This window comes from Muscardinus avellanarius (genome assembly GCF_963383645.1).
Source record: "Muscardinus avellanarius genome assembly, chromosome: 1".
NCBI lineage: Eukaryota > Metazoa > Chordata > Mammalia > Rodentia > Gliridae > Muscardinus > Muscardinus avellanarius.
This window is the reverse complement of record NC_137786.1, coordinates 108,301,964-108,446,142: the sequence shown is the minus strand read 5'-3', so window position 1 is coordinate 108,446,142 and position 144,179 is coordinate 108,301,964. Positions and strand designations below refer to the sequence as shown.

At 40.5% G+C, this 144,179-nt stretch overlaps 1 protein-coding gene across 4 annotated transcripts; it reads right to left on the bottom strand.

Annotated features, from left to right (window-relative positions):
* Positions 1 to 26,872: 26,872 nt before the first annotated feature.
* Positions 26,873 to 131,269, bottom strand: LOC308278019 (RNA-binding protein 27; the record flags this gene model as incomplete). 4 transcript variants are annotated; one of them, XM_080717586.1, is made up of 21 exons in its annotated part: positions 26,873 to 26,956; positions 28,230 to 28,340; positions 44,261 to 44,452; positions 44,573 to 44,677; positions 46,809 to 46,973; positions 47,098 to 47,172; positions 49,144 to 49,263; positions 52,786 to 52,926; positions 55,329 to 55,625; positions 58,627 to 58,780; positions 60,844 to 60,988; positions 66,481 to 66,630; positions 72,206 to 72,370; positions 85,214 to 85,348; positions 90,881 to 91,168; positions 94,968 to 95,228; positions 97,753 to 97,946; positions 98,628 to 98,719; positions 104,931 to 105,055; positions 113,635 to 113,753; positions 131,211 to 131,269. In XM_080717586.1, 21 exons carry the CDS (start codon positions 131,267 to 131,269, stop codon positions 26,873 to 26,875), a joined length of 3,177 nt encoding a protein of 1,058 aa, XP_080573712.1. The 4 variants fall into 4 exon arrangements, with proteins under 4 accessions (XP_080573712.1, XP_080573713.1, XP_080573715.1 ...); XM_080717587.1 differs by lacking the exon at positions 72,206 to 72,370; XM_080717589.1 differs by lacking the exons at positions 72,206 to 72,370; positions 90,881 to 91,168.
* Between the last annotated feature and the right edge of the window lie 12,910 nt (positions 131,270 to 144,179).

Below are 144,179 nucleotides of genomic sequence, written 5' to 3'. Positions count from 1 at the left end.
TGGGAGGCTGAGACAGAAGAATGACAGGTTTGAGGACAGCCTTAGCAAGTAGTGAGACTCTAATTAACCTAGCAAGACCCTGTTTTGTACTAAAAATAAAATGGGACTGGGGGTATAGCTCAGGGATAGAATGCCCCTGAGTTCAATCTCTGTACCCCCCATACATACAAAACAACAACAGTATAACTTAACACTTAGAATTATGCTTGACATGTTCTAAATAGCTATTTTTATTTTTTTATTTTTATTTTTGGTGGTACTGGGGGTGGAACCCAGAGGCTTTCTACCTCCGGACTATACTCCCAGACCTATTTTATATTTTATTTGGAAACAGGGTCTCACTAAGTTGCTGAGAGCCTCACTAAGTACCTGAGACTGGCTTCGAACCTGTGCGATCCTCCTGTCTCAGCCTCCCAAGAGCAGGGATTACAAGAGTGCGCCACCACGCCCGGCTACATAGCTATTTTTATTATGACAATAATTATTCATACCGAGTGGGGTCTATTCAGTTGTATTGCCATCCTGTAATTTACTTAACCAATCTGCTATTGTTGGTATTTCTGGTTGACACTAATAGTGCTGGTTAATACCTCGCTTTACTACCTTAGGCTAAACCTTCAGGAGCTGGCGTGGATAAGAATACCTCCAAGAAATAAAGCTTCTCTGTCCTGCAATGGCCACCACTCCTTGGAATTCTAGCACAGCCCTGTGGGGCTTGCGTGCTAGCATGACAGTCGAGGCACTCACTTCTGTGGAATAAACTTGTTCTACTAGCTTTGGGTTCTGTTTGTTTGTTGTACTGGGAGTGGAACCCAGGGGCATTTTATTTCCAAGCTATACTTCCAGCCCGATTTTATTTTTTTATTTTTAGACAGGGTCAAGCTGAGTTGCTGAGGGTCCCACTAAGTTGCTGAGGCTGGCCTAGAACCTGCAGTCCTCCTGTCTCAGCCTCCCGCGTACTAGATTGCAGAAGAGCCATACCAGGACTGAGTGTTTTGTTTTGTTTTTAAGCCAATTACAATCTGCCTTTGGTAGATGAAATGTACCGCAGCTCACAAGTAGTCCGACTGGATTCTTCAGGCCTTCGGAAGGCCAGAGGATATATCGTTGATACTTGGGGTGAGCTTTGCCTACCCTGGGTGTCAGAACCAGACTAACACTGATGTGCACTTCTTTTTATAGAAGGAAGTCTTAACTATTAATTAGGCTAAACCCCTCAGGGAAGTATTTCACTGGGCTATTTGCCTCAGAACCTGCATTTTTATTGCCTCCTTATTAATTGGAACAGCTTCTTTATATGAGACATATATTAGTAAATTGCAGGGGCGGGAACTAAAAACTCAGCCTGAGCAAGGGTTCCGCTGCTGAACGCACATCAGCTCAGAGGAGCCCCCCAGCAGGTGCGGAAATGGGCTGCTTAGCAAAGTAAAAGGAGAGAGGAAGTCAAGTGCGGGCTCCAGAGCCTCAGGTTTGGGATCGCTGGCCTAAAAGGCAGGCTTGTGTGGAGAATTAGAGAAACAGACTGCCAGGCCCTTAACAAACAAAAGACATGTGTTGCATCTCATTAAAATAGGTTTTCTTTTATTGCCATCAATGGAGTCGATGTCATCATTTTCTTTCAAAAGTAAATAGCCTATTTTCAAAATGAGCAGAGTCCCTGCTCCTCATAGCTGGTCTTAATTCAAGAAATATATCTAACTGTAGTCTAGCAAGAGTCAGTTTCAGAAGAAATTAATGAGGAACATCCATTAATTATTTACACTCTGAAACAGTAGGTCTGCTAATGTTTCTGCTAATCACCAAAGCTAAACAGATGTATCTTCATAAAGACACTCTTAAAGAATAGAGTATAAAAGAAGCACAAACAGAAAAAAAAAGTGTATATATAGTGGTGAAAGGAAAAAATAACAGTGACTACATCACTGCCCCGGGACAGTATTTGTTTAGACTGCAAGACACGATAAAATTGTCAGAACAAGTTCTCTTCATGTTTTCCAATATTTTAATACTAAGCAATAATAATAGAAGTTGAATTTATGGGACTAAAACTAATGCTAGGGGATAAAAATAATTAGGCTCCTGCTTGTGTGTGTGTGTGTGTGTGTGTGTGTGTGTGTGTGTGTGTGTGTGTTACTAGGGATTGAACCCAGAGGCATTCTGTCATTGATCTACACCCCCAGCCCCATTTGATTTTTTAAATTTTAAACAGGGTCTCACTACGTTACTGTGCTCTGGTTTCAAACCTGAGATCTTCCTGTCTCAGCTTCACAAGCACTGGAATTAATTACAAGAGAATGCCACTGTGCCTGGCTTAGGCTTCCTACTCTTTTAAACAGCCCCAGCCTTTTTAAATTTTTTTAAATTTTGAAACAGGGTCTCACAAAGTTTCAGAGGACCTTATTAAATTAAAGAGTCTGTCCTTGAACGTGTGATCATCCTGTCTCAGCCTCCCAAGTACTGGGATCACAGGCATGCATCACCACACCAGGCCTCCAACCAGTATTTTCTAAAAGTCCCTTAGAAGTTGGGCGTGGTGCCACAAGCCTGTGATCCCTCTACTTGGGAGGCTGAGCGAAGAAAATCATCATTGCAGGTTCAAGGACAGCCTCAGCAACACAGTGAGCATCTCAGCAACCTAGTGAGGCTTTGTTTCCAAGGAAAAGAAGCTGGATGTGTGTAGCTCAGAGGTCAAGTGTCCCTGGGTTCAATTCCCAGACACACACACACACACACACACACACACACACAGAGTTCCCTAGGAGCTACTGGTGTGTAGTTAGATTCCAGAGCTGCTGTTCACAAAGCAGGAATTCACAAAACCTGGTGCCGTAACCCATTTGCTCCAAAGAACGCCAAGTTAATGAAAGACTCGCTGTCATAAATGAGCTTGGATGGAGGCTCTGCCTTGCATCTTCTAATGCTTCCTTGCATGGAAAGGAGAGGGAATTATATTACCAGTGCATAAACTGCCATCCTGTGTAATCTCTGCAGGATTCCACACTGAGTGCCAGTGATCGTCCATTAATAAAAGTGTAGAAATATTGCTTGACTTCCCTGGAAAAGTGGGGGGGGGGGCTGTTTTCAATAGCTAGTAATGACAGCATACTTCTTGTGTTGTGCAGACACCTAGTAGGCCAGGATGAACCCTGCTCTACCCACCACAGACCAACAGCACGCTCTCTGCTGGACCAGAATGACCATCGTGTGTGTGTGTGTGTGTGTGTGTGTGTGTGTGTGTGTTACTAGAGATTGAACCCAGGGGCATTCTATCTCCAAGCTACACCTTCCAGCCCTTGTTTTATTTTGAAACAGGGTTTCACTAAGTTGCTGAGGCTGGCCTCCAGTCTGTGCTCCTCTGGTCTCAGCCTCCCAAATCCTGGGTTTATAGCCGTCTACCACTGTGCCTGGCTGCAATCTCACCTTCCCAGCAAGAACCTCTCCATGGCCTGAGCCTAGCCTCACTCCACCATCACCCCTCTCCCGCCCCTGCACAAGTCCTCTCCGTTCCTGCTCAGCTGGGATGCCTCCAGCCAAGGATCACAAGAGATCCTAGAGGAAATGAGGAACAATAGACTCCTTTAGTACCCACTCTCCCTTTCCACCCACCCCCAGGAACAAACCCTTTAGCATCAGTGATCCCTGAGGCATGTGTTAAGTTGTAAAATTAAAATAGAAATGCCACAATGAGAGGAGATCCTATTACCTAAAACCAAGCTTTCTCAAAGTAGCACATCAGCTCCTTTGTCCAAACATGGGGAAAATCCGCAGGGGCCAGGCAAAGCATGCATACCATTATCTTTACTAACAACAAAAACCAACGTGCAGCCAAAGCTCTCCGCCTCACTCCCATGTTTTATTAAACAACACAACCTCTATCAGGCTGTGTGACTACAGTTGTTCTCTGCACACAGACAACAGGATCCAACAGCTGCTTAGCTGTATGACAGTGTCAATGTAGTTCTTTCTGTCCACAGTGGTCACGTTTCTATTTCACACTCTTCACACATTTCTTACCTGCAAGACAGGCTCCATTGCTGTGTGGTCTGCAAAAGCACACAGGCTCTCACAGAGTAGAATGCAATTCATCTGGAGTTGAATAACAAACACTTTATAAACCATAAAAATAAAAACCCGTACAGCATGAGCCGGGCGTGGTGGCGCATGCTTGTAATCCCCGCGCTTGGGAGGCTGAGACAGGAGGATCACACAGGTTCAAAGCCAGCCTCAGCTACTTAGTGAGGCTTTCAGCAACTTAGTGAGGCCCTGTTTCCAAATAAAATATAAAAATGGGTCTGGGAGTATAGCCCGAAGGCAGAAAGCCTCTAGGTTCCACCCCCAGTACCACCAAAAAAAAAAAACATACAGCAAAGGAAACTATCAAGAACCCCAAAAGAGAGCCGATAGAATGGGAGAAAAATTTTGCCAACTATTCCTCTGAGAGAGGACTAATATCTACAGAGAACTCAAGAAACTCAGTGCTAAGAAAACAAATAACCTAATCAAAAAATGGGCAAGTGAACTAAACAGACACGTCACAAAGAAGAAATTCTCTAACGTACATGATGTACATTCACAAACATATAAAAGTCAATCACTAACCCAAACATGAGGAGGGAAGTGGGAGGGATGGAGTAGAGATTGGGGAAGGGCTTAAATGAGTGATGTGTGTGTATGCCCCTACCATCTTGTACCCCATTAAGATGTATGACTACAATGCACCAATAAAAAATAAAAATAAAGCTGGGCATGGTGGCGCACGCTTGTAATCTCAGCCTTTTGGAGGCTGAGACTGTAGGATCGCGGTTCGTGGACAGCCTCAGCTACTTAGTGAGGCCCTTCACAATTTAGTGAGACCCTGTTTCAAAATAAAGAATAAAAAATAGGGGAGGGGGGTGTAGCTTGGAGGTCAAATGCCCCTGGGTTCCATCCCCAGACATAATAATAATAATAATAATAATAATAATAATAATAATAAATAAATAAATACCAGTAAAAAAAAGATGACATTTTGGTGACTACCAAACCTTGTGCCACCTTGCAACAGGGCTTCCTAATTTGTCTTTGCATGTATCCAAAATTGTGATTTCCAGATCACTTTTTCACTTTAAGCATCCTCACATACCTCTCAGCACAAGTATTTTTACTCTAGGACAAATATTGTATTTAAAAAGCAACATCCACGGCCAGGCGAGGTGGTGCACGCTTGTAATCCCAGCATTTGGGAGGCTGAGACCAGAGGATAGGGGTTCGAGGACGGCCTCAGCTACTTAGTGAGACCTCCATTTTAAAATAAAGAATAAGAAATAGGGCAAGGGGTGGAGCTCAGAGGTTGAATGCCCCTGGGTTCCATCTCCAGACCCCCCCCCCCAAAAAAAAGCAACATTCAGAATTGCTTCCATTACTGAAAATATCTACAATGTGTCAGAAAGGTTTCAAGAGTAAGGTAGAAAATTAAAATTACTGCAGAATTTCTCTTGACTGTGTGGCAAGCTTGATTGCTCAAAAGAAGATATTCTCATAAAAGATAGGAGCGAATTCAACATAATGGAGGGGAATGGCAAGGATACACCATGCTCTGTGCTGTCATATGATTTAACATATTCCTAAAATAAACATGCTGGTGACACTCTTTTTTTTCCTGACACAATGCGGGGTTGATAAGCTGTTCAGAAATTCTCTGAATTGCTTTGTAACATTACTACTAACACATAGAATGACAATAGAAAATGATCTTTCTACATGAAAGCCTCAAACTTTTGCAACCTCACAGTGGAACATACTGTAGCAAAGTAAAAGTTTGAATGATTATGTCATGCTAGTTTCCTTGCCTAAAAAAAAAAAAAAATCATTGTCTGTTATAAGCTTTGCTTTTCCTGCAGGTGCTTACCCTTTGTGGTTAGTTGTACTGTCAGAATGGAATCCATAGGAAGTATTCATTATTGTTGGAAAAAGTTCCTCCATCTAATGTTCCAGATCTAGTCCAGAAAAAGCCATTATCAAAAATTTCACAACTGCCGGGCGTGGTGGCACACGCTTGTAATCCCAGCACTGAGACCAGAGGATCGTGGTTTGCAGACAGCCTCAGCTACTAAGTGAGGCCCTCCGCAACTTAGTGAGACCCAGTTTTAAATGAAAAAGAATAAAAAATAGGGCAGGGGTATAGCTCAGAGGTTGAATGCCCCTGGGTTCCATCCTCAGACCAGAAAAAAAAAAATCACACCTACTATTTCCTTTCTGTATTAAACTCGAAGCACAACTTAGCCTCTGGCTTCTGGGGAGTCACATTTAGTTGATCCCCCCAACTCTGAGGAAGAAGAAAGCACAAAACACAGATGAGGGCTTCCCTGGGGATCAAGCCTAACGCCCCAGGGCTCAGCCCTGGGGGGGTCTCCCTAGTACAGGGGGGTCTCCCTGCCACAACCTCCTTTCTTTCTAAAGAGGACTCCTTCGCCACAGGGTATTGTTGTTTTTTTTTTAAATAAGGCTTATAATTTTCTGAATAGAGAGTTAATGCCCAAAAGAAGTGCAAAATAGAGATATAAAAACGGTCTCGACTTCCGGGAAGATGGTGACCAAGAAAAGCAGCGTTTATGAGTCCTGCTAAAACTAGATCTCTGTTACCACAAAATCAGCACTTTTCATAGCCAGAAAACAGCATCAGCAGAGAAATAAAAAATGTAAACACAAGGGACAGAGAAAAAAAAGACTAGAAGAACAACCAGAGACTAGAAATCAAGCCTGCAATGTGGCAGCAGAGCCGCGCCGGCACCATCTTCCCTCACAGCACCAGGCTCCAGAGAGGAAAGGTAAACAAGTTGCTGAAGTGAGCAGCTGTGGATCATTCGGGTGTAATTCAGCAGTTCTTTCAGCACAATGATCATCTAAAACTCCCAGTGGCCAAGCTCATCACTCCTTCCAGGAATTCAGAACGGAGCTCAAAACCAGAAAAGAAATACGCCAGCCTCACGGCCGAGGGTATGACAGTGGCACCATATTGCCAGAAGTGACAGCGAGTTCATCGCGCCCTGCGACAGCTCCTTATCAGAGCGCACAATAACCGTGAATGAAACTGCGGCCCCTAAAGGAGAAATCTCTGTACTGCACTACCAAGGACTTGTGCAGCTTTGATAATCTCCTTGGGTTGAATATTTTTCAGTTCAACCCAGTGAAGGAGTAGCAGTGGCAGAGATACCATACCCTAGTCATAGCTCCCTGTGGGAAAACGCCCAGTCTGGCATCCCCACGGTGTCACGCAACCTCGATTAACTTCCTGGGTATGAGACTTTGCGATACAACCCAGTAAAGGAGTAGTGGCGGCTGAGATTACAACAGACTCAAGATACAGAGCACCCTAAATGAAGTCATAGTGACCCAGGGAAGGCTCAAAATTATGAAATCATGGGAAAGAGGAACAGCAATAGAGCAATGAATGCCCACAACCCCATATTATCAGAACCTGATAACACAGAAATCCAGAGATCTCCAGAAGATCAAATCAGGAATATAACTGTAGAAATAATACAGGACTTTTGAAAAGAATTTAGAGAGAGTCTAAAAGAAATAAAGGAAGCAACTATTGAGGTAAAGGCCTTAATTCAAAGTATAAACAATCAATTAGACCACATGGAGAATAGAATCTCGCTTCTAGAAGATGATCACTCCAAAAATGAATGCATAATTTATAACTTAGAAAAAAAATCAGACAGCAGAAATCTGACACTGAAGAAATATGGGCCCATTTTAAGAGAGATAAACTAAAAATAATTGAAATAGAGGAGGGAAAAGAAGGTGAAACCAAAGGGATCAATAATCTCTTCAGAGAAATAATAGCAGAAAATTTTCCAAACATAGAGCAAGAGGTTGATACACAGGTCCAGGAAACTCATAGAACTCCCTTTAGATAGGATCAGAGAAGAGGATCCCCACGCCACATAATTGTGAAAATGACCAACGTGGAAGCCAAGCAGAGAATCTTAAAGGCAACAAAAACAAAGGGCCAAGTGACATTCAGAAGCAAACCAATTAGAATCACTCCAGACTTCCCAAACCAAGTCATGAGAGCCAGAAGGGCTTGGAGTAACATATTCCAAACTCTGAAAGAAAACACTTCCAGCCAAAAATTTCCTACCCAACAAAACTATCTATCAAATTAGATGGGGAAATAAGAAGATTCCACGACAAACAGAAACTGAAGGAATTTATGTCTTCAAAACCAGCGCTAGAGAAAAAAACTCAAAGAGATTAACTACAAAGAAGAAATAGGTAACACACACCAGAACCAGAGAAACAAGATTTTCCATCCAGCAGACAACTAAGCAAAGAAGAATATATTCCTATGTTTATAGGTTAAAATATTTGGAGATTCATTAGTTATTTCAGTCTTTTACCTATTTCTAAATTGTATTTCTAAATTGTATTGTTTGCTTTTACGGTTGCTAATTTTTAGGATCTCTATTTGGAATATTAATATACCTTCAGATAAAGCATTTGGAAATATTTTATCCCATTCTATCAGTAACTTTTAACTGTGTATGCATTATCTTTAAATGTACAATATTTTTTTTTATTTTTTAGGAAGTTTGTTTATTCTTTTGTTGCCTGTGCCTTTGAAATCATATCTAAGAAATCACTGCCAATTTCAATATTGTGAAGTGTTATGACCCAGGTTTTCTTCTAAAAGTTTATAGTCTTAAGATTTATATTTAGGTCTTTTATCTATTTTGAGTTAATATTTGTATAAGGTGTTAGGTAAGGGTCCAATTTTATTCTTTCTTTTGTAATTATTATTTTTCAACAATATTTAGTGATAAGATTATTATTTCCTTCGCCAAATGTTCTTGGAAACTTTGTCAAAATAACTTTACCATATATGGAAGAATTTATTTCTAGGCTTTTTATTTTACTCCACTGGTTTATATATCTGCCTTTATAGCCGTATTACACTGTTTCAATTATTGTAGCCCTATAATGTTTGAAATCAGAAAATGTACATCTTCTAGCTTTGTTCTTTTTCAAGATTGTTTTGGGTATTTAGAGTTCATATTTCATGTTAGGATAGATTTTTTTCTGAAAAAAAAAATGTACAATAGTTTTACCTTAAAAAAAAAAGAAATAAATATCCTCTGGTAAGAAAGCAAAAAGAAATATTGAAATGTTATCTCTAAGTGATCAAAAGTTTGATATCAAACAAATGAATCTGTTATGAGATTATCATTGTTAATTTTTGATAAATTGCTATAATATGAGATGACAACCACTAAGCCAAGCATGAGAAGGAGGGATGAGGAGGGAACAGGGTGGGGTTAGGTAGGGGCAAACTGGGCGATGTGTACATGTATGTCTACACAAGTTTTTATCCCATTATGATGTATGCATACAGTGCACCAATAAAAAAAGTTTAAAAAATGGTCTCACAGAAGAAAAGTTTCTCTCTGGTCACTTTAATAGGGGAAGTGAGAAGTGAAGGGGGGATTCAGACACAATCACAGCAAAGAACCTCACCTTTAGCCAGGCGTGGTGGCACGCGCTTGTAATTCCTGCGCTTGGGAGGCAGACACAGGAGCAGGTTCGAAGCCAGCATGCTGGCTTAGGAGACTCTGTATCCAAATAAAAAAAATAAAAAAATAAAAAATAAATAGGTCTGGGTGTGTAGCCTGGAGGTAGTAGGGTTTCCAGGAACCCCAGTACCACCAAAAAAAAAAAAAAAAAAAACCCAAAACAAAAGAACCTTAACTTCCTGACATATTATATGTATATATTCTCCATGTGAGTATTTAAAACATTTCTACAAGCCAGGCTCAGTGGTGCACACCTATAATCCCAGTACTTGGGAGCCTGGGTACAGGAGGATAGCAGGTTCAAGGTCAGCCTCAGCAATTTAGCCAGATTCTGTTTCAGAATAAAAATAAAAAAGGCTGGGTGGGCCTAGCTCCATCCATGCCTCTGGATTCAATCCCCATAACAACACACACAAATAAACAAATAAAGCATTTTTATATTGTGAAATGTTCAATAAATCATCTGTTTAAATGGTTGTAATAGAATCCACTATAAGCCGGGCATGGTGGCGCACGCTTGTAATCCCCACGCTTGGGAGGATGAGACAGGAGGATCGCGCAGGTTCAAAGCCAGCCTCAGCTACTTAGTGAGGCTCTCAGCAACTTAGTGAGATCCTGTTTCCAAATAAAGTATAAAATAGGTCTGGAAGTATAGCCCAGAGGTAGAAAGCCCCTGGGTTCCACCCCCAGTACCACACACACACACACACACACACACACACACACACACACACAACCTGACTATGGTGAAATGAAAGGCAGAGACAGGTTAGTATTACTTCTCCTGGCATTTCACTAAGTCATTTATTCAGCAGTTATTAAAAGACTTCTATGTGCAGAATATTTTACCGTATCATCTAATATTCTTAGTTTCTTATTTATAGCACATGCACAAAAGCAAAATAAAACAAAACAAAAAACCCAAATATGTCTCTGGGTAAAAATGATGGAGAATGACCCTACTAAAACTTTGAAAACAATCAGAACTCATTGTACTTTTCCTCTTTTTTGTGTGTGTGTGTGGTACTGGGGATGGAACCCAGAGGCTTTTCTACCTCTGGGCTATACTTCCAGACCTATTTTATACTTTATTTGGAAACAGGGTCTCACTAAATTGCTGAGAGCCTCACTAAGTGGCTGAGGCTGGCTTCAAACCTGTGTGATCCTCCTCCCTCAGCCTCCTAAGCACCGGGATTACAAGCGTGCACCACCACGCCAGGCTCCCCTATTTTAAGTGTGCAGATTTTCTTTGGATGCTGGTAGGCCACAAAGAAAGAAAAACAATTGAAACCTACTGTAACTAATTCTTTTTTTTTTTTTTTTTTTTTTTTGGTGATACTGGGGGTGGAACCCAGAGGCTTTCTACCTCCGGGCTATACTCCCAGACCTTTTTTATATTTTATTTGGAAACAGGGTCTCACTAAGTTGCTGAGAGCCTCACTAAGTAGCTGAGAGCCTCACTAAGTAGCTGAGGCTGGCTTCGAACCTGTGCGATCCTCCTGTCTCAGCCTCCCAAGCGCAGGGATTACAAGTGTGTGCCACCACACCCGGCTCTACTGTAACTAATTCTGCTGCCCTATATCCATGAAACATGAATCTACGGCCAGTGATAATAAAACCTCAAAAAAACAATCACCCTGGGTTGTAAGCCATGAGAGACAAAGGGAGACTGAGGCAGGAGGATTGAGAGCGCTTGAGGCCAGCCTAGACCACAGTAAGACAAAACCATCCAGTAACTCTTCACGATGTTGACAATGTTAGGATTGCTCTATGCATGCTGCAAACTCCAGTTAAGATTTTTTTCTTTCTTCCTGGGTATTGCCATCTCTGAGAAATTGATAAGTGTCTACAACTCATAAAAAGCTTTCCAAAAATATTAGGAACTCAGAGACACTTTCCATAAAAATAGAGTCCTTATGTAAGTACTTACTCCCAAGTAGTTTTAATAATTTACTTCAATCTTTAAAGACTTTTTCTTCAGCTTTATCCGATTTATCAATAATATTCACTTGAAACTGTAAGAGTGGATTAAACTTCTTTGACATATTTGTGGCCTCAGGAGGCCACAGAGCAGCATTCCATTGAGTTGACTCCAAATAATTTTCACATGAATGACTAAAGTGCAGAAATGTATAATTCATTAGGATTTAAATAAATCACAGGAATAGAAGTACTTTAAAACGATTGGTGGGAAATTTATAAAAAATAAAAGTTGTAACTAAGAAATTAATTTCTCTATATAAACACTCTTCCCTAGCCTTAATATTTCTCTTTCTTTCTTTCTTTCTTTCTTTCTTTCTTTCTTGTATTTATTTATTTATTTATTTATTTATTTATTTATTTATTGTTTTTTGCAGTGCTGGGGATGAAACCCAGGGGCATTCTACCTCTAAGCAGTACGTCCAGCCCTATTTTTTATTCTTTTTTTATGTTTTATTTTTTGGTGGTACTGGGGGTGGAACCCAGTGGCTTTCTACCTCCAGGCTATACTCCCAGACCTATTTTATATTTTATTTGGAAACAGGGTCTCACTAAGTTGCTGAGAGCCTCACTAAGTAGCTGAGGCTGGCTTCGAACTTGCGATCCTCCTGTCTCAGCCTCCCAAGCGCGGGGATTACAAGCGTGCGCCACCACGCCCGGCTTTTATTCTTTATTTTGAAACAGGGTCTCACTGAGTTGCAAAGAGCCTCACTAAGTAGCTGAGGCTGGTCTCGAACCATGATCCTCCTGTCTCAGCCTCCCAAATGCTGGGATTACAAGTGTGCTATACCCCCAGCCCTATTTTTTATTCTTTATTTTGAAATAGGGTCTCACTAAAAGTTCTGGAGGGCCTCACTAAGTAGCTGAGGCTGTCTGTGAACTGCAAACCTCTGTCTCAGCCTCCCAAATGCTGGGATTACCAGCGTGTGCCACCACTCCCGGCTTTGCTTATTCTTTAAAAAGAGCATGCATGCTTTTTTTTTTTTTTTAATGAGTCAATGATTTTTTCTTTTTTTGTAGTACTGGGGGTTGAACCCAAATGCATTCTACCTCTGAGCTATACCCGAGCCCTTTTATTTTTTTATTTTGAAACAAGGTTTCACTAAGTTGCAGAGGGCCTCACTAAGTAGCTGAGGCTGGCTGTGAACCTGCAATCCTCCAGTCTGAGCCTCCCAAGTACTGGGATTATAAATGTGCACCACCATGCCTGACTAAGAAAAATATTTTTTAAAACATATAATTCAATATTACTTTGGGGAAAATTATCTTTCTAAAAACATGTACTGTGTTAACAACAGAATGCTATAAACCTTTTGTCTCAGTAATTAGTAATTTCTCTAATATAGTTATCATACTGGAAATATTCCCTATGGCTATAAAATTTGTCAAGAATAAAACTTTCCATTAAATTTATTAAGTCATGCCTAATTTTCTCATGGGCTGTCAAAGAATAAAGAGCCTCCTCTCTCCCCCAAGGCTAATTACATCTTCTTTTTTTTTTTCAGATGACAATTATAGTTGGCGCATTTCTGTAATCCCAGTATTTGAGAGGCTGAGACAGAAGGATTGCAGGTTCCAAGTCAGCCTCAGCAACTTAGTGAGGCTCTCAGCAACTTAATGAGACTGTTTTCAAATAAGTAAAATAGGAAGCTGGTGTGGTGGCGCACGCTTGTAGTTCCACCATTTGGGAGCCTGAGACAGGAGGATCGCAGTTTGCAGACAGCCTCAGGTACTTAGTGAGGCTTTTTGCAACTCAGTGAGACCCTGTTTCAAAATAAAGAATAAAAAATAAGGCTGTGGGTGTTGCTTGGAGGTAGAATTTCCCTGAGTTTCACCCCCAGTAACACACACACACACACACACACACACACAAAGTAAAATAGGGTTGGGAGTGTAGCTCAGAGGTAGAAGGCCCCTGTGTTCTACCATCAGTACCACAAAAAAAAGAAAAAAAGAAAAATGAAAGAAAGAAAGAAAGAAGGAAGGAAGAAAGAAAGAAAGGAAGAAGGAAGGAAGGAAGGAAGGAAGGAAGGAAGGAAGGAAGGAAGGAAGGAAGGAAGGAAAAGACAGACAGAAAGAAAAGACAGAAAAAAATGATTAAAGTTAAGCCAGACAAGGTGGTACATGTCTATAATCCCAGTACTTGGGAGGCTGAGACAGAAGGATCACAGGTTCACAGACACTTAGTGAGAGGCTCTCATCAACTTAGAGAAACTCTGTTCCCCTCCAAAAATAAAATAGGGTTGGGAGTTTAGCCCAGAGGTAGAAGGCCCCTGGGTACCAGCCCCAGTACTATACACACACACACACACACACACACACACACACACACACACACACACACACATTACTAGTCAATAAACATTTCCTAGTTGCCAAAATAGTGAGAACTAGAAATCCTCAGTGATTTTAAAATAGCATTACTAAAATCTACACATGTAAAAATCACATAACTACAAACAGAACAATGGTTTTATTCACTGAGAATATACTTTAAAAAAAATCTATGACATAAACATAACTATAAATGAACACTGCTATTCTCAGCACTTTTTGTATAGAAAATTCAGTATACTATATGAAAACATCATTAAATCAAAGCATGTAAACTTATTTATATACAACATGATCTTTTTAATGCCAAGGTTAAAAGGAAGAAGGCACTGGAAATATTGAAAAAATACAAAGAAGCAAGGTAGAAATACTGCAAAATTATCATAATTCAGTTTGCCACAGGAAAAATATTTAAGATAAAATTGAAAATAAAATAAACATAGGTTACGATATAGCCAAATTATTGTGAAATGTATCAAATTGGCTGGCTGTACATTGTGGAGGTCACAGAAAATTACTTTAAAATGTTTTTCTACAAATTAGCATAAATAAACACCGTTCTCTATGGTTTCCAATATGCTACCTAAAAACAGTGATGCTCCCCAAGGGAGCTCGCTTCCAATCCAAGGGGCAAATGATACAGGTAGAATTAGAATGGCAGTTTTTGACAGACACTAATAAAAAAGATTAGTGACATTCCACAGACTTGCAACTTTCCATTTTATTAGCAGTAGAGCACAGAGGTTGAGAACGTGAGCTCTGGAGTCAGAGCAGTGTTCAAATCCTGGTCCCACCACGATGTGCTGTGTAATCTCAGAGAAGCCATTTTACCTCTCCACAACTGGGTTTTCAAAGCTCAACCAGGAGGTGAGAGCACCTTCCTCAAAGGCTATAGTAAGCACTGAATGCAGGCAAACTACTCAGCCCATTACTGGAGCTAACCAGTTTGCATTTAATATTTAACAATTTTTTTAAAGTGAGTAGCCTGAAATTATAAACCATTCTAACTGGAAATATTTGCTTGGTACCATGGCACTACAAGAAAGTCAGGTTTTATTGCCTAATGGATCCCAAAAAAGTACATAGCCAAGAGGTTTAGAAATACTGAAAATGAGCCAGGGGCAGTGGTGCATGCCTGTAAGTTCAGAACTCGCCAGTCCAAGACAGGATTGCAGGTTAGAAGCTAATGTGCAGTCATGTAGAGAGCCCTTGTTTCAAGTGGTCAGAGGCAGAATGCCCCTGGGTTCAACCCCTAGTAAAACACACACACTCACAAACACGCACGCATGTGCGCATGCACCACTAAAAATGCACAACTAATCATTTTCATGATTAGTGTTCATTTCATTACTTCACAGACTTAAAGGTTTTCTTTTACAGATTCCTGAAGATACTATAACATTCTCATTGACATTTCTAATATTTCCCTTCACACTTTAGGAATAGACTTATTCATTTAATGAGACAAATTCTATACTTGCCCAAGGTTAAGTGGCTAGACCCATAAAACAGAATAAAGATCCCAGAAATAAACGCAGGCATCCACAGGCAACTGGTTCTTTAAAAAGGCACCAAAGACATACACTAGAGAAAGGAGGGCCACCTCTTTCAATAAGTGGTGCTGGGAAAACTGAATATTCATATGCCCCCCAAAATGAAACTATCTCCATGCAAACAACCATATACACAAATCAACTAAAAATGAATCAAAGACCTAAGTGTAAGACATGAAACTGCTGGAAGAAAACATAGGCCCTTTAAAACTCAGTGAGACCCTGTTTCAAAATAAAGAATAAAAAAAAAAAATAGGGTAGGGGTGTAGCTCAGAGGCAGAATGCCCCTGGGTTCCATCCCCAGTACTGCAATAAATAAATAAATAAATAAATAAATAAATAAATAAATAAATAAATAAAAAGACTGGGAGTGTAGTTCAGAGGATATCAAAAGTAAATAAATAAGCCAGGTATGGTGGCGCATGCTTGTAATCCCAGCATTTGGGAGGCTGAGACAGGAGGATCGCAGTTCACGGTCACCCTCAGCTATTTAGTGAGGCCCTTTGCAACTCAGTGATACCCTGTTTCAAAATAAAAAAAAAAATATTGGGCTGGGGTGTAGATTGGAGGTAGAATGCCCCTGGGTTCCATCCCAAGTACCACAAATGGTGGCACACGCTAGTAATTTCAGCATTTGGGAGGCTGAGAATAGAGGATCACTATTCGTGGACAGCCTCATCTACTTAGTGAGGCCCTCCGCAACTTATTGAGACCCTGTTTCAAATAAAGAACAAAAATTAGGGCAGGGGGTGTAGCTCGGAGGTCCATTGCCCCTGGGTTCCACCCACAGACCCGCAAAAATAAATAAATACATAAATACATACATACATACATAAATCGGGCTTGGTGACTCATGCTTGTAATCCCAGCATTTGGGAGTCTGAGACAGGAGAATCGCAGTTTGTGGTCAGCCTCAGCTACTTAGTGAGGCCCTTTGCAACTCAGTGAGACCCTGTTTTCAAATAAAGAGTAACAAACTGGGCCAGGCAGTGTTGGGGCCAGCGAGACCAGAATCGGGGCCTCCCATGAGGCAAGGCTGCTGCTTGAGCCAGGGAGGTCTGGATCAGTCCACCGGGTAACCAGGTTACAACTGGGGCCGTCAAGAGAGGGATTGGTATTTTCAACGTGGCATGCACAGAGAAATATCGCAGAAAATTAAAACCAGATGCTTCCCCTAATCAGCAATAACTAGGAGGAAAGGGGCAACAGGAAGTGGTCGAGCTATAGAAAGGGCCCTATAGTGAAGCAACTAAGGTGACCAATCAGAGGGTATGGAATAGGGGAGGATGGAGCCTCTTTAAAATGCAGGAGGTACATAAACAAATGTATCAAAGTTAATCACCAAACAAACATGGGATCGAGGGAAGGGGAGGGAATGGGATGGGGGCTGGATGAGGGCTAATTGGATGATGTGTGCTTGTATATCCTCTCAAGTCTTGTATTCCAATGTGATATATGATTACAATGCACCAATAAAAATAAATTAATAAAAAAAAAACTGGGCCAGGGGTATAGCTCAGAGGTAGAATGCCCCTGGGTTCCATCCTCAGTACCACACAAAAAATTATATATATATATATATATATATATATATATATATATATATATATGGAAAAACCACAACAAAAGAATCTATTTAAAAATGGTCAAATGATCTGAATAGACATCTCCCAAAAGAAATGCAGGTGGCCAAAACGTATGAGAAAACCTTTAGTAGTATTAGGGAAATTCAAATCAAAACCATAATGAGGTATCATTTAGCCCCCATCAGAATGGCTATTATAAAAAAAGATGTTGAGAAGGGCACAGAGAACTTTTTTGGGGGAGGGGTACGAGGGATTGAACCCAGAGGCATTCTACCTCCAAGCTACACCCTCAGCCTGATTTTCTTTATTTGGAAACAGGTCTCACTAGGTTTCCGAGAGCCTTGCTACATTGCTGAAGCTTGGCTTTGAACCTGTGATCCTCCTGTCTCAACCTCTCAAGTACTAAGATAACGAGCATGCACTACCCCACTTGGCACAGAGAACTCTTAAACATTGTTGGTGGAAATGTACATTTGTATGGCCATTATAGAAAAGAGTATGGAGGTTTCTCAAAAATATAGAAACACCCACTGTATGACCCAGCCATCACACTTATGGGCTATCCAGAAACAGCATCTTCATATCAAAAAAATATCCTGCCATGTCCATTGCAGCACCATTCAAGATATGGAGTCAACCTAGGTGTCCCTCAGTAAATGAGTGGATAAAGAATGGTGTGTGTGTGCGTGTGTGTGTACACAACACAGGAGAATATTATTAGCCATAAACATAATGAAATCCTGTCATATGCAGCAAAATGGATGAACTGGAAGACACTGTCATAAGCCCACAGAGAAAGGCAAGTGGCACAGGTTCTCTCTCATATGTAGAAGCTAAGTAAGAGTTGGTCTCAAAGTAGAAGAAAGTGTCATAGTAATTACTAGAGGAAGGGGTGGAGGAAGCTTGAATAACATGCACCCAACAATGGAGAAGTAATTTCTGGTGTTCTACTACCTCAAAGAGGGGGGCTACAGTTCACAATAACTTATTATAGTATATAGTTTATAAAGAACCAGAAGAGAGGCGCATCAGCTTCTAAACATCAAAAAAACGATGAGATGGCTGGGCATGGTGGTGCACACTTGTAATCCCAGCACTTGGAGGCTGAGAGAGGAGGATCGCACAGGTTCAAAGCCAGCCTCAGCTACTTAGTGAGGCTCTCAGCAACTTAGTGAGACCCTGTTTCCAAATAAATTATAAAAAATAGGTCTGGGAGTATAGCCCGGAGGTAGAAAGCCTCTGGTGCCACCTCCAGTACCACACACACACACACACTCACACACACACTCACACACACACACACACACAAAAACCCGATGAGATGGAAATGGTGATAACCCTGATTTGATGAGTACACATTGTATTCATGTAATCAGTTTACTCAATGATTATGTACTACTACATGTTAACTAAAAAATAAAACTTTAAAAAATAAGCAAAAATTTGAATGCAAAAATTAAAAAGATTTGTCTGTATATAAAAAAGTGGTTAAGATTTATTTTTATATAGGATTAGCTATTATAGTTAGAACTTTCAGGTGTACATATTTGAATGGGATAAAATTCAATGGTACAACACCAGAATATGTATACTTTTCAGCCAGGCGTGGTGGCGCACCCTTGTAATCCCAGCATTTGGGAGGCTGAGACCAGAGGATTGTGGTTCGAAGACAGCTTCAGCTACTTAGTGAGGCCCTCTGCAACTCAGAGAGATCCTGCTTCAAAATAAAGAATGAAAAATTGGGCAGGGGGTGTAGCTCGGAGGTCAAATGCCTCTGGGTTCCATCCCCAGACCCACACGCACAAAAAAAGAATATGTAGAATACGTATACTTTTCTCACAGATGACAGATGTAAAAATTAGTTTGAAACCAGGTATGATGGTGCACTCTGGTTATCCTAATACTTGGGAAGCTGAGATAGGAGGATCTCAGGTTCAAGGACAGTCTAAGCAAAACAGCTACTTAGTGAGGCCCTCAGCTAACTGTGAGGCCCTTCCCAACTTAGTGAGACCCTATATCAAAATAAAGAATAAAAAATAGGGCTGGGGTGTAACTTGGAGGTAGAATTCCCCTGGGGTTCAGTCCCCAATACCACAAAATGAACAAACAAATTAACTTTTTTTTTTGTACTAGAGATTGAACACAAGGGCATTCTACACTCAAATTACACCCCCGCCTTTTTTTTTTTTTTTCAAATAGGGTCTCACTAAAGTCGGGCATGGTGGTGCACACTTGTAATACCAGCATTTGGGAGGCTGAGACAGAGGATCGTGGTCCGCATCCAGCCTCAGCTACTTAGTGAGGCTCTTTGGAACTCAGTGAGAACCTGTTTCAAAATAAAGAATAAAAAATAGGGGTGAGAGTTAAAGAGGTAGAATGCCTCTGGGTTCCATCTCTAGTAACACACACACACACACACACACACACACACACACACACACACACACAGTCTAAGTTGCTAGGCTGGCCTCTAACCTGTGTCTTCCTGTCTCAGCCTCCCCAGTACTGAGATTGCAGGCATGCAGCACCAAACCTGGCTACTTTATTTTGAATAATTAATGGCTAATGTGAACTCTAAGTACAAAATTATGTTCAAAGCCAAACAATTTTAATTTAGATTTTAATATTTACTTGTATTAGACTTAAGTTGTAATACTTAGTTGTAATAGACTTAAGTAATAGTTGTGTGGGCTTCACAGGCAGCTCTATGTATAATTTCCGCAGAATGCCTTCTATGGCATAAAAAAATAGGACTAATGCACCAATATTCCACCCCTTTTACAAAGGGACAAATGACCAAAAAAAAAATGTAATTAAGATAAAAATGCCATTGTCTATTTTTAAAATTCAAACTCTAAAATACCCTGCAGGTTCAAGAAAGAGCATCAGGTAACTAAGAAGCTAATATATCCATTTCACTTTTTAGACTAAGGGCCAACTTTCCAAACAAATACACACAAAGACAGTTATATCTAAAATAGTCCCGATGATAAGCAGGTGTGGTGGTGCACGCTTGTAATCCCAGCATTTGGGAGGCTGAGACAGGAGGACCATGGTTCACAGACAGCCTCAGCTACTTAGTGAGGCCTCTGCAACTAAGTGAGACCCTGTTTCAAAATAAAGAATAAAAAATTGGTCTGGGGATGTAGCTCAAAGGTAGAATGCCCCTGGGTTCCCCAGTACTGAAAAAAAAAAATAGTCCTGATGATGTCACAGTAAGGAAGTCTGTATATTCAAAATGCAATCCATCCTGCAACTCAATAAGCTAGTTTTCCAAGATGTAACAATAATTTTTATCTAAAGCCAGGTGTGGTGGCACACGCTTGTAATCCCAGCATTCGGGAGGCTGAGACCAGAAGATTGAGGTTCGCAGATAGTCTCAGCTACTTAGTGAGGCCCTCCACAACTTAGTGAGACCCTGTTTCAAAAATAAAAAATAGGGCTGGGGTGTAGCTCGAAGGTAGAATGCTCCTGGGTTCTATCCCCAGTACCGCAAAAAAAAAAAAAAAAAAAAAAAAGAATTTTTATCCAGGACAAAATTACCAAATGCATATTGAGTAGTAAGCCTAAGTATTGTTTTGTAAAGTTTTGTTTTGTGTGTATGTGTTGGGTAACAATGTGAAATGAGCCTCATTATGGGCTGCCTGCCTTGAAGACAGTCACTGCTCTAAGATGAAAGTTTGCCTTCTGGAGCCCCCTACAGGTTCCCAAATGTTAAGAAGTGAATTCTACAGTAAAGCAAACAACTTAAATAGAAAGCATCTGGTCTAAAACCTGAAACTGAACATGTAAGCAATCTCAATCTTGTGACCAACTCAGGAAATAAACTTGGCAAATAAAGAATGAAATGTGTCACTTATAGGAAAAGGATGGAACTGAGAGCATCGTGACATAAGCTTGACTCAAAGTCAAGGTTTTCTTTCACAGGTAGAAAATGATGAGAGAAACAGGACTAGGAGGAAGATGGTCCATGAATACAGAGGGAGTCCAGTAGAGCAGAGGAAGGAGGTGAGGGTGCAGCAGGGAGCAAAGTAAGATGAAATTACAAGGGCTTTAGAAAACTATTCATCAGACATTCTCCTTTGCTAAGGGTTCTACAAAGTACTACTAAGAATTTAATCAATAGGAAGATGGCTGTTACCATAACTAAATCCAGACTAATATGCCTGGGGCTCTGGTTCAAAGTTTATCCTTGGCTTTAGCATCATTTACATCAAAATCAATAGAACCAGTAATTTAAGAGTTTTTGTTTTGTTTTGTTTTGTTTTTGCAGTACTGGGGATGGAACCCAGGGGCATTCTGCCTCTGAGCTACACCCCCAGCCCTATTTTTTATTCTTATTTTTGAAACAGGGTCTCACTGAGTTGAAAAGGGCCTAAGTAGTTGATAGGCTGGCCGCAAACCGGATCCTCCTGTCTCTGCCTCCCAAATACTGGGATTACAAGCATGTGCCACCTCACTGGGCAAAAAAAGAGTTCTTGTTAACCAAGAACTCTATCTCAGTAAAATATTAGGGTTTTTTACTCTTAAATAGATAAAACTATATTGAGAATCCTGATCCCCAAAGGTCCCAGAAATAATATATTAATATAATATATATAGCCAGGCATGGTGACACACGTGGCCTGTAATGCCAGAACTTGGGAGGCTGAGAAAGGATAACTGGCTTGAAGCCGGCCTCAGCAACTTAGCAAGGCTCTCAGCAACCTAGTGAGACCATTTCCAAATAAGGAATAAAAATTGGGCTGGGGGTATAGGTCAGAGGCAGAATGCCTCTGGGTCGAATCCCCAATACCACCAAAAACTTTATTAAAAATCAAAACATACGTACATACATACACACACAGGATCACTTATGACCTATTCAAAACAAATGGCCACATACTGCTTGCCATTTACATAACACATACAAATAAAATTTGTTCATTTGAGAAGAATGATAAGCCAGGCATGGTTGTAGATACTTGTAATCCCAGTACTTGAGAGGCTGACAGGAGGATTGCAGGTTCATGAACAGCCTCAGCAACTTAAGAGAGGCTCTCTACAACTTAGTGAGACCCTGTTTCAAAACTGAAAAATAAGAACTGGATGTGGCATCTCACGCTTGTAATCCCAGCATTTGGGAGGCTGAGACAGGAGGATCTCAGCTCATGGCCAGCCCTGTTTGGAAAAAAGAATATAAAATAGGGCTGGGGGTGTAGCTCAAAGGTAGAATGTCCCTGGGTTCCATCCTAGTACAGAAGAAGGAGAAGCAGGAGAAGGACAAGGAGGAGAAGAAGAAAAAAAGAAATAAAAAACAAAAAAATAAGGCCAGGGATGTAACTCAGAGGTTAGTAGAATGTCTCTGGGTTCAATACCCCAGGTACCCCCCACCACACACACACACACACACACACACACACACACACACACACACACACACACTGAATGAAACTCCCAATCTTTAATATTTTTCGGAGTAAGCTGAAATTTAAAAGAATGACCTTTCTTAATGAACAACCACTTGCAGATGAATTTTATAGGAGTAATTTTTAAAATGAGAAACAAAAGCTTCTGTGATGTAATTTCTCCTTCCCTTCCCTGCTACCAGTCCTCAGCAAGATCACTGCCTCCTGCTAGCCCTTGCAGATCTTCATCATATTTAGAAAGGATGTGTCTAGCCGGGCATGGTGGCGCACACTTGTAATCCCCGTGCTTGGAAGGCTGAGACAGGAGGATCACATAGGTTCGAAGCCAGCTGTGTTGGCTTGAGAGACCCTGTTTCCAAATAAAAAAAGGTATAAAATAGGTCTGGGAGCATAGCCTGGAGGTAGGACTTCCAGAAACCACAGTACCACCAAAACAGAAAAAGAAAGTATGTGTCTATAAAAAGTCATCTCTTCCAGATGTTCTTTCCCTTTTCCTATTCTAATCTTTCCTATTATCAGTAGGCATACTGAATATCTTCAATATTAAAATAACTGCTTTCATAATATTGTTTGTGCTTTATATCTGGGATACTAAAATGTACCCATAACCAATAAAACAAGGCTAACAAAGGTAAGACAGGTGGGGTAGCAAACACATGTAATCCCAGTACTTGGGAGGCTGAGACAGAAGGATCACAGGCACAACTCTCAGCAACCTAGTGAGACCCTGTTTTGAAAACAAAACAAAACAAAGGGCTAGGTATGTAGCTCACAGGTAGAATGCTTGGGTTCAATCCACAGGACCACAAATATAATAAAAAAGGTTACTTTATAAGAAGCACTTTGAAGCTGGGGATAGTGACACATGCATATAATCTGGGTGGCACAGACAGAAGGATTGCAGGTTCGAAGTCAGCCTCAACAACAGCATGATTTTCAGCAGCTTAGCAAGACCGTTTCCAATAAGAACTACTATAGGGCTGGAGTGTAACTAGAGGTAGAATGTTTTGGTTTCAATCCCCAGCACCTACAAAAAAATAAAAAATAAGAACTACTTTAATATCTTTCTCTTTTATTCTTGACTACCTTGTTGAGGGAGTTATTCTATGGAATATTTAAAAGCCAGTGACTTCAAACCCAGTTTCATGTTGAGTGATATTCTCTGATGTATATTAACCCAATATAAAACACACACACATGAATATCCACTACTCGCGTTCTCACAGGCAAGCATACACACCCATCTTCTTTCTTTCCAGAACAAGTCAGAATTACAGCTCTTTTGATGATTGTTATAATTTTTGGAATGGTTCCTAAATGTTCCAATTTTTTTTTAATTTGTTTTACTTTCATCTTTTTTCTTTTTTTCCCCCAATTGTGAACCATTCCATATTGCATCTTTATTGCAAAAGTCAACATGCTCTTAGAAATTCAGATTGTAATCGATAAAACAAACATTACATATATGAATTTAAATGTATAAACAGTTAGAAATTCAACAATATCTCCTATTATACTATTACACAAGTTCACAATTTTGTAAAAACTATAATACAGGCATACTATACATCAAGAGGAACCACTATTCCTTTTCACATGATTTTTTTTTCTTCTTTTTGAAATAATGATCCATTACCGTGGACCTTTTTCACCTTAACAGGACTGCTTTCCAATTTGTCATCTCAACTGGTGACAATATTTTCCCAATATTATATGAAGAGATTGAGAAAAATTTTGCATTCCTTGGGGTTACCTTTTTAAGCGTGGGCAGAAATTTAGTAAATCAAGCTGATCTAACCAGACTAGTGGTCATTATTGCTGATCAGCTACTTATAAAGGTATCATACATATTCAGAAGAACAGCAGAAATAGCTTCTGATACTCTATGTTATCTGTGTACAGGAAGATGCCAAGAAAATGAGTCATGGGAGTGATTTGCTTTTAAGAGAAATTCCACTGTTGGGAATTTGAGGGTGGGGGTAAAAACAAACTCCCAGAGGGGGAAAAGGATATATGTGTATGCATCTATTTCAAACAAACTTAAATTTTATAAAAAATGCATATTTTAAATTCATTTTTGAGAGTGAAACGTGTTTTAGACTTTTTGGGACACTTCTGAAGTTGTTTAGCTCTATTAAGGCATACTGAAAATGAAGCTTTACACAGAGGATCTGAAGCCTAAAAGGAAAAGCTAGCTATCTACCTGCTCTTCACTTGAGCACTCTTCTCTTTCAGCCCTGCCCCTGTAACTAGAAGTCAAAGAAATCCTCAACTCTACAGGGAGTGGAGTGAGATGTCAACTCTGAGGTTAAAAATCATATGAAAAGGAATCTCATTCTGTTGAACTGTCATCCTACTGAAAATTTTCTTACAGCTCCATTAATTTACTGTAATTTTCAGTTTCCAAATACAAAAATACAACAATTCTTATTGAAATCTATACGCTGGTAGTTTTAGTACACAAAAGAAAAAAAAACCAAACAAATTATTTACAAAATTATACAGTTTAAGAAAAAACTTTGTACAAAAAATATATAAATCCTTTGTTCCCTCTATCACGTTTAAACTGTCAGGACTCAAAATATTCACCACAATGAATCTTTCAAAATATATACTGACTGAGCCACAGACATCAAGAAAATTTCATTAGAGATGATGGAGGAGTAAGGAGCAAGACTGCTTATTCTGGGTACCCCGTTATAATGTATTCCTTCTTTTATGAGCTTATTTTAGCTTCAGTGTTATCAAAATAAAACAATAACCTAGAAAGAGGAAGTCCTTACTATAAGTGAAAATTACATGAACTTAAAAATGATGCTGGTTTGACACATCATTCCAGGAAAACATGTAGAAGGGAAAAGATGATCAGAACATGGGATTTAATTGTTTATAGCTATGTAAATCTAGAGTCTTGATGGTTTTAAATTTCTTAGTGAATAGTTTCTATTTTGAGAAACAGTCTTTACCTCAGGAAACAAAATCCTTGATATAGTGATCACCAAGAACTTTCTGAAGCCAACAGGAGGTTTCAAGTGTGCACACCACACATATATAAAAACACAGATGTGTATATCTTTGAAAAAGTGACATCCTATGTACATTAATCATTTTACTCCCCAGGGGTCAGTACATTGTAGTGTTGCTCCTCTGCTTTCCATCTAACATTCAAACACAAGGACATAAATTTACACATAGATTTTACTTAACAGATACTCTATACAGTGTACAGTAAAAATGCACACATAAAGGAAATGGTCTACTAAAGTATGCATATATTCATGGATAGCAACAAGCTACAAAATTATGAAAATATAAGGTCATCTGATCAAGGTCAAGTTATGACTCCCATTTATTACTAGCATAGCCAGCCTCCTACCCTACCCACACACTATCCCCTGTTGCCTCACCATCAAGGTTTAAATTCAGGAAAAGAATTTCAGACACATCTTAACCTTTTTGTCTAACTGTAACTACAGTGAAGCTTTAAAAGAGTTAAAAACAAAACAAAAAGATGGTGACTCTCTCTTTCTGAAAATCCTTCCTTTATTCTCATCAAAACATCACTTATTTCAAGATGCTGGTTTAAACCTTTCACTGGGGACTGACTCTTGATGGCCCAACTGAATCACTATTTCAATCGTGGTTAAGTCGGGCCTATTATTAAAAAGGCAAGAGGAAGAAAAGAAGGTAAACTAAAGGGGCAACAGGTGAAAGCTTTTTGTTTTGAGTATAAAAAAAAGAGGACCAACTGAACCAATGCCCACTAAGTATCAAAGCACAGATCAGCAGCTAGAGAAGTCCAGGAGTTAATATGATGATAGAGTGGAAATATCACGGAGCTAGCTACCATTGCCTTATAGCATTTAGGAACACAGTTTGTTGTGATTTTCACTTAAAGTACTAATACACATAAAAATCTTGAAGAAAAAAAAAAACTTAGAGTGAATACAAATTGGGTTCCTCCACAGTAAAAAACTAAATTTACTTTCCTTCCAAGACAACTCTTGAAAGCAAAAGGGCATTTAATTATAAATATCTCCTACTGTCTGACGACCCATCCATAATAGCTGAGAGTTAAGAGAATCCAGGCGATTTTGACATTTAATGAAATTTTATCAGCAGATTATAATCGAAAATAAAATTTCTGAACACCCTGTCATTTACATCATAATCCAACACCAATAACAACAAAAACAGGAGGTGTGGAAAATAAGGCTCTAGAGATTATCCATGTCATTCCTGTGGATCTTCATGTGTAAAAGTCACTAGGCCTTTGGTGCTTTAATATCATGTACAATTATGAGATGTGTTTAAATAGCAAACTTGCTGTCCTTATACCTACTGTGTTGAAAAGAAAAATAAAAAAATTTTTGGCTCATTGACTTCTTTAAATAATTTTAAAAAGTTGTTCTTCTAAACAATATTCCTAAAAATTATACAGCTCGCGTCAGATTTCATCTTCGCCATGAACGAGACTCATACTCATCTTCATCTTCATCATCATCATCATGCAAGAACAAATCTGAGGTTTCTGTTTCCTGAAGAAAGAGATGGTACAAATATCTATTGGCACACAAACACTAAATAAAATACTTTTTAGGCTTAAGTAGAGACAGATTAGTATACAAAGTCTAGACTAGATGTCCAAGTGATGTGTTCAGGGTATCTTTCAGAACCCCTCTCCCCACAAAATCCAAATTTTAATGCAAAAAAAAAAAAAAAAAAGAAAAGAAAAGAAAAATGATTTCTTCTAGCCGGGCATGGTGGTGCACACATGTAATCCCAGTATTTGGGAGGCTGAGACAGGAGTATCATGGTTTGAGGACAGCCTTAGCTACTACTTGGTGAGGCTTTTTGCAACTCAGTGAGACCCTGTTTCAAAATAAAGTATAAACAATACAGCAATACAGCTAAGAGTGTAGCTTGGAGGTAGAATGCCTTTGGGTTCTATCCCCAGTACCACAAAAAAAAAAAAAAAAAAAAAAAACACAAAAAAAAAAAAAAACACCAAAAAACAACTTTCTTCTAGATATTTTGCATTGTACAACAGTTAACTATATCACACTCTTTAACAGAATACCAACACTCTTCCTGTCTGGCTGTGATTTTTTTGTATTCATTAACCAGTAACACCCCATCCCCCCAAACATTTTAAAAATGGATATAAATTCTCCTCCTCCGCTAAAAAGATATTTCCATTCTAATATCAGGAAAATAAATACTATGCAGATGTATAGTAGAAGAATTTTTTTTAAATTATGAGAAACTAATGAATTGATTAAAATTAATTTTATTCCATAGAAAAATAGACAAACTCCTAAAGTTTTAATATTTATCCACTTATTTGGAAGATATGAAATATACTAACTTCCTCATGATACTAACATACAAAAATTTAAAATCTTACCCAAAGAAATATCTATTAACATTAACAAAATACCAAGACTTACATTCTTTCTAATATAAGGAGCACTTCTGCTATTGCTATGAAAAATAACCATAAATAGTCAGAAGACATTTAATCAGCTATAAATGACTGACATCTTTTAAAATCATGACTGTGGTGAATCAGAAATAATTTGCAAGGCAGGCTAAGTGTTCACTTTAATAAATTAATTAGAAACGTAAGTGTAAAAAAGCAAAATCAATTCTCATATTTTAAGAGACTGATCATTACTTCTAGACTGGTCTTAACTAACTACATGCATGAAAGGAAACCCAATACTTTTAAATTTATACTATTTAATGATGCAAAAAATATCTAATTAGAAAGTGATCTAATTCAACTATCTATTCAATCATTGAGTTTACCTCCTCTTTCACTTCTTCTTCCTCTGTCTCAGTGGATATAGACGGTACCTTGGGCTTGTGCCATGATATTTGTAGCCGACGGTCTTTGAATTTTGACCCTTGGTTTGCAGCCTAAAATATATTTTAGAAGAACATCTAAGTTTGCACTCATATTTACAATAATTTCTTCTAATTTTGTACTATTTAAAGTGTAACAATTGGGGGGAGGGGAATGTGTTTAGGCAAATCCACAATCTAGAAAGACTAAAGTCCCTTTTAATTAAGGCAACTCTATATTCTGGTCCTCCTTGGAGAGCCCAGTTTATATCTATGTCAAGTAAATTTTAACAGTCTTGGTTGCAATAAATTATATAATCACTATTATAAATAAGTAAAAAGGAAAAAATTCTTTTTTTCAAGTTTAAGCAATTCTTATTATTACAAAGATAGAAAGAAGGGACAGATATTAAAGCACCACATCAGAAAGAGAGAATGACGAAGTGGAGTGCCTTGAGAAAACATATTTCTTGACCTTTGGCTTTGAAAGTTACAAATTTAGAATTAAATCTAAAAAACATGTTAGCAATTAAAAGAAAAAAGGTGAAACCTAGGGCCAGGCACAGTGGAGTACACATGCAATCCCAGCTACTTGAGAAGCTGAGCTAGGATGATCACAAATTCAAGGATAGCCTGGGCAACTTACTGAGACCCTGTCTCAAAATCAAAATTAAAAAGAGCTAGTGATGCTGGTGTGGTGGCCCATGCCTATAATCTCCATGCTTGGGAGGCTGAGATAGGAGGACCACACATGTTCAAAGCCAGCCTCAGCTACTTAGTGAAGCTCTCGGCAACGTAGTAAGACTGTTTCCAAATGAAATACAAAATAGGTCTGGGAGTATAGCCTGGAGGTAGAAAACCTCTGGGTTCCACTCTCAGTACCACAAAAAAAAAAAAAAAAAAAAAAACTAGTAATGTCAGATGTATAATCCCAGTACTTCAGAAGCTGAGACAGGAGGATTGCAGGTTCAAGGACGGCCTCAGCAAGTATCAGCCTAGTGAATCTGTTTCAAAATAAAACTAAGAAATAGGGCTGGGGGTGTAGCTCAAAGATTGAATGCCCCTGAGTTCAATCCTCAGTACCACAAAAAAAAGGGTCCTATCCAAAGATATATTTACCATCATCAGTTAACATATGTAATTGGCATCCTCTGCCCTACTCTATCCTTTAAATACATAGTCCAAAGTTACTGTTGTATTACTTGAATTCCTTTGTTTTATTTAGTTTGTTTTTAAAATTTTGAAATATGAGCCAGGTGTGGTGGCGCATACTTGTAACCCCAGCAGTTTGGGAGGCTGAGACAGGAGGATCGTAGTTCGACGACAGCCTCAGCTACTTAGTGAGACCCTTTGAAACTCAATGAGACCCTGTTTCAAAATAAAGAATAAAAAAATAGGGCTGGGGGGTATAGCTTGAAGGTAGAATGCCCCTGGCCTCCATCCATAGTACCATAAAAAAAAAAAAATTGAAATAGGGTCTTGCTAAGTTGCTGAACCTGCAATCCTCTTGTCTCAGCCTCCTAAATACTAGTATTATTTGAATTGTTAAATAAAAACATTAAGTTTGTAATCAGAAAAGGTGATAAAGGTTTTTAAATCTGTAACAAAAAAAAATTTTTTTTTTTTTGGTGAGTCTGGGTGTAGAACCCAGGAGCATTCGAACTCCAAGCTACACCCCCTGCCCTATTTTTTATTCTTTATTTTGAAACCGGGTCTCACTGAGTTGCAGAGGGCCTCACTAAGTAGCTGAGGCTGTCTGCGAACCACAATCCTCCGGTCTCAGCCTCCCGAATGCTGGAATTACAAGCATGCGCCACCACGTCTGCCATGTAACAAAAAATTTAAAAAAGGTACTTCCCCAAAATATTTAGCAGTTCTACATTCCAAAAGGGATTTTTTGGGGGGGTGGTACTGGGGTTCCTGGAAGCCCTTCTACCTCCGGGCTACACTCCCAGACCTATTTTTACATTTTTATTTGGAAACAGGGTCTCCTAAGTCAGCGCGCGCGGCTGGCTTCGAACCTGCGCGATCCTCCTGTCTCTGCCTCCCAAGCGCGGGGATTACAAGCATGCGCCACCACGCCCGGCCCTCTAAAAGGGATTTTAAAGCACTATGTGCATATTATTGAAGGAAGAATTAGAAATTTAATTTGTATGTTATGGGAACTAAGGATAAGTAACTCCCACTATCTAACTTAAATCAAGGGAGATTAGTAACTAGAATAAAGATATATTCTGATGATACTAAGTCAGGGGCTCATAAATGACAAATGAGAGTCTAACTGATGTGTTTCACTCAGCAATTCCACATGCATAAAGCAGAAATGTGTATACATAAGTACTAAAAGCCAGCTCTATGGATATTCATAGCAACACTTTAAAAAGGACAAAAAGTAGCCAGGTATGATGCTGCATACCTGTAATCCCAGTACTAGCAAGACTGAGAGAGGAGGATCACAGGTTCAAGAACAGTCTCAGCAAGTTGTGATCCTCTCAGCAACCGAGCGAGACCCTGCTTCAAAATAAAAATAAAATTGGGCTAGCCGGGCATGGTGGCGCATGCTTGTAATCCCAGCATTTGGGAGGCTGAGACCTGAGGAACACGGTTTGCGGACAGCCTCAGCTACTTAGTGAGGCCCTCTGCAACTCAGTGAGACCCTGTTTCAAAATAAAAAGAATAAAAAATTGGGTAGGGGTTTAGCTCGGAGGTCAAATGCCTCTGTGTTCCATCCCCAGACCCACAAAAATAAAATAAAATAAAATTGGGCTAAAAGTGTAGCTCGGTGATAGAATGACCCCTGGGTTCAATCCAGTACCACACGGGGGGAAAAAACCCACAATGTGAATAATCCAAATACCCATTGATGAGACGATGCAAGAGTAAACTGTGATATTATTTACACAGCTGAATATTATACAACAATAAAAATGCAAACTAATATTAAGCAACATGGTGGAAAAAAAACAAGCAAAGCTACAAAAGAATAAATACTGCATGATTCTATTTGCATAAACTTCTAAAAAATAATGCAGAATAAAGTCGGGCATGGTAGTACACACCTATAATCCCAGTACCTGGGAGGCTGAGACAGGAAGATCATAGGTTCGCAGCCAGCCTCAGCTACTTAAGGAGGCCCTCTACAATTTATTGAGACTCTGTTTCAAAATAAAGAATAAAATATGGCTGGGGCTGTAGCTCAGATGTAGAATGCCCCTGGGTTCAATCCGCAGTACCGCAAAACAAAAACAAAACAAAAAAACCCAATATTTTGGAAGGTACATGTGAATTATAAAACTACTCTCAATTTGCTGGTCCTGGTGGCGCACATTTATAATCCCCGTGGCTTGGGAGGCGGAGACAGGAGGATGGCGCAGGTTTGAAGCCAGCCACACAGGCTTAAGAGACCCTGTTTCCAAATAAAATATAAAATAGGTCTGGGAGTGTAGCCTGGAGGTAGAAGGCCCTTGGGTTCCATCCTCAGTACCGGGTGTGTGGGGGTGTGTGTGTGTGTGTGTGTGCAGTATAACACATAACACATTACCATTTCTGTAAAAGAATAAGTATATGTAGAAGTAGCACTTTCTAGAAGATTTGAGAAATGGACAACATTAATTGCCTATGAATAGTGGATCTCAGTGACTAGAAGTAAGACAATGTAATATATTTAATTAGTTTATATATATATATTTTTTTGGTGGTACTGGGGGTAGAACCCAGGGGCTTTCTACCTCCAGGTCACACTCCCAGATCTATTTTATATTTTATTCGGAAACAGGGTCTCATTAAGTTGCTGAGAGCCTCACTAAGTAGCTGAGGCTGGCTTTGAACCTGTGTGATCCTCCTGTCTCAGCCTCCCAAGCGCGGGGATTACAAGCGTGCGCCACCACGCCTGGCTAGTTTATATACTTTTTTTGTGGTACTGAGGACTGAACCCAGGACATTATTTTGAAACAGGGTCTCACTAAGTTGCAGAGTGCCTTACTAGATAGTTGAGGCTGGCAGTGAACCTGTAATCCTTCTGTCTCAGCCTCCCAAGTACTGGGATTACAAGTGTGTGTCTCTATGCTTGGCTTCTTTATGTTGTCTGAATATTTTAAGAGCAGGAATTATTGTTGTGAAAATGTTTTTAATTGAGAGAGAGAGAAAATGAAGGTTTAGAGTTTCTGTGACTGTGTAAAAGGCACAAAATTATGATTGTTGTATTTGAAGAATATTGTGCACAGTAAAGTGTGCAGAACAGATAACTTCCCATTACAAGACAACAAAGTGTGCTTGTGATAATGACAGTAAACATCTATACTACTAAAAATGTTTACAAGGCTTGTAATCCCAGCTTTTGGGAGGCTGAGACAGGAGGATCGTGGTTCACAGACAGCCTTAGCTACTACTTACTAAGGCCCTTTGCAAATCAGTGAGACTCTGTTTCAAAATAAAAAGTAAAAAATAGGGCTGGGGTGTATTATAGAGGGAGAATGCCCCTGGGTTCCATCCTTAGTACTGAGAGAAAAAAAAAAAAGGAGTGACCAATGAAGCACTATCCAGAAACATTTCTGTAAGGTTAAATTCAAAGAAAAGAGGTTAAAAAAAGTTTTTGTTGCCGAGCGTGGTGGTGCACACTTGTAACCCCACTGCATGGGAGGCTGAGACAGGAGGATCACACAGGTTCAAAGCCAGCCTCAGCTACTTAGTGAGGCTCTTAGCAACTTAGTGAGACCCTCTAAGACTCAAGGGGCTTTCTGGCTAAAGGAGGTAGTGATTACATGTTGTATGCAATTTCATATCCCACATATCTACCAATGATAGTAAAGTGATATAATTACTTTGCGTGGCCAGGCATGGTGGCGCACGCTTGTAATCCCCGCGCTTGGGAGGCAGAGACAGGAGGATCGCGCAAGTTCGAAGCTAGCCCTGCGCGCTGGCTTAGGAGACCCTGTTTCCAAATAAAAATGTAAAAATAGGTCTGGGAGTGTAGCCCGGAGATAGAAGGGCTTCCAGGAACCCCAGTACCACCAAAAAAAAAATAATAATAATAATTACTTTGCGTGTGTGTGTGTTACTGGGGATTGAGCCCAATGGCATTCTAAGAACCTTTGAGATACATCCCAGCCCCCTAATTTTTTTTTTTTAATTGGGTCTCACTAGGTTGCTGAGAATCATGCTAAGTTGCTGAGGCTGGTCTCAAACCTGTGATCCTCCTGTCTCAGCCTCCCAAGTACTGGGATTATAGGCCTGTGCCACCACACCCTGCAGGCAGAGAGTATAAGTATGTGTCTGTGGAGGTGGGATACTGAGAATTGAAACCAGGAGCATTCTGTCTCCAAGCTACAACCCTAACCCTATTTTATTTTTCTTTTGAAGCAGGTTCTCCCTCAGTTGTTAAGACCCTCATTACTTGCTGAGGCTGTCCTCAAGCCTGTGATCTTCCTATCTCAAATTCCCAAGTACTGGGATTATAAGTGTATGTCACCACGCTTGGCTTTGAGTTTTTTTGGTTTTTCTTTTTTTTTGGCGTGGTACTGGGGATGGAACCCAGGGGCATTCTACCTTTGAGCTATATCCCCAGACCTATTTTTTTTATTCTTTTATTTTGAAAGAGGGTCTCACTGAGTTTCAAAGGCCTCACTACATAGCTGAGGCTGTCCGCAAACTGCAATCCTCCTGTCTCAGCCTCCCAAATGCTGGGATTTCAAGCGTGCACCACCATGCCCAGGCTCCAGAATTATTTTTAAAGGCACAAATCCATGAGAGAATACAACAAAAATCATAGAACTGGGGAAGTAGGATATAGAAAAACTAATGGGCAATTGACATATAATGTCTAAAATTTATGTATTTGCTTATTTATTTATGTAAAATGTTTTTTTGTGTATGTGGGTCTGGGGATGGAACCCAGGGGCATTCAACCTCCAAGCTATACTCCCTGCCCTATTTTTTATTCTTTATTTTTGAAACAGGGTCTCACTGTCACAAAGGGCCTCACTAAGCAGCTGAGGCTATCTGCGAACCATGTTCCTCCTGTCTCAGCCTCCCGAATGCTGGGATTACAAGTGCACACCACCATGCCTGTCTATTTAAAAAGATTTAAAGTACAGTTATAAAAAAGTAAACTCTACTATACTGGAAGGGTTGAGGAAAATATATTCAAATAATTCATCTCTGGTTCCAGGTTTTTTTTCCCCAGACGGAACTGAGCAGGGAGGGGTAGTACTTTGATCTTCACTCCCAGACTTTTTTTACTTCCTTATTTTAAGATAGGGTTCACTAAGTCGCCCAGGCTAGCCTCTAACTTGGGATGCTCCTGATCCAGCAACTCAGTAGCTGAGATTAGAGGCCTGTGCCGCCATGCCTGCTGGGTGCTGTCTCAACCTATACAATGAGGTCACGATTTTGAACAGGTATAGCTATCCACACAGTATACACTAAGTGGAAATTGTCTGAAAGCAGACAAACTTCCTGGGACTGGATGGGACCAAAAGGTGGACTCTGATGACCTCCTATTCTCCCCTGAAATGTTTTACCTTGCCACTCCCTATACCTAGCTCCTGATTGTCTTTCCATAAAACTTAACTTGTAATCCAAAACTTAACCCATGACCTCTTTGCTGTTTGCTATGTTTAAACCCTCAATAAAAGGGTTTAAGGAATGCTGATAGAGAAAGCCAAGAGGATTGTCACCTACCTCCTCCCGACCCCGCAAATATTAAATATAATTTTCTCCAAATTATTATATCTGTCTCCATGTCGCTTTTGTGTGAGAAGACTACTGTCAGGAAGCTGCCTAGACCATGCATGGCAGGAACCATGGAACAATTTTCAGGGAACTACCTCAAGCAGCAACATTCTGTGGCAGGACTACAGAGCAAGCCTCTTCTGCCAGAATCCACAATACATGCCCAGTCAGCCTCTGCTATTTAATGAGACCCTCCGCAACTTAGTGAGATACTGTTTCAAAAATAAAGAATAAAAAAATAGGACCTGGAGTGTAGCTTGGAGGTAGAATGCCATTTGGTTCAATCTCCAGTACTGCAAAAATAAAATTTTAAATAAAATAAAATCCAAGAAATAAAAGTAAAAAGAGAAATGAAAAATAATATCAAAAGAACCAGCTCAACTGGAAGTGGTGGTGCATGCTTGTAATCCTATTACTTGGGAGGCCGAGACAGGAGGATCCCGGATTCCAGGCCAATAGCTTTAGTTATTTAGTGAGGCCCTCTGTAATTTAGTGAGACTCTATTTCAAATTAAAGAAAAAAAAATAGGAGTGTAGCTCTGAGGTAGAAAGCCTCCAGGTTCAATTTCCAGTACTGCAAAAAAGAGTGTAGTCTCTCTAATGAAACAAAAATGGAGCAGGAACCTTTTGGCTGTTAAATTAATCTGACTTGGTCGGGTATGGTGGCACATACCTGTAATCCTAATACTTGGGAGACTGAAACAGAAGGATCACAGGTTTGAGACCAGCCTCAGCAATGTACAAGACTCTCAGCAACCTAGTCAAGACCCTGTTTCAAACAAAAATTAAAAAGTGATACGATAGACTATCTGGGCATGGTGGGGCATGCCTATAATCCCAGTACTTGAGAAGCTGAGAAAGTAGGACTGCAGGTTCAAGGATAGCCCCAGAAACTGAGCAAGGTCAACAACTTAAGTAAGATCCTGGGTTTTTTTTTTTTTTTTTCAAGTGTAAGCAATTTTTATTATTACAAAGGCAGAAAGGAAGAGACAAATTACAAAGCACTGCATTAGAGTTGCAGCGGAGTGACTTGAAAATAAGTCGCTCAAGATCCTGTTTAAAAAAAAAAGGAGGGGTAAGTGAGTGTAGCTGAGGTAGAAGGCCCCTGGGATTCATGCTGAATACCACCAAAAGGAAAAAAAAGTTCTGGGGGTATTGCTTGGAGGTAGAACACCCTTGGGTTCAATCACCAGTATAACAAATGATGATAATGACTCTTCAAATGGTGCATGAACTTTTATGAAACTAAAACTAAAATATTCCTAACAAAAGATTTGATGGGCCAGGCATGGTGGCACACACTTATAATCTCAGTACTTGGGAGGCTGAGACAGGAAGATTGAAGGTTTGCAGCCAGTCTCAGCTACTTAGTGAGGTCCTCTGCAAATTAGTGAGACCCTGTTTCAAAATAAATAAAAATAGGGTTGACAGGGTTGGGGGTGTGGCTTGGAGGTAGAATGCCCCTGGGTTCAATCCTCAGTACTGAAAAAAAAAAAAAAAAGATTCAACTGTACTTGAGGATGTTGCTATTTTCTTCCTTATTTGCATACTTTGAAGCTATAGAAGACACAGTTGCCTAATAAACCAACTACTACTTAACTTCTTTCCCTTTTTTGGCACTGAGGACTGAACCTAGGGGCATTCTACCTCTGGGTTATCCCTTCAGCCTTCTTTTATAGTTTATTTTAAACAGGGTCTAAGTAACTAAAGGTGCTGACACTGGCCGCAAACCTGTGATCCTCTTATCTCAGCCTCCCAAGTACTGGGATTACAGGTCATGAGACCATGACTGGCTACGTGTGTGTGTGTGTGTGTGTGTGTGTGTGTGTGTGTGCGCGCGCGCGCGCGCTGGGGATTGAACCCAATGGCATCTTACCTCCGAGGTACTCCGGCCCAATTTTTTATTCTTTACTTTGAAACAGAGTCTCACTAAGTTGCCCTCTCTGTGCCCTTATGTAAGGCTCTGACTTAAAATCTTCAGCTTTTGAATTACCTATAGTGTTAAGATAATTCCTGGTAAGACAAGAATTCTTTATAAAGATCCTTAGGTCTCTGTGAAATCAAAATATATAAAGATTCTCTTTTTAAAAAATCTTTTCTAAGCCAGGTGTAGTGGCACATACTTGTAATCCCAGTACTTAGGAGGATGAGACAGGAGAATCATATGTTCAAAGCCAGCCTCAGCAGCTTAGTGAGACCCTGTGTCCAAATAAAAAATATAAAATAGGTCTGGGGTGTAGCCCAGAGGTAGAAGGGCCCTGGATTCCATTCTCAGTCTCCCCCCCCCCGCCACACACACACACACACACACAAATAAAGTTCTATTTATATATACTACATATCTTAAATATTTTTAAATGTAAATACTTAATATATGAAGTATATTGTTGCAGGTATCTGCAAACTATATCCCTCAGGCAATGTGGCTAGCACCCTGTTTGTTTTTTGCTTAAGAGATGGGTCTTGTATTGCCCAGGTTGGTTTCAAACTTCTAGGCTTATGTACTCTTGCCTCAGCCACTGTGCCTGGATTAGCATCCTAATTTTGATGGCTATAAGCTAAGAATGATTTTTACCTTTTTATCTTATTATTGTTATTTTTGCAGTACTGGTATTGAACCCAGGGGCTGCGTCCAAGCTATGCCTGTAGCCCTATTTTTATTCTTTATTTTGAAACAGAGTCTCACTAGGTTGCAGAAGGCCTCACAAAGTAGCTGAGGCTGGCACAAACCTGCGATCCTCCTGTCTCAGCCTCCCAAGTACTGGGATTACAAGCATATACCACCATGCCTAGCTGGTTTTTACTTTTTAGAAAAGTTATTAAAAGAGCTTGGTGTGGTGGCACACGCTTGTAATCCCAGCATTCAGGAGGCTGAGACTGGAGGATCACAGTTCATGGACAGCCTCAGCTACTTAGTGAAACCCTTCGCAACTTAGTGAGATGGTTTCAAAATAAAGAATAAAAAGTAGGGCAGGGGGGTGTACCTCAATGCCCCTGGGTTCCATCCCCAGACCCGCAAAAAAAAAAAACAAAAAAACAACCCAGACAAACAAAACAGAAAAGAAGAAAAAGAATAAAAGAAAAGGTTATTAAAAGGGAAAAAAAGAGTAAAGAAGTAGAAGAAAGAGAAGGGTGAGGATCAGGGGAAAGGAGAAGAGAAAAAAAGTGATATAGATCATAAGCAGTCCAGAAAAACCTAAAATATTTACTATCTGGACCTTTAGAGAACAAGTTAGCCAACTTTTATTTATTTGGGTTTTTTTGGTGGTACTGGGGGTGGAACTCAGGGCCTTTTTCTACCTCAGGGCTATACTCCCAGACCTATTTTATACTTTATTTGGAAAGGGTCTCACTAAGTTGCTCAGAGCTTCACTAAGAAGCTGAGGCTGGTTACAAACCTGTGCGATCCTCCTGTCTCAGCCTACAAGTGTGCGCCACCACACCCAGAGTTAGCCAATTTTTGATATATGCTATTAAAATATTTCACATTTATGTACATGTTTTATAATGTTATCTATACTATGCATTGTACATTAAATGTCCTATATATTTTAGATGTGTATAGACTTTATTTTTTGCAGTACTGGGGATTGAATTTAAAAACTTCCACACACAGGGCAAACACTATCACTTATCTTTATACCCCTAGCTCCTATATATCCCCCCCCTTTTTTTTTGGGTGGTACTGGGGTTCCTGGAAGCCCTTCTACCTCCGGGCTACACTCCCAGACCTATTTTTACATTTTATTTGGAAACAGGGTCTCCTAAGCCAGCGCACAAGGCTAGCTTCAAACCTGCGCAATCCTCCTGTCTCTGCCTCCCAAGCGCGGGGATTACAAGTGTGCACCACCACACCCGGCTCCTATATATCCTTTTAATGTAAATAGCCGTGCTTAAAAGCCAAAGATCAACATATATCCTCAAACTTGGTTTTAAAGTATAATAAAAATGCTGATGACTCATCCTAAAAGTGAATTTGAGGTAAAAAGTCTTATTTCAAAAGATGTACATAGCTGGGCGTGGTGGCACATTCCTGTAATCACAGTCCTGGGGAGGCTGAGACAGGAGGATGGTACAACTTCATGACCAGGTTCAGTAATAGTGAGACTCAGCAACCTAGTGAGACACTGATTCAAAATAAAAAATAAAAAGAGCTGGGAGTATAGATGGGAAGTATAAATGCCCTTGGGTTCAAACCCCAATACTACCACCACCAAAATAAAAGTTGTATGTGTTCATTAGAAAGTATGAAAAACAAAGTCTAAGAGAGGTAAAAATAAACCAGAATTCTGCTACCCAGAACTAACAATTTAATGTATTTCACTTGAAGTTCACGTACAATTTTGTGCCTCACCTTTTTCTCACAGTACTAGAGACTGAATGGGGGGGAGGGGTGGCATTCCTGAACCTAATTCTGTGGGTGTGTGTGTGTGTGTGTGTGTGTGTGTGTGTGTGTGTGTGAGAGAGAGAGAGAGAGAGAGAGAGAGAGAGAGAGAGAGAGAAGGAGGAGAGGGGAGAGGGGAGAGGGGAGAGGGGAGAGGGGAGAGGGGAGAGGGGAGAGAGGAGAGAGGAGAGAGGAGAGAGGAGAGAGGAGAGAGGAGAGAGGAGAGAGAGACAGACAGAGGATTGAAACCCAGGGCATTCTACTTCTGAGCTACATCTCTAATCCTATTTTATTTTAAATAGGATCTCATGACATTGCAGAGGGCCTCACAAGGGTTCTGAGGCTGGCCAAGAAAGAACCTGCGATCCTCTTGTCTCAGCCTCTAAAGTACTGGGATTACAAGCATGTGCTACCATGCCTGGGTCCCTCTTTTAAATTTTGATATAGCCCAGTCACCTGGGCTGGCCTCAAACTTTTTATCCTTCTATTTCAGCCTCCCAAGTAAGTCACTGAGATTACAGATAGTATCTCACCCTTTTTAACCTAATAGTCAATTCTGTATTTTTTCTCATATCATAAAACAATCTTTGAAAATGTTTTTATAGGCTTTAGCAAAACATTGTTGAACAATTCTAGTTCCTATCTTCACTACTGAGAACGCTTGCAATGGGAATACTTATAGATATCATTTTTGGGTTTTTTTTTTGTGTGTGTGATACTGGGGTTCCTGGAAGCCCTTCTACCTCCGGGCTACACTCCCAGACCTATTTTTAGATTTTTATTTGGAAACAGGATCTCCTAAGCCAACGCGCGCGGCTGGCTTCGAACTTGCGCGATCCTCCTGTCTCTGCCTCCCAAGCGCGGGGATTACAAGCGTGCGCCACCACGCCCGGCTAAATATCATTTTTGTACATCATAATTCAATTGTGATAAATTCTTAGAAGTAGACACTAGATATAAGAACAAACTCTGAAGGGCTCCAGAGTTAGAGCCTTACATTAGCTTCACTAAAACCCTGCATCAGATTTTCCATATAGATGTTTCTTCCAGGATCTTTTCACAATTATTAAGGATAACAGAAGGATATATAAAAACAGACTTTAGCCAAGCATCATGGCAAACACCTGTAATCTCAATACTTGGAGGATCACAGATTTGAAGCTAGTCTCAGCAACTTATTGAGACCCTGTTTCCAAATATAAAATAAAATAGGGCTGGAGATGTTTCTTGGATGTAAATACCCCTGGTTCAATCCCTAGCACCACGAAAGAGGGGGGGGGGGAGACACACATTTTAGCCAGGCATGGTGATAATTCCAGTACTTGAGAGGCTGAGATAGAAGAATCACAGGTTTGAGGCCAGTCTCAGCAATTTAGAAAGACTCTCAGCAACTTAGCAAACCTTGTTTCAAAGTAAAAAATAAAAAGGGCTGGGGTACAACTCAGAATGCCTCTGACCTAATCCCCAGTACAAAATAAGAAAATGAGGACTTTATTTTAGCCCTTGTGAGATATGAAAGATCTTATACAGAGAATTCCCTTTGACCTCATTCAAATGAGGAGAGAAACCAAGATAATGGTGGAAGGGCCTGGGGGAGTGAGGTGAGAGGAGAAAATGAGGATGGAGGAAGGTACAGTTCTAATAAGGTTGTGGCCACACATGAAGACATCATTACCAATCTCAATAACACGTATGGGGAAGCACAGGGAGGGGATATGGAGGAAATTCACCAAGTGATCTGTGCATGTATGTTTGTATCACCTTGAATCTCGCCATGATGTATAATTACAACACACTGGTAAAAGTTTACATATATTAAAAAATGAGGTGACTGGGTGGTACAGCCTTCCTTAATGGGTTGAAGCCGTTCTTACAGGAGTGGCCTGGTCATCAGTGAGTTGTTAGGAAAACAAGCCCAGCTCCTCCTGCTGTTTCCCTCACTCACGCTGGCTTCCCCTCTGCTGTTATGACACAGCCCAAAAGCCCTTGCCAGATGCCAGTGCCACACTCTTGAGCTTCCCGCCCTCCAGAAGCATAAGCCAAATATTAAAAAAGAATTCCAGGCAGGTGTGGTGGCACACCCTTGTGATCCCAGCATTTAGGAGGCTGAGACAGGATGATCATGGTTCGCAGACAGCCTCAGCTACTTAGTGAGACCCTTTGCAACTCAGTGAGACCCTGCTTCAAAATAAAAGAATAAAAATAAAAAATAGGGCTGGGGGTGTAGCTCGGAGGCAAAATGCCCCTGGGCTCCATCCCCAGTACCATACACACACAAAAAGAAAAATAAATTCCCCTTTTTTAAGTATGCTAAATTTATTCACAATAATATTTAGGCTGTATGTGTGTGTGATACCAGGAATCGAACCAGAGGCATTCTCCCTCCTGCTATACCCCCATCCCTATTTCTTATTTTTATTTTGAAACAGAGTCTCACTAGGTTGATGAGAGTCTCACTACTTGCTGAGGCTGTCCTCAAAGCTGTGATCCTCCTGTCTCAGCCTTCCAAGTACTGGGATTACAGGCATGTGCCACTATACCCAGCTTCACAATAACATTTAAATCATTACTCATAGAAAGCATACTAAATTGTCCACGTAGCTCTTACTAGGGTAAGAATGCCCCTGGTAGTAGGTATCTTTTATCACCCTACCTCCCAAGCCAATGGCACTATTTTGTTATTGGCATTACTTCATCTACCTTGGCTTTATCTGCTTTTTCTCCAAAGGCCTGGGCATACCCATATCTGCCAACTGAAAGCCACACTGAAGATTTATCAAACATGTATGCCCATATAATCTGGTTATTACTGGAAGTTCTAGAATGATTCTACTTTTAAGAAACAAAGAGATCCATTTGCGCATGACTTCTGGGTCAAATTTTACACATCCACCTAAGTCTCAGTGACCCTCAAGATGGAACGTACCACGTCCTACTTAACAAGATTACCTAATTTTTGTAACCAGAATTTTCTGCAAGGAGTCAAATGTATAAAAACTCTTTTACATAATCTAACATCCCCTCACTGGAGCTGGTATTGAGTGTAAATGCCCATCTTATTTAGCAAGAAAATTTTTATTTTAGACATTTGCCATTAAGAGAACAAAGTCAGCTCAGTGTGGTGGCTCATGCTTGTAATCCCAATATTTAGGTGGCTGAGAAAGGAGGATCACAGGTTTGAGGACAGTCTCATTTCTGGCAGTCTTCAAAAGCAATACCCCACACTTGTGTAATACTCCATCATATATTACCTTATTTACTCCTCAATGTCGCTTTAAAGCAATTCTCCAACTTAAGGAAAATAAAGGTCCCAAAGGTGAAAGAACTAGGTCAAGAGTGAACCAATTATAGCCAGATGACACTCAAATCTGGACACTCTTTATAATAGCCACCCACTCTCCACGAGTCAGGGTAAAATTAATGAGCATCAAACCAATAAATACGCTTGGAGTGGAGCCTTGTAGTTCATAACTTCCCTCACCATTTTTAACACATAATAGGACTGAAAACATTTTTCTCTCAAAAAAGTTGAAAATAAAGACGGGCATGGTGGCGCACACTTGTAATTCCAGCATTCGGGAGGCTAAGACTAGAGGATCGCAGTTCAAAGACAGCCTCAGCTACTTAGTGAGGCCCTTTGCAACTCAGTGAGACTGTTTCAAAAATAAAAAAACTAGCCAGGCATGGTGGCCCACGCTTGTAATCCCAGCATTTGGGAGGCTGAGACAGGAGGATTGTGGTTCGCGGACAACTAAGCTACTTAGTGAGGCCCTTTGCAACTCAGTGAGACCCTGTTTCAATTTAAAAAAAAGACTAAAAAATAGGGCTGGGGGTGTAGCTTGGAGGCAAAATGCCCCTGGGCTTCCCATCCCCAGTACTGCAAAATAAATTAAATAAATAAATAAATAAACAAACAAACAAATAATAAAAAATAAAAAGACTTAAAAAAAAAAATAGGGCTGGGGGTATAGCTCAGAGGTAGAATGCCCCTGGGTTCCATCCCCAGTACTGCCAAAAAAAAAAAAAAAAAAAAAAAGTTGAGAATAAGGAAGTTTTGTTATCTTGGTTCTGGCACTTATTAAATGTATGGCCTTGGGTGACATTTTAAGCTTAGTTTTTCACATTTTAATACACAAAATTAAACATGTATATAGTTTCACATTTATACAATTATTTAAGAGTAACTGTATGAAAATGTTAGAGCTCAATAAATTTTTATTTTGTGTGTGTGTAGTACTAGGAATTGAATGAAGTGTTGCTTTACCACTGAGCTACACCCTAGCCCTTCTTATTTTGAAACCGGGTCTCACTAATCTGTAATTCTCCTGTCTCAGCTTCCCAAGTACTGGGATTACAGATATGCACCACTGCACCTGGCTTCCAGCTCAATAAATATTTGCTAAATGAGTGAGTGAGTTACTGGAAAGAGAAGATACACTGTACATGTCCAAAAAATAAAGACATTGCCTATAGCAAATTGTCTGTATGTTTGCCTAGAGTAAGTTGCTGCATTGCAAACAGAATATAACTAAACAAGCCCAGTATCCCAATAAATACATTTCTTGAATTTAGCCTTGGTACCAGATTGTTTTCACTCACTGACTAAAAGTACCTGGTAAAGCATGTAATAATCCTAAAACAAAAACCAAATGTAGGTTGGGAACAAGTTGTCGCTACAAATGCATTTATGTGGAACATGATGGAATTAAAGAGCAAGAGCTACTGCTTGATCTTCAAATATATTAATAAGATTTTGCTAATATGAATGGTTTTACAGCTAAACTTTCTAATCTAAAAAACATTTAGTATTTATACAGACTGTAGCAAAGAAATTGCTAAATACAGTGTTTCGAAAGTTAGCATTTGCTATGTTAAAAACTTACTGAGAAATGCTGAAGTAATTCATCTTTTTCCTCCTCAATGAATCCCCTAACTGTTAGTGCTTTGGGGCGGTGGTCCACCACCATGTGATTTAGTGAGCCCCTCCCTCTTCCTCCACGGCCTCGGCCTCTTCCTCGACCTTGAGAGGACATGGTCTTTCCTCGACCCACAGGTAAAATACCTAATCGTGCAGCCTGAATAACAACAACAAAAGGTAGAATATAATACACATCATTAGACTAAACCTTGGGAAAAAAAAGAGAAAACTATTTTTTTGAGATATTAAATATAGTGGGCTAAATCTTAAATCTCACCTCAACTTGTAACTGATTGAGTTTTTTCCGTAATTCTGTTGTGTCTTCTCCTGAGGACAGCCTCTTGTGGAGGTCCAGTTCAGTATCTAGTAACTCTTTTTGGGCCTTTAGAAAAATTAAGAGTAAAAAAGCATTTAAAAAAAAAATAACTTCCAAGATCTTATTGAGAAAATTACACAATGACAAGTATCTCTTTTGGGAAAATGAGAGAATACAACAAACATAGGTGCTTTAAGGAAAGTACTTTACAGACGTAATACTGCAAATAGGTAGACAGCATGACATCACTAGAAAATAAAAAGTAGCATTACTGTAAAAGATGACCTAAAAATTAGACCCTGAGAAATTATCTGAGATGAGGGAGCTAAGAATAATTTTCACATAATAAAGCATCATAAATAAAACATAATGGAGAAAATAAATTATGCAGCAATTGTTTACTAATAGTACAAAGGTAAAGTTACAGAATTACTTTCAGACAGAAACCTATAACTGTTGCCATTCTTTTCTTTATGAGACATAATATTTATCAGTTCTAGGTGGCATGGCTCTGAAAGATGTTTTTTCTGCCGCAAAATCTAACTTTTAGAATTTACATGTAAAGCTGGGTGTAGTGGCACATGCTTATAATCCCAGTGTTTAGGAGGCTGTGACAGGAGGATCGTGGTTTGCAGACAGCCTCAGCAACTTAGTGAGGCCCTTTGAAACTCAGTGAGACCCTGTTTCAAATAAAGACTAAAAAATAGGGTTGGGACTGTAGCTTGGAGGTAGAATGCCCCTAGGTTATGTTCCCAGTACCACCAAAAAAAAAAAAAAACAACTAAAAAACCTGTAATAACACTATCACACACAAACACAGAAATGAGAACAAATCAAAATAGCACATAAGAGCTGGGTGTGATGGTGCATGCTTGTAATCCTAGTACTTGGGAGGCTGAGACGGGAGGATCACAGGTTTGCAGCTAGCCTCAGCAACTTAGTGAGGCCCTCCAAAACTTAATAAGACCCTCTATCGAAGTAAAAAATAAAAAATAGGGCTTGGGATGTAGCTCGGAGGTTCCATCCCCACTACCAAAAAAAAAAAAAAAAATCTTACATATAACCAGGTGTGGTAGTACATATCTGTAGTCACAGCTACTGTAGAGGCTAAGGTGGGAGGATCACTTCAGCCCAGAAGTTTGAGACAAGCCTGGGCAATATAGTGAGGCTCTGTCTCTTAAAAATAAATAAGTACAAAGTACATATGTTCTTTCTATAACTGGGGAAATTTTAATAAAAATAACATTTTACTACACTTTAGAAAAGCAGTCCTAATTAAATATTTTATATACTTATAATGACAGAGAATCATAACTTCAAATATAATAGGCTATATATTATGACTGCATTCTACATAGCTGACAATTATTCCCAGTTCTAAAAGGGCTGGAATTTATCTAAAAGGCCACTCTAGAGCTGTGGTGTAATAGACCTCTATGTAAAGCAAGTGTTCTCCTAGAATAAAGAAACAGATAGGAATTAATAAAATTAGATTTAAATGGGCCTGGCTTGGTGGCGCAGGCATGTAATCCCAACATTTGGGAGACTGAGACAGGAGGACCATGGTCAGCCTCAGCTACTTAGTGAGGCCCTTTGCAACTCAGTGAGACCCTGTTTCAAAATAAAGAATAATGCTGGGTATAGTGGCGCAAACTTATAGTCTCAGCATTTGAGAGGCAGAAACAGGAGGATCACGTGGTTCAAGAACAGCCTCAACTACTACTTAGTGAGGCCCTTTGCAACTCAGTAAGACCCTGTTTCAAAATAAAGAAAAAAAAAATAGGGTTGGGGTACAGCTTACAGGTAGAATGTCCCTGGGTTCCATCCCCAGTACCACAAACAACAACAACAACAACAAAAAAAAAAAACAGAAAAAAGGGCCGGGTGCTGGGCGTGGTGGTGCAGGCTTGTAATCCCTGCGCTTGGGAGGCAGAGACAGGAGGATCGCGCAGGTTCAGAGCCAGCACCAACAAAAACAACAAACCAAAACAAAACACATTCCTGTTCAAATGGGATTTCCACTCTTCTCAAGAGAGTACTTAGCATCTATAGAAACAATGAAAAAATTTTATCCTCTAATTTTCTGTCTATCTCCCCATTAGGTTAGTAGCTACCTAAGGCTTTCACTATATTTTCAAAGTGCTAAGCCTGAGGCAGATGTTCAAAAACTTAGTTAAATGAAAATGGAAATAGATACCTCTGTTTTTGTCTTTACTTTGGATGGTGTGGAGCCCGCAGAAGATGTTTTCAATTCATCTTTTAGTTGTGAGATCTTTTCTCCAAGCTCTTTCAAAGTCTTCATTATATTTGCTCTTTCTTCTGGTTTCATGTTTTTGTTTTTTTCCAACTTGGATATCAACATCTATAAAATAAATAGAAAAGTAAAACTCTGCTGAGTAAATATAAGCTTTAAAAACTTAGTAATTAGAGATATCTTTGTAAATAAAATCTACACATTAATTCCAAAGAATGAGTTCTTATCTTACCTTTTGGCATTCTATTTGCTTTTCTAACACTTCTTGCCTCTTTTTCCTCATATCTTGTTGCAGCTTCATTGCTTCCTGTATTGAAAGGTAAAAAAGAAATTAGTAAGAGATAACAAAATTTGCCAATGATAGATAATGCTACTCTATTCTCAATATATTTCTTCTGGGCCATCCTTCTCCAAGACTTTCCTCCTAATCAAAAACAAGAGAAGTGCTGGGCATGGTGGCGCATGCTTGTAATTCCAGTACTTGGAAGGCTGAGACAGGAGGGTCGCAGGTTTGCAGCCAGCCTCATCTTAGTAAGATCCTCCTCAACTTTCTGAGATCTCTATTTCACAATAAAGAATGAAGAAAAAAAAAAAAAAGGTCTAGGGGTGTATCTCAGCAGTAGAATGACCTGGATTTAATCCACAGTACTACAAAAATAAAAAAATAAAAAACAGGAGAGGCCTGGTGTGGTGGCACAGGCTTGTAATCTCAGTACTTGAGAGGCTGAGACAAGAGGATCACAGGTTCAAGGCCAGCCTCACCACTTAGTGAGACCCTCCACAAGTTAGTGACACCAAGGTGTGGTGGCACAAGCTTGTAATCCCAGCATTCGGGAGGCTGAGACCTGGAGGATCGCAGTTCGCGGACAGCCTCAGCTACTTAGTGAGGCCCTCTGCAATTCAGTGAGACCCAGTTTCAAAATAAATAATAAAATACAGGGCAGGGGGATGTAGCTTGGAGGTCAAATGCCTCTGGGTTCCATCCCCAGACCCGCAAAAAAAATAAATAAATAAAAAATAAAAAATAAATAAAGAATAAAAGCTAGAACTAAGAGCCGGGCGTGGTGGCGCCCGCTTTAATCCCCTCCCTTGGGAGGCTGAGACAGGAGGATCACTCAGGTTCAAAGCCAGTCTTAGCTGGCTTAAGAGACCCAGTTTCCAAATAAAATATAAAATAGGTCTGGGAGTATAGCCTGGAGGTAGAAGGCCCCTAGGTTCCATCCCCAGCACCACCAAAAAAAAAACAAAAAAAACAAACAAAAAAAAAAAAAACCAACTAGAACTAGGGTATAGGTTGGCGGTAGAACACCCCTGGGTTCCATCCCCAGTTCTAAAAAAAAATGTCTGTTGGTACATGCCTGTAATCCCAGTACCTGGAAGGCTAAGACAGGAGAATCACAGGTCTAAGGTCAGCCTGAGCAACTTAGCAAGACTCTGTTTCAAAAATAAAAAGCTGGACATAGTGATGCAAGCTTATAACCAAGTACTTTGGAGGCTGACACAGGAGGCTTGCAGGTTCAAGGACAGCTTCAGCAAATAGTGATACTTTCATTACTAGTGAGACCTTGTTTCAAAATAAAAATAAAATAGGGCTGAGAGTACAGCTTGGAAGCAGAATGCCCCTGGGTTCAATCTCCAGTGCTACATACATACATACATACATACATACATACATACATGTAGGGATGTAACTCCAGAGTTAGAATGCCCCTGGGTTCAATCTGCACTATCAAGTTCATGGTCAGCTCTGGTAACTCAGCCAGTGGAAAAAAAAAACCTGTGAAATATTTCTTCTGTTGGTTCATTTCTTTTATTTTATCTCAAGTACACATTAAATGGAAAAGAAGGAATGGCATTTTGTTGATTTGTTTTTGGTGTGTGTGGGGGGCACTGGGGATTGAACCCAGGGGCATTCTACTTCTGAGGTATACCCCAAACCCTATTTTATGCTCCTTTTGTGTGTGTGTATGTGTGGTGCTGGAGGTTGAAGCCAAGGGCATTCTACCTCTGAGCCTCACCCTCAGCCCAATTTTTTATTCTTTATTTTGAAACAATGTCTCACTAAGTTTCAGAGGGCCTAAGTAGCTAAGGCTGGTCTCAAACCTGCAATCCTCCTGTATCAGCCTTCCAAGTACTGGGATTACAAGAGCGTGCTACCACACCTGGCTAAGGTATAGCATTATAATGTAGTTTAAAACATGAACTGATTTAAAGATGTGAACATAATTACTTAAGAATTCACTAAGTCCTTTCCTCTGGTAAGAATGGAGACTGGTACCTGTTTTTTTTTAAGAACTTCTTGAGCATCATGAGATTTAGACCCTGAACAAAGCTTTGAAGACGTCTTTAAGTTTGAAGAGCTATAAATCGTTTTTGGATGGCCTGGAGCTGAAAATACCTAAAAACAAAAACAAAAACAAAGAATAGGGAATACATAAAATAATTTATCTTACAAATGTTTAAAATGATTTTTTAGAAAGACTAAAATTATTTTTTACACTATATATTTCTATACTTGTTAGGGCTTAACTTTTTTTATATTTAAAACCTTCATTTATAAGCTAACTTTTTATACATAAATCTGTTACTAAAAAGGCAAAGAGATTTTTCATTTTTAGCCCTAACATTACTTTGAATTATAATCCTGTATTTTTCTTCTTTTTAACTTATAAGAAAAAGAAGAGCAGACCCTAACCCTAACATAAAGGAGCTGGCAGAGCTGGAATGCCACTCACAGATAGACCTTAGTGTCCTGTTAAGCACAATTTCACAAAACAGTAACATCAGATAAGGACATTCTTCAAAGACTGTGATGAATCACAACAAAATCAAGACCACTTTATAATGACTGAACACAGCAAAAACATGAATAATATCTCAACCACGAAATAACTGATAATCCCTCTCCCCAGAATAATATAAATGACTGCTGCTGCTTTTTTTTTTTTAGGAATATTTTTAATGCTGTGCAGAAAAAAAAACAAAAACAAATAAATCTATGGGGCAAAGCTGCCCACATGCAGCGCAACTTTTTATGATTAATGCTTCTTTACCAATTACAGCTTTAGATTATAGATTCCCAAGGTCGGCAATACTGGTGCAGAGGGCACTGGAGTGATCCAGGGGGTGGTGACAGGCTTAGGTACAAAAGAAAGTGCTGAATAAAAGGAAGCAATGGGAATGCCCAAATAGGGGGTTAATATTTTTTTTTTTTTCCTGAAAAGTGGTCAGCAAGCAAGTAAGTTTGGGAATGTGTACTTTTAGATCATTTTAGTTTTCCTTTCTAGGTAAGACTTATTAAGATATAATTTCTTTAAATCCTGCTGCAAACCACTTAATACAAGCCAAGTTCTAACACAAGTTCATGTAATACCCATGGCTTCATCATGTATACTCCCCCTGACTGAATGATGAATTCAACTTGTTTTGACTATGTGTGTTCCTGTTGGTCTTTTGCTGAAGAGTACTTACTATATTAAGTTATTTTCCATGAGTGAAATGACAATAAGAACCCCTATTTCTAATAACTGGAAATCCTCCTAAGAATCATAATTCTTATAATCATAACATACATAACGAATCAAACATATATTTATAATCAATTAACAAGTAGTTGGCTCACAGATCTGACTTTGAAAGAAACCAGAAGGTGGCCATCTTCATTCTGTTGGTTTTGGTATTTAGATTCCTTTTCTTTTCTTTTTTTTTATTCTGTGTGTGGTCTAGGGGATTGAATCCAGAGGCATTCTACCTCCAAGCTACACCCCCAGCCCTATTTTTTCTTTATTTTGGAACAAGGTTTCACTAAGTTATGGAAAGCCTCACAAGTTGCTGAGGCTGGCCACAGACCTGGATCCTCCCATCTCAGCCTTCCATGTACTAGAATTACAAGCGTGCACCACCACATCCAGCTCCTAGTGCTTTCTTTTTTTATAAAAAATTCTTAAGTAGGATCAGGTTAAGTTGCTGTGCTGTTGAAGCTGTGATCCTCCTGGTCTCAGCCTCCCAAGATTATAGGTGCACCCTACCAAGCCTGGCGTAATCCCCTTCTTTAAGGCAGAGCAGAACTACATGGGACACTATGATCTATCTGGTCCAAATCTTCCAATCAAAAAATGGGCAAGTGAACTAAATAGACACTTCAAGAAAGAAGAAATTCAAATGGTCAATACATGCATGAAAAAATGCTCAACATCATTGGCAATCAGAGAGATGCAAATCAAAACTACCCTGAGATTTCACCTAACTCCAATTAGAAAGACAATCATTCAAAAAAAAAAAAAAACACAAACAACAACAAATGCTGGCGAGGATGTGGAGAAGTAGGAACTCTAAAACATTGTTGGTGGGATTGCAAATTAGTGCAACCACTTTGGAAAATAGTATGGAGAATCCTCAGAAGAATTGGAACAAATCTACCATTTGATCCAGTAATACCACTTCTGGGTATCAACCCAAAAGAAAGGAAATCAAACTACCAAACTAACTGATGTGTATCTATGTTCAAAGCTGCACAATTCACCATTGCCAAACCATGGAACCAGCCAAGATGTCCATCAACAGATGAATGGATTAAAAAACTGTGGGTTATATACACAATGGAATTTTACTCAGCCATAAAAAAAAAACACAATTACATTATTTTCAGGGAAATGGATGGAACTGGAGGACATTATGCTAAGTGAGATTAGTCAGTCACAAAAAAGAAGAAATCAGATCCTTTCCCTAATAGGTGAAAGCTAAGGAGAAAAGGGTCACGGGAGGAACTCTAGATGAAAAAGGAAATCCTATAAAGGAGCAAATAAGACAACCTAACTGAGGGGATGGGAGGGGGGAAGAAACAAACTCTCTAAAGCACATGATGTACTTAAACATATCGAAGTCAACCACTTAGCCAAGCATGAGAAGAGGGAATGGGATGGGGATTGGATAGGGGTTAACTGGGTGATGCATGCATGTATGTCTACACAAGTTTTTTACCCCATTATAATGTATGAATACAATGCACCAATTTAAACACACACACACACACAAGAGAAGCCGGGTGTGATGGCGCACACTTGTAATCCCAGCATTCAGGAGGCTGAGACAGGAGGATTGCGGTTCGCGGATAGCCTCAGCTACTTAGACCCTTTGCAACTCAGTGAGACCTTGTTTCAAAAATAAAGAATAAAAAATAGGCTGGGAGTATAGCTAATAAATAAATAAATAAATAAATTCCTATTTGCAACTGAGTTTACTTGTAGATTTTCTATTCATTCTACCTATTCAGTCTGTCTAATTATGTGCCAATAGCAAAGTTTTTCAGTTACAGGTACTTTACAGTATTTTGGAGGTTAGCCCCTTGTACTCTTCCTTTTTTGGGTATTTACCTAGCTTTTTTTCAACAATCACCATGCTAAAAGATTTATCATATAGATATTCCTAAATAAGCTAAAGCCATATTTCAAAGTATGATTTTTTTTTTTTTTTTTGGTGAGATTGAACCAAGGACATTCAACCTCCGAGCTATAATCTTGGACCTATTTTCTTTTCTTTTTTTCTTTTTTCTTTTGGAATTAGGGTCGCAGTTGGTTGCTGAGGCTGTCCTTGAAACTATTATCCTCCTATTTCAGTCTTCCTAGTGTGATTTTTTATTACAGCAGAATTCCTTTCACTGTGTTCTTAAAGAGAATAAAATGGACAAATAAAGATATCTATCATTAACAAAAAGCTAAAATGCAAATTCCTACTCAGCTTGAAATAGAAAAAAAATTAACTAGCAAATTTCTGACTGAGTTATGGTAATCAGGTACACCTCCCACAGGTAAGTGTCAAACTTGACCAAGGAAATAAGGCATTATAAATCTAAATCAATGTGTTCATTTCTTTGTGCCATTGGACCACTCAAAATATATACAAAGTTCACAGAAATGCCTACCTGGCACTCCTCCCCAGCACCCCCGGACTGATTCAGTAAGTGTGATGCATCGCTCTGGTTACCACTCGTATGTCCAAGACGATGCTTGACAGGAACTTTGTTAAGAACATATGCACCTGATGCCTGTGGTTTGCCCATCATCTGAACATACAAAATAAAAATATGTGTCCTAAAAGTTTAAAAACACGCCCAAGAACGAGACAAATTCAAGAAAGTAATTTTTCCGAGGAAGCTTCTACAGAAATGGAAATGGGAGGATACAACGGTTATCTGTAAAATTTTTGTTTTTTTGTGAGGTGAATATACAAATGATATATCATCCACACATTTTCTGATATCTAAAGTATGTCATAGATCTGGGCATACAGAGCAAGCACTTAGCATGTATAAGGACCTAGGTTCAATCCCTAGCACCAAAAATAAGTTACTAAAATACATGCATATATACACTAAAAATTGCTAATAACTTTTTGCTACTCCCTCCAATATGTACTGCTTTAAAGACAAGACTTTAAATAACAGCTTAGTATGAATTACAGTTTAAAATGATCACCTCAAAGGCAATATTGGGCTACATTAATAGAACACAGTTGAATATAATCACAGAAGTTATGGTATCACTCTTTACTACGGATTCAATTCTTAAGCAAGTAGTGACCTCTGAATCATGATGTGGGTAACACACAAAAATATGAATGAAGGTTTAGCAATCATGAACAAGATGATAAAATATAGTTGAAACTATGTACTGTACGGACTACTTTTTAAAAATATTTGAATGCATTTAATTTTGTTTCTATGTTTTGGGGACTGGGGGTTGAATTCAGGGCATTCTATCTCCAGGCTATGACCCCAGATACCACCCCCCTTTGTAAATTTTGAAACAGGGTCTTACTAAGTTGCTGAGGCTGGCCTTGAACGTGTACTACTATCTCAGCCTCCCAAGTAGTGGGATTACAGACATGCACAATCACAACTGGCTGAATGTATTTAATTTACATATGAAAACACCTAGGTAGAGATTGTCATTATTTGTTGATTTTTGAATGATTCTAATATGTGGTGTTTGTCCTTTTCTTCCTTCATCTGTTCATTAAAATGTCAAAAGAAGTATGTAGTAGACACTAATTTAGGCACTAGGGAGAGAATGAATACAGCAGTCAAAACCCAATCCCCTCGGAGCAGCCTCTGCAGTTTCAAAAAGAAGACAATTTTCCTGCACAGGAAAACATAGGATAAATGCATAGACACATAGGAGATTCCAAATAAATAAGTAGTGGTTCTAAATTCAGTTGTTCTGTGGTAAATAGTTATTGTACTTTTAGTGTGTATAGTAAACAAGAGTATTTCCCTTTTTTTGGAACTGGAGATCAGTCTACTTCTCTACTTTTGAGCTACATCCCTAGTCCTATTTTATGTGTTACTTTGAAACAGGGTCTTGCTAAGTTGCTGATGGCCTCAAGTAGCTGAGGCTGGCCTACAACCTGTAATCCTCCTATCTCTGCCTCTCAAGTACTAGGATTAGAGCTGTGCAGCAATGTAATCTTAAACTTGTAGACTTCTAGGCCTTATCTCTGGAGACCTACTCCAAGGACTTGGTCTCACGGGTGAGGCCTAGGAATTTGCGGCTAAGAAAATGATTCTGATGTAGAATAGTACTTCTTAAACTTTAGGGTACATAACCTGGAAAGTTTGTTAAAACACAGCTTCCTGGGCCTCACCCATAGGAATTTTTAAACACTAGAATGGAATGAGACCTAAGAGTCTGTATTACTAATAAGCTTCCAGGAGTACAGAGGCTACTGACTTGCAAATCAAATCATGAGTATCTCAGCCAGGAGTGGTGGCACATGACTGTAATCCTAGCATTCAGGAGTCTGAGACCAGAGGATCGCAGTTTGCAGACAACCTCAGCTTCTAAGCGAGGCCCTTTGCAACGGAGTGAGACCCTGTTTCAAAATTAGAAAGAAGCCAGGCGTGGTGGCACACGCTTGTAATCCCCATGCTTGGGAAGCAGAGACAGGAGGATCGCGCAGGTTCGAAGCCAGCCACGCTGGCTTAAGAGACCCTGTTTCCAAAAAAATATATAAAATAGGTCTGGGAGTGTAGCCCGGATGTAGAAGGGCTTCCAGGAACCCCAGTACCACCAAAAAACAAAACAAAATTAGAAAGAATAAAAAAAATAGGGCTGGGGGTGTCGCTCAGAGGGTAGAATGCCCCTGGGTTCCATCGACAGTACAGAAAAAAAAAAAGTTATAAGCATCTCTAATGTTGAAAATTCAAGGACCAGCCAGGTACAGTGGCACACACCTAATAACAGATATTTGGGAGATGGAGGCAGGAGGGTCAAAACTTCAAGCCTCAGCAACTTAATAAGATCATGTCTCAAAATTAAAAACAAAAAGGGATGTAGCTCGGTTGTACAGTACCTCTGGGTTCAATTCTCAGTATTGGGGAAAACAAAACAAACAAAATACCACTCAAGGGCCATAAAATGGGAAATACTAGTGAGGAGGGTAGGACTAGACTTGGAACCAGATTACCTTCTGGATACCTCCATGAACCGATGAGGGAGGAGACTGGGGCACCAGCACTTGCTGTGGATGAAGATGCTGTGGCAGATGATGGTGCTGCTGTGAGAGGTGACTCAGTGTTTGCTGTTGCTGCAGAATCAGCTGTGTGGGAGACTGTAGAGCTGGTTGCTCATTGTTTTCCCTGTGCCACAGGACTCGAATGAATCGGTTATTCAGAACTGCTTCTGTGCTAGATATAGCTTTCCTGGCCTCCTCATTGGTAAGGTACTGGATGAGGGCTGCTTCTGGATCACCCTTAAAAGCAACCTTTAAGAAAATAGAAACAATATAAATTCTCAAGAACAGAGAATATTAAATAAATTATGACCCACTGCTATGGACTAAATATGTCTCCTCAACATGTATGTTGAAGCCCTAACCTCTAACTGAGATAAAGCTATTTTAAGGAAGTAAATTAGGTTAAATGAGTCATAAGCTTGAGGCCTTAAATAGACAGGGTTGGTGGCTTTATGACAGATAAAAGAAATTTCCCTCTCAATCTCTCTGCCATATGAAGACAAAGTAAGAAGCCAGCTGTCCGCAAAGCTGAGAGCCCTCACCAGGAGCCAAAGCCTTCAGGACTGCCAGAGACACTTATGTTGTTTGCTTATTTCAGTTTACAGTATTTTTTACGGCAGCCTAAGCAGACTACACCTATCTACATTAAGCCACGTAATTTTCTAAATGCCATAAAGAATAATGATATAGGGTCAGGTGTGGTGGTGCATGCCTATAGTGCCAGTACTTAGGAGGCTGAAACAAGATAATCACAGGTTCAAATGAAAAATAAAACAGCTTTGGAGGTGTAGCTCAGAGGAACAATGTTCCTGGGTTCAACCCCAGCACCACATAAAAACAAACAAAAAAAAGAATAATAATGTAGGAAATTTTAAGAGAAAAAATATAGGGATATTTGGTATGATCATATCTTTTATATTTTTTGTGTCAAGGTGTGTGTGTGTGTGTGTGTTAAAAGGGGTTGAACCTTCAGCCCTATTTTATGTTTTATTTTTATGTTTTATTTTGAAACAGGGTTTTACTAAGTTGCTGAGGCTGACCTCGAACCTGGGATCCTCCTATCTCAGCCACCCAAGCACTGGGATCAGAGGCATGCGTCACCATGCCAGGCTTCAAGTATTTTTAAAAAGAAAAGTGTGTACCTGTGTCCTTCCATATAAAAAACTGTATGTCTTTTCATCAAAAGATCCAAAGTCATTATTGCCAAGCAGCAAGATTTGGATGATTTGTTTTTTCACTTGTGTTTACTGTGTTTGTAATTACTTATAAAACTGGTACTAAGGATGGTACTAGGGGCTTTTTCCTTCAGGCTACACCCCAGACCTTTTTTTTTTTTTTTTTAAATTTGTAAACAGGGTCTCATTAGTGAGGCTGGGAGCCTCACTAAATTGCTAAGGCTGGCCTCAAACCCACCATCGTCCCATCTTAGCCAGCCTCCCAAGTACAGGGATTACAAGCATGTGCCACCACAGCCAGTAAGCATGTACTACTTTCTGCACCAATGAAAAAGAAACTGCTTAAAATCTTCTCAAAAAGAATATTCTGGCTTAGTTCTTTAAAATTCCAATTCCCCCAATACTACTTTCTCTTCTTTTTTCTGGGGTTGGGGTGCTGAGGGTTGAACCCAGGGGTGTTCTAACTCTGAGCTACACACCCAGCCCTATTTTAATTTTTATTTTGAAACAAGGCTTCACTAAGTTGCTGAGCTGGCTGAGAACCTGCAATCCTCCTGCCTCTGCCTCCAAAGTACTGGGATTACAAGCATGCACCACCACACCTGCCACAATGCTGTCTTTTTATTCTAGTTTTGTGGTACTGGGGATGAAACCCAGGGGCATTCTACCTCTGAGCTACACCCCTAGACATTATTTTTTATTCTTTATTTTGAAACAGAGTCTCACTGAGTTGCAAAGGGCCTCACTAAGTAGCTGAGGCTGTCCGTGACCCTCCTGTCTCAAGCTGGGATTACAAGCGTTCGCCACCAGGCCTGGCCACAATGCTTTCTTAAACTCAATTTGATTTGGGTTCAAGGATAGTAAGTATGAGGAGCAGACTGAAATTCCATCTTAAATTAGCCTTTAAACATCCTCCTTTACAGAATAATACCAAACCATAAATTCAAATACCTAACAAGAAATCAACAAAATAGAAAAGCTACAATTTACTTGAATTTGTATGTATTACATCATCTAAAATTCTCAACATTTGAGCCATCCTTAACCAATTACTATTTCACCATTAATATAAAATTCAGTCTATAAACAAGATTACAATCTTAAAAGTAATAAAAATCTCAGCTGCCAAGTTAGAACATTAATGTGTATGTGTGTGTGGGGTTCATTTGTTGAGAGACAGAACTATCTTTCAGGAAGGAGTTGTAGAAAAAAACAAATTCAGCCTAACAATTCTATCATAAAGGTGGGTATAGAGATATATATATTAAAGTTTACAACACTTAATAGAGATGATCAGAATTACTACTGACTAACTAGGAGTGGTGGTACACGCAAGTCTGAGTGTGACAGCCTCAGCAGGTAGTGAGACTTTCATCAACCTGCAGAGACTGTTTCAAAATAAAAATAAAACAAGGCTGGGCTGGACGTGGTGGCACGTACTTGTAATCCCAGCATTTGGGAGGCTGAGACAGGAGGACTGCAGTTCACAGCCAGCCTCAGCTACTTGGTAAGGCCCTTTACAACTCAGTGACTCCCTGTTTCAAAATAAAGAATAAGCTGGGTGTGGTGGTGCATGATTGTAATCCCCACACTTGGGAGGCTGGGACAGGAGGATCGCACAGGTTTGAAGCCAGCCTCAGCTACTTAGTGAGGCTCTCAGCAACTTAGTGAGACCCTGTTTCCAAATAAAGTATAAAAAAAATAGGTCTGGGAGTAAACTCCAGAGGTAGAAAACCCCTGGGTTCCACCCCCAGTTCCCACCCAGCAACACACACACAAGAAAAAAGAGAAGAGAAGAGAAAAGAAAAGAAAGGAAAGAATAAAAAATAGATCAGGGGTATAGCTCAGAGGTAAATTGACCCTGGGTTCGATACCTAGTACGCCACAAAAAAAAAAAAAAAAAAAAAAAAAATAGGGCTAAGGGTGAAGCTCCGAGGCAGAATGCCTTTTGGTTTATTCTCCAATATGCCCCCCCCCACACACACAGAAAGAATTACTATTGACTTATTTATGCAAGGTGAACTTTAAAGATCCATAAAACACATGGATTCTGTCACTGATGTAGCCACATTTACCTGGATATTAACAATAGTTCCAAATTTACTGAAGTGTTCATTGAGTTTGGTAATGTTGTTCAATTCCTGAGGAATTTTCTTGACTTCTAATTTGGTGTTTGTATACTGATTCTTTCGCAAGAATCCTGGTTTGCTCTGATTGTTATTTCCTTGTCTGAAACAAATAATAATCTTGGTTAATTCTCCCACATCACGCCTGGCCAAAAGATATATCAACAAAGAAGGTGAAGTTTGTATTTATTAAAAAATGGCTTTTGTAAGCCTTTCGCGTTCTTCAAAAACTGCTAAGCAATTCTCACATAATCCTTATCATAAAAGAACAGGTGTAAAGAGAGTAAATAAAAAAACATTACAGAAAGAAGAGGACCAATGGACATTAGAAATTGTATGTTAAAGCCAGGTGTGGTATCACATGCCTGTAATCCCAGTACTTGGGAGGCTGAGACAAGTGGATCACATGTTCGAGGACAAACTCAGCAAGTACTGAGACTCTCATCAACGTAGTGAGACCCTGCTTCCAAATAAATAAAATTGAGATGGGGATATAGCCCAAAGGTAGAATGCTTCTGAGTTCAATCCCTCAGTACCACACACAAAAAATACAGATAGATAGATATATTGACAGATGTTAAAAACATCTACAACTATTAAAGCCTATCAATAAAGCAAAAACAGAACAGAGCAACCATATTTATATGCTTTTGGTTACATGTGTGTGTGTGTGTATATATATATATATATATATACACACACACACACACACACACACACATACATACACACACAAATATACATAAAACATATAAATATATAAAAATATGTGTGTGTATATACATATATTTTTTTCCTCCTCCTTCTTATTTGGTGTTAATAGGGATTAAACCCAGAGGAATCCCACCTCTGAGCCATAATCCCAGTACTATTTTTTGTTGTTGTTGTTGTTGGTACTGGGGATGGATGGAACCCTTCTACCTCTGGGCTACACTCCCAGACCTATTTTTATATTTTTATTTGGAAACAGGGTCTCTTAAGCCAGCACGGCTGGCTTCGAACCTGCATGATCCTTCTGTCTCCGTCTCCCAAGCACGGGGATTACAAACATGCGTGACCACACCCAGCCTCTTTTATTTTTTAATTGGAAAAAGGGTCTCACTAAGTTGCTGAGTCTGGTTTTGAACCTAAGATCTTCCTGTCTCCACCTCCCAAGTACTGGAATTACAGGCATGCACTACACACACTTTTGTGTGTGTGTGTGTGTGTGTGTGTGTGTGTGTGTGTGTGTGTGTGTATGTGTTGGGGTACTGGGGGTGGAACTCAGAGGCTTTCTAACTCTGGGCTATACTCCCAGACCTTTTTTTTTTTAATAATTTATTTGGAAACAGGGTCTCACTAAGTTGCTGAGAGCCTCATTAAGTAGCTGAGGCTGGCTTCGAACCTCTGCGATCCTCCTGTCTCAGCCTCCCAAGTGCGAGGATTACAAGCATGCGCCACCACACTCAGCCCTACACACACCACTTTTTAATTATGCATCTTTCAACTTCTACAAAGGTACAGAACTTTTCTTCATTTCTATTCATTTCCAGTATCTCAAAAATTTTTAATATTGGATTAGAACTTAGATGTTCCCAAACTTATTTTTAGAAAAATTACTCAGTACACCCCTGAAAATCTACTTCTTTAAGCAAATAAACTGAAAGGTACGATAACAAATCTGCACTCTTTTATGTATCTATATTCTATTCCAACACCTTGGAGGGTTGGGTGTTATGCCCACTTTGGGAACCATGCATTAGGTGGAGAAATAGGTAAGTACAAAACTAGGCATGGTGGCATACACCTGTATTCCCAGTAATTGGAAGGCTGAAGATTGGGAAGATCACAGGTTTACAACCAGCCTCAGTAACCAGACTCTCAGCAACCTAGTTTCAAAATAAAACAGAAAAAAGGGTGGAGGCGTAGCTCTGAAATAGAACACATCAGGGGGTTCAATCCCTAGAATCACACACATCAAAAAAAAGTAAGTACAAATTATACATATCTATTATACTTTCGGCTTTTTTATTTTGAGGATATCCTAAAAATGTCTCCTTTAACCATAGCCAAGACACATCAGTTGAATATCATTGATAAGTGACAACTCTTAATTTTAAACAATTTAACTGATGTAAGTAAAACAACAAAAACAATTAGATACTATTAATTAGCAATTTTTCTTACTTTCCCAGCCAAGGTTTCTTTGTGAGTGACCCTTCCAAACCACTCATAGCTCTTTTCCGGCTATCTGGTTCAAGAACTACTCTGGTTATGTTGCTATTAATTGAAACTGGAACTGGTGGTTCAGTCTGGATGACAATATTAGCAGCTGTTGAAAACAAAAATTCATATTAGTGAATTTTCAAATGATGAAAATATTTAGCCTAATAGCTAAAAAGTATCATGACTAGCATTCAAATATTACTGTTTCCTTTTTAGGAAGGTGTAGCAGCAAGAAAAAATAAAAATGCTTCATTTTCTCCCCCCACCCCTACTGAAAACCCAGGGGGGGCATTCTACCTTTGAGCTATATCCCCAGCCCTATTTTTCATTCTTTATTTTGAAACAGAGTTTCACTGAGTTGCAAAGGCCTCACTAAGTAGGTGAGGCTGTTCGCAAACCACAATCCTCCTGTCTCAACCTCCCAAATGCTGGGATTACAAGCATGTGCCACCATGCCTGGCTGGCTGGCTTGCTTGCTTAATTACTTAACTTACTTACTTACTAACTTATTTATTTATTTATTTATTTATTTATTTATTTATTTATTTATTTATTTATTCCTAGACCTATTTTATACTTTATTTGGAAACAGGGTCTCACTAAGTTGCTGAGAGCCTAAGTAGCTAAGGCTGATTTCAAACCTAAGTTGCCGAAGGTGACTTTGAACCTGCTATCCTCCTGTCTTAGCCTCCCAAGCGTGGGGATTACAAGTGTGCACCTCCACACTCGGCTTTTTTTCTTCGTTTTGAAAAAAAAAAATCTAAGTTTAAAAACTCAAAGGCAAGCTGGGTGTAGTGGCACATACCTATAAACCTAGTACTCGGGAGGCTGAGACAAAAGGATCACAGGGTTTGAAGCCAGCCCCAGAATCGTAATGAGATTCTCAGCAACTTAGCAAGATCCTGTTTCCAAATAAAAAATAAAATAGGTCTGGGGGTATAGCTCGGAAGTAGAATGACCCCCTGAGTTCAATACCCAGACCAAAAAAAAAAAAAAAAAAAAAAAAAAAAAAAACCTCAAAGGCAATACCAATATGATAATTAACTTAAGAAGCAGGCGTGGTGGCACACACTTGTAATCCCAGTACTTGGGAGGCTGAGACAGGAGGATCGCAGGTTCAAAGTCACCTTCGGCAACTTAGTAAGGCTCTCAGCAAGTTAGCAAGACCCTGTTTCCAACTAAAAATATAAAATAAGGCTGGGGGTATAGCCAAGAGGTGGACTGCCCCTGGTTCGATCCCCAGTACCAAAAAAGAAAGAAAAAAAATTACCTTAAACATGGGTCATCAATTGATGAAAAAAATTACCAGAGAATGGCTACTAAAGAAGATATTTATATGGTGCCAAAATACCAGTCCAGCCAGGCACGGTGGCGCACGCTTGTAATACCCACACTTGGGAGGCAGAAACAAGAGGATCACGCAGGTTCGAAGCCAGCCTCGCTGGCTTAAGAGACCCTGTTTCCAAATAAAAATATAAAAGTAGGCCTGGGAGTGTAGCTTGGAGGTAGAAGGCTTTCCAGAAACCCCAGTACCACCAAACAAACAAACAACCAGTCCACAAATGATCTACTTTACAATGGAGATATTAAAAAATTATCACCTTAGGCAAGAGAGCAAACTTGGTATCACTAATGAAGGGACATTATCTGCCTCCTGATGTGCTCCCACAAGTTCACTACAACATAAGTATTGAATATATTATAGAACTATGATTTTCTTATGTGTGGTTATAATATTAGACTTATATAGGCTTCTGTCTTATTTTTATGTCACAGTTATCTATAACTTATTTTTAAGTGGCTCAGGAAACAAAATGTGAGAAGAGGAAAGGAGCAGACAGGGCAGCATGGGAGAGAAAAGAAAATACTCAAGTGAGCATTCATGCCCAAAGGTAGGGCATTCATGTGGGATTTTGACTTTCTATTGATTTAAAACTTCATCTTAAAAGTTGTGGAGAAAATTCAAAGCTAATATATTAAATTGTCCTATTTCACTCACAGCAGCCACGACTAAAATACTTTAATAATACTGTAATATTTATAATAGTTTATCTGTGGGGGAAAAGGCATACTAATATTTCTCCTAATCTTAGCAACTGCCAGAAAAGAATAACACATTACCGGAGTTAAGGATGTGGGTGGGCAAACAGTAGTATGTTGTATTTCATCAGCATGACAGAAAAATTATGATGCAAAAATTCATTCACTCAACCTGTATTTCTTTCTCTTTTTTTTTTTTTTTGTTTTTTGGTTTTTGGTGGGTACTGGGGTTCCTGGAAACCCTTCCACCTCCAGGCTACACTGCCAGACCTATCTTATACTTTTATTTGGAAACAGGGTCTCTTAAGCCAGCAAAGCTGGCTTCGAACCTGCGTGATCCTCCTGTCTCTGCCTCCCAAGTGCTGGGATTACAAGCGTGCACCACCACGCCCGGCTCAACCTGTATTTCTTGAGCAGCTAAGTATTTTATAGCTGATAAAATGTAGTAGGCTGTGGGATAAACTAGTAAATAGACATGCTTCCTGCTCTTGTATAGGATTTTTGTTTTCACAAAGCTGAGAAGATAGCAATTGTGAGAGCACACTGCATTCTGGACTCTGAGATGCCATTATGCTTAGATAATTGTTATTACAACCTGGCATTGTCTAATGCTTTTCTTTATTTTTTTATTTCTTTATTTTTATTATGTCTTTATTTTTATTTATTTATTTTTGCAGTTAGGGAGGCCCTCTGCAACTTAGTGAGACTCTATTTCAAAATAAAATAAGGCTAGAGGTGTAGCTTGGAGGTAGAATGCCCCTGGGTTCAATCCCCAGTGAATTTCTTTTTTTTTCCCCTGTGTCTGAGGATGGAGCCCAGAGGTATTTGACCTCCGAGCTACAACGCCTGCCCAATTTTTTATTCTTTATTTTGAAACAGGGTCTCACTGAGTTGTGGAGGGCCTCACTAAGTAGCTGACGCTGTCCGTGAACCTCCAGGCTCAGCCTCCCGAATGCTGGGATTACAAGCATGTGCCACCACGCCCGGCTGTGAATCTTTTGAAACTAATATTTATTCATTAATTCAGCATTCAGCAGTGCATCTTGCTTTCAACTATTACTGTGTTTTTCTTTTCTTTTTTTAGCTACTGGGGATAGAACCCAAGGACATTCTACCTCCAAGCTACCCAACCAGCCCTATTTTTTTATTCTTTATTTTGAGACAGGGTCTCAGTGAGTTGCAAAGGGCCTAAGTAGCTGAGGCTGTCCGTAAACTGCGATTCTCCTGTCTCAGCCTCCCAAAAGCCGGGATTAAAAGCACGCACCACCATGCCTGGCTTCTGCTTTTCCTTATTATAGTGTGTTATATATGTATAAAAACAAAAACTATCTGGAAGTTACATGACTTTTCTAAGACAAAGCAAGTCTGTAATATGCAAACGTATGACTTCTACAGTGAGAGAGATTACCTGTGGATTACATGTATGAACATACAGATAGAAAAAGGGAACACTTAGCCGGGCATGGTGGTGCACGCTTGTAATCCCCACACTTGGGAGGCAGAGACAGGAGGTTCACACAGTTTCGAAGCCGGCCTCCCTGCTTAAGAGACCCTGTTTCCAAAAATAAAATAGGTCTGGGAGTGTAGCCCGGAGGTAGGACTTCCAGGAACCCCAGTACCACCAAAAAGAGAAAAAGAAAAGAAAAGAAAAAGGGAACACTTGAAATCATTGAGAACATGATCGTCTCACTAATTTTAGGTAATTAGCAAAGAAAGTAGAAGAATATATTCTTAGAGTTAGATAAACCTAGATTTAAATTCTAGTCCTGCTACTTAAAACCTATGGGATCTTAGGCAAGTTCTTTAAGCCTCAGTGTCTTCACTTGTTTGTTTGTTTGTTTGTTTGTTTGTTTGTTTTTGGATGGTACTAGGGGTGGAACCCAGAGGCTTTCTACCTCCGGGCTGCATTCCCAGACCTATTTATATTACATTTGGAAACAGGGTCTCACTAAGTTGCTGAGAGCCTCACTTAGTAGCTGAGGCTGGCTTCGAACCTACATGATCCTCCTGTCTCAGCCTCCCAAGCGCAGGGATTACAAGCGTGTGCCACCACGCCCGGCCGTCTTCACTCGTTTAAAAAAAAAAAAAAGAACTTCATTTATGAGGTTCTTGTAAAAAAAATTATGGGAGATTACATCTATATCAAAGCACCTGGTATGATCATGACACAAAATCTTTGAGCACAGTGGTAATAATATTGTCAATGGCAGTAAAGACAAGCTAATAAATCAGAATAATGAAGAAAAGAAGTGCTCTTCATACGATTAGGTCAGAAAAATGCCATGTCACATGACAAGTCACCCCAAATGAAATTAAATACTAGGTTTCTAACTATAATAACAAGAACCCCAGTACTTGGGAGGCTGACACAGGAGGATCGCAGGTTTGAGGAGTCTCAGTAAGTATTGAGACTTTCATCAACCTAGTGAGAAGCCAGGTGTGGTGACGCATGCTTGTAATCCCGGCATTTAGGAGGCTGAGACAGGACAGTTATGGTTCATGGACAGCCTCAGCTACTTAGTGAGGCCCTTTGCAATTTAGTGAGACCCTGCTTCAAAATAAAGAATAAAAAATAGGGCTCGGGGTAGAGCTTGGAGGTAGAAGCCCCTGGGTTCCATCTCTAGTACCTCAAAAAGATATAAAGAATGAATTTTTTAAAAAATAGAGCTGGAAGTGTAGGTTGAAGGTAGAATGTCTCTGGTTTTAATCCCCAGCACTGAAAAAAAAAAATTTTTTTTTTGAGATGATTACATGTGCCCAGTCTGGTGGCACATGCTTGTAATCCTGTACTTCAGAGGCAAAGACAGAAGACTGCAAATTCAAAGCCAGCCTCAACAATTTACCATGATTTTCAGCAACCTAGTTAGACCCTATTTCAAAAAACAAATTAACAGAGGGCTGGGAGTATAACTCAGAGGTAAAATGTCCCTGAATTCAATTCCAGTACCACCACTGAAATAAAAAAGAATATCCTTTATAAAGTCTGTGTAGCTGGGCGTGGTGACACATGCTTGTAATGCCAACATTTGGGAGGCTGAGACAGGAGGATCACAGTTTGCAGACAGCCTCAGCTATTTAATGAGGCCCTTTGCAACTCAGTGAGACCCTGTTTCAAAATAAAGAATAAAAAACAGGGCTGGGAAGCCTGGCGTGGTGGCGTACCCTTGTAATCCCAGTACTTGAGAGGCTGAGACAGGAGGATCATGCAGGTTCGAAGCCAGCCTCAGCTATTTAGCGAGACTCTCAGCAACTTAGTTAGACCCTGTTTCCAAATAAAATATAAAATAGGTCTAAGAGTGTAGCCCGGGGGTAGAAAGCCCCTAGGTTCCATCCCCAGTACCACACACACAAAAAAAGGCTGAGACTGTAGCTCAGAGGTAGAATGCCCCTGGGTTCCATCCCCAGCACCGCAAAAAATAAAAGTTTCTGTTAAGTGTGCTAATTTCCTCAGATGAGGTTTAAAAATATATTATGTATATATGTATGTATGTATATGTCATAACTATATCCAACTACTGCATTACATTATCTTCAGAAAAATGCTCAAGGCATTCTTACCTCTTGGATTTGCATCCATATCTCCAGATGTTAGGCCAATCAAGTTAGGGCGCTGTGTCTGTGTTCTTGAAAAGAACTGCCTGTACTGTGACCTACCAGAACTGGTAATACTAGGAGCTTCAGGGTTATAACCATCCGGTTCATATGTTTCTGAGAAAAAACAGAACACATAACAAATCAGAGAGAAGTTATACCATTTTTTATTACCAGAAAATAAATATCTGTTGAACGTGTATATTCTGCAACAAATATTTCTCTTTGAGTTGTAATTTATAGATACTTCTTTGGAAGCGAACAAAAAAATTGTCACAAAACATAAATACACATATTTTCAAATAGTGATATATTTCTAGATTCATTCACTTAGTTATTTCTATCCTATATATTAACACCTAATTCAAACTCCAATGCATATTTTAAGACAAATTTTCATGTACGCGAACACCACATATGAAGAATTGTTGAGATTCATGTCTCACTAATACCTAGATACTTTTAGTGAAAGGGGTTGGTGGGGAACCAGGCATAGTAGTGCCCATCTATAATCCCAGTACTATCAGCGTAGCAAGAGCCTATTTCCACATAAATAAAATTGAGCTTTGAGTGTGTGTTGAAGGTAGAATGCCTCTGCGTTCAATCTCCAGTATCACCTCCCCCCAAAGTGTACTTAGTTCATTTGACTGACTACACTTTAAACTGGAGAAATAATGGCTGGTTCCAATAAAATATTTCCAATGAGATAGCTAGATGAAATAAATTTTTATAAATATAATAAAAATGCAATACTTGCTATCACTCTCTTATCAGCGTACTATTATTACATATCCTGTGTTTTCTTCACAACTAATATTTTGTGTTTTTTTCCCCCCAGTACTGGGAGTGGAACCCAGAGGCATTCTACCTCCGAGCTCACCTCCAGCCCTACTTTTTATTTTCAAACAGAATCTCACTGAGTTGCAAAGGGCCTCACTAAGTATCTGAGGCTGTCTGCAAACCACAATCCTCCTGTCATTGCCTCCTAAACACTGAGATTACAAGTGTGTGCTACCACGCCCAACTATTAATATTTTAATTTTTAAAATTTTAATGATTTTTATTTTCTTGTGGTGGTAGGGGTTAAACCCAGAGGTATTCTACCTCTAAGTTACACCCCCAGCCTTATTTTATTTTTTATTTCGAACAAGGTCTTGCTATGTTTCTAAGGCTAATTTTGAACCTGTGATCCTCCTGTCTCAGCCTCCCAATTACTGAGATTATAGGCATGTGCCACCAGGCCTAATGTTCTGTTGTTGTATGCAGTACTAGGGAGTGAATCCAGAAGCATTCTACCTCTGAGCTATACCCCCAGCCCTTTTTATTTTATTTTTTGTTTTGAAACAGACTCTTGTTAGTTTTCTGAGAGTCTCACTAAATTGCTTAGGCTGTCCTTAAACTTGCAATACCCCTGTCTCAGTCTCCCAACTACTGGAATAACAGGTGTGTGTTATCATGTCTGGCAATGTAAATATTTTGAGTTAAAAACAACTCTGGCTGGGTGTGGTGGCGCACACTTGTAATCCCAGCATTTGGGATTCTGAGGCCAGAGGATCACAGTTCACGAAGAGCCTCAGCTACTAAGCAAGGCCCTTCACAACTCAGTGAGACCGTTTCAAAAAGAAAAGACTATGCCAGGCGTGGTGGCGCACGCTTGTAATCCCCGCGCTTGGGAGATGGAGACAGGAAGATCGCGCAAGTTGGAAGCCAGCAGCACTGGCTTAAGAGACCCTGTTTCCTAATAAAAAATATATTTTAAAAAAATAGGCCTGGGAGTGTAGCCCGGAGGTAGAAGGGCTTCCAGGAACCCCACTACCACACACACAAAAAAAAGAGACTAAAAAATAGGGCTGGGGGTGTAGCTCGGAGGTAGAATGCCTCCAGTGTAGCTGGAGGTAAAATCCCCAGTACCAGAAGGGAAAAAAAAAAAATTCTGAGGTCGTGCATGGTGGTGCACTCTTGTAATCCCAGTACTTGAGAGGCTGAGACAGGAGGACTGCAGTTGGAAGGCAGCCTCAGCTATTTAGTGAGGCCTTCTGCAACTTAGTAAGACCCTGTTTCAAAATAAAGAAGAAAAATAGGGCTGGGTAGTAGCTCGAAGGTAGAATGACCTTGGGGTTCAATCCCCAGTAACTAAAACACACACACACACACACACACACACACTCTGAAAGTGTTTATTCCAAATATCATATATCCAGCTGGGCGTGATGGCGCACACTTGTAATCCCTGCGCTTGGGAGGCTGAGATAGGAGGATCGCAAAGGTTCAAAGCCAGCCTCAGCTACTTAGTGAGGCTCTCAGCAACTTAGTGAGACCCTGTTTCCTGTTTCCAAATAAAATATAAAATAGGTCTGGGAGTGTAGCCCAGAGGTAGAAGGCCTATGGGTTCCACCCCCAGTACCAAAACAAAAACAAAAAACAAATATCATACATCCTCTTTAACCTTATAAAAAATGAAAACTGAAGACTGACTGAAGTTGTTGATTTTTCATAACTGATGTATTTATTTATTTTGGTGCTGGGGCTTGAAACCAGAAGCCTTCTACTTCTGAGCTATACCCCTAGCACTTTTTTTTTTTTTTTTAATTATTTTTGAAACAGGGTCTAGCTAAGTGGCCAAGGCTGGCTTCAAAATTGTGATCATCCTGTCAGCCTACCAAGTACTGGGATTACAAGTGTGTGCTACTATTTCATAGCTGTTTTAGAAGGTCTTGTGTCCATTTAAGGCCCAGGGGCACATGTCCGTAATTCCATTGCTTGAGAGGCTAAGACAGGAAGATCACAGGTTTGAGGCCAGCCATAGCGATTTAGGGAGACCCTGTTTCAAAATAAAAAGTAGCCAGGCGTGGTGGCGCACACTTGTAATCCCCACGCTTGGGAGGCTGAGACAGGAGGATTGCACAGGTTCGAAGCCAGCCTCAGCTACTTAGTTGAGACCCTGTTTCCAAATAAAATATAAAATAGATCTGGGAGCATAGCCCAAAGGTAGAAAGCCCCTAGGTTCCACCCCCAGTACCACCATAAAATTAAAAATTAAAAAAATAAAAACTAAAAAAAAAAAAAAGAGCTGGGGGTGTAGCTCAGATGCCCCTGGGTTCAATTTTCAGCACAAAAAAAAAGTCCTTGTGTCTTTAATGGTTCATACATTAATATCTTTCTAAATGGTTAGTCGCTTTTACAATTCAGAGTATAAGAAAATTATCCCCATTTAGAAACCTTCATGGCCTATAAAAGCATTTGAAACTATAGTGCCTAACTAACTAAGCACCACACTAAGGATCCAGAAGTCCCCAATGCAACAAATTCCTCACTCACAACCCTCTTAAACTTCTTCCTATTGTCTTACTCCTTACTTCAAATTCATGAGCAAATAGTCTCCGTCTACAAAATATAAGCAGGCTACCGACCATTGATCTAAAACAATAAAAAGTCATTAAAGACAAGTGATTCTGAGATATTTGGTATCAGAACTAGAACTTCTGGTCAGTATTCCTTCTCCCACGTTCCCTCCTTTTTCTTCCCTTTCTTTTTGTTTTGCTTGTTTTTGATACAAAGGACTGAACCCAGGGGCATTTGGCATTCTACCTCTGAGTTACACTCCCAGCCTTTTTTACTTTTTATTTGGAAACAGGATCTCGCTAAGTTGCTGAAGATTTTGCTAAGTCTCTAAGGCTGGCCTCAAACCTGCAATCCTCCTATTTCAGCCTCCCAAGTACTGGGATTACAGGCATTCACCATCACACCCAACTTTTCTTTGTTTTCTGTTTTTGTTTTTGGTGCTGGAGATGGAAACCAGGGGCATTCTACCTACACACCCAGCCCTATTTTTTTTTTTTTTTTATACTTTATTTGCTTAGAGCCTCACTAAGTAGCTGAGGCTGGCTTCAAACCTGTGCAATCCCCCTGTATCAGCCTCCCAAGTGCTGGGATTACAAGTGTGCGTCACCACGCCTGGCCTTTCTTTTTGTTTTGAAAAGAGCTCATGGGAGTTATAAGAAAAGACATCAATAGGCTAAATGGCCTTGGAAATTAATCACTAGAGCCACGTGTGCAGCCCATCTCAAAAGAGAAAGGCTCAGGAAATTTAATAATTTATTATCACAATCATGTTCCTATTATAAGAATCAGCATTTCCTTTTCAAAGCTTACATTTGGGCTCAAAGATTTCTGATGATAACCAATAAAACCACACAGACTCTTTCACCTCAAGAGTTAGAAGGCTATGCTTACAGCTTCTGCCAAAAATTCTTCCTTGGGTTCCAGTACTTAGTTCAGCCTCTGTTCTAATCCCCTTCTTTATGTAAAACAATACCTTCTGTGGTCATAAATGTCAATTCTAAAATTTAACCTCAATATTACATACAAAATAAATACTGCTTTACTTTTTACATAAAAAGTTTTCAGTTAGAAGCTGGGTGTGGTGGTGCACACTTGTAATCCCATCATTTGGGATGCTGAGACAGGAGGATCACAGTTCATGGACAGCCTCAGCTACTACTTAGTAAGGCCATTTGTAAGTAAGACCCTGTTTCAAATGAAGAATGAAAAATATGCTCACAGATAGAAATGCTCCTGGGTTCCATCTCCAGTACTACAAAAAAAGTTTCCAGTTACCACTTGGTACTACCATCAGAAAATCTAATATAGTTAAAGCTATAGGATGTTTAAAGTTATATAATCAAATGACCTAGTCTGTAATTTGGGGGAATATAAAGAATCTCTATAACTTTCAAGTCTTTTTTGTGTGTGGTACTGAAGGTTGAACCCAGAGGCATCCCACCTGTGAGGTACATTCCCAGCCCTATTTTTAGTTTTTTATGTTGAAACAGGGTCTCACTAAGTTAATGGAGCTGGCCATAAACCTATAATCTTCCTATCTTGGCCTCCCAAGTACTAGGATTACAAGAGTGCACCACCATACCTGGCTTAAAGTCTTTTAGTTAATTTTAATGAACTGAAATCTAAAGTCAAAGTGAAAACTGTTAAAAAAAAAAAAAAAAAGGCAGTCGTGGTGGTGCATGCTTATAATCCTAGTACTTGGTAGGCTGAGACAGGAGGATCACAGATTCACAGACAGCCTCAGCTACTTAGTGAGGCCCTCTGCAACTTAGAATAAAAAATAGGGCTGTAGATGTAGTTCTGAGGTAGAATGCCCCTGGATTCCATCCCCAGTACGGCCAAAGTAAAAGAAAATGAGACATCAACAAATCACTCTACAGATTTTAAAAATATACATGTCAATAGGAGAAAAGAGTTTTTACAGGAATCACTACATAAGTCCATATCATCAGAGGCTGGGGAGGAAGGCACATGTTTATCTATAATGAGCAAGAAACTAGAGTTTTTTGTTTTGCTTTACAGAAACAAATGTATAGCTAATTAATTAGAAAAACTAAGTAGTATTATCTTCCTAGCTGTCTGATTAGAAACTGGCTCAAGAAACTTGCATGACTGTTACTGAGGCAGTGAAAGTAAATACAGAAAGCACCAGAGATGACAGGCACACAGGAGACCTAATCATCTAGCAGCCAACGACGACAACAAAAGGAGAAGAACAGAAAATAAAATGACCTCATAGTCTTGTTGGGAATTTGTGACGGCAGATCAAGATGCCAGTTGGGGCACCAGGCTGGCCAGCTGGAGGTACAAGCGATCAGTGAGGTAGAGAGCCATCTGTGGAGAAGCTTACCTGGGACCAGAGGGGTAGGGCTGGAGACTGAGGTATGATACCCAATGGAGGATCCCATGAGGTTGCGAGGTGGCACCAAGCGAGCTGCCAACAGAGGAGGTGGTGTCCCCAGCTGAAGTCGCTCAGATGCAGCAGCACCATGTTCACGAGAGTACATGGGCTGTCCTACAGAGGAAAGAATAGGAGGGCGGCTGGGATTGAGTCAAAAGCTTCTCTTAGGTCATGATGTACTTCCTAAGACTTTGAGCCAAGACAGAGAAATTATACCAACAGGAAGAATAGTTGAGAAAGACGCTACTGAGATTCTAACTCAAGACAGCACAGACATGCAACTGGGTAGGATATATGGAGATATAAAGAACTGGGTAGTACAACTGAATAGTTTCCCTCTTTTAGGATCTTAAAAGGATCCTAATTTTATCCAAAGCTGAATAATCAACCATACCAAGTTATCAGACAAAAGAGCCCTAAACTATTATCACATAGAATCTTGTACCAAATGAAATATGCCTGATATGAAAGCAAACATATATCCTCCCTTTCAAAACCACGTAATTTTAGGTTTCTACAAAATATACTCCCATATCTGAGCAGAAAAATAATAAAAAAGAAATTTATAAAAATCACAATGCATGTATGCCTCTACCATCTTTTACTCCATTAAGATGTACAATTACAATGCACCAATAAAAAAAATTTTAAAAATCACAACAAGTATATCTGCACAGAGAATAAGAAGTGTTAAAAAGAAAAACCAGGGCATGGTTTCACTCGTCTGTAATCTAGGACTTGGTAGGCTGAGACAGGAGGCGCACAGGTTCAAGACAGTCTTACCAACTTACTGAGACTCTCAGCCTACAGAGACTCTGTTCAAAACAAAATATAAGAGCTGGGGGTATAGCTTAGAGATAGGATGTCCCTGGGTTCAATTCCCAGTACCAAAAAAAAGAAATAAAAAGTAAAAGAGTTAAACAAAGATGGCAAGATTCTGCTATCTCCATAAAAAAGTCAATAAATAAACAGAAAGGAAAGGACAAAAACCTAGATAAACAGGCAAGCAATTGACATATGAAATTATCCCAGATATTAAGAATCACATTTTGAAAGAAAACACATTTAGGGTTTATTTAAAAAAAAAAAAAAAAAAAAGGAGCCAGGAGTGGTGGCGCATGCTTGTAATCCCAACATTCGGGAGGCTGACATCGGAGGATCGCAGTTTGCGGACAGCCTCAGCTACCTAGTGAGGCCCTCTGCAACTCAGTGAGATCCGGTTTCAAAATAAAGACCAAAAAATAGGGCAGGGAGTGTAGCTCGGAGGTCAAATGCCCCTGGGTTCCACCCCCAGACCTGCCAAAAAAAAAAAAAAAAAAAGGAGACACAGCTAGGTGTGCTGGTATACACCTATAATCACAGTACTTGGGAGGCTGAGATAGGAGGACCACAGGTTTAAGGCCAGCCTTAGGAAGACCCTGTTTCAAAATAAAAAAAATAAAACAGGCTGGGAAATTGGAGATAGGATGCCTCTAAATAGGAATGAAAGGAGGGATGGATGGACAGATGGATGGACGCAGGAAGGCAGATAGGCAGGCAAGCAGACAGACACAATGAAGCCAAATTTTGGAGAACAAGATTAGAAAAAGACAAAATACAAGCAGGAGGCCCTGGTTTCAATTTTCCAGGACAGGAAGGAAGGAAGAAAGCCAATTTTTTTCTTTGGCTGTCTATTAATGGTATCTTATCCACTGACAGCCCTGTATAAGACATATAAATTTATAACATTTGGCCAGCCAGGTGTGGTGGCGCACGCTTGGGAGGCTGAAACAGGAGGATCACAGGTTCACACCAGCCTCAGCTACTTAGTGAGACCCAGTTTCAAAATAAAGAATAAAAATAGCACTGGGAGAATAGTTCAGAGGTAAAATGTCCCTGGGTTCAATCCTAGTTTTTTATAAAAAAAAAAAATCCTGTAAAATTCCTTAAGGTACGTGTGTATGTGTGGTACTGGGGGTAGAACCCAGGGGCTTTCTACCTACGAGCTATACACCCAGGCCTATTTTATAATTTATTTGGAAACAGGGTCTCACTAAGTTGCTAAGAGCCTCATGAAGTAGCTGAGACTGGCTTCGAAACTGTGCGATCCTCCTGTCTCAGCCTCCCAAGCGCTGGGATTACAAGTGTGTGTCACCCACCAGGCTTAAGATTTTTTTTTTTTCCAGTGCTGGGGATGGAACCCAGGGGCATTCTACCTCCGAGCTACACCCCCGGTCCTAATTTTTATTCTTTATTTTGAAAAAGGGTCTCACCAAGTTGCAAATGGCCTCACTAAGTAGCTGAGATTGTCCTTGAACCATGATCCTCCTGTCTCAGCCTCCCAAATGCTTGCTTGCTTGATTTATTTATTTGTTTGTTTGTTTATTTATTTACTTATTTGTTGAGTGGTACTGAGGTTCCTGGAAGCCCTTCTACCTCCGGGCTACACTCCCAGACCTTTTTTTTTTTCCTTTAAATTTGGGAACAGGGTCTCTTAAGCCAGTGCGGCTCACTTTGAACCTGCAAGATCTTCTTGTCTCCACCTCCCAAGCGCGGGGATTACAAGCATGCATGCGCCACCACGCCTGGCGTATTTTTTATGTGTCTAAATAAGACAAGCTACAGAGTAGCCACTTGATTTCACAGTAAATGGTAAGTGACAGATATGCTAAACTTTACTACATTTCTTCCTAAATATGGAAAAAGGTGATACCGTATAATAAACTACATAATCATGCACTTAGCATCAACCCTTTCAAAATTTACATTTAGAAAAGATTAATCATTATGTATCTTAAGTAGTCTGAAAATAACTATAAGCATGAACTTTTGCAGAAAACTTCTTGTGAAGAATGACCTACCAGCAAAATGAAGTATAGTGCTACAGAGAAAAATAGGAAGAAAGTAATCTTAGTCCATATGACTACTTTAAACCATAAAATGTACTAAGTATAGCTAATTAATAACTGACCCAAAGTAAACCAGAACCTAAAAGGCTAGCTTGCAAAATGTTTTTAATACTGATAACATGCAACTTGATACCTCAGAAAGATGGCTATTTACTCAAATGTAGCCTGACATTTCTTAAAACCACGAATGAAGTCCCTAAATATTATCTCTAAGAGAAACAGGATATTTTAAAGAAAGGGCTAATTCTAGGTCAGGGCAGAAATTTTCGAAGATAAGTCAGATATACCACAGAATACCTTATTCCCTCCAGAAGTAGGGTAATTATCAAAGACTGGCATGTTCCCAGCACTTGGGAGGCTGAGACAGGAGGATTGTGCAGGTTTGCACAGTCCAGCCTCATGAGGTTCTCAGCAACTTAGTGATACCCTGTTTCCAAATAAAGTATAAAATAGGTCTGGGATTGTAGCCCCGGGAAGGGGGAAGTAGAAAGCCCCTGGGTTTCATCCCAGTACCGCAAAAGACAAAGACTGGCATGTTAAAAATAAAAGCCACCAGGCCAGATGTGGTGGTGCACACCTGTAGTCTCAGTAACTTGGGAGGCTGAGACAGGAGAATCACAGGTTCAAGGGCAGCCTCAGCAAATAGTGAGACTCTCATCAACCTAAGTGAGGCCCTGTTTCCAAATAAATAAATAAAATAGGACTGGAGGTATAGCTAGGCGGTAGAATGCCCCTGGGCTCAATCCCCAATATACCAATAAATAATAAATAGGCTCCCACTGATAAAAAAGAAAAAAGAAAATTTGAACTTCAAATGGGACTTTAAGCTGGGTGTGGTGGCACATGTCTGTGATTTCAGTATTCGACAGGCTGAGACAGGAGGATTACAGGTTCACGGTCAGCCTTAGCAGCTTAGTGAGCTCCTCCAAAACTTAGTAAGACCCTGTTTCAAAATAAAAAAACAATAAAATAGGGCTGGGAGTGTACCTCAGAGGTAGACCGCCCTTGGGTTTAATCCCTAGTAAAACACACACACACACACACACACACACACACACACACACACACACACACAACTTCAAAAGGAGAACGTATCAAACATGATAAAAAGTCCTAAGTTCATAATGATACCTAAAAAAGTATAGCTGTCATTCCCTTTTGGAAGATACTAGAAAACAAACTCATTATTCTGAAAACAAAACTGATAAGAAAAAAGAAAGAAAGAAACTATCCTATCATTCCCACATAAACCATACCTCAGGCTAGCCAAAAAGTTAATACTACCAAGCTTTATTTTACAGAATGCTAATATTAAATATAGAAGAAATTATAGAATTGGAGTATCAGATGAAGCATACCCACACAAATGATCAAAAATGGCTGCTGAAAAACCATGAACAATCTTTAAAATGACACTGACCAATTAACTTATAACACAGAAAGGAGACCACCAGACATTATGAATATCGTGATGTAGTACCGTGGAAAGTATATAACCCCAACTATAAAATGTTCTTGCCAAAAAAAGAAAAGGCTAAATATTATTAAATATTTAGATCTAACTTATAGTTTACAGACAATACAAAGACTAGAATAATGTGTTAAGTTATACCAGAGGATACATCTACCAAGCCCAGAATGTGACAAAATCCTCCAATACTAATGATCTTTCCTTCAGTAAATAATTACCAATGAAAACAAACAAGGACAAAAAACAAGTTAGTGAAATGGATACAGATTTAAGACAGCTATTGACTAAGTGCACTGTGTAACTTGTTTGGGCCCAGCTTCAAATGATTAGCAGTAAAAGGACATTAATGATACAAATGGAAACCATGAACATTAAGTGGATATCTCACAAAGTAAACTGTTATCAATTTTGAGGGCAGTGCGTGATAACACTGCTACTTTGTATGTGTGTGTGTATTTAATCCCTATCTTTGGGGGAGATTGTGGGGATTGAACCCAGGGCCATTCTGTTACTGGGCTATACACCCCATCCTTTTTATTTTTTATTGTAATTATGGGTAAAGGCCACTGCACTTGGCCTAACTGTTACTGGCTTTTTCTTTTGTAGTCAGGATTGAACCCAGAGATGTTGTACCCCCACACAACTCACAGCCTTTGTATTTTTCATTTTGAAACAGGATCTCCCTAAATTGCTGAGGCTGGCATCAAACCTCAATCATATCTCAGCTTCCTAAGTGCTGGGATTACAGCTTTGTGTCACGACACCCAACTAATCCCTACATTTTAAAGATACAGATTTAGCTGCTGCAGCGGTACACACCTGTAATCCCAGTATTTGGGAGGCTGAAATAGGAGGATCGCAGGTTTGAGGCCAGCCTCAGCTACTTAGTGAGACCCTGTTTCAAAATAAAGAATAATAATTTAAAATAAAAGAGCAGGAGTACACCCCTGTGTAGCTCAGAGGTCAAATGCCCCTGGGTTTCATTCCCAGACCCGCAAAAATAATAATAATAATAATAATAATAATAATAATAATAATAATAAAGAAGAAGAAAAACAGGGCTGGGAGTGTAGCTTGGAGGTAGAATGCCTCTGGGCTCCATCCTCAGTACCACACACACACACAAACACACACACACACAAAAGACGACGACGACGAAGAAATTGAACCGAGGGTGTAGCTCAGAGGTAGAATTCCCCTGGGTTCGAACGCCAGCACCACGCACACACAAAAAGAAGTTAAATGGGTTACAATAATGGTAAAGATAAGCCCGTCACAATTTAGATTCATTCAGTTTAGCTTTCAGTCAGTGTGGAGAGTGTAGAGTTTCAAATTGCAAGTATTTCAAGTTCATTTACTCTCTTAAATTGTTCATATATCCTTACATGGTTGAGGTCATCATTCACAAACTTTAATTGTTGTAGTGGGGATTGAACCCATGGGTGCCCTACCACTGAGCTATATTCCTACTTTAGTTAGCTTTCTGTTTGACCAAAATACCTAACAAAAACTACATAGAGGAAAGGTTTATTTTGGGCTCACTGTTTCAGAGATTAAGTCCATGGCTGACAAGCTGAAGGCAGAAAGATTATGGCAACAGGGTGTGGTGAGAGAGCAACTGTTTAATTCATGGCAGCTGAGGAGCAGAGAAAACGGAGCTCCAGGAAGAGGGACAGATATAGTCCCCAAGGTGATATCTTCAGAAACATACCTCCTCCAGCCATGCCTTATCCACCCGCAGTTACCACCAAGTAAATGCATTCATATGATTAATCCATCAATGGACTTAACTGCTGGTGAGGTTAGAGCCCTGATTCAATTATTCCACCTCTGAACTATTTTTTTTAATACCGGGGATTGAACCTAGAGGGCATTCTACCTCCAAATTATCCTCCCAGCCCAATTTTAGTTCTTATTTGGAAACAGGGTCTCGCTAAGGTGTGAAGGGCTTCACTAAATTGCTGAGGCTGGCTTCAACCCTGCAATCCTCCTGTGTCAGTTGCCAAGTACTGAGATCACGAGCGTGCGTCACCACGCCTGGCCTACCTCGGAACACTTCTGCATTGCCATCACATGAGCTTTTCCGAAGGACACTCCAGATCTAAACCAGAATGCCCATCAGCCCTTTTTATTTATTTATTTCATTTTGTGTGTGTGTGTATGGTACTGGGGGTGGAACCCAGAGGCTTTCTACTTCCGGGCTATACTCCGAGACCCATTTTATATTTTATTTGGAAACAGGGTCTCACTAAGTTGTTGAGAGCCTCACTAAGTAGCTGAGGCTGGCTTCGAACCTGCGCGATCCTCCTGTCTCAGCCTCCCAAGCGTGGGGATTACAAGTGTGTGCCACCATGCCTGGCTCCATCAACCCTTTTTATTTCTCATTTTTGTCTCAGTTGAACAGGCTGAACTCAAACTTGAGGTCCTGTTGTCTCATCCTTCCAAGCAGCTGCAATTACAGGCATTCATGACCATTCTCAAGTAACATTTAGATGCTCTTAACATTAACTCTTGTCAGTTGAAGTTAGTCTTTACCCAAACCAAAATTCCAGCCACTTTTTATAATTTTCCTGGTTTGATCTTTAAGAATATTCACCAGAGCCAGGCAGGATGATGCATACCCGTAATTTCAATACTTGGGAGGCTAAGACATGAGGATTGCAAGTGAAAGGCCAGCCTCAGCTACTTAGTGAGGCCCTTTTGCAAAATAAAAATATAACAAAGGGCTAGGGGTATAGTTCAGAGGTAAAATGTTCCTGGATTTAATCTGTAGTACCATAAAAATAAAAATGGTCTTGAGGAGTTAGGTGTGAAGATCAGAGGTAAAATACTGTGTGAGGCCTTAAACTGAATCCTTAGTATCTGGGGCAAAGAGGTTTACAACAGTGAGTTGTTAACTTTAAATCTGGATAAAACGTGGGGTGTGGTGGCTCACACTTGTAACCCCAGTACTTGTGAGGCAAAGACAGGAGGATCAGTTCACAGCCAGCCTCAGCTACTTAGTGAGTCCCTTTGCAACTCAGTGAAACCTTGTTTCGAAATAAAGAATAAAAAATAAGCCAGGCATGGTGGCGCATGTTTGTAATCCCAGCATTCCGGAGGCTGAGCCCTGAGGATTATGGTTCACAGACAGCCTCAGCTACTTAGGCCCTCCACAACTTAGTGAGACCCTGTTTCAAAATAAAAAATAGGGCATGGGGTATAGCTCAGAGGTTGAATGCCCCTGGGTTCCATCCCCAGACCTGTAAATAAATAAATAAATAAATAATAAATAAATAAGACATAGGGCTGGGAGTATAGCTCAGAGGTAGAATGCCCCTGGGTTCAATCCCCAGGACCACACAAAAAAAAAAAAAAAAAAAAACTGGGTAAAATCTGTAAGTACCTTCAGTGAAAATAATTTATTTTAATAAGTATATGATACTATATTTACATAAAATTTCCAATTACATTAAGTCTTATTCACAAGATTTATTTATTTATTTATTTTATTTATCGGAACTGGAGATTTAACCCAGGAGCATTCTACTTCTAAGCTGCATTTATAGCTCTTTATGGTAGCAAATGCCTGTAATCCTAGTACTTTGGAGGCTGAGACAAAAGGATTGCAGGTTCAAGGAGAACCCCAGGAACTTAGACTCTCATCAACCTAGTGAGACCTTTTTTCAAGACTGAAAATAAAAAGGGCTAGAGGTGTACTTCAGAGATAGAATGTCACTGAGTTCAATCCCCAATACAACAAAATAAAATAAAATAAAACCAAGGTCTTGTTAAATTCCCACATGCACTGACCTCAAACCTGCATCTTCCTCTCTCAATCTGTCAATTATTAGAATTACAGGGGTACACCACCATACCAATCTTTTCTAAATTATAACCATTTGATAATAACTTATGGGGGGAGGTGAATAATGAGGACTGAACCGAGGGGCATTCTATCTTTGAGCCATACTCCCAGCCCTATTTTATTTTTCTATTTTGAAACAGGGTCTCACTAAGTTGCTGAGGCTGGACTCATGTGATCCTCCTCTCTTGGCCTCCCAAGGACTGAGATGACAAGCATACATCACCACGCCCAGCTAATTTTGGATTTTTATGTTTGTTTTTATGTGGTAGTGGGGACTGAACCAGGAGCCATTATAACTCCATGATATATCCCAGCCCTATTTTTTTTTTTAAATAAGGTCTTGCCAGGTTGATAAAGTCTCATTACTTGCATAGGCTGTCCTTGAACCTGCAATCCACCTGCCTCAGCCTCACAAGTACTAGGATTACAAGCATGTGCCACTATGCTCAGCTGTTTAAAAAAGATATTTCTTTCTGAGACAGGAGGATGGCAGGTTCACGGCCAGCCTCAGCTACTTAGAGAGGTCCCCCACAACTCAGTGAGACCTTGTTTCAAAAATAAAGAGTAAAAAATAGGGCTGCCGGTATAGCTCGAAGGTAGAATCTCCCTGAGTTGAATCCCCAGTAACCCCCCACAATATATATATATATATATACACACATATATATACATACATATATATGCGTATATAAATTGAAATTATATACTACATTTTTTCACATTACAGTCCTTACCCTGGCAAAGGAAGAAACTATTCACTGTATTTATCCCCAAAATTTTCTTAAGACATCTTGCCAGCCTGAAAAATGTTGAGCTGGGCATGGTGGCACATGCCTGTAATCCCAGATCACAGTTCAAGGCCAGCCTCAGCAAGTTAGTGAGACCCTGTTTCAAAATTTAAAAAAAAATAGGACTGAGGGTGTAGCACACAGATAAAATGCCCTGGGTTTAATCCCCAGTACAACAACAACAACAAAAATATTTTGAAATTTCTTTTTCTTTTTTCTTTTTTTTTTTTTTTTTTGCAGTACTGGGTGTGGAAGTCAGGGTCAGGGGCATTCTACTTCTGAGCTCCACTCCCAGCCCTATTTTTTATTCTTTATTTTGAAATTGGGTCTCACTAAGGTACGGAGGGCCTCACTAAGTAGCTGAGGCTGGCCGTGAACCTGCGATCCTCCTGTCTCAGCCTCCTGAGTACTGGGATTACAAGCATATACCACCAAACCCAGCTTTTGGAATTTCTGTTCTAAATGGTCTTCACTGCTACATCACAAAATATTATTTTTAAAGACAAAAGAAAAACAAACTTCAAGCTCCATGAGGTCTGCTACCTTATTCTCCTTGGCTCCCTAATTTCTAGTACAATACCCAGCACAAAAGCACTCCATAAATACTTACTGAATTAATATATAGTAAGCTGGACATGGTGGCCCAGGACTGTGATGATCCCAATAGCTAGGAGGCTAAGACAGGAAGACTGAAGGTTCAAAACTAGCCTCAGCAATTTAGCAAAGCTCTGAGTAACTAACTTAGTGAGACCCTGTCTCCAAATGAAAAATTAAAAAATAGGACTGGGGGTGTAGCTTGAAGGTAAAATTCTCCTAGGTTCAATCCCCAGCACCCCCCAAAAATAAATAAACAAAGAGGAAATGGTGGCTACTGAAGAGTGCTCATGAGGAAAATTAGCTTAGCAGCATTCTAGGTCTGTTAGGGAAGATGAAGCGTAAACAGAACAGTGTGGACGCTGACTGCAGCAACAATCCAAATGTGAGGTGATTCAGATGCAGACCAGGTCAGAGGACAGACTAAAGAAAGAGGAGGGACCTAGAGTGGCTGGGTTTTTGTTAAAAAGCAGAGCAGGGCTGGGGGCGCAGCTCACCAGTGGTATAGCATTTATCTAGTGTTCCCGAGGCCCTTGGTCAGATCCCCAGAAGAAAGAGGAAGGCAGGGAGGCACACAGACATGCAAAGCAGTAAGCCAGCCGTATGACACTTTCGATTCTAGAACTGGGTAGGTACTATTTCCATTAACAAAGACAGGAATGGTGAAAGAGATTTTAGAAGACAGATCTGATTTCAAAGCTGAAATTTAAACAGACAATATAAAACCAAATCATACAGGTTAACAGATACTAGATACTTTTAGATGTTAACCATACTAATTCATTTATTCTTCCCAAAACAATTAAAGAAGCAAGTAATTTTACTATTTTCATTTTACAGAAGAGGAAATTGAGATATTAAAAAAACAGGTTAAGCAACCTGCCAGCATCACAAAGATGCTAAGTAAAAGAAAGAATAAAGAAATGTTTATACTGTGTGGCGGCCCACACCGGTGATCCTAGTATTTAGGAGGCTGAGACAGGAGGATAGAAGGTTAAACAACAGCCTCAACAAGTATTGAGATTCTCTTCAACCTAGCAAGACTCTGTTTCAAAATAAAATAGGACTGAGGTGGAGTTAGGAGGCAGAATCCCCGAGTTCAATTCCCATTACCCTCCCCCCAAAAAAAAGATTAGAAGGAAAAACAAACTTTTTGAATGACATATTTACATAAAAATGAACATAGCTGTGTGTGGTGGTGCATGCCTGCAATCCCAGCACTTGGGAGGCTAAGACAGAAGGATTGCAGTTCACGGCCAGCCTTTACTACTACTTAGTGAGAACCTTTGCAACTCAGTGAGACCCTGTTTCAAAATAAAGAATAAAAAATAGGGCTGGGAATGAAGTTCAGAGGTAGAATGTCCCTAGGTTCCATCCCCAGTACCAGGAAAAATAATAATAATAATAATAATAAAAGATGAACATAACCATAGTTAAGTGGTTCTCTAAGAAAAAAATGTCATAATCTGATATTCTTAACCAGTTGCCTTTTTTAAAACTGATTTTAAGAGAAGGCCGGGCATGGTGGCACACGCTTGTAATCCCCGCGCTTGGGAGGCAGGGACAGGAGGATCGCACAAGTTCGAAGCCAGCCGTGCTTGCTGGCTTAGGAGACCCTGTTTCCAAATAAAAATGTAAAAATAGGTCTGGGAGTGTAGCCCGGAGGTAGAAGGGCTTCCAGGAACCTCAGTACCACCAAAAAAAAAAAAAAAAAAAAAAAACCCACAAAAACTGATTTTAAGAGAGGGATTTTTTTTTTTTTTTTTTTTTAAACAGGTGATTGGCTCACACCTATAATCTCAGTACTTGAAAAGCTGAGACAGGAGGATTCCAGGTTCCAGGACAGCCTCAGCAAGTAGGGAGACTCTCATCAACATAGTAAAACCCTATTTCAAATTAAAAAAAAAAAAAAAAAAATAGGGCTGGGGATGTATCTCAGAGGTAGAATACCTCTCGGTTCAATCCCCAGTATCACAAAAAATTAAATTAAACCAGGTATGGCAGCACATACTTAGAATCCCAGTACCCAGTACCTAGAAGGCTGAGACAGGAGGATCAGGGTTCCCGGCCAGCCTCAGCTACTTGGTGAGACCCTTTGCAACTCAGTGAGATCCTGTTTCAAAATAAGGAATCAAAAATAGGGCTGGAGAGCCAGGCATGGTGGTGCACACTTGTAATCCCTGCACTTGGGAGGCTGAGACAGGAGGATGGCACAGGTTCGAAGCCAGCCTCAGCTACTTAGTGAGGCTCTCAGGAACATAGTGAGACCCTGTATTCAAATAAAGTATAAAACAGGTCTGGGAGTACAGCCCGGAGGTAGAAAGCCCCCAGTACCACAAAAAAAAAAAAAAAAAAAGTAGGCCTGGGGGTGGAGCACGGGGGTAGAATGCCCCTGGATTCCATCCCCAGTGCCACTAAATAAATAAATAATAAATTACAAATTAAAAGCTTAATAAAATAAGTAATGACAGAAAACATAAGAAATTAGAGAGAATTCGGAGTCAAGAGAAACATTTTATAATTAAACATAAATAAATATTATAAAAAGCCTAAACACTGATATTATATTTTAAAGATGTTATCTCCGACTCAGCATGCAAGTTAAACAACTATTAGTATGTTATATCCAGTCTTTTGCACAACCTTTAGGCCTTATGTTTCAGAGAGTTAAGCAGAAGCTTCAAAATATATTTCCTTTACTTTTATTTATTTATTTGCACTACTGGGAACTGAACCCAGGGCCATGCAAATGTTAGGCAAGCGTTCTACCACTAAACAATATCCCTATCTCTTTTTAGTTTGAGGAAGGGTCTTGCTAAGTTTCACAGGCTAACCTCAAACCTACAATACTTCTGCCTCAGCCTTCTGAGAAATTGGGATTACAGTGTGTGCTACCCAACCTGGCTCACAAATGTCCATTTATTGAAGTCTAAATGGTGCTACTCCATGACAGGGACTTTGGAAAAATGTTGCTATTCTATAGCAGAGGAGACTTTTCCAAAACATTTTGCCTCTCTCTCCCCAATCACAAAATATTAAAATATGGCTGTATGACATAAACAAACAGTAAATTGCTTATGGATATAAATGTAATTTTTATAGTCACATAGTCCATAAAAATAGAAATTAATTTTTGTGTGTGATACTAAGGATTGAACCCAGGGGTATTCTATCTCTGAGTTGTACCCTCAGCCCTATTTAATTTTTCAATTTTGAAACAAGACCTCTTGAACTTGAGATTCTCCTGTTTCAGCCTCCCTAGTACTAGGATTGCAGGCACGCCCTCCACAACACATGATATTAATCTTTTAAAGGTAATGCTGCTTGAGAAAGCTTGGCTTCTCTATACACTAGCAATTGTTTACTTACGTTCTGATACTGTATAGAGGAGGTTTTGGGATAAAGGAGGAGGTAGTCTTGCTCCCACTGGTGCAAGATTGGGCACTGTGCTTGTCCCAGGCTGGTCACGACTGTTTATCAAGTTTGACTGTGATATAGGTGGTCCTACAAATTACAAAAAGTAAAACATACAACATTAATATTTCCTAATAAAACACTCAATATACTATTTTATATATTCATACTTAAAAGATACAGTTGGGCTTTGAACAAAATTAAAGAATTTAACATATGCAAGATAAAACAGTATTATGTAATTAAAATGACATTCTTAGATTTACTTACTTATTTTTGGTACTGGGAATTGAACTCAGGGGCACTTACCTCCAAGCTATACCCCCAACCCTATTTTATTTTTATTTAGAAACATGGTCTTGCTATATTGAGGAAAAGTCTCGCTACTAGCTCAGGCTGTCATCATATCTGAGATCTTCCTATCTCAGCCTCCCAAGTACTGGAATTAAAAAGCATGCACCAGCCAGGCATGGTAGTGCACACTTGTAATCCCCGCGCTTGGGAGGCTGAGACAGGAGGATCGCACAGGTTCGAAGCCAGCCTCAGCTACTTAGTGAGACCGTTTCCAAATAAAGTATAAAACAGGTCTGGGAATATAGCCCAGAGGTAGAAAAGCCTCTGGGTTCCACCCCTGGTACCACCAAAAAAAAAAAAAAAAAAAAAAAAAAAAAAAGCATGCACCACCATGTCTGGATCAACATTCTTAGTTTTAGAAGAAGCAAAACTAATAAAGAGAGAAAAGCTGATTGTTACTGTGGATGTACAGCGAGAATGGCTGGAAAGGAACCTGAAATGTTCTAGGGTGACAGATTTCTATACAAGCCTTAAGTATACTAATGTCTGCAAGACACTGCGAAAAGCATCAAAATAAAAATGGAGATGGAACGATGCTTCATGACACAAATATAGTAAAATGTTAACTGCAGAATCCACATAGTCAATAAATGGATACTGCCATTCTCAGATTTAATTTTTGTTGTTGGTGGTGGGGGGGGTTTTGCGGAACTAGGGATTGAGCCTAGGAGCATTTTACCTCTGAGCTACACACGCATCCCTATTTTATTCTTTTTGTGTGTGTGGTACTGGAGATGGAACCCAGGGGCATTCTACCTTCAAGCTACCCCCCCCGCCCTATTTTTTATTCTTTATTTTAAAACAGGTCTCACTGAGTTGCAAAGGACCTCACTAAGTAGCTGAGGATGTCTGAGAACAGTGATCCTCCTGTCTCAGCCTCCCAATGCTGGGATTACATGCATGAGCCACCACACCTGACTTTTATTCTTTTTGAAACAAGGTCTCACTAAGTTGTGAAGGGCCTCACTAAGTAGCTGGGGCTGGCTTCAACCTGTGATCCTCCTCTCTCAGCTTCCCAAGTACTAGGATTATAAGCATGTACGACCACACCCAGCTTCTTAGGTTTAATTTTTATACAAAAATGTTCCTACTTTGATATAACATCATTTACTGTTACAATTTTTTATATATAAAGAATATTCCTTAGTTGAACATGCTGGTGCATGCCTATAATTCCAGTACTTGGGAAGCTGAGACAGGAGGTTCAACTTATGAGACTCTGCTTCAAAATTAAAAACAAAACAAAACAAAAACAGGTGTGGTGGGACACACTTGTAATCCCAGTATTTGGGTGGCTGAGATAGGAGGACCACAGGTTCATGGACAGTCTCTGCAAGATCCTCTACAACTTAGTGACACCCTGTTTCAAAATAAAAAACACGACTGGGAGTGTAACTCAAAGGTAGAATGTCCCTGGGAGGCTGAGGCAGGAGTTTTCTAAGTGTGAGGTCAATGTGTGGTAATTTAGTAAAACCATTTCAAAATTAAAAAATAAATTGGGTCAGGTGGCACATGCTGATAATCTCAGTAATTGGGAGGCTAAGAGAGGATTATCACAGGTTCAAAAGCCAGCCCCAGCAATTCTGCAAGGCTCTAAGCAACCTAGTGAGACCCTGTTTGCAAATAAAATATAAAATAAAGCTGGGGTGTAGCTTGGAGATATAATGTCCCTGGGTTTAATCCCCAGTATCAAAAAACTAAATAAAAAATAAAGAGGTCTGGGAGTATTAGCTCAGTGGCAGAGCAGCCCAGGATTCAATCTCTAATACTACCAGAAAAACAAAATTAAACCTCAAACCTTTACCAAATTTAATGTGGTTGTTTTTGTTTGTTTGTTTGTTTGTTTGTTTTGGTGGTAATGGGGGTGGAATCCAGAGGCTTTCTACCTCCGGGCTATACTCCCAGACCTATTTTTTATTTGTAAACAGGGTCTCACTAAGTTGCTGAGAGCCTCACTAAGTAGCTGAGGCTGGTCTCAAACCTGCAATCCTCCTGTCTCAGCCTCTCAAGTACTGGGATGACAAGTGTCTGCCACCATGCCTGGCTCTATTTTACTTATTTTAAAAGAGCCTATTTTACTGAGTTACTCTGAAGATTAAATTAGACAAAGAAAATAAAAGGTATAGCAGAAATTTGTTTTATTTATTTTTTGTGTGTGTGGTACTGGGGGTGGAACCCAGAGGCTTTCTACCTCCGGGTTATACTCCCAGACCCATTTTATATTTTATTTGGAAACAGGGTCTCACTACGTTGCTGAGAGCCTCACTAAATAGCTGAGGCTGGCTTCGAACCCGTGCGATCCTCCTGTCTCAGCTTCCCAAGCGCGGGGATTACAAGTGTGCACCACCACGCCCGGCTCAAATTTAATGTGTTCTACAAAGTAATTTACTACAGGGAACTTTGGTAATGGGTACACAGGAACTAAAAACTATTCTTTCTTGTGGTACTAAGAGATTGAACCCAGAGATTCTACCTCCAAGCTATATCACCAGCCCTATTTTTTATTCTTTACTTTGAAACAGGGTCTCACTAAGTTGCAGAGGAACCACTAAATAGTAGAGGCTGATCACAAATCTGTGATCCTCCTTTCTTAGCCTCCCAAGTGCTGGGATTACAAGCATGTACCACCATGCCTGGCGGAACTAAACTATTCTTGCAACTTCTTGTAGTTCTACAATTATAAAATGATTCTTTTCCTTTTTTTAGAGAGGTAGGGGACAATGCTGGAAAATCAAACCCAGAGCCTCGACTATGGTAGATAAGTGTTATATCACTGAGTCCCCAAATAAAATATTTCTTACAAGAAAACTGACTTAAAAAGCACAGCCTAAACTGAATGGCAATGATTGGTTTTATTGTTTGTTTGTTTGTGGGTCTGGGGATGGAACCCAGGGGCATTCAACCTCTGAGCTACACCCCCTGCCCTATTTTTTATTCTCTATTTTGAAATAGGGTCTCACTGAGTTGCAAAGGGCCTAAGTACCTGAGGCTGTCTGCGAACTACAATCCTCTTGTCTCAGCCTCTGGAATGCTGGGATAACAAGCGTGCGCCACCATGCCTGGCTTTATTGTTTGTTTTCTTATTAAACCCAAGAGAATTCTACCTCTGAACTATAGTCCCAATCCTTTCTTTGTTTTTGAAACAAGGTACCAATAGGTTGCTGTGGCTCCCCTTGAATCTGCAATCCTCCTGTCTCAGCCTTCCAAGTATTAGAATTAAAGGTATTCACCATCATACCCAGCTGAATGACAATTTTTTTTTTTTTTTTTTTTTTTTTGTGGTAGTGGGGTTCCTGGAAAGCCTTCTACTAGCCTCCGGGCTATATTCCCAGACCTATTTTTTATATATATATATATATATATATATAATTTTTTTTTTAAATTTGGAAACAGGGTCTCTTAAGCCAGTAAGGCTGGCTTTGAACCTGCACAATCCTCCTGTCTCCGCCTCCCAAGCATGGGGATTACAAGCGTGTGCCACCACGCCCAGCAGAATGACAATTTTTTAAAAATAATTTTCCAGCTGGGCATTGTGGCACAAGCTGGTAATACCAGTATTTGGGAAAGCTACTTAGTGAGGCACTCTGCAACTTAGGGAGACCCTGTTTCAAAATAAAGAATAAAAAATAGGACTGGGGTCTAACTCAAGAGTAGATACCCTTGCGTTCAATCCTTAGTACCACAAATAATAACAACAATGACAACAATAATTTTCCAGCAAGTTATGGTGCTATATACCTGTAATATCAGTACATGGGAGGCTGAGACAGGAAGATTCCAGGTTCAAGCCCAGTCTCAACAACTTAGCAAGAACCTGTTTCAAATAAAAAAATGGCAAGCTGGGTGTGGTGGCACACACTTGTAATCCTAGCATTTGGAAGGCTGAGACAGGAGGATCGTGGTTTGTGAATAGCCTTAGCTATTTAGTGACGCCCTTTGCAATCAATGAGACCTTTGTTGCAAAATAAAGAAAAGAAAAATACACTTCAATTCTTTATTATTAAATGTCTCCCAACAGTAGTTCCTTCTACTTGTGGATACATGTAAATAATTTATGCCATAAATTCTTTTCAATTACATTTTTAAAAATTAGTTTTCTGTTACTATTATACTAGCAACAATAACAATTTTGTGTGTGTGTGTGTGTGTGTGTGTGTGTGTGTGTGTGTGTGTGTGGTACTGGAGGTGGAACCCAGGGGCTTTTCTACCTCCAAGCTATACTCCCAGACTTATTTTTTAATACTTTGTTTGGAAACAGGGTCTCTAAGTTGCTGAGAGCCTCACTAAGTAGCTGAGGCTGGCTTCAAACCTGTATGATCCTCCTGTCTCAGCCTCCTAAGCACTGGGATTACAAACGTGCTCCACCATGCCCGGCTCACAAATAATGATTTTTAAATAACCATTTATAAGCATTTCTTACTCTTAATTTTGTTGAATAAAATAAAAGCACACTGTTTTCTTTTAAAGAACAAAAATTTTTCTTTTATCACAAAAAGTTCCACATTGAAGTACATACTGACAAAATATGACATTTGGAATTTAGTGTAGCAAAAACAAACCAATCGCAGAAATGTGTGTGGGAAGGGGATAGAGTGAAACAAAACCAGCCAAGTATTGATAGTCATTGAGATTATAAAGTGAAATCAGCAATATACATATCATTCATCTACCTCTGTGAGCACCTGGAATTTTCCATGACAAAATTTTAAATGTTATTTCAATATTTTTAAAGAGATTTTAAATACTGGAAAATTTCACTCAATGACTGGCATGTTCTTTTGCTGTTAACTTAAAATGCAATCAACTAACAAGATTTTGACTACAGGTCAATATATATTAGGCCCTAGTAGACAAAATTTACACTGGAGATATTACAAATAACCCCACTGAAATAATAATGTATTATCAAATATTACCAATGAAAGGCAAAAAGGAAAGAATAGCACTTTACTTATAGGAATTTTTTGCAAATTACTTATTATTATTTTATTATTATTTTGGTACTAGAGATTGAACTGAGAGGCATTCTACTTCCAAGGTACACCCTAGCCCAATTTTATTTCTTATGTGGAAATAAGGTCCTGCTAAGTTGTCGAAGCTGGCTTTGAACCTGCAATCCTCTTGTCCCAGCCTCCCAAGTACTCAAACTATAAGCATGTTAATATATTTTTCAAACATTTTGCAAAAGTGCTTACTGTGCCAAAAGGGAGTAAAATTCTTCTAAAAAGAATTTAGTGCCAAAGAAATATTTAACCAACATATACTTACTTGGTATGGGAAGCACAACAGAAGGTGGTGGCTGACCATGTCCCTGGGGAACAGGAAGTCTCATACTATGCCCAGGGCCTGGGCCTGGGCCAGGGCCAGGGCCTGGGCCAGGGCCAGGGCCAGGGCCTGGCATTGGAGGCATTAACATTCCAGGAGGTGGTGGAGGAGGAAGCCCAGGAGGAGGAGGTGGGAATGGAATCATACTTGGCAGAGCAACTTCATCAACAACTAGAGGATCATTTCCATGATCAAACTGACAAAGGTCACCAAGTACACAAAATCCGCGTTCTGTAAGCATAAAAAAAGAACTTTATTATGACGATTCTACTTAGAGTTCATAAAATAAAACAAATCCCTATACCCACCATTCTGATTTACAAAGTGGTTTTCTCTAAGTCTAAAGTCTTCTTAGTATTATTCTGTTAATCATCACATATCCTTCAGAGAGAGACTGGCATAAATCACTATTTTCTTCACTATGAGATTATGACATGGTGAGACAATAAAAACAGAGCCAAGCCGGGCATGGTGGCACATACTTGTAATCCAAGTACTTGGGAGGCTGAGACAGGAGGACTGCGCAGGTTCAAAGCCAGCCTCAGCATCTTAGTGAAGCTCTCAGCAACTTAGTGAGACCCTGTTTCCAAATAAAATATAAAAATAGGTCTGGGGGTATACCCCGAAGGTAGAAGGCCCCTGTGTTCCACCACTAGTACCAAAAACAAACACACACAAAAACAGAGCCAAGAACAGGCTACTAGCTACATTTGCTACTAACTCTACATAATAAAAACTCAGATGTGTTAAACAAATATCAATTTATCAAGGCTTGAGGAAAAGGGGGTATAAAAATCTTGAACTAAAGGACGTATTTCAATGATTTTTGGGGGGAGTAATACTGGGAATGGAAACCAGGAACCTTCTACCTCCAAACTACAACTCCAGACCTATTTTTATATTGTAGTTGGAAACAGGGTCTCACCAAGTTGCTGATAGCCTCACTGAGCTGCTGGGACTGGCTTCAAACCTGCAATCCTCCTGTTTCAGCTTCCCAAGTACTGGAATTACAAGTGTGCGCCACCATGCCCGTCTTAATTTCAATGATCTATTTTCATTAAATATTCTAAAGTGACCATTCTTTCTATATCTGTAATTTGAAATTTTATTTTCAAGCTGGGCGTGGTGGTACACACTTGTAATCCCAGCATTCGGGAGGCTGAGACTGGAGGATCACAGTTCTCAGACAGCCTCAGCTACTTAGTGAGGCCCTCTGCAACTCAGTGAGACCCGGTTTCAAAACAAAAAGAATAAAAAGTAGGGCAGGTGCTATAGCTCGGAGGTCGAATGCCCCAGGGTTCCATCCCCAGACCCGCAAAAAAAAAAAAAAAAAAAAAAAAAAAAAAATTATTTTCAGATATTCAAGTGAATAGGAGGAATAATTTATAATGCTCCACAGCACAAAATAATTATGGTTTAAAACTATTAATTAAATACTTCAAAAAAAGCTAGTAGACAGATTTTTGAGTGTTCCTAGCACAAAGAAATAATAAACATTTAAAGTGATAAATATAAATATGAGCTAGGCAAGGTGGCACACACCTGTACTTGAGATTGGAGGATCGAAACAGGAGGAGGACTAGGGGTAAAGATCAGAGGTAGAATGTCCCTGGGAGCCCGGGCTTGGTGGCACACACTTGTTAATCCCAGCATTCAGGAGACTGAGACAGGAGCAGAGGTTCACCACCAGCCTCAGCTACTTAGTGAGGCCCTTTGCAACTTGGTGAGACCCTGTTTCAAAATAAAGAATAAAGGCCAGGCATGGTGACCCACACTTGCAATCCAGTACTTGAGAGGCTGAGACAGGAGGATCACATGGGTTTGAAGCCAGCCTTAGCTACTTAGTGAGGCTGTCTGAATCTTAGTGAGACCCTGTTTCCAAATAAAAATCTAAAATAGGTCTGGGAATGTAGTCTGGGAAGGTCGAAGGCCCTTGAGTTCCATCACCAGTACAGGAAAGAAAGAAAGAAAGAAAGAAAGAAAGAAAGAAAGAAAGAAAGAAAGAAAGAAAGAAAGAAAGAAAGAAAGAAAGAAAGAAGAAGGAAGGAAGGGAGGGAGGAAAAGAACAGAACTGGGGGTATAGCTCAGAGGTAGAATACCCCTGGGATTGAAAAAAAAAAAAAAAAGAATGTCCCTGGGTTCAATCCCGGGTACCAAGAAAAAAGACAACCAAATAAATAAAAATGCTAAGTAGCCTCTAATTATCCTGATATGATCTTCACATAGTATATATATGTATTGAAATGTCACAATGTCCCCCATAAATATGTACAATCACTACGTCAATTAAAAATAAAACTAGGCATGGTGGCGCACACTTGTAATCCCAGTACTTAGGAGGCCGAGAGGAGGATTGTAGTTTTCATGGCCAGCCTCAGCTACTTAGTGAGGCCCTCCGTGACTTGGTGAGACCCTGTTTCACAATAAAGAATAAAAAATAGGCTTGGGGGTATATTTTGGAGGCAGAATGCCCCTGGGTTTAATCGCCAGTACCGCAAAAAAAAATTTTTGTACATTATATATGTACACTTTTGTACATATATAATTTATAAGAAGCCCCAAAAAATGTTGAGGGAAGTTTTTGTATTAACCTTGGATTTACTTCCTGGAAAAACTACATGAGAATACATGTGACAGTATGAGTAGTAAGCTAGCATTCACATCAAAGGTCATGTGGGGAGAACATGCATTTACTCAGGTACATATGCACAGGCTCTGTCTGACCAATATACATAAGAAACCTTCAGCATTCAGATGGCCTTGGGAAGGACTGGCTAGGGAACCAGAGCCATGAAGGCATGCTTCAGCCTCATTGTGACAGCATTCCCATTCAAAAATAAATTAAATGAAGCTGAGCGTGGTGTTGCACACTTGTAATCCCAGCATTTGGGAGGCGGAGACAGATGGATCTTGGTTCAAGAACAGCCTCAGCTACTACTTAGTGAGGCCTTTTGCAACTCAGTGAGATCCTGCTTCAAAATAAAGAATAAAAAATAGGACTGGGGATGTAGCTTGGAGGTAAAATACTCCTGGGTTCCATCCCCAGTACTGAAAAAAAAAAGTGAAAGAATATGTTCAGTGTGTGTGTGTGCGTGCACGCGTGCGCACGCGCGGGCGAGGGGGGGGTGTGCTGGAAATAAACCCAGAGGCATTCTACCTCTATGTTACACCCCAACCCTATTTTTCATTTTGAAACAAGATCTCAACAAGTTGCAGATGATCTCACTAAGTTGCTGAAGCTGGCAGCAAACCTGTGATCCTCCTGTCTCAGCCTCCCAAGTGCTAGGACTACAAGCGTGTACCATCACACCTGACTTGCATTCTATTTTTACAAAGAAAAAATGGGAGGTTTAGCTCAGTGGTAAAGCACATGTATAGCATGCTCAATCATGTTCAATACTCAGCACTGCAAACAAACAAGGAAAATGTTATAAGGTCTGTGACTGCTTGAAATAAAACTTTAAGTGGAGAAGAAATGAATAGAAATATCAATAAAAACATGCTGGAGCCAGGTACGGTAGCATACGACTATAATCCTAGTATTGGGAGGCTGAGACATCACAGGTTCACAGCCAGCCTCAGTAACTTATTGAGGCCTTCTGCAACTTAGTGAGATTCTGTTTTAAAATAAAACATAACCCAGGCATGGTGGAACACACTTGCAATCCCAGTACTTGGGAGGCTCAGGAAGATCATGCAGGTTTGAAGCCAGCCTCAGCTACTTAGGCTCTCAGCAACTTAGTGAGACCCTGTTTCCAAACAAAATATAAAATAGGTCTGGAAGTGTAGCTTGAAGGCAGAATGCCCCCGGGTTCCATCCCAGGTACCACAAAATAAATAAATAAATAAATAAATAAATAAATAAATAAATAGGGCTGGGGGTATAGCTCAAAAGATAGAATGCCCTGGATTCAATCCCCAGTACCACCAAAAAGCTTATCTGGGCTATAATAAAAAAGTATACAGTATACACAACATTTTCTTTACTAGCACTTTTGGGTAGAATATGAGAGAAAGTTGTAATTTTTACCATCATAATCTCTGCATCGCCTCTTTGGTGGTGGGTTTCGACCAAAAGAATTGGAAGAACTATGATTATTGTAGTAATTAGACCAACTCTCAGTTGTGTTTTCAGAATGGTGAGCAGGTGCGATCACGGTAACAGTGCTGGGAATAGACTGTGCCCCAGAGGAATACTGCTCAGAAGAGTTTGGAGGTGGTGCAGACACAGGCACATAGGAACTCTCCACATCATTCCTTTCACTCTTAAACTTCGATCTCTCCCTGTGCTCTGCTTTAAAAACAAAAAAAAGGAAGAACCAAAGAGATTAGACATTCAGATTCTTAAACTGTGTGCATTTTTTTCATGAAATAGTAAAGACAAGAAAACTGGAGTAAGCTTACTAAGCTATTCATATTCCAACTGTTCTCATTATTAATAATCTGAAAAGCAGAATATCAACAGTGTGCCATATTGACCAATAATTTGTAAAACATCAGATTTTATTATCAACATCAATTACACTGAATGAAAAGCAGTCAGCTTCTCTTTTTTTTTTTCTTTTTTGAGGTACTGGAGATGAAACCCAGGGGCATTTTATCTCTGAGCTACACTCCCAGCCATAATTTTGATTCTTTACTTTGAAACAGGGTCACACTGAGTTGCAAAGGGGCTCACTAATTAACTGCTCAGCCTCCCAAATTCTGGGATTACAAGTGTATGTCGCCACACCCAGCTTCCACTATTTTTTTTTTTTTTTTTGGTGGAACTGGTGGTGGAACCCAGGGGCCTTTCTACCTCCGGGCTATACTCCCAGACCTATTTTATACTTTATTTGGAAACAGGGTCTCACTAAGTTGCTGAGAGCCTAAGTAGCTGAGGCTGGCTTCGAACCTGTGCAATCCTCCTGTCTCAGCCTCCCAAGCACTGGGATTACAAGTGTGCGCCACCACACCCGGCTCTCTAATATTTTTTAATATGCTCATTTGTGCACTGTAACTATGCATCAAAGTGAGATTCAATGTGATACATTCATAGAAGTACACATACATCATTTGGTGTATTTCCCTCCAAAAAAACACCACAATCAGGCAGGCATGGTGACACACATTTGTAATCCCAGTATTTGGGAGGATGAGACATGAGGATGGCAGTTCTCTACCAGCCTCAGCTACTTAGTGAGGCCCTCTACAACTTAGACCCTGTTTCAAAATAAAAAATCAGGAGCCAGACATGGTGGTGCACGCTTGTAATCCCCGCACTTGGGAGGCTGAGACAGGAGGATCGCACAGGTTCGAAGCCAGCCTCAGCTACTTAGTGAGGCTCTCAGCAACTTAGTGAGACCCTGTTTCCAAATAAAGTAAAAAATAGGTCTGGGAGTATAGCCCAGAGGTAGAAAGCCCCTGAATTCCACCCCCAGTACCACCAAAACAATAAAAAATAAATAAATAAATAAATAAATAAATAAATAAATAAATAAAAAGTCGGGCTTGGGGTGTAGCTCAGAGGTAGAATACCACTTGGTTCAATTCCTAGCACCACACACACACACACACACACACACACACACACACACACACCCAATATTTAATGGGAATGTTTCTAAAAATTGACAAACTGATATTTCAGAAGGTCAGTGATTGGGATCTTAGTAACTTACACAATTCTTTTTTGTTTAATTTTATAAACCTTAAGAAACATTATTACAAATCAATTACTTTTAGGAAAAAAGAAAGCCAGGGGCTGGGAATGTAGCTCAGTGGTGAAGTGCTTGCACAAGACCATGAGTTCATTTACCAAAACCACAAAATAAAAAGCAGGAAACTCTCAAGTGGATAGCTTTGTTGATTAAAGGACATTTGTATCAACTATGCAAAATGACTTTAGATATGTACTATGATATCTTAAGAATATGATACAAATTGGGCATGGTGGCATATGCTTGTAATCCCAGCATCTGGGAGGCTGAGACAGGAAGATCCCGGGTCGCAGACAGCCTCAGCTACTACTTTGTTTTTATTTTATTTTATTTACTTATTTATTTATTTATTTATTTATTTATTTATCGGTACTGGAGATAGAACCCAGGGGCATTCTGCCTCCAAGTGACATCCCTAGCCCTATTTTTTTTATTCTTTATTCTGAAACAAGGTCTCACTGAGTCTGCAAACCATGATCCTCCTGTCTCACCCTGCCTCCCAAATGCTGGGATTATGAGCATGTGCCACCACACCTGGCTTCAACTACTACTTAGTGAGGCCCTTCGCAACTCAGTGAAACCCTGTTTCAAAATAAAGAATTAAAAATTGGGCTGGGGGGTGCAGCTCCAAAGTAGAATGTTCCTGGATTCCATCCCCAATAGTGAAAAAAAAAAAAAAGAATATAATACTATGATACCTTCTTTTTTAATTTTTTGGTACTAGAGATTGAACCTAGGAGCTTTTTACTTTCTATGTACATCCCCAGGTCCCCACACACACCTCTTTAAATTTTGAAATAGGGTCTCGTTACATTACCAAGGGTCTTGCTAAGTAGCTGAGGCTGACCTAGAACCTGTAGTATTCCTGTCTCAGCCTCATAAGTACTGTGATTACTGGCATGCGCCTCCTCACCTAACAAGAACAGCTTCTTTTTAATCAAACTCCTTTGACTTCAACCCAAGTATAGAGCCCAGTCTTTGTAACAAAATCAATATTCAGTTTTTTGAGACAATTCCAGCTTTTACATTGCTTACAGTACATTTAGCCTTAATAAAATTTCTTGTGCCTTGTTATAAAAGCAACAGGGCTTTTAGGGGGACACTTTATCTACTCACCAACATTCCTATTTGGATCCCGGTCTTTGCTGCGCCCACGGCTTCGGCTTCTACTTCGACTCAGGCCCCGGCTCTTACTCCGGCTCTTACTCCTGCCCCTTCTCCAGTCATACTTCTCACGGTACAATTCATTCCGCTCATAGTACCGCTCATAATCCCTCCACTTGCCATCTTCTCTTTTTTTGTCACGTGTCCTATAATACACAGATATAAAAGCCATATTAAGCTAAAGAAATAGTGTGCAAACAAATTCAGAGTATGACATACTCTTGAGTAATCAAAATTGATAACACTGTGCTTTTTTAGAAGCTTTAAGACTACCATGTAATTCTTCTAATCCATTATATGAAAAGGAAAAATATTTTCACTTCAAGTACAATGGGTGGGGAGAAATGAAGGGAAAAAAAAGATGAACCCAACGTGGGGGGAGAAGTGGGGGAGCAGTGATAGAGCACAGAAACTTAGAACAAGAAAAGGAAAAAAAAACTCAAAACAATGTTTCCCTAAACAAAAATCCATTTTTGCTAGTAGGTTCATAATTCTGCATAAAAATTATACCACTTGTAATATAAAATGATACATGTAATTTTAATACTGAGCACCCCTAACCAAATGGAATATTTCATTTTTATTCTCTAAGGAGACTGCTCCCACCCCTGAGCTCTAGGGGAAAGCATGTAATGATGACTGTTTTTAAAAGAAACAGAAAGTAAGACAAAGACAAAAAGCAGAAAGGAAAAAAGAAAAATAACATTCTCATTCTTTAATGAGTTTGTAAATAGGAGTCAGTCCATTTAAAAATCTTTTTTAATATCCTTGGAAGGCAAGTAATAAGTGAGTTATCACTGTCTTCCTAATTAAAGATAAAAACAAACCTCCGTTCACTGGATTCTGAACGAGTTTTCTGGGGACTAGGATATTTCTTTTTTCTGCTATCACGCTCTTCCTCTACTGGCTCCTGAAATACCTACATAAAAATATTTGTTAGAAATAAGAACATGCTTCTATAACTTACAAAACACAACCACCTGATATTCTTTTTTAGCACAATAGAGGCCACAAATAAACAGAGGAAATAGTCCAATCCTGCCCCAAAAAAAGAAAACTTGAAAACACACTTTATTAATTTTTAAATATCAACTTAAGGCAGGGAATGGTAGAAAAAAAGGAAGAAAACAAGCAACTCACTCTTTAAACAGAAATAGGAAGTTAAAGCCAGGCATGGTGGCACACACTTGTAATCCCAGCATTTGAGAGACAAGAGGATCACGGTTCGCAGACAGCCTAAACCACTTAGTGAGGTCCCTTGCAACTCAGTGAGACCCTGTTTCAAAGTAAAGAATAAAAAATAGGGCTGGGGGTGTAACTCAAAGGTACAATGCCCCTGGGTTTCATCCCAAGTACCGTAAAAAAAAAAAAAAAAAAAAAAAAAAAAAAGAAAAGAAAAGAAAAATTGAAACAGGAAGTTAAGCACTGTAGTACACACCAATATGCCCAGTGCTTGGGAGACTAAGACAAGAGGATTGCATGTTCAAAGCCTGGCTTCAGCGTTCAGTGAGACTGATTCAAAATAAAAAATAAAATACAGTTGTGGGTATAACTCAGAGGCAAAATGCCCCAGGGATCAATACAAGTGCCACTGGAAAAAAAAAAAAAAAAAAAAAAAAAGCCAGGTGTGGTATAATCCCAGTACATAGACAGGAGTATCCAGGCTCACAGACAGCCTAAGCTACTTAGTGAGGCTTTCTGCAACTTGGTGAGACCCTGTTTCAAACTAAAGAAAATATCAGGCTGGAGGTGTCGCTCAGAGGTAGATTGCCCCTGCATTCAATCCCCAGCACCACAAAAAAATTAAATAAATAAAAATAAACTGAAACAGGAAAAATAGTAAATTATTAAGTATCATATACTAAAATGACTTATATCAGCCAGGCGTAGTGGCACACACTTGTAATCCCAGCATTTGAGAGGCTGAGACAGGAGGATCATGGTTTGCGGATTCTGGGGTGGAACCCAGAGGCTTTCTACCTCCAGACCTATTTTATTTTTTTTATTTTTTTGGTGGTACTGGGGTTCCTGGAAGCCCTTCTACTTCCGAGCTACACTCCCAGACCTACTTTTTTATATTTTTTAAATTTGGAAACAGGGTCTCTTAAGCCAGCAAGGCTGGCTTCGAACCTGCGCGATCCTCCTGTCCCCGCCTCCCAAGCGCGGGGATTACAAGCATGTGCCACTACGCCCGGCTATTTTTTTTTTTTTTTTTAAAACAGGGTCTCACTAAGTAGCTGAGGCTGGCTTCAAACCTGTGCAATCCTCCTGTCTCAGCCTCCCAAGCACGGGGATTACAAGTGTGCGCCACCACACCCAGCTAGGATTGCACATTTAAAGCCAGCCTCAGCAACTTAGACTGTCAGTAACTTAGTGAGACTATGTTTCAAAATAAAAAATAAAGCCTGCGTGGTGGCGCAGGGCTTGTAATCCCTGCGCTTGGGAGGCGGAGACAGGAGGATGGCGCAGGTTCAAAGCCAGCCTTGCTGGTTTAAGAGACTGTTTCTAAATAAAAAATATAAAAAATAGGTCTGGGAGTGTAGCCCGGAGGTAGACGGGTTCCATCCCCAGTACCACCAAAACAATAAATAAATTAATTAATTAATAATAAAAATAAGGCTGGGATGTAACTCAGAGGTAAATTTCCTCTGGGTTCAATCTCCAGCACCACCACCAAAAATAAAATGTATTAGAACTAATGAAAATGTTGAGGCTTCTATTTCTTTTAGCTGAGTATGCCCAGCTAAGGCTTCTGTTAAAAGTCTTAACAGTCAACAATGACCAAAAATTGAAAGAGGCTGGGTGTAGCGGCGCATACTTGTAATCCCAGTACTTAGAAGGCTGAGATAGGAGGATTGCAGGTTCGTGGTCATCCTCAGCTACAGAGTGAAGTCCTCTGCAACTTAGTGAGACTTGTTTCAAAAGAAAATAATAAGATAGGGCTGGGGGTGTAGCTTGGAGGTAGAATGCCTCTGGGTTCAATCCTGTGAGGAAGGGAGGGACAAATGAACTGACTGGGTTTGTTTTGGTACTGAGGATTAAGCCGAGAGGCTCTCGCTGAGCTACCTCCCCAGCCCAATTTTATATTTTATTTTGAAACAAGATCTGGCTAAGTTGCCCAGGATGGCCTCAAATTGTGAACCTCTTTCCTCAGTCTCCTGAGTTGATAATACTACAGGTGTGTGCAATTGCAATCAGCCTTATTACTATATTTTAACAAACTGATCACAAACCATATATGAGAACGCTGAAACAGCCATTTGCAAGAACTAAACAAATTCCCTTTTTTATTTTATTTTATTATTTTATTTTTATTTTTTATTTTTTATTTTTGCAGGTCTGGGGATGGAACCCAAGGGCATTTGACCTCTGAGGTACATCCTCTGCCCTATTTTTTTTTTTTTTAAACAGTGTCTCACTAAGTTGCAGAGGGCCTCACTAAGTAGCCGAGGCAGTACACAAACCGTCATCCTCCAGTCTCAGCCTCCCAAATGCTTGGATTACAAACGTGCGCCACCATGCTTGGCTAACAAATTCCCTTCTAATGGATAAGCTTACTTCTAAATACCCAAATCAGGAAGTGGGCTAATGGAAAAAGAGGTAACAACTTAGTAAAATCCAGGCAACATAAATCATAGCCATATATGGCACCCATATGGCACCAGCAAACACCACACAATTATTAGTGTATTTAAAAATCATTCTAACAATTTACAGTGATGCATTACTTCACTGGAATGCAATCAGTTAATTCCAGACAGGGGGGGGAAAATCCACAGGACAAATGAATAAATTTTCCCACAAAAAAAATTAAAATAAAACAAGCGTTGGGAGGCTGAGAAAAGAGGATCCCGGTTTTTGGACAGCCTCAGCTACTACTTAGTGAGGCTCTTTGCAACTCAGTGAGACCGTTTCAAAATAAAGAATAAAAAGCTTGCAGGTAGAATGCCCCTGGGTTCCATCCCCAGTACCACAAAAATTAGGAAAATTAAAAAAGAGACACTGTTGGGTGAATTGTAGGTGGGCACGGTGGTAAATGCCTGTAATCTCCAGTATTGGGAGGCTGAGGTGGGAGGATCACAGGTTCGAGATCAGACTCTGCAACTTAGTGAGACCCTTAGCAAATTAGCAAGACCTGTTTTAAAATAAAAAATAGCCAGGTGTGCTAGCGCTTGGGAGGCGGAGACAGGAGGATGGCACAGGTTTGAAGCCAGCCTCACTAGCCTAAGAGACCCTGTTTCCAAATAAAAAATATAAAATAGGTCTGGGAGTATAGCCCAGAGGTAGAAGGGTTCCATCCCCAGTACCATCCATCCATCAATCAATCAATAAAATAGAATTGAACATGGTGGTGTACACTTGTAATTCCAGTACTTGGAAGGTTCAGACAAGAGGATTGCAGGTTAGAGGACAGTCACAACAAGAAGTGAGACTCTCATCAACCTAGTGAGACCCTACTTCCAAATAAAAATAAAATACGGCCGGGAGTAGAGCTTGAGGTAAAATTCCCCTGAGTTCAATCCCCAGTGAAACAACAACAAAAATACATAAAAAGGGCTTAGGTACAGGTTGGAGGCAGAATGTCCCCAGTTTAAATACCCAGCATATAAAGAAAAAAAGTATTATATGAATATTAAATGTACAGAAATTGATAACATATTAATCTAAAAGAATATCCATACTGTTAGGAAATACACAGAAGTATTTAAAGGTGAAGGACCATTATGTTCATGACCTATTCAGAAAAAATGTTATGGGTATGAACACATAGAGAACAAACAGAACAAATTTTCAATAAATGCATTTACAGAGATAGCAAATGGAATATATGGATATGGATGTTTGGGGTACAATTCTTGTCTTTTTTTGTGGTACTGGGGATTGAACCAAGACGCATTCTACCTCTGAGCTTCATCCCCAGCCCCATTTTATTTTTATTTTGAAACACAGTCTCACTAGGTTGATGAGTCTCACTACTTGTTGAGGCTGTTCTTGAACCTTCTATCCTTTTGTTTCAACTTCGCAAGTGCTGTAATTATAGATGTGTGCCACCGCAACCAGTTGTCTTTTTTTTTTTTTTGTACTAGAGATTGAACCCAGGGGCATTCTACCTCCACACTACATCCCCAGCCCTATTTTCTTTCTTTCTTCTTTTTTTTTTTTTTAATTGGAAACAGTCTCGCTAAGTTGCTGAGAGCATTACTAAATTACTGAGGCTGGCTTCGAATCTGCAATCCTCCTATCTCAGCCTCCTAAGTACTGGGACTACAGGTGAGCACCACCACATCCGGCTCAGCTTTATCATTTTAATAAAAAGCTATTTCTAAATAAGTTTTGTTTTTTTCATTTTTGTTTGTGTTTGGTACTGGAGATTGAACCTGGGGTATTCTACCTCCAAGCCTTTTATTTTGAATCAGATCTCTTTAGGCTGCCAAACCTCAGAGTTGCTGAGGCCTCATACCTGTGATCCTTCTGTCTCTTCCTCCCAAGTACTGAGATTACAGGCGTGCACAACACAACCATTCACACCCGGATCAGCTCAAATAAGTTTTTTAAAGTTATTTTGTAGCTGGGCATGATGGTACACGCTTATAATCCCAGCATTTGGGAGCTGAGACAAGAGGATCCCGGTTCGTGGACAACCTCAGCTACTTAGTGAGACCCTTTGCAACTCAGTGAGACCCCATTTCAAAGTAAAGAACTAAAAAAAAAAAAATAGGGCTGGGGTGTAGCTCAAAGATAGAATGCCCTTGGGTTCTATTCCCAGTACCACCCCCCCAAAAAAAAAGTTATTTTGTAGCAGCTGGGTATGGTGGTCCACACTTGTAATCCTAGTACTTAGGAGTCTGAAACAGGAGGATCACAGGTTCTTGGCCAGACTCAGCTCCTTAGTGAAGCCCTTTGATAATTAGCAGACCATGTCTTTGCAACTTAGTGAGACCATGTTTCAAAATAAAGAACAATAAACTGGGCTGTACATATAGCTCAACTATAGAATGCCCCTGGGTTCAATCCCCCACTTCCCCCACCCGTCAATTTTTTTTTTTTTTTTTTTTTTTTTTGGTGGTACTGGGGGTGGAACCCAGAGGCTTTCTACCTCCGGGGTATACTCCCAGACCCATTTTATGTTTTATTTGGAAACAGGGTCTCACTAAGTTGCTAAGAGCCTCACTAAGTAGCTGAGGCTGGCTATGAACCTGCGTGATCCTCCTGTCTCAGCCTCCCAAGCGCGGGGTTACAAGCGTGCGTCACCACGCCCAGCTAAGCCTATATATTTAAACAAGTCTTCTTTTTCTAGAAGTCAATGGATTAATATTTCTCTATTGCTGGGCGTGGTGGAGCACACTTGTAATCCCAGCATTCGAGAGGCTGAGAACAGAGGATCACGGTTCGTGGACAGCCTCAGCTACTTAGTGAGGCCCTCTGCAACTCAGTGGGACCTGGTTTCAAAATAAAGAATAAAAAATAGGGCAAGGGATGTAGTTCGGAGGTCGAATGCCCCTGGGTTACATCCCCAGACTCACACAAAAAAAAAAGAAAAAAAGAAAAAAAAATTTCTCTGAATTCCTCAATATTACTAAAGTGTTTTTGGGTTTTTTTTTTTTGTTTGTTTGTTTGTTTGTTTTGCAGTACTGGGAATTTGAACACAAGAGCATTCTACCTCCAAACTATACCCTCAGCCCTATTTTTTATTCTTTGTTTTTTGGTTGGGCCAGTACCGGGGACTGAATCCAAGATCACTGTACCTCCAAGCTATATCCCAAGCCCTAATTTTTATCCTTTATTTTGAAACAGGGTCTCACTAAGTTGCAGAGGGCCTCACCAAGTAGCTGAGGCTGGCCACAACCCTGTGATCCTCCTGTCTTAACCTCCCAAGCATTGGGATTACAAGTATGCACCAACACACTTGGCTTTGAAGTATTTCTTGCATGCTTCAACAATCTGCCTGAAATTTTTTCAACTCTTCAAAGTCCAAGGAACTAAAAAGGAAACCCTAAGAATCTTTGTCATGTTCCAAACCCAGAAACTTCATAATTACTCTTAAAAAAAGCTGAACTTCAAACTAAGAATACTGGTTATAGAATCTAAGAAGCTCCCTAAAGCAAAAGCAAAATAAAAAAAATCATTACCTCTTCTTTAACTTCTTCTTTTTCTGGGACTACTGGTTTTGGCTCAGGTTTCACTGGTTCCAAAGGTGGAAGGTAGTTCTTAGTATAGAGACTTTCAAATAGTTTGTCCACAAAACCTGAAGTTTCTAAGGAGAAAAAATCATTTTTAAGTACTGCACAAACAAAAATCACAAGGTTAAACACTATCAGCAAATCTTTGAGAAAACAGGCAATCTACATGGGACGAAAAATGAAACTTGACTTAAAGGACAGAACCCCACCTTCTGCATTTTAAATTCCTCTGACATAACTGTACATATTCAAATGATATAGATATAAGATTATTTGTAAGAGTAAATAATAGCAAAAGGTTGGAAACTGGGCGTGGTGGCGCATGCTCATATGTCCAGTACTTGGGAGGCCAAGACAAGAGGACCCAGTTTCGAGGACAGCCTCAGCCATTTAGTGAGGCACTCCACAACTTAAAGAAACCCTGTTTCAAAATAAAAAGTAAAATAGGGATACGGGTGTAGCTCAGAGGTAGAATGCCTCTGGGTTCAATCCCTGCTACCGCCAAAAAAAAAGAAAAAAGAAAAAAAGACTGGAAATGACCATATTACCATAGAAGAAAAACTAGTAAATTATGAGCCAAGTGTAGTGGCACACACTTGTAATCCCAGTACGTAGGAGGCTGAGACAGGAGGACTACAGATTCAAGAACAGCCTTAGCAAATATTCTTATCAACCTAGGGAGACCCCTGTTTCTTTTTTCTTTTTCTTTTTGGTAATGGACATTGAACCCAGAGGCATTCTACTTCCAAGCTATACCCCCAGCTCAATTTTACTCCTTATTTGGAAAAAGGGTCTGACGAGGGTGCTAAGAGCCTAGCTAAGTTGCCAAGGCTGGCTTTAAACCTGCAATCCTCCTATCTCAACCTCCCAAGTACTGGGTTTACAAATGTACACCACCACACCCAGCTGAGACCCTGTTTCAAATAAGAAAATTTTAAAAATAGGGCTAGGGCTGCAAGTATAATTCAGAGGTAGAATGCCTGTAGGTTCAATCAACAGTGCAAAAATAAACATAAATAAATTATGAAGCAATCATACAAAGGAATATAAAACATCTATAAAAAGAACAAATACTGACAGTATCATATTTCTAAGATGCAAGTTTGTGGTTTTGTTGTTGCTTTTTTTCCACTACAGGGGAATGAACCCAGAGTCTCCTGTAATGAGCTAGAACATTATTAAAATGTTGAGACAGAGTCTTTGTAAGTTGCCTAGGTGGGCCTCAAACTTGCAATACCTTGCCTCAGCCTCCTGAGTATTTGGGATTACAAGTGCCACCATGCCGAGCATGAAATAACTTTTATGTGTTTATCTGCCTAAAGAAATTAAAAGGATGCAAAAAGTGATATATATTTTTAAAAATCTGTGTACTGTAGGAGGAAAAGGGCATCTGTAAAATAGGTAAGAATACTCTCAAGCTGGGCATAGTGGCACACACTACAGTTTGAGTATTTGGGAAGCTGAGACAGGTTCAAAGCTAGGCTCAGTGACTTAGCAAGGCCCTCAGAAACTTAGTGAGACTCTGTTTCAAAATAAAATAAAAATATAAACAAAATAAAATAGGGTTGGGAGTTTAACTCAGAGGCAGACTGCCCCTAAGGTCAACAATAGTACAAAAAAAAAAAAAGAGTATTCTCATGGCATATCTTTATATTGTTGGATTATGCACTACTTACTAAAAAAATTAAAAATATTTAAATCAGGCAAATAAATTAATACTGGCCTTAGAATTTTAAAAAAAAAAACCTCATTGGGTTTTTTTGTTTTGTGGTAATGGGGATTGAACTCAGGGGATTCTACCTCTGAGCTACACTCCTAGCCCTATTTTTATTTATTTATTTATGTGTTTGTTTGTTTGTTTGTTTATTTATTTGGTGGTACTGGGGATGGAACCCTTGTACCTCCGGGATACACTTGCAGACATATTTTATATTTTATTTGGAAACAGGGTCTCTTAAGCCAGCAAGGCTGGCTTTGCACCTGCGTGATCCTCCTGTCTCCGCCTCCCAAGCACGGGGATTACATGAGTGCACCACCATACCCAGCTCTTATTCTTTTATTTTGAAACAGGGTCTCACCCCAGAATAGCCAAAGCAATTCTCAGCAATAAGAACCATGCAGGAGGCATCACAATCCCAGACTTCAAATTATGCTATAGATCAACAGTAGTAAAACCAGCATGGTATTGGCACAACAACAGGCATACTGACCAGTGGAACAGAATTAAAGATACTGAAACACACTTATAGTCAATTAATCTTTGACAAAGGGGCCAAACTCATACGCTGGAGAAAAGACAGCCTTTTCAACAAATGGTGCTGGGAGAACTTGCTATCCATTTGTATAAAGATAGAACTAAATCCTTACCTCTCACCATGCACAGGAATTAACTCGAGATGGATCAAAGACTTAGTAATTAGAACAGAGACTCTGAAGTTATTAGAGGAGGGCATAGGCTCAACACTCCAACATATAGGCACAGGCAGTAACTATCTCAATAAGACGCAGGAAATTAAAGCAAGAATTAACAAGTGGAATGGCATCAAAGTAAAAATTTCTTCTCATGAAAGGAAACCATCAAGAACATAATGAGAAAGCCTACAAAATGGGAGACCATCTTTATCAGCCACCACTCTGACAGAGGGCTAATATCCAGAATATACAAAGAGCTCAAAAGACTCTACACTAGCAAAACAAACAACCCAATCAAGAAATGGGCAACTGAACTTAATAGACACTTCACAAAAGAAGAGACACAAATGACCAATAGATACATGAAAAGATGTTCAACATCATTAGCCAACAGGGAGATGCAAATCAAAACTACGATGAGAGTCCATCTAACCCCAATCTTTATGGCAAGCATAAAGAACTCAAACAACAACAAATGCTGGCCAGGATGTGGGGTAAGAGGAACTCTTTTACACTGTTGGTGGGAGTGCAAACTAGTTCAGCTGCTATGGAGATCAGTGTGGAGATTCCTTAGAAAACTGGGAATGGAGCCACCATATGATCTGGCTTTACCACTCCTTGGTATTTTTCCAAAGGGGTTGAAATCAGAGAACTACAGCAATATATGCATACCCATGTTCATAGCAGCACAATTCGTAATAGCCAAAATATGGAAACAACCTAGGACTCCATCAACAGATGAATGGATTGCTAAATTATGGGAAATACACGCAATGGAATTCTACTCAGCTATAAAAAAAAGAACAATATCATGTCATTTGCAAGAAGATGGAAAGACCTGGAGAACATTATGTTAACTGAGATAAGCCAAGCACAGAAAGAGAAGGGACTTATATTTTCTCTAATATGCCCAAACTAGGGAGTTTAGGGATACCAAAGGAACTCCAGACAATGAAGGAGAAACCTCATCAAAGCTAGAATGGATGGATAGGAGAGGAAGAAGGTTGAGGTTGATTAATGAAGGTTGAGGTTGATTAATGAAGGAGCTACATCTGAATTTGTGTAAAAATACAAATATAGCAAGGTTAACCTGACACTCATTCTTGGGAGGGGGAAGGGGAAAGAGGGAGGGTTTCAAGCACAGTTTGAATGTATGCCATTTTCAATATGTTCCACATTAAAAAAAAAAAATTAAAATTAGATCCTTTCCCTAATATGCAAAAGCTAAGGAGAAATGAGTAAAAGGAGGAACTCTAAATGAAGAAGGAGATCCTATAGAGGAGCAAATAAGGCAACCTAACTGAGGAGATGGGAGGGGGGAAGAGGGAAACTCTCTAAAGCACATGATGTACTTAAACATATCAAAGTCAATCACTAAGCCAAGCATGGGAAGGAGGGAGGGGGAGGAAATGGGGTGGTGATTGGGTAAGGGCTAATTGGGTGATATGTGTATGTATGTCTATACAAGTCTTGTATCCCATTAAGATGTATGACTACAATGCACCAATAAAAATTTTTTTAAATAGGGCTGGGGGTGTAGCTCAGAGGTAGAATGCCCTTGAGTTCAATCCCTAGCACCACAAAAATAAAAAATAAAAATAAAATAGGACTGGGGGTATAGCTTGGAGGTAGAATCCCCAAGGTTCAATCCTCAGCACCATAAAAATAAATAAATAAATAAGGTGGGCATGGTGCCCCTTAGCTGTAACCCCAGTACTTGAGAGACTGAGACAGAAGCATTGCAGGTTCTAGGCCAGACTCAGAAAATTAAGGAATCCTTTAGCAACTTAGACCCTGTTTCAAAATTTAAAAATAGCCACTGGGCACAATGGTACACACCTGTAATCCCATTACTTGGGAGGGTGAGATAGAAGGATCACAGGGTTGATGCCAGCCTCAGCAACTTAGCAAGACCCTGTTTCCAAATTTAAAACAAAATAGGGCTGGGGATGTAGTGCAAAGGTAAAATGCCCCTAGGTTCAATCCCCATTACCACAAAAATAAGTAAATAAATAATTTAAATTAATTAAATTTCAATTCTTAGCCCTATGGACCCCATTTCAATTACTCAACAGCTGTAAGTGGTTAATAGTTACTGAACTGGAAGATAAAGACACCATCACACCTCTCTCTTTTTCTTTTTTTTAAAAACAGTACTGGGGATGAAACCCAGAGGCATTCTACCTCCGAACTACACTCCCAACCCTATTTTTCATTCTTCATTTTAAACAGGGTCTCACTGAGTTGCTGAGGCTGTCCACAAACCACAATCCTGTTTCAGCCTCCCAAACGCTGGAATATTTAAAAGCGTGCGCCACCACACCCGGCTCCTATCACACCTCTCACTGCAGAGTTCTACTGGACAGTAACAACCTACAAGCCGTAACAAGGCAGCAGCAGTTCTGCCTCTGGTGGTAAGCACAGCTCCCTGTGGGCACATTGCTTTTCTGAGTGCTCTGAATGGGGCTCTCGGGATGCCTCTGCCCCAAGAGCCTTCACTCTGCCCTGCCTCTTCTTCTGGCTCTGCATTTCACCCGGCTCGTCCTTGATCCACACATTAGAAAAGGACATGCTCTGCCTGGTGCAGTGTCCACACCTGTAGGGCCAGTACTTGGAAGGCTGAGACAGGAGGATCTCAGGCTCAGAGAGTCTCAGCAACTTAGTGAAACTCTGTTTTCAAGGAAAAAACAAAATCAGTCTGGGGGTATAGCTTGAATGTAGAATACCCTTGGGTTCAATCCCCAGCACAATAAATAAATGAATGATTGGGGCTTGAGATACAGCTTAGAGGTAGAATGCCCCTGGTTCAATACCTAGTACCATACAACAACAAAAAGAGAGAAAGAGAGAAAGAAAACACTCATCTAAATTAGAAAGAAATTCTGTATGTATTAGGATTATTTTTTATTTACAAAAAAGCCTTAAGATGCCAGGAGTGGTGGAGCATGCATGTAATCCCTGCGCTTGGGAGGCTGAGACAGGAGGATCGCGCAGGTTTGAAGCCAGCCTCAGCAAGGCTCTCGGCAACTTAGTGAGACCCTATTTCCAAATAAAATATAAAATAGGTCTAGGAGTATTGCCCAGAGGTAGAAAGCCCCTAGGTTCCACCCCCAGTAACACCAAAAAAAAAAAAAAAGTCTTAAGATGCATGAAAAAAATATGTAATCCTGAGCCGGGCGTGGTGGCATAACCTTGTAATCCAGCATTTGGGAGGCTGAGACAGAAGGATCATGGTTCTAGCACAGCCTCAGATAATACTCAGTAAAGCCTTTTGCAACTCAGAATCAAAAGTAGGGATGAGGATGTAGCTCAGAAGTAGAATACCCCTGGGTTCCATCCCCAGTACCACAAAAGAAAAAAAAAAATGTAATCCTGTGTCTTGGCATGAAAGCCATATTTAAAACCTTTTCTTCTCCAGTAGCTATTTGAGTTAAAGGATATTTTCTCATTAGCAATAGTATAACAATAATTGTTACTGTTTCTGTTTATACCCTAAATATAGACATTCCTGTTTATCTCCTAAATAATAATACTTATCAAATATCTATATGCCAAGCACTATAGGTTCCAAGGCTCCAGTTTCAACAAAAGCAAAAAGATAAGGAGAGAGACAGACACACAGGCATTAATAAGCACATGACAGGGAGTGATGAATGTCATGAAAAAATTAAAGCATGGTTATTAAAAGGAGAAGAGTAACTAGAAGTACAGGATGTTCTATACTGTGTAAAGGATGTTCAGGGGAAAGTGCTCAGAGACAACATGTGAAAAAAAGAACAAAAAAGAAGTGAAGTAGAAATCCATGCTTCAGGAAAAGAGTAAAATAAGTTCAAAAGCCAAGTTGGAGGCAATTCTTGCCACTTTAAAAAATAGTAAGGTGGTGCCAGGCATGGTGGCGCATGCTTGTAATCCCAGCATTTAGGAGGCTGAAACAGGAGAATCACAGTTCGAGGACAGCCTCAGCTACTCAGTGAGGCCCTTTGCAACTCAGTGAGACCCTGTTTCAAAATAAAGAATCATAAATAGGGCTGGGGGTGTAGCTCGGAGGTTGAATGCCCCTGGTTCCATCCCCGATACCACTATAAATAAATAAATAAATAAATAAATAAATAAATAAATAGGTAGGTAGTCAATGTGACTAGAGTGAAAAAAGTAAAGAGGAGTGGCAGGACATGTCAGAGAAGCAGCAGGAGAAACCTCATGGAAGCTTTGTAGATCACAGAAAAACTTTGGTAATATGGGAAGCTAAAGAAACAAAGACAAAAAGATCATGCCCTTCTCTTCTTTAATATCAAGAAGCCCCAGACAAGAGTGGGAAAGTAAAGGCTCTAGTCTGAACAGCAAGAACAAGTAGCCTCAGTATTATTAAACCACGACCCCTCAACCACCAAGTAGTTTCTACCAAAAGGTGAAAAGGACCTAATCACCTAGAAAGCATTAGAGATGCACATGGTGGCACACACCTGTAATCCCAGTACATGAGAGGATGTGATAGGAGGATCACAGGTTCCTGGATAGCCCCAGCAAGTAGTGAAATCCTCAGCAACCTAGTGAGACCCTGTTTCAAAACAAAAAATAAAAAGAGCTGGGAAGGAGCAAGGCATGGTGGCGCACGCTTGTAATCCCAGCATTTGGGAGGCTGAAACCGGAGGATCACGATTCGCAGACAGCCTCAGCTACTTAGTGAGGCCCTCTGCAACTTAGTGAGACCCTGTTTCAAAATAAAGAATAAATATAGGGAGGGGGTATGGCTCAGAGGTCAAATGCCCCTGGGTTCTATCCCCAGACCCACAAAAAAAAAGAGAAAAGAGCTGAGAGTACAGCTCAGAGGTAGAATACCCCTAGGTTCAATCCCCAGTACCACACACACACACAAAAAAAAATAAAAATAAAAATAAATAAAGCTGGGTGTGGTGGCACACACCTATAATCCCAGAGTTTGGGAGGCTAAGATAGAGGGATTGCAAATTAGAGAATAGTCTCATGAAGTAGTGAGACTTTCAACCTACTGAGACGCTATTTCCAAATAAAATAAAATAGGGTTAGGAGTGTAGCTCAGAAGTGTAATGTCTCTTGGTTCACTACCCAGTGCCACTAAAAAAAACTAAATAAAAATTAAACTAGGAGCCGGGTGTGGTGGCGCATGCTTGTAATCCCAGCATTCGGGAGGCTGAGACCAGAGGATCGCAGTTCGTGAAAGCCTCAGCTACTTAGTGAGGCTCTCCGCAACTCAGTGAGACCCTGTTTCAAAATAAAGAATAAAAAAGAAATAGGGCAGGGGGTATAGCTCGGAGGTTGAATGCCTCTGGGTTCCATCACCAAACCTGCAAATAAATAAATATACAGTATTCGGGAGGCTCAAACATGAGGATGGCAGTTCATGAACAGCCTCAGCTGCTTAGTGAGGGCCTTTGCAACTCAGTGAGACCCTGTTTCAAAATAGAGAATAAAAAACAGGGCTGGGAGTATAGCTCGGAGGTAGAAAGCCCCTGGATTCCATCCCCAGTACTGAAAAAAATAAAAAAATAGGGCTGGGGATGTAGCTCAGAGTTAGAATGCTCCTGGGTTCCATTCCACTATAACAAAAAACAAAAAAATAAAAAATAAATAAACTAGGGCTGGAGGTGTAGCTTAGAGGTAGAATGTCTGCGTTCAATCCCCAGGACTACAAAAATAAATATTAGAATTAAAATTAATAAACAAAGCTGGGTATGGTAGCAGGGCCAACTTTCCAAGCAAATACATACAAAGACAGTTATATCTAAAATAGTCCCAATAATAGCCAGGCATGGTTGCGCACGTTTGTAATCTCAGCATTCAGGAGGCTGAGACGGGAGGATTGCATTTCGCAGCCAGCCTCAGCTACTACTTAGCGAGGCCCTTTGCAACTCAGTGAGACCCTGTTTCAAAATACAGAATCAAAAATAGAGCTTGGAGTGTAGTTTGGAGGTAGAATGCCCCTGGGCACATTGCCCAGTACAGCAAAAATAAATAAATAATAATAACAACAACAACAACAACAACAAAAAGCAATAGAGCTCCCACTACCTCAATATAAAGAAGCAGCAAAGAAAGGAAAACCTCTTCTGCCAAAATACACCTGATAAGTAAACATTAATGGTTGGATTTGAGTATTCAAAGAATGCTGACTGCTTTATTTCTTATAAAGTTTAATACCTTCAGAAAGTTTTAAATTCATAATTTTTACATAAATACCCAGTTGAAGGCCCATAATAATTACCTTTTTGTAAAAAGACATCAAGTTGATCAGCACAAAAGGCTTTCAATTCTTTCTCAGGTTTGTCCTTCTTGACCAGGGCTACAACATAGTTGGCTAAGGCTGAAGGGTCAGCATCACATCTAGACAAACAAAGAGAAAAAATAATTTAAACATTGTTTCAAACAGTGGTGTCATTAATAAAGTCACCCCTATTTTGGAAAAATAAAGATCTAAAGATGAAGCTGGGCGTGATGGCGCACGCTTGTAATCCCCGCGCTTGGGAGGCAGAGACAGGAGGATGGCGCAGGTTCGAAGCCAGCCACTCACACTGGCTTAGGAGACCCTGTTTCCAAATAAAAATGTAAAAAATAGGTCTGGGAGTGTAGCCTGGAGGTAGAAGGGCTTCCAGGAACCACCCCCCCCAAAAAAAAGATCTAAAGATGAGAAAGTAACTGTAAACACAGGCAACTATTAAAATAAATAGCATAGCTGGGTGTGGTGGCACACATTTGTAATCCCCGCGCTTGGGAGATGGAGACAGGAGGATCACGCAGGTTCGAAGCCAGCTGCGCTGGCCTAAGAGACCCTGTTTCCAAATAAAAAATATAAAATAGGTCTGGGAGTATAGCCCAGAGCTCCAGTAGAAGGGATTCCAGGAACCCCAGTACCACCAAATAAATAAATAAATAGCATATATGCAATATATAGTGAGAATTTTTTTCCTTTTCTTCATCCTCTGAGCTACACCCTCAGCTCTATTTTATTTTTATTTTGAAACAGAGTCTTGCGAGGTTGGTGAGTGTCTCACCTTGCTGAAGCTGTCCTCAAACCCAAGATCTTTCTGTCTCAGCCTCCCAAGTACTGGGATTACAGGCCTGAGCCACCATGCCTGGCTAAAAAATCCTTTTTGTGAGGTTTTAGTTATACCAAGAAATCTGGACCACGCCTACACTTATTTCCTCTCTCAATGACAACAGGGAAAGAGTGGCACTAACCTCCAAGTTGCTGTTTCTCTCCCAGTCTATAGAAAATCAATGATATCCTCAAGATCAGTTTCAAGTAACCAGTAAAGAAATGCAAGGAAGTGATGGAACAGATCTCTATCTCCTCAGAGCACCTTTCCCTACAGATTCAGGGGCTTTCACCTCTAAGCTACAACCTGAGTCCTACTTATTTAGAGACAGGACTCCTTAAGCTGCTGATGCTGGCCTCTAACCTGTGATTCTCCTGCCTCAGCCCACCAAGTACTGGGATTACAGGTGTGTGCCACCATGCCTGGCTCATCTATACATGTTGTACACTGGGACTTGGTAAGAAAGTGGATTTTTTTTTGGGGGGGCAGGGTACTGGGATTGAACCCTGGGGCATTCTCCTCCAAGCTACACCCTCTAGCCCAATTTTATTTTTTATTTGGAAACAGGGTCTCACTAAGTTGTTGAGGGCCTCCCTAAATTGCTGAGGCTAGCCTCAAACCTGCAATCCTATCTTGGTCTCCCAAGTACTGAGATTACAGGTGTGTGCCACCACACACAGCTGAGAGTGATTTTTTTTTTTTTCAGTACTTCAGATAGAACCCAGGGGCATTCTACCGCTAAGCTAAACCAGCAGCCCTATTTTGTATTCTTTATTTTGAAACAGGATCTCACTAAGTTGCTGAGGACCTGAGTACCAAGGCTAACTGCGAACCTGGGATTCCCATCTCAGCTTCCCAAGTACTGGAATTGCAAGGGTGTATCACCACACCTGGCTATGCCCTTAGCATTCTATGAATACCTAAAGACAAATATTTAAGTAGACTTAATTTCACTCAAGAACAATAAGATACTTGATCAGGGTAATTCTAATCGACATTCATATGAGGAGGGGGATCACATTTCTACCTTGACTCAAAAAGCTTAGGTCCTGGATAAGACTTTTTTTTTTTTGCGGGTCTGGGGATGGAACCCAGGGGCATTTGACCTCCAAGCCCCTGCCCTATTTTTTATTCTTTATTTTGAAACTGGATCTCACTGAGTTGCAGAGGGCCTTACTAAGTAGCTGAGGCTGTCCGCGAACCGCAATCCTCTGAGTCTCAGCCTCCCGAATGCCCCGCTTGGATAAGACTATTTTATTTATTTATTTTTTTTTATTTATTTATTTATTTTGCTGGTACTGGGATTTCTGGAAGCCCTTCTACCTCCGGGCTACACTCCCATACCTATTTTTACATTTTTTTAAAATTTGGAAACAGGGTCTCCTAAGCCAGCGCGCGAGCTGGCTTTGAACCTGCGCAATCCTCCTGTCTCTGCCTCCCAAGTGCGGGGATTACAAGCATGCGCCACCACGCCCGGCTGGATAAGACTATTTTAATATAGAAGGAAAGGATGCAGAAAAATAAGAATGGCAGGAAATGACAAAGATAGTTTTCCTTGATGATAACACCTTCAAGGAGTCTCATGACCGGCATAATATGAGGTAAGAATATGAGGTTTTTAGTAAGAAACAAGCAAAACCATCCAAATTACTAGATAAATAGGGTGAGAGTAACAAACAAAAAAGTAAAGTTAGGCTGCTTCTGATGAAATATATTTTGATGTGATAGTGTTAAAAATGAGGATAAGCTGGGCGTGGTGGCGCACGCTTGTAATCCCCGCGCTTGGGAGGCAGAGACAGGAGGATCACACGCAGGTTCGAAGCCAGCCGCGCACGCTGGCTTAGGAGACCCTGTTTCCAAATAAAAATGTAAAACTAGGTCTGGAAGTGTAGCCCGGAGGTAGAAGGGCTTCCAGGAACCCCAGAACCACACAAAAAATAAAAATAAATAAAAATAAAAAAATGAGGATAAGCCGGGCATAGAGGCTGAGATGAATAAAGAAGAGTAAAGAATCCGGGTGTGGTGGCACATGCCTGTAATCCCAGTAATTTGGGAGGCTGAGACAGGAGGATCACAGGTTTGTGGACAGCCTTGCTAACTAGCCTGCAACTTATTGAGACCCTGTTTCAAAATAAAGAATAAAAAACAGGGCTGGGGGTGTAGCTCGGAGGTAGAATACCTCTGAGTTCAATCCCTGGTACCGCAAAAAAAAGGGGGGGAGGGTTTAAAAAATAGAAAAAGACTAGACTCCAAGAGTGATCACAGATTCTAAATATTTGTTTAATGTGAGTGAACAAATGATTGTTAATAACTTACAGAATTCTGCACCAAACACAAAAGCATGTTTATAGCCAAAGGAATACATGTATTTAAATTTAACACCTCCTAGCGGGGCATGGTGGTGCATGCTTGTATTCCCAGCATTTGGGATGCTGAGACCTGAGGATTGCAGTTCACAGGCAGCCACAGCTACTTAGTGAGGCCCTCTGCAACTCAGTGAGACCCAGTTTCAAAATAAAGAATAAAAAATAGGGCAGGAGGTGTTGCTCGTAGGTCAAATGCCGCTGGGTTCCATCCCCAGACCCGCAAAAAAATATATAAAAAATAAAAAATAAAAAAATTTAACACCTCCTAGCCGGGCATGGTGGCGCACACTTGTAATCCCAGCATTCTAGATTAATTAATTAATTAAGTTAATACCTCCTAAACTGGACATAATCCCAGTACTTGGAAGGCTGAGAAAGGAGGATAGTAAGTTCAAGGCCAACCTCAGCTACTTAGGTTCTCCCAAACATAATGAGACCTGTTTCAAAATTAATAAAAACAGGACTGGAGGTGTAGCTCAGAGGTAGAATGCCCCTGAGTTTTCAATCAGTACAACCAAAAAAAAAAAAAGAAAAGAAAAGAAAAACAAAGTTCCCCAGGCATGGTAGCATCTTGTAATCCCAGCATTTGTGAGGCTGAGACTGGAGAATAGTATTTCACGAACAGCCTCAGAGTGAGACGCTGTTTCAAAAATAAAAAGGCAGATGGGCATGGTGGTGCATGCTTAAAATCCCAGCATTTGGAAGACTGAGACAGGAAGATCTCAGTTCGCAGACAGCCTCAGATACTTAATGAGGCCCTCAGCAACTTAGTGAGACCCTATATCAAAATATAGAATAAAAAATAGGGCTGGGGTGTAGCTCAGAGGTAGAATGCCCCTGGGTTCCATCCCCAGTATCACAAAAAAATAATAAAAATGCTGGGCATGGTGGCGCATGCTTGTAATCCCTGCGCTTGGGAGGCTGAGACAGGAGGATCACGCAGGTTCGAAGCCAGCCTCAGCTACTTAGTGAGGCTCTCAGCAACTTAGTGAGACCCTGTTTCCAAATAAAATATAAAATAGGTCTGGGAGTGTAGCCAGAGGTAGAGGGCCCCTGGGTTCCATCCCCAGTACCACCAAAAATAAAAATGAAAATAAATAAAAAGGCTAAAAAATGGAGCTGGGGGTGTAGCTTGGAGATACAATGTTCCTGAGTTCTATCCCCAGTACCACAATAAATAAATAAATAAATAAATAAATAAATAAATAAATACCTCCAAATATGTACTGATAAAGTGCAAGTGTCCCTGGGATCTAACCCAGCACAAGGGTAAGGAGGGGTGAGAAGGGGGGGTATGTTATGAAGGAAATCACCATTCTGAAATAAAAAGTCATACTAATTGAATGGTGAAACTTAAATACATTGGGGAAAACTGGGTGTGGTGACACATGCTTGTAATCCCAGTATTTGGGAGGCTGAGACAGGAGGACTGCAGGTTCACAAAGTCAGCCTCAGCAACTTTGTGAGGCCCTCCTCAACTTAGTGAGACCCTATTCCAAAAAATAAAAAAATTAAGCCAGGCGTGGTGGTGCATGCTTGTAATACTAGTACTTGGGAGGCTGAGACAGGAGGACTGAAGTTCGCAGAAAGCCTCAGCTACTTAGTGAGGCCTTCTGTACCGGGGACTGAACCCAGGGATATTCCTTTTTTATTTTTCCGTACTGGGGATGGAACCTAGGACATATTACCGAGAAGCTACACCACCAGCCCTATTTTGTTATTCTTTATTTTGAAATAGGGTCTCACTGAGTTGCAAAGGGCCTCACTAAGTAGCTGAGGCTGTCTTCAAACCACAATCCTCCAGTCTCAGCCTCCCAAATGCTGGGATTACAAGCGTGGGCCACCACTCCCAGCTCCAGATCCACTTTCCTAGTGTACATGTCAAGACAATTTAATGTATCCTAATCTCAACCAATAGTTACCTTTTAGTTAAAATGAATCAACAAAAAATAAATAAATATACTAAAGTTTAATGTGAACTATAAATATGAAGACCCTTAATATTCACATCTTGCATAAAGTTATATTTTAATTATCTTTTAAGTTATTTTAGAAACAAAATCAATTAGAAAGAAATTTCATTAGGAAAAGCTATCAAAAATATTGCCTCAAACCAGGCATGATAGTGTACGTTCAGCTACTTAGTGGGATCCTCCACAACTTAGACCTATTTCAAAATAAAGAATAAAAAATAGGAGCCAAGTATGGTGGCACACACTTGTAATCCCAGCATTTGGGAGGCTGAGACAGGAGGATCGCAGTTCATGGCCAGCCTCAGCTACTTAATGAGGTCCTTTATAACTCAATGAGACTCTGTTTCAAAATAAAGAAAAAAAAATAGAGCTAGAGGTGTCACTCAGAGGTAGAATGCCCCTGGGTTCCATCCCCTGTACTGCAAAAAAAAAAAAAAAAAGAATAAAAAATAGGGTTGGGAGTACAGTTCTGAGGTAGAATGTCCCTGGATTCAATCTCCAGTACTAGAGAAAATAAATAAAAGCAATATACAAGCTGGGAATAGTGGTGCATGCCTGGAATTCGACTACTTGGGAAGCTGAGACTGGAGGATTTCAGGTTCAACACCACCCTCAGAAACTTAGTAAGACTGCCAGCAATTTGATGAGACCATTTCAAAACTGAAAATAAAAACCGGGAGTGGTAGCGCACACTTGTAATCCCAGCATTCAGGAGGCTGAGGCCTCCTGTTCGTGAACAGCCTAAGCTACTTAGTGAGGCCCTCAGCAACTCCGTGAGACCCTGTTTCAAAATAAAGAATAAAAAATAGGGCTGAGAGTGTAGCTCAGAGGTGAACGCTCCTGGGTTCCATCCCCAACACGAAAAAAAAAAAAAAAAAAAACCCAGAAAATAAAATATAGGTAAAATATAGGTAGGAGTGTAGCTCAGAGTTGTTCAATCCCCAGTAACACTAATACAGACAGATACACACACACACACACACACACACACACACACACACACACACACACACACTATACTGACAGGAAAAATGCTTCTGGTGTAACATCAATTGGAGAAATGAAGATACAAAATCTTACATTGAAGCCAGGTGTGGTGGCACATGCCTGCCTGTAATCCCAGGATTTGGGAGGCTGTGACAAAAGGATCACAGGTTAATGGCCAGCTTCAGCAATTTATACTGAGACCTTGTATCCAAATAAAAAATAAAAATAGGCCTGGGTGATATAGCTCAAAGGGGAGAATGTTCCTCAGTTCAATCCCCAGTATCACCAAAAAAAAATAAATAAATAAACAAACCACCTAACACACCAAAGAGAAATTGAAAATAAATATTAATAAATATTCACAAATTTTACTTTCTTTTCTGTAATGCAATAATAAAGGCCCCACATCTTAATACTATCACACAGGAATCTAAATTCCAATATAAGAATTTGGGGGGATACGAACATTCTGACAATACTTTCTTTTGTTGGGGGAGAATAGAGATTGCACCCAGAAGTAGCTGTACCTCTATGCCATATCCCCAGCCCTCTTTATTTATTTATTCATTCATTCATTCATTCATTCATTCATTCATGTGTGTGTGTGTGTGTGTGTGTGTGTGTGTTTATACGCACGCACATGTGTGTGCACACCCACTACTGGTAATTGAATCCTGGGCATTCTACCTCTGAGCTACACTGCCAGCCCGTGTGTGTGTGTGTGTGTGTGTGTGTGTGTGTGTGTGTGTGTGTGTGTGTGTTGTGCTGGGGTTAACCCAGGGCCCTGTACCTTCATGCTACACCACTTTTTTATACAGGGCCTCCCTAGGTGATGACAGTCTCACTACTTGCTGAAGCTATCCACAAATCTCCAATACTCCGATCTCAACCTCCCAAATACTAGGATTACAAGCATGCACCACTAAACTCGCCTCCCCCAATACCTTATTTTTTGTTTTGAAACAGAGTCTCTCTAGACTGCTGGTCGGCTATAGTGCTGAGGCTGTCCCTAAACATAAAATCCTCCTGTCTTAGCCTCCTACATCTGTGATTAGAGGTCTGGGCCACCACATCCTGCTTTTTTATTTTGAAACAGGATCTTACTAAATTGCTAAGTGCTAAATTGCCCAGGATGGCCTCCAAACTGCAATCCTCCAGTCTCAGCTTCCCAAGTATTGGGATTACAGGCATATTCCACAATGCCTGGCTCACAAAGCACTTTTTAGAGTATGCATCATTAACATGGTAAAAAGCAAATATATAGTTAGGGGCTTAAAAAGAGAATGGTTAGGCAGGCATGGTGGCTCACACCTATAATCCTGGTACGTGGAAGACTGAGACAGGTTCACAGCCAACTAAATTCAATCCACAACTTAGTGAGACCATCTCAAAATAAAATAAAATAAAAATAGGAGTGGGGGTGTAGCTCAGCGGTAGAACACCTCTGGGTTCAATCTCCAGTACCACAAAAGAAATGAAAGATTAGACAATGTCTCCAAATTCACAGTGAATCAGTAACAGATAAAGAATTGGAATCAAAACACTCTGACTCTAACAACTATATTCTATTAGAATACACAGAGAGATGCAACTGTCTAGTAAGTTTATAAAAACTCTTTTTTTTTTTTTTTTTTGTGAAACTAGGATTGAATCCAGGAGTGTACTACCTCTGAGCTACACGCTTGGCATTTTTGTGTTTTATTTTGAATCAGGCTCTTGCAAAGTTACTGTGCTCTAGCCTTGAACCCGTGATCCTCTTGGATGTGACCTATCATGCCTACCTCCATTACTCTTTTTCTGTATGTGGTGCTGGGTATGCCCAGGAGCATTCTAACTCTGAGCTACACCCTTAGCCCTATTTTTTTTTTTCTTTTTTTAATTTGGAAACAGGGTCTCCCTAAGGTTTATGAGAGTCTCACTATTGGGTGAGGCTCTTCTCAAACCTGCAATCCTCTTATCTCTGCCTTCCAAGTACAGGGATTACAGGTGTGGACCACCATGTCTGGCTTGGTATATATTGTTAAAAGAGTAATGCAGCCAGGTGTGGTGGCACACACTTGTAATTCCAGTACTTGGGAGGCTGAGACAGGAGGACTCTAGATTTGAGGACAGCCTCACCAAGTAGTGAGACTTATCAATCTAGGGAGACTGTTTTCACAAAAGAAGTAAAATCAGGTTAGGGGTATAGCTCAAAGGTAAATGCCTCTGGGTTCAATTCCCAATACCACACACACACACACACACACACACACACACACACACACACAAAAACCATCAATCTGGATATTGTGATGCATGCCTGTAATCCCAGTACTTGGAAGGCTGAGAGAGGAGAATCCAGGTTCAAGGACAGCCTCAGCAATTTAGTGAGGCTCTCACCAACTTTGTGAGAACCTGTTTCAAAAATAAACTATATATATATGCATACACACACACACACACACACACATATATATTTTTGGTGGTACTGGGGGTGGAACCCAGAGGCTTTCTACCTCTGGGCTATACTCCCAGACCTATTCTTTTTATATTTTATTTGGAAACAGGGTCTCACTAAGTTGCTGAGAGCCTCACTAAGTAGCTGAGGCTGGCTTCGAACCTATGCGATCCTCCCTGTCTCAGCCTCCCAAGCGCGGGGATTACAAGCGTGAGCCACCACGCCCGGCTAAAATATATTTTTTCAAAACTAAAATGTATAGCCAAGCGTGGTGGTACATTCTTGTAATCCCCGCACTTGGGAGGCAGAGACAGGAGGATCAAGCTGGTTCGAAGCCAGCATTGCTGGTTTAAGAGACCCTGTTTTGCCGGGCATGGTGGCGCACGCTTGTAATCCCGGCGCTTGGGAGGCAGAGACAGGAGGATCTCACAGGTTCGAAGCCAGCCGCGCGCGCTGGCTTAGAAGACCCAGTTTCCAAATAAAAATGTAAAAATAGGTCTGGGAGTGTAGCCCAGAGGTAGAGGGCTTCCAGGAACCCCAGTACCACCACCAAAAAAAAAAAAAAAAAAAAAAGAGAGAGAGAGAGACTCTGTTTCCAAAACTATATATAAAATAGGTCTGGGAGTGTAGCCCAGAGATAGAAGGGTTTCCAGGAACCCCAGTACCACCAAAAAAAAAAAGTTAAAAAAAATAAAATAAAATGTATACATGCTAACTGTAGTCCCAGTACTTTGAAGTCTGAGACAGGAGGACTAAAAATTCAAGGACTGCCTCAGCTACTTAGTAAGGCCCTGTTTGAAAATAAAGAATAAAAAATAGGACTGGGTATGTCTGTCACTCAGAGGTAGAATGCCCCTGGGTTCAATCCCCAGTACCGCAAAAAAATAAAATAGGAAAAATAAAATAAAATAGGGCTGGGGGTATAGCTCATAGTAGAGTGACCCTGGTTCAATCCTCAATGCCACACACACAAAAAAAAAATCCCATCAAGCACAATATGTCTTAATAGAAATACAGGTTGGTTACTAAAAATGCTTGTCTGAATTTTTCCTAAACTTGCAGAAATTTCTCCAGTGATTCATTTATCTTGGGTTTACTTAGAATCTTATTTTTAAGCCAGGCGTGGTGAAACATGCTTGTAATCCCAGCATTTGAGAGGCTGAGACAGAAGGATCGCGGTTCGAAGACAGCCTCAGCTCCTACTTAGTGAGGCCCTTTGCAACTCAGTGAAACCCTGTTTCCAAAAGTAAAGAATAAAAAATAGGGTTGGGAGTATAACTTGAAGGTAGAATGCCCCTGGTTCTATCCCCAGTACCACACACACACACACACACACACACACACACACAAAGAATCTTATTTTTAAGGGTTTTGCATACTTAACATAAGCAGTCAGTTCTGACAGAATGAAACCCACCACGTCTCTGAATTGTGCATAATCCCAACAGAGTCCCAACAGGGTACCTAGGATACTTTGAACATGGAGAAAGATGAAGACCCCAAACAAGATGTTAGTCTAATCTATCCACACACACCTCTAAGGAAAAGACACATAAACTTCTTGACTAAGATAAGGTTTCCCTCCCCTTTGCTGCACTGCCAACAAAAATGTAGTATTTCTCCAGCTAGCCAAGGGAGCTAAAAGGTTATTTATTCCAGGTTCCCTCTTTATCTTCCCTCTAGTAAGAGTAACAGTAAGAGTTCCATATCTACAAAAAAAGTAGAAGGTAAAAGATAAAATCTAACAGCCCACAATATTCCTAATTTGTCTAAAGGGAATAATCACATACAAACTGGATCGGTTTAGAACCTCCAATTACACACTTTTGTTTCACCAGTGACAGATGTTAACATACTTAAAAAACTCTTAAAAATGGGAAGCTTTGAGCCAGGTAAGGTGGTTCATGCTTGTAATCCCAGTACTTAGGAGGCTGACAGGAAGATTGCAGGTTTGAGAACAGCCTCAGCAACTTAGTGAGACTTTGTTTCAAAATAAAAAATAAAAAAAGTAAGACTGAGGTTTGGAGGTAGAAAGGCCCCTGGGTTCAATCCCCAGTACAAGAGGGGGGGAGCTTTGACAGGTGTGGAAGCATACCCTGTAATCCTAGTACTTGGGAGGCTGAGACAGGAGGATCACAGGTTCCTGGACAACCTCAGCAAATAGCGCGACCCTGTTTCCAAATAAAAATTTTAAAAATATAACTAGGAGAGTAGCTCTGAGGTAAAATGTCCCTGGGCTCAATCCTCAGTGTCACCAATAAAAGGGGAAGCTTTTATAAATTTAGCTAACTATAAATTAAGCTAAATAAGAGTGACACTGCAACTACATTATCTGAATGCTGAATAACTGTTCTGAAATGCTAAGCTGTGGCAACATGTTAATCTGCCATGAAAATTGTCTTGATCTGAAATATACAAAAAAGTATTTTTTTCTTTTTTTGGGTGGTGGGGATTGAATACAGGGACATTCTACTTCTGAGCTACACCACCAGAACTATTTTATTTTTATTTTGAAGCTGGGTCTCAACAGGTTGATGAGAGTCTCTCTCACTACGTGCTGAGGCTATTCTTGAGCCAGGGATCTTCCTGCCTCTGCCTCCCATGTAATGGGATTACAGGCATGAGCCACCATGCCCAGCCATGTAAAATAAATTTACAAATACAACCCACTTTAGCATATCACGTATTACATTTTAAGATATCTACAAAGAATAATCTCCCATGACCACATACTAAGATGAAAATATATGTGAGATCAGAGTTTATTTTCCCCCCCCCCAAAGGAAAGGGTACTGGGGATTGAACCCAGAGGCATTCTACCTCCAAGTTATACCCACAACCTGATTTAATTTCTTATTTGGAAACAAGGTCTCAGTGGGTTACTGAGCGCCTCACTAAGTTGCTAAGGCGGGCTTCAAACCTGCAGTCCTTCTATCTCAGCCTCCCAAGTACTGGGATTACAAAAGCATGTGCCCACAGATCAGTTTAACTATTTCCTAACACCTTACTACACCTCCCTCCAAAATCAATACTTATATAAGTTAAAAATAAGCATTTTTCTTGGGAGGCTGAAACAGAAGAATTATAGGTTTGAGGATAACCTCAGCAATTCAGCAAAGCCCTCAGCAACCTAGCAACACCCTGTATCAAAATAAAAAATACGCCAGGCTGGTGGCACACGCTTGTAATCCCAGCATTTAGGAGGCTGAGACAAGAGGATCACGATGCACATCCAGCCTCTGCTACTTGGTGAGGCCCTCTGCAACTCAGTGAGACCCTGTTTCCAAATAAAGAATGAAAAATAGGGGTGGGGGTGTAACTCAGAGGTAAAATGCCCCCTGGGTTCCATCCCCAGTGCCCCCCCAAATATAACAAAATAAAGAATAAAATAGGGTTACAGGTATAGCTTGGAAGTAGAATGCTTCTTGGTTGAAAAAAAAGCATTTTTATTTCAGTTTTAGAAAAGCCACCTACATCGCTAAAGTCTAAGTGACTTAAGTTGTGTGGTGTGTATGGTACTGAGGAATGAAGACAGGGGCATTCTACCCCTGAGCTACACCCTCAGCCCTATTTTTTCTTCTTCTTTTTTTTTTTTTTTTTTTTTTGGTGGTACTGGGGTTCCTGGAAGCCCTTCTACCTCCGGGCTACACTCCCAGACCTATTTTTACATTTTTATTTGGAAACAGGGTCTCCTACACCAGCGCGTGGCTGGCTTCGAACCTGTGCGATCCTCCTGTCTCTGCCTCCCAAGCGCGGGGATTACAAGCGTGCGCCACCACGACCGGCTCTTTTTTTCTTTTGAAACAGAATCTTGTTAGGTGATTAGTCTCATTACTTGCTGAAACTGTCCTCGAAACTGTGATCCTTCTGTCTCAGCCTCTCAAGTACTGGGATTTACAGGCATGGACCACCATATGCGGTCCAAATTTAGGGGTGTGTGTGTTTGTGTTGGGGGGGGGGGGGTACTGGAAGTTGGACCCAGGAGCATTCTACCTCCAAGCTATACCCCCAGCCCAATTATCTTATTCTTTGTTTTTGAAACAGGGTCTCACTAAGCTGCAAAGGGCCTCACATAGTTAGCTAAGGCTGGCCACAACCCTGCAATCCTCCTGTCTCAGCCTTCCAAGTATCAGGATTAAAAGCATGTGCCAACAGCTCAGCTAGGTCTTTTTTTTTCCTCTCTCGCTTCTTTTTTTTTTTTTTTTTTTTTTTAAGGCACTGGCAATGGAAGCCAGGGGCATTCGACCTCTGAGCTACACCCCCAGCCCTACTTTATTTTCTTTATTTTGAAACAGGATCTCACTGAGTTGCAAAGGGCCTAAGTAGCCGAGGCTGTCCTCGAACTGCGATCCTTCTGTCTCAGCCTCCCAAATGTTGGGATTACAAGCCTGTGCCACCACACCCAGCTTTGGCTAGGTCTTTTTAATTTTTACTTATTTTCCTGTAGCTGGGGACTGAACCTAGGGCATTGTACATTCTAGACAAGTCTTCTGCCACTGAGCTACATCCCCCCCAACCCAGGATGGGTTTATACCTTATATGAGTAATATAATTTTTAAAGTATGATATGGGCTTTAAAGTGGACAAATAAGTCAAGCAGAGACAGTAAACTCAATAATCACTTTAAAAACATAATGGGAGTGTTAGGTACTAGGAACAGAAAACATGGGCATCCTACCTCCCAGGTGTACCCCCAGCCTTTTTTTTATTTTGATTTTGAAACAAGGTCTTGCTAGGTTGCCTGTTAGCTGCTAAGACTGGCCTCAAACCTGCAATCCTTCTGTCTCAATCCCCCAAGAGGTGTGCACCACCCACCTGACTAATATATAATTTTTACTCGTGAAAATTACAGAATAAAAACACTTAGCAGCCCAGCCAAAAAAGCCTTGTGAAAACATTCTTAGTAAGAAGTCCCTACTCAAACTAATTTTTTTTTTTTTTTTGCAGTACGGGGATGGAACCCAGTGGCATTCTACCTCCGAGTTACATCCTAAGCCCTATTTTTTATTCTTTATTTGAAAACAGGGTGTCACCGAGTTGCAAAGACCCTCACTAAGTAGCTGAGGCTGTCCTCAAAAACCATGATCCTCCTGTCTCAGCCTTCCAAACGTTGGGATTACAAGCATGTGCCATCACACCTGGCTTCCAAACTAAATTTTGACATTAAAAAAAAATTGCATCTGGGTGTGATGGTGCATTCTTGTAATCCCAATATTTGGGAGGCTGAAATAGGAGAATCTCAGTTTTGAAGACAGCCTTAACAAATAGTGAGATTCTCATTAGCCTAGTGAGATTCTGTTTCCAAATAAAAATAAAAAATAAGGCTAGGAGTATAGCTCAGAGGTAGAATTATTCTGGGTTCAATCCTCAGTACCACAAAAGAAAAAAAAAAATACTACCCAGAGTAAAACTTTTTTTTTTTTTTTTTTTTTTTGCATACTGGGGATGGAACCCAGGGGCATTCTACCTCTGAGCTATATCCCCAGCCCTATTTTTTATTCTTTATTTTGAAACAGTCTCTCACTGAGTTGCAAAGGCTTCACTAAGTAGCAGCTAAGATTGTCCACGAACTGAGATCCTCCTGTGTCAGCCTTCCAAATGCTGGGATTACAAGGGTGCACCATCATACCCAGCACAGTAAAACATTTTATGAAACGTTTTTTAAAAAGAAGAAAAAGAAGCTGGGCATGGTGGTGCAAGCTTGTAATCCTAGTACTAGAGAAGTTGTGACAGAAGGATACCAGGTTTGCTGTCAGCCTCAGCTATTTAGTGAGGCCTCCACAATTTAGTGAGGCCTCCTGTTTCAAAATAAAGAATAAGCCAAGCCAGTGTGGTGGCACACACTTCTAATCCCAGCATTTAGGAGGCTGAGAGAGGAAGATCTCAGTTTGCGGACAGCCTCAGCTACTTAGTGAGGCCCTTTGCAACTCAGTGAGAACCTGTTTTCTTGTGGTTTTTTTTTTTTGGTGGTACTGGGGTTCCTAGAAGCCCTTCTACCTCCGGGCTAGGGCTACACTCCCAGAACTATTTTTATACTTTTTTATTTGGAAACAGGGTCTCTTAAGCCAACGCGGCTGGCTTCGAACCTGCACGATCCTCCTGTCTCTGCCTCCCAAGCGCAGGGATTACAAGCGTGCGCCACCACGCCCGGCAGAACCTGTTTTCAAATAAAGAATAAAAAATAGGACTAAAGGTAGAATGTCTCTGGGTTCAATCCCCAGTACTGCAAAAAAATAAAAAATAAATAAAAAATAAAAACTCCACCAACAAAATCAGAACTTATATAGAAAACTTTCAAAAAAAAGTTAGCGGAAATAGCAAGGATACAAAACATTTTTCCCCCTTGTGGTATTTTTTTTTTTATTTATTTATTTATTTATTTATTTTTATGGTACTGGGGGTGAAACCCAGGGGTTTTTCTACCTCCAGGTTATACTCCCAGACCTATTTTATACTTTAATTGGAAACAGGGTCTCACTAAGTTGCTGAGAGCCTCACTCAGTAGCTGAGGCTGGCTTCAAACCTGTGCGATCCTCCTGTCTCAGCCTCCCAAGCGCTGGTATTACAAGCATGCACCACCAAGCCCGGCTTCCCCTGTGGTATTAAGGACTGAACCTAGGGGTATTCTACCTCCAAGTTATACTCCAACCCTATTTTATTTTTTATTTTGAAACAGGTTCTCACTAAATTGCTAAGGGTCTGGTTAAATTGCTTAAGGCTGTTCTCAATCCTGTAATCCTTCTGTCTCAGCCTCCCAAGTACTAGAATTACAGGTGTTAAGTCACCACTCAGCACATTTTATCTTTGTGTGGGGGGTAGGGGGGGGCAGGTAACTGGAGATTGAACTTAGGGGCATTTAACTTCTGAGCTACACCCCAGGTCTATTTTATTTTTTATTTTGAAGCAGGGTCTCACTAGGTTAATGAGAGTCTCACTATTTGCTGAACTTATCCTAGAGTCTGGGATCCTCCTGTCTCAGCCTCCCAAGTATGAGGGTAACAGGCATGTGCCATCATATCCAGCACATTTTATCTTTAATAAAGATAACTCATTTTTTAAACATGCAGATCTTTCTCTTTTCAGCCTTTCACCTATGGTCAATTTCACTAAAATCTAACTTATCTCCAACCTTCAAATCACAGTCCATTGCCATTTGTGCCCCCAAATTGTGGGGGGGAGGGGTAGAAATTCAATTCAGAGGCATTCTACCTCTGAGCTACACCCCAGATGTTTTTATTTAAGGTCTGGCCATGTTGCTGAGCTGGCTTTGAACTTGGGATCCTCCGGTCTCAGCCTCTCAAGTACTGGGATTTACAGGCATGCATCATCTCACCCAGTCCTCAAAAAAATTTTCTTTTGTAGAAAAAGATGTACGTCCAAGGGGCCCAAATTCTATGAAGTACTGTAGTGTGTTCTGAAGTCACTTTTAGACCACCACTAATCTAAAATCCAGAAGCTCTAATTCACAGGACTTCATTCATTTATGCCTGTGTATTCTCACACAGAATAAGCCTATTCTCAGAATGCAAATACCACTTCAGACACCAAACTTCCCCTAATGCTGCCTCCCTTACCTATCCGGGTTAACCTCACAAGGCTAACACAATAGACCACAGATAATTGTCTTCCTAGACACTACCTTTCCACCCAGAGAAATAGCCAAGGAAAAACAAAAGTTAGTACAGGAAAGTAACTTGACAGTCTCCCACTACCCCCAACTTTACCATGCCTCCCCACCTTCCAAAGTACTCCTTTCCACCCCTGAAAACAAATTTTCTCTCAAAGCCTGACTTTTTGTTAGTTCAAGTAGAATGGCCTAACCTCCAATAAGAAGGTAAAAAGCAGAAATAAGAAGAGGGTAGGAAATGATGCCTTCCTTTCCATTCCCTTCCCATCCCTTTCCAACTGGTTAAAGACATCTGTGGCCTAACCTTCAGCGGTTCTAGGTGATTGTTGCAGATACTAGCTTTCTCCCAGTTTCCCCAAATAAACACTCCACATAACCCTTCCTCCTTATGAGTTAAAAGACTAACAGAAAGTTGATACCTCTGCTATCCTCTTCATACCTCCGATAACAAATCTACAACACTACTCAAAATATTTTTAAGGGACGGGACCCTGGTTCTATTCCATGCTTCAATAAGCCCACACTCGCTTACTTCCGTTGGGTTTTCAATCTTCCAACAATATTAACAAAAAAAACTTATTTCTTCCTACTATCCCCTTGTTCCTCCAATACCGGTATCTAAAAAAAAAAATCCCTTGATGGTGTAGATATTCTTCCTTCAGCCCTTCCACGATTCATTGCCGGTGTAGCCCTTTCAACCCTCAAACTTATAAAAGCCTCAATTTTTCTGTCCAACCTCCTATGGTATCTAAAAATTACCGGTTGTCTTGGCGTCCTCAACTCCTCAATAATACTTTTAAATCCCTTAATATCCTTCCGATCATACTTACTACCTCCCCCATAATTCCTAAAACCCTTGAAAGCCCACATATCCCTTTCAGCTACCCCACAACATCTTTCATACCCTTCAGTACCCTCCGATCTCACCAGTAACTGCTGTGAAGCCTCACTGTCCCTGCTCCCCTTTGCTGCCCCAGGATTCTATCCCTTCCTCGATGGTCTGCTTCTGGACCTCAGTCCCGGATTTATACTAGGTGCAAGCCCTCGATCCTGCTATCTCCTTCAAGATCTCGAAATGCACGTTTAAAAATCCCTCGACAGCCCTGCCACCCCCCTCAGTTACAAACAACACGTTAAACTCGCTCACGTCCCCGCCGCCCCTCGGGGCACCCCGACGTCCGCATTCACGGCGCTCGCGGGTCCTGCCCGCGCCCGGCTCCGCGCCGCCGCCCCCGGCCCGCCGCTCCCTTCCCCCACCCGCGGTAGTACTACGGGAGGAGCCCGGGCCGCGCGCCCCTCCCCCACGCCCCCGCCGCCCAACGCCCACGCCGCCCCGCCGGCCCGCCGCGCTCACATCGGCTCCAGTAACTTGGCCAGCCAAGACTTGAGGGCATCCACATCCTCTATGAGCATGGTGTAGGGAAGGCGGGCTCGGCCGCCGCTCTTCTTCAGGCCTGCCGTGGGTCTCCGCTCGCCGCCGCCTCAGGCTCCCTTCACAGCCCCCGGTGCCCTAGCCCACCGGGCATCTTAGGAGACTTCAACCTACTCCCCGGGCCGGGGCCTAACAGGAACTAACCCAAGAGCCCTTACTCAACCTAGCTTGAAGGCTCACGTGGGCGGGCACTGACGCCGAGTGGCGGGCGTGACAGCCAATAGAAGAGAGAGGGCCGTGCACGCAAAGCCAATAAAAAGGCTCGTTTGCCCCGCCGGCTGGCCGTACCCAGTTAGGGAGGAGGGATATAGCAAGGTAGGTGGAGAGCTTAAGTGAACTCCTGGTGCAAGATGGTATCTTGGAGAAGGTGCTGTGCCTCTTAAAGGGACCACGCAGTCTTTTTGGACCACGCCGCCGCCCGCCGCAAAATACCGGTGCCTGCTACTGGGAATGCCTGGGGGAACCCGAAGAGCCCCTCATCCTGGTTCCTTCCTCTTGTTTTTCCTGGAAATACACATTCGTGTCCTGAAATGACTCAGCTATAGTAAATCTGCAGCACAATGTGCAATACATTCACATTCGACACATTGCAAAGAATACAAAATCTTACTTTTTTGCCTTGCACACTCATTTTGTTCGGCACTCAGGATTGGGTTTTTTCGGCTTTCTGGTTTGGGGTGGTTTTTTTGTTTGTTTGTTTTTGCCGCTGTGCTTAAATTACGTTGTTTCTGACAACCATGCCTTGGAATCCAATAATCGTCATTTTTAAGACGTGGCGCACGGATGTAAAAGGCTGAGGCCATTTCAAAATTGCTAGTATTCATAAGTGCTTTATTTAGAAAGAAAAAGGATTTTAATACTTTATTGTTTAAAAAAACTTTTCATTGAATATTTCAAATACAGTGATTTTGCTGGGCGTCATGGCACACGCTTTAAATCCCAGTACTCGGGAGGCTGAGACAGGAAGATCACGCAGGTTGGAAGCCAGCCTCTGCAGTTTAGTGAGGCTCTCAGCAACTTTATGAGACCCTGTTTCAAAATAAAATATAAACCGGGCATGGTGGCACACGCTAGTAATCCCAGCATTAGGGAGGCTGAGACTGGAGGACAGCGGTTAGCTGACAGCCTCAGCTACTTAGTAAGGCCCTCCACAACTTAGTGAGACCCTGTTTCAAAATAAAGAATAAAAATTAGGGCAGGAGGTATAGCTCGGAGGTCGAATGCCCCTAGGTGTCATCCCCAGACCTGCAAAAATAAATAAATAAATTAATTAATTAAATATAAAATAAGTCGGGGAGCCTGGCATGGTGGCGCAGGCTAGTAACCCCAGCATTTGAGAGGCTGAGACAGGAGGATCACGACTTGCGGACAACCTCAGCTAATTATTGAGGCCCTCTGCAACTCAGTGAGACCCTGTTCCAAAATAAAGAATTTTTTAAAAGGGTGCTGGGGTGTATCTCGGAGGTAGAATGCTCCTGGTTCCATCCCCAGTAGTGCAAAAAAATTAAAATAATAATAAAATAAAATAGGTCGGAGGATGTACCCCAGAGGTAAAATACCCCTGGGTTCCATTTCCAGTAACACACACACACACACACACACACACACACACACACACACACACAGTAGTGTTTTTGGTATTGGCAAAAAGAATTCTGATCAACTAAAAAGTTTTAAAAATAATTGTAAACCGGGCATGGTGACCCACTCTTGTAATCCCAGCATTTGGGAGGATGAGAGAGGAGGATCTTAGTTTCAGGACAGCCTCAGCTACTACTTAGTGAGGCCCTTGCAACTCAATGACACCCTGTTTCAAAATAAAGATTTAAAAAATAGCCGGGCATGGTGGCGCACCCTTGTAATCCCCTCGCTTGGGAGGCAGAGACAGGAGGATCGCGCAGGTTCGAAGCCAGCTGGTTTAAGAGACCCTGTTTCCAAATAAAATATATAAAATGGGTCTGGAAGTGTAGCCCGGAGATGGTAGACATCCCCAGTACCACCAAAAAAAAAAAAAAAAAAAAAACAGGGCTGGGCTGGGGGTATAGCTGGGAGGTAGAATGACCCTGGGTTTGTACCAGATAAGAAATTCCTTACAGAGTTAGCATTGGCCAGAAAATGTTTATTCAATAACAAATACTGAGCCCATTGGTGGCACAAACTTGTAATCACTGTACGGGGAGCCTGAGACAGGAGGTTCGCAGGTTCATGGCCAACCTCAGCTACTTAGTGAGACCCTAGTTCAAAATCAAGAATACAAAATAGGGCTGGTGGTGTACTCAGAGGTAGAATGCCCCTGGATTCAATCCTCAGTACCAAGAATTTAAAAAAAAAAAACCATACTGAGTCCCTGCTATGCGCCAACACTGTGTGGCACCAGTGTCCAATGATGAGCAAAACAAGCTGAGTCCCTCCGCTTAGGCAACTGAACAGTGGTTATGCATTATAATAACATTTTGAAAAGAACTTGTTGAGCACACATCTCATCAAAAAGATATGGACCAACCCAAAATAAGCAAGCATACTAAATATACCTTACATCAAACAGGTATAGGCAAGCTTTTTCTGTAAAGAGCCAGATAGTGTTTTTGGGGTATGAGTATGAGTGAGTGAGTGTGTGTGTGTGTGTGTGTGTGTGTGTGTGTGGCCAGTACTGAGAATGGAACCCAGGGGCATTCTACATCAAAGCTACACGCCCAACTCTATTTTTTTTTTTTTTTTTTTTTTGCAGTACTGGGGATAGAACCCAGGGACATTCTACCTCTGAGCTACATCCCCAGCCCTATGTTTTATTCTTTATTTTTTGAAACAGGGTCTCACTAAGTTGCAAAAAGCCTCGCTAAGTAGCTGAGGCTGGCCACGAACTGCAATCCTCTGATCTCCACCTCCCAAATGCTAGGATTACAAGCCTGTGCCACCACACCTGGCTTCCCACCCCTATTTTTTAATTCTTTATTTTGAAACAGGGTCTCACTAAATAGCTGAGGCTGTCTTTGAGCCTGCAATCCTCCTGTCTCAGTCTCCCAAGTACTGGGATTACAAGCATGCATCACTACGCCAGCTCAGATAGTGTTTTTGATTTTGTGGGCCTTCAAATCTCAGTGACAAATACTTATCATGCAATATCTTGATGTGTAAATGGCTTTAGACAATACTTGAGCAAATGGCTGTGGCTCTATTTCAATAACACTTATATGAAAATTTCAATTTTATATCATTTCTCATGTCATGAAATACTATTCATTATTTCCACCTCGTGTGTGTGTGTGTGTGTGTATGTGTGTATATATGTGTGTGTGTGTGTGTGTGTGTGTGTGTGTGTGTGTGTGTGTGTGTGTTATTGTGGATTGAACTCAGGGACATTCTACCTCCAAGCTACCCCCATCCTGATTTTTTTATTCTTTATATTGAAACAGGGTCTCACTGAGTTGTGGAGGGCCTCACTAAGTAGCTGAGGCTGGCCACAAACCCAGAGCCTCCTGTGTCAGCCTCCCAAGTACTGGGATTACAAGCATGTGGCACCAAACCGGCTTTATTTCCAACTCTTTGAAATGGAAAAGGAAAGGGCCAGGGTGTTGCTCAGTGGTAGAGCCCCTGCCTTGCATGTGTGAGGCCCTGGGTCTGATCCCCAACACCACAATAAATAATAAATAAAAGATACTGCAACCCTGCAGGTGTCTAAAAACAGATGCCAGCAAACTGTGGCTCACCAGCTGCATTTGAAACCCATTTTATAAAGGAATAACAGCAGAAGTACACTTAGAAATTATCTAATAAGCCTCCCTCACTAATACTCTTCCAAAAACACTTTTGCAAATGAAGAAAAACCCCAGAGAAACGAAGCGGTTTACCCAGAATCACCTCTCTGTAGAGCAGAAGTCACATCCAGAGTTTCTAAGAGTAGATGCAGAGCTTTCTCGCATCCAATTGCTGTCTTTTCCCTTGGTCTTCCTTCCCATCTTTCTTTATGCTTTTCCACATTTCCCCTTCACCTCTTTCCATAAAGGAGATGAGTGTCACGGCCAAAATACATGTTTTTTTGGTGGGTGAGGGGTACTGAAGATTTAACTCATGGGCTTTCTACCTCTGAGCTACACCCTCATCCCTATTTTATTTTTTGTTTTGAAACAGGGTCTTGCTAGGTTGGCTTTAAACCTGAGATCCTCCTGTCTTGGCCTCACGCACGCTCCACCACACCTGACCCCCCCCCCTCTCTCTCTCTATATATATATATATATTTTTTTTTTTTTGTCCAGTACTGGGGGGTGGAAGCCGGGGGCATTCTACCTCTGGGCTACACTGTAGTCCTATTTTTGTTCTTTTTGTGTGTGTGTGTGTGGCACTGGGGTGGAACCCAGAGGCTTTCTACCTCCGGTCTATACTCCCAGACCTATTTTATATTTTATTTGGAAACAGGGTCTCACTAAGTTGCTGAGAGCCTCACTAAGTAGCTGAGGCTGGCTTCAAACCTATACAATCCTGTCTCAGCCTCCCAAGCGCAGCGATTACAAGCATGCGCCACCACGCCCTGTTTATTCTTTATTTCTCTTTTTTTTTTTTTTTTTTTTTTGGTGGTGGTACTGGGGTTCCTGGAAGCCCTTCTACCTCCGGGCTACACTCCCAGACCTATTTTATTTATTTATTTATTTATTTATTTATTTATTTATTTATTTATTTATTTATTTATTTTTGGTGGTACTGGGGGTGGAACCCAAGAGGCTTTCTACCTCCGGGCTATACTCCCAGACCTATTTTATATTTTATTCGGAAACAGGGTCTCATTAAGTTGCTGAGAGCCTCACTAAATAGCTGAGGTTGGCTTCAAACCTGTGTGATCCTTCTGTCTCAGCCTCCCAAGCGCGGAGATTACAAGCATGCGCCACCACGCCCGGCTCCCATACCTATTTTATATTTTATTTGGAAACAGGGTCTCTTAAACCAGCAAGACTGGCTCCCAACCAGCGCGATCCTCCTGTCTCTGCCTCCCAAGGGCGGGGATTACAAGCGTGTGCCACCACGCCAGGGTATTCTTTATTTCTGAAACATGTTCTCACCAAGTTGTAGAGGGCCTCACTAATTAGCTGAGGCTGTCTGTGAACAGTGATCCTCTGGTCTCAGCTTCCCGAATGGTGGGATTACAAGCGTGCACCACCACGCTCAGCTCCACAGGCCTATTTTTTATTCTTTACTTTGAAACAGGGTCTCACTAAATTGAATAGGGCCTCACTAAGTAGCTGAGGCTGATATGAACCTGAGATCCTCCTGTCTCAGCCTCCCAAGTACCGGGATTACAAGTGTGAGCCATTAACTTTTTTTTTTTTTTTCAGCATCGAAGATGGAACCCAGGGGCATTGTACCTATGAGCTACACCCCCAGCCCTATTTTTTATTCTTTATTTTGAAACACGTTGCAGAGGGCCTAAGTAGTTGAGGCTGTCCGGAAACCATGACCCTCCCATCTCTGCCTCCCAAATGCTGGGATTACAAGTGTGCGCCACCACGCCCAGCTCACTTTTTTTTTTTTTTTTTTTTTTTTTGCGGTACTGGGGATGGAACCCAGGGGCATTCTACCTCTAAGTGACACCCCGGCCCTTTTTCTTTTCTTTTCTTTTTTTGTGGTGCTAGGTATGGAACCCAGAGGCTTTCTACCTCTGGGCTTCACTCCCAGACCTATTTTCTATTTTATTTGAAAACAGGGTCTCACTGAGTGCTGAGAGCCTTACTAAGTAGCTGAGGCTGGCTTCGAACCTGCACGATCCTCCTGTCTCAGCCTCCCAACCGCTGGGATTACAAGCGTGCACCACTATGCCTGGCTTCCCAGCCCTATTTTTTATTCTTTATTTTGAAACAGGGTCTCACTGAGTTGCAAAGGGCCTCACTAAGTATCGGACACTGGCTTTTAACCTGTGCAATCCTCCTGTCTCAGCCTCCCAAATGCTGGGATTACAAGCATGCCCCGCATACCTTTGGTTTTAAAACAGGATCTTGGGCAGGGCTTGTGGCACAAACTTGTAATCCCCATTCTTGGGAGCCCTTTTTTATTTCTTATTTTGAAACAGTATTTCACTAACTTGCTGAGGTCCTCCCTAAATTGCTGAACCTGAGCTATACCCTACGACCCTCCTATCTCAGCTTCCCAAGTACTACGGTTACAAGAGTGCATGTACCACCTCACATGACTACTAAAACTGGTGTGTGTGTGTGTGTGTGTGTGTGTGTGTGTGTGTGTGTGTGTGTTTTACTGGGAATTAAACGCAGAATCAGTCTATCTCCAAGCTACATCCCCAGCCCCTTTTATTTTATCTTGTAGTACTGGGGATGGAACCCAGAGGCATTGTACCTCTGAGCTATACCTCAGCCCTATTTTTTACTCTTTTTTATTTTTATTTTTTGTGAGTTTGGGGATGGAACCCAGAGGCATTGTACCTCTGAGCTACACCTCAGCCCTATTTTTTACTATTTTTTATTTTTATTTTTTGTGGGTTTGGGGATGGAACCCAGTGGCATTCGTCCTCTGAGCTACACACCAGCCCTATTTTTTATTCTTAATTTGAAACAGGGTCTCACTAAGTTGTGAAGGGCCTCATTAAGTAGCTGAGGCTGCCGGGCATGGTGGTGCACCCTTGTAATCCCTGCGCTTGGGAGGCGGAGACAGGAGGATAGCACTGGTTAGAAGCCAGCCTCGCTGGCTTAAGAGATCCTGTTCTCAAATTTAAAACATACATTAAAAAAATAGGTCTGGGAGTGTAACCCAGAGGTAGAAGGGTTTCCAGGAACCCCAGTACCACCAAAAAAAAAAAAAAAAAAAAGTAGCTGAGGCTGTCCACGAACCACGATCCTGAAGTCTCAGCCTCCCAAATGCTGGGATTGCAAGCCTGTGCCACCATGTTTGGCTTTATTCTTTATTTTGGAATAGAGTCTTTACTAAGTTGTGGAGGGACTCATTGTGATCCTCCTGTCTCAGACTCCCAGGTACTGGGATTACAGGTGTGAACCACCATGCCCGGCTCTTTCTTTCTTTCTTTCTTTCTTTCTTTCTTTCTTTCTTTCTTTCTTTCTTTCTTTCTTTCTTTCTTCCCTCCCTCCCTCCCTCCCTCTTTTCTCTTTCTTTCTTTCTTTCTTTCTTTCTTTCTTTCTTTCTTTCTTTCTTTCTTTTTCTCTCTTTCTATTTGTTTACTTATTTATTTGTTGCGGTACTGGGGACAGAACCCTGGCGCGTTCTACCTCCCATCTACACCCCCAGCCCTATTTTTTGTTCTTTATTTTGAAACAGGTTCTCATTGAGTTACAAAGGGCCTAAGTTGATGAGGCTGTCTGCGAACCCAGATCCTCCTATATCAGTCTCCCAAATGCTGGGATTCAAGCGTGCGCCACCACGCCGGGCTCTTTTTTATTTTTGAAACAGTGTCTTACTGAAATGCGAAAGGCCTCATTAAGTAGTTGAGGCTATCTGAGTACCACGATCCTCCGGTCTCAGCCTCCTGAATGGTAGGATTGCAAGCATGCACCACCATGCCTGGCTCCCCCAGCCTTTTTTACATTTTGTTTTAAAACAAAGTCTCGCTAGGTTGCTGAGGGTCTCATCAGATTTCTGAAGCTGATCTCCAACCTGTAATTGTCCTGTCTAAACTTCCCATGTACTAGGATTTCAGGCATGAACCACCATGCAAAACTTAGACTGCTTTTATTTATTTATTTATTTATTTATTTATTTATTTTATTTTATTTTATTTTATTTTGCAGTACTGGGAATGGAACCCAGGGGCATTCTACCTCCAAGATATACCCCCAGTACTATATTTTATTTTTTTATTTTGAAACAGTATCTCACTAAGTTGCTGAGGGCCTCACTAAGTAGCTGAGGCTGTCCACGAACTGTGATCCTCTAGTCTCAGCCTCCCAAGAACTGGAATTAAAGCATGAGCCACCATGCCCAGCTAAGATTGATTTTAAATAAACTGTTTTCAAGCCAGGTGTGGTGGCGCACACTTGTAATCCTCGTGCTTGGGAGGCTGAGACAGGAGGATCGCACGGGTTCGAAGCCAGCCTCAGCTACTGAGTGAGGCTCTCAGTAACTTAGTGAGACCCTGTTTCCAAATAAAATATAAAAAATAGGTCTGGAAGTATAGCCCAGAGGTAGAAAGCCTCTGGGTTCCACCCCCAGTACCACCAAAAAAATATAAATAAATAAATAAATAAATAAATAAATAAATAAATAAACTTTTCTTAGGTGGATAGCTGACAAACATTAGAGTTCTCTTAGTTTTGTTTGTGTGTTTATTTATTTACTTATTTATTTATTGTAGTATTGGGATTTGAACACAGGGCATTCTACTTCCAGGCCTATTTTATTTTTTGTTTTGAAACAGGGTCTCACTGAGTTGCAGAGGGCCTTACTTGGTTGCTGAGGCTGGCCACAAACCTGCGATTCTCCTGTCTCCACTTCCCAAGTACTGGGAGTACAGGTGTTTGCTACCACACTGACTCTTAGTTTATCTTTACTCAAAGAGAAAAAGATGCCAATTAGTTGAGTGTGCTGTTGCATGACTGTAATCCCAGTACTTGGGAAACAGAGACAGGAGGATCACAGGTTTGAAGCCAGTCTCAGTAGCATAGGGAGATTTTTAGCAAATTAGCAAAACCCTGTTTCAAAACAAAAATGAATGAAAGAGAAAGAGGAAAAAAATAATAAAGATTGTGTCAGGCACAATGGCACATTACCTGTAATACCAGTGCTGCAGAGAATGAGAGGGGGATCACAAGTTCACTGAGGCCAGTCCCTGTCTCAAAATCTAAAAATAATAAATAAACGAAACAAATAAATAAAGAGGGCTGGGGGTATAACTCAGTGGTAGAGTGCCCCGGGGTTGAATCCCCAGAAACATAATGAATGAATGAATGAATGAATGAATGAATGATTAACGAATGAATGAATGAGAGAGATTGTTAATAAGAGCCATTGAAAAGAGAGTGATTATAAGAAGAATGACGTGTGTGTGTGTGTGTGTGTAGCTGGGGATGGAACCCAGGGGCATTCTACCTTCAAGCTCCATCCCCAGCCCTATTTTTTTATTTATTTATTTTTTCTTGGGGTACTGGGGATAGAATCCATGGGCATTCTACATTTGAGCTACACCCCCAGTCCTATATTTTATTCTTTACTTGGAAAAGGGTCTCACTAAGTTGTGGAGGGCCTCAGTAAGTAGCTGAGGCTGGCCACGAACCTGGCTCCTCCTGTTTCAACCTCCCAAATGCTGGGATTACAAACGCAAGCCACCACACCCAGCCTTTATTCATATATATATATATATATATATATATATATATATATATATATACACACACACATATATGTGTATATATGTATATATACACGTATATATGTATATACGTATATACATATATACATATATACGTATATACATATATATAGTGTGTGTGTGTGAGTCTGGGAATGGAACCCAAGGGCATTCAACCTCCAAGCTACACCCCTGCCCTATTTTTTATTCTTTATTTTGAAACAGGGTCTCACTAAGTAGCTGAGTCTGTCCGCAAACTGAGATTCTCCAGTCTCAGCCTCCTAATTCCTAATTGCTGGGATTACAAGCGTGCACCACCATTCCCGGCTCTATGGCTCTATTTTTTTTTTTTTTTTTTTTGGTGGTACCAGGGTTCCTGGAAACCCTTCTACCTCCAGGATATAGTCCCAGACCTATTTTTAATATATATATTTTTTAAATTTGGAAACAGGGTCTCTTAAGCCAGCATGGCTGGCTTCGAACCTGCATGATTCTCCTGTCTCCACCTCCCAAGCGCAGGGATTACAAGCGTGAGCCACCACGCCTGACTCTATTCTTTATTTTAAAACAAAGTCTCACTAGGTTACAGCGGGCTCACTCAGTCACTGAGGCTGGCCAGGAACCCGGATCCCCCTGTCTCAGCCTCCCAAATGCTGGGATTACAAACATGTGCAACCATGCCTGGCTCAAGAAGAATGACATTTAAATCATCCTTATTCAAACCAATCTCCCTCTGCTGAGTTGAGAGTAACTGGACCTTAACCAGGAGGAACTGTTAAAGTTAGGATTTCATTCAAGTGTTGACAGAGGTGAGTAGGTCCTCCGGAATCAGAGTGGATGGTGGCAGAAAATTTATCAAATTGATTTTTTTATTCGTGTGTGTGTGTGTGTGTGTGTGTGTGTGTGTGTGTGTGTGTGTGTGTTATGTGGTACTGGGGATGGAACCCAGAAGCATTCAACCTCCAAACTATACCCCCTGCCCTATTTTTTTTATTTATTTTTTGGTAGTACTGGGGGTGGAACCCAGAGGCTTTCTACCTCCGGGCTATACTCTCAGACCTATTTTATATTTTATTTGGAAACAGGGTCTCACTAAATTGCCGAGAGCCTCACTAAGTAGCTAAGGCTGGCTTCCAACCTGTGTGATCCTCCTGTCTCAGCCTCCCAAGCGCAGGGATTACAAGGGTGTGCCACCAGTCCCAGATTTTATTCTTTATTTTGAAACAGGGTCTCACTAAGTTACAAAGAGCCTCAGTGAGAGGCTGAGGTTATCCACAAATCGCGATCATCCTGTCTCAGTCTCCTGAATGCTGGGATTACAAATGTGTGCCACCACAACGGCTTTAAAATTGGTCCGATTCTCTCTCTCCTTCCTTCCTTCCTTCCTTCCTTCCTTCCTTCCTTCCTTCCTTCCTTCTTTCCTTTTCTTTGTCCTAATTTTCCACCCTTGCTGAAAAACTAACGCATGTGTACAAAAAAAAAAAAAAAAGTTGAAGCCAGGCATGGTGGCATACCCTTGTAATCCCAGTACTTGGGAGACTGAGACAAGAGAATCGCATGTTCGTGGCCAGCCTCAGCTACTAAGTGAGGCCCTGTTTCAAAATAAATAATAAAAAATAGGGCTGGGGGTGTATCTTGGAGGTAGAATGCCCCTGGGTTCTATCCCAGTACTGCAATACATAAACAAATAAATATTAATAAAAATAAAAAGGAAGCCAGGTGTGATAGCACATGCTTGTATTCCCAGAGCTTGGGAGGCTGAGACAGGAGGATCGCACAGGTCCAAAGCCAGCCTTAGCTACTTAGTGAGGCTTTCAGCAACTTAGTGTGAACTTGTTTCCAAATAAAATATAAAATAGGTCTGGGATTATAGCCCGGAGGTAGAAAAACCCCTGGGTTCCACCCCCAGTAGCACCAAAAAATAAATAAAATAAATAAAGTAAAATAAGTAAAGAATAAGCCAGGCATGGTGGCACACCCTTATAATCTCTGTTCTTAGGGGTGCTAAAACAGGATTACAGGTTCAAGGACAGCCTCAGAAGTTGTGAGATTCCCATCAACCTAGCGAGACCCTGTTTCCAAGTAAAAAATAAAATTGGGCTAGAGATATAGCTCAAAAGAATGCCTCTGGGTTCATTCCCAGTACTACAAAATAAATAAATAAATAAAATGAAGAATAAGCTGGGCGTGGTGGCGTACGCTTGTAAATCCAGCATTCAGGAGGCTGAGACCTGAGGATCGCAGTTTGTGGACCGTCTCAGCTACTTAGTGAGGTCCTCCGCAACTCAGTGAGACCCGGTTTTCAAAATAAAGAATAAAAAACCGGGCAGGGGGTGTAGCTTGGAAGTCAAATGCCTCTGGGTTCCATACCCAGACACCCAAAATAAATAAATAAATAAATAAATAAATAAATAAATAAAAGAATAAAAAATAAAACTTGGGATGTAGCTCGTAGATAGAATGTCCCTGGCCACGTTGCTGTTCCTATAGGGAGGCTTACACATTAACAGAGACCTATTACCAACAGTAAGTGGATGGTTAGAGAAGAGGAATACTTGTGATCTTCAAACTATTCTGTATCTTGAATGTTGTGGTGGATACAACTACAGGGATTATAACTACAGGAATTCTAACATTGTATAAAACTTCATACAAGCTGAGAGTGGTGACATATGTTTGTAATCCCAGTACTTGGGAGGCTGGGATAGGAGGAGCTCAGGTTTGAAGCCAGCCTCAGCAACTTAGTGAGGCTCTCAGCAACTTATAGAGACTTAGTTTCCAAATAAAAAATAAAATAAGCCTAGGGATGTAGCCTGGAGTTATAAGGCCCCTGGATTCCATGCCCAGTACCAAAAACATAATAAATAAATAAATAAATAAATAAATAAAGCAAATATATTAATACTTCCCTAGTTACTCTCTATCATATCATCTTTTTTTGTTGTTTTTGTTTTGTTTTTGTACTGGGGATAGAACCCAGGGGCATTCTACCTCTGACCTACACCCCCAGCCCTAATTTTATTCTTTATTTTGAAACAAGGTCTCACTGAGTTGCAAAGGGCCTCATTAAGTAGCTGAGGCTGCCTGCGAACCGCAGTCCGCTTGTCTCAACCTTCCAAAGGCTGAGATTACAAGCATGCAACACCATGCCCGGCTGAGATTCTTAAAAAAAAAAATACACACACACACACACACACACACACACACACACACACACATACATACATATATATATATATATATATATATATATATATATATATATATATATGCTGGCTGAAATTCTTTATTTGGGGGAAAACTGCAGATTGAATTGAAGCCAGGGGCATTCTACCTCTGAGCTACACACCCCTGACTGAAATTCTTTTTTTCTCTTTCTTTCTTTCTTTCTTTCTTTCTTTCTTTCTTTCTTTCTTTCTTTTTTGTGGCACTGGAGATTGAACTCAGAGGCATTCTATTCTACCTTCTACCATCAAGTTATACTCCTTTCTTCCTTTCTTTTTTTTCTTTGGGTCTGGGGATGGAATTCAGGGGTATTCAACCTCTGAGCTACATCCCCTGCCCTATTTATTATTCTTTATTTTGAAACCAGGTCT